We start from the raw sequence: 138,963 nt of genomic DNA on the forward strand, positions 1-138,963 counted from the left end.
TTGGCGGGGGGTGGGGGGGTGGGGGGGGGGTAGATTCTTTTCCACTATTCTGGTTCTCTCCCTGTGGTCACTCACGGTATTGCAATAAAACTTGGGGGAAAAAATACATGGGGGCAGCTAGGTGGTACAGTGGATAAAGCACCAGCCCTGGATTCAGGAGGACCTGAGTTCAAATCCGGCCTCATACACTTGACACTTACTAGCTGTGTGACCCTGGGCAAGTCACTTAACCCAAATTGCCTCACTTAAAAAAAAATACATGGAGGAGAAAAGAAGGAAGTTCAGCAGGGGACACAAGCAGGGTAGGGCTAGAACTACCGTGATGAAATTAATATAGATTAAAAAAAAAACAAGCTGTACTTACCAGCTTCTTAGTGTCATATCATTCCTTTGTTCTGCGTTTTCTTTGTATAAGGAAATGTTCCTATTTATTGGTATAACAAGTTCATAACAACAAAAAATTACTTTTTAATAGCTCTGACTGTATTCCCCAGTAGAATGTAATCTCCTTGAGGGCAGGAAGTTTTGCCTCAGTTTCTTCATCTGCAAAATGAGGTAGTTGTACCAGCTAATGCCCAAGGTCCCTTTCCCCTCTAGATCCTATGATTCCATCACTAGCCTCACTTTACAGAATCTGAGGCTCAGAGAAGTTGTGATGGATCCAAGGTCACATGGCTAACCAGTGTTGGAGCTGAGGGCCAGATTGCAGAGCTCGGACAACCTTACAGAGACACTTACATTTTCTTTGCTAGGCAATAGTGAGTCAGTTCCGTTCTTGAGCCCAGGAATGGTATGGTGAATCTGAAATTTTTAAAAATCTTTTTTCTGGGGGGCAGCTAGGTGGCACAGTGGATAGAGCACTGGCCCTGGAGTCAGGAGGACCTGAGTTCAAATCCGACCTCAGACACTTAGCACTTACTAGCTGTGTGACCCTGGGCAAGTCACTTAACCCTCATTGCCTCACTAAAAAAAAAAAAAAATTTCTGCTAATACCATGAAGATGAAACAGACTGTTCCAAAAACAGTGAAGCAATGGACATTTATTAAGCATCTGCTGCATGCTAGGCTCCATGTTGGGCACTGGGGATGCGAAAGTGGAATAGCTTTCCCAAGGATAAACCTTGGCTTAATGATGGCCAAACAGGAGCCTAGTTTTTCTTACCATAGAACTCCGTGAATTGGGAATGCATTCAGAAATGCCCCGGGGCCAGGGAGGTGGAGCCAGAATGACCCTGCTCCTCCTAGTTTCCAGCTCCCCGCCCCCCCCCCCAAAGAAGTTCCCAGGGGCCGGAGTTGGAGGGAATATTTTTACATCCTTTTGCTCTCCCCCTCTTTTTCTCCATCCTCTCCCCCTTCCCCACTCCCATCCCATCCATGAGACAATGTGGATAATTTGGAGGCAACAGTGAGAGTGAGGAGGTAGGAAGGGCATATGCTTCCCTATTAGGGGTAAACCAAAGAACCCTCCATAGGGAGAAAGGGGTGAGTGAGACCATTAGAACAAGATATTTGTGTGTCTGAGGCGTATGGAAGAGTGGAAAAGAGACGCAGACTTGGGATTGGGTCAGAATAGTCAGATGACCCAGATTTGAATCCTGCTTCTGCTCCTCACTGCCTGTGTGACCCCAAGTAGGTCTTTTCTCCCTTGAGTTGAATGGCCCCAGCAACCTGAAATCCCACTTTCTACAGGAAGCCTTTCCCTATCTTAATTCTAAAGCCTTCCTTCTGTTCATTATTTCCAATGTATCCTGTATGTAACTCCTTTATGCATATTTATTTGCATATGAGCTCTTCAAGGGTAGGAACCATCTTTTATCTTTCTTTTTATCCCATCCCTTATCTTTCTTTTTATCCCATCCATCACCTAGCATTGGGGGTAACTAGGTGGCACAGTGGATAGAGCACTGGCCCTGAAGTTGGGGGAGGTCCTGAGTTCAAGTCTCATCTCAGACACTAGCTGTGTGTGACCCTGGTCAAGTCACTTAACCTGAACTGCCTTAAAAACAATCCAGGGCCATCTCCAGTCATCGTAATGTCTATCTTGACACTGGACCCAGATGGCTTTAGGATCATTTAGTTCAAGGAAGAAAAGATAGGAGATAGTTTTGGTCACTGGGTTTTATCAGTGGAACACTGGGTACAGGCCTAATCTTTGAAGTTCACATTAGGTCTTTTTGTTGGTGGTGGTGGTGGGTTTTTTGCAGGGCAATGAGAGTCCTCCACCTCTACAAGGGAAGGAGGTAGACCCAGCTTTCCTGCTCCCTAATCAAGTATCCCTTTTACCACACCTACCCACCTTTACCATAATCACAGGGTAATGAGTTAAAAGAGATCATGAGAGATCTAGTCCAATTGCTTCATTTTATATCTAAGGAAATCAAGGCTGGGAGAGACTAAGAGAACATAGGTAGTAAATAGTCAACAGTAAGATTTGAACCCAAATCCTCAGACTCCAAATCTAGTGCTCTTGTTGATAAAATACACTGTCTCCAGCCACATAACTATCCTCAGACCGGAACTTGCTTAGTCCTACTATTCTTTTTTTTTTTTTTTTTTTAGTGAGGCAATTGGGGTTAAGTGACTTGCCCAGGGTCACACAGCTAGTAAGTGTTAAGTGTCTGAGGCCGGATTTGAACTCAGGTACTCCAGACTCCAAAGCTAGTGCTCTATCCACTGCACCACCTAGCTGCCCCAGTCCTGCTGTTCTTTACCTAAACTTAGAGACTTAAAAACAGGGTTGGAGGGGCAGCTAGATGGCGCAGTGGTTAAAGCACCGGCCCTGGATTCAGGAGTACCTGAGTTCAAATCCGGCCTCAGACACTTAACACTTACTAGCTGTGTGACCCTGGGCAAGTCACTTAACCCCCATTGCCCCGCCAAAAAAAAAAAAAAAAAAAAAAAAAAACAGGGTTGGGAGGTTTTATCTCCAATCTCCTGATTTGATTGCTAAGGCTCTTCCCAAAAGGAACCTGCTATTTAATAAGGCAGAAAGCTGACTCTTGACATTTCGAGGCTTCTCCCTTTGGTCAGGCATCCTGACTAGACCTTCAACATCCATCTACTTATGGAAATAATGAGAGGAGTAAAACAGACTCAATTATAAGATACTTGGGAAAGATTCTACTGCATCAGCTAAAAAAAAAAATCCAACTAGATAAAAACACAGATCGCAACAAAGGTGCAGCTAGATTTGCCCAAAAGGCCAGAATAATGGAGGTTGTCCTCTCAACATTTGGGGTCCAGGTCTAGCGTTTCCTCTAATGATCCAGGACCCAACTATCCGGGCCAGACTCTGAACCCTATCTTGCCCTCATCAGGTTTCTCTCAGTAAGTGCTGCTCACCACTCCAGGTTCCATAGCATGGAGCAGCTATCAGAACCCAGAATCGAGACATCTACAGTTTTTAGTCAACCCAAATTAGAGCAAGTAGAGCCAAGCACTTTACAAATACCTCATTTGATCCTCAGAACAACCCTGTGAGGTAGATGCAATTATTATCCCCATTTTACAGTTAGAGAAACTAAGTCAGAAAGAGGTTAAATGCCTTGCCCAGGCTAAGAAGTGTTAGAGGCTGGATTGGAACTCAGGTCTTCTTGATCCTTGGCCCAGTGCTCTATACACTACACAAGCCAGCTGCCTCTATTGCCTCATAGAAAGTCATGGTTGTTAACTGCTTTTTCAATTCACCTGAAGCATAATAAATTATGTTCCAGACTCTTATTTTAACTGTGTGAATCATTGTTTCATTATTGCATATATATAGTTGGATTCTGCTATTCTCTTTAGTTTTGCAGGCGAGTTCATCCATACCCTCTTCCACTTAGGGTGGGTTCCTCCAGTTCATGTTCATAGTGATGATTTTTAATTGTCTATTTCCCTCCTATCATCTTGAACTTTTCCCTCTCTGTTGCTCCACCCTCTCTTTACAAAGAAGACAATGAAAGATAAATTTGCAGAACACTATTGATCTATAATCCAAACGGCATGTTTCTGCTCTACTGCTCCTCTTCTTTTCCCCTCGCCTGCCTCCCAATCACAGATTTTGTTTTTCTTTCCTTTAAATTCCCCCTTCCTGTTCAACTCTCTAACATTAGCCTTTGTTTGCTTATAACTAATCCCTTGCTTTTAAACCTCTATCTCCCCCATCTCTGTCTCTGCCTATTTCCCTGATGAACTGAATGTATTTCAGCACCAGATGTGTGTGTATTCTTTTTTTTTTTTTTTGCAGGGCAATGAAGGTTAAGTGACTTGCCCAGGGTCACACAGCTAGTAAGTGTCAAGTGTCTGAGGCCAGATTTGAACTCAAGTACTCCTGAATCCGGGGCCAGTGCTTTATCCACTGTGCCACCTAGCTGCCCCTGATGTGTGTGTATTCAACCCTTCTTTGGTTAAGATGAAAGTGAGGTTCATGTCATGCATGTTCCCCCCATCCCTTCCTCCAGGTTTGTACATTCTCCATCTCATGAATCCCTATTATATGAGAATAAACTCCCTCTCCTTTCTCTCTCTTCCTTTCTTTCCTAACATTTCCCCTTTTCTTTCTCATTGTAGAATCATAGATTTAGAGCTTAAGTGGGTCTTAGAGGTCAACACTTATTTTATAGATGAGGAACCTGAGGCACAGAGAGATTAAGTGACTTTCCCAGGGTCACATAGTATTTCAGAGGCAGGTCTTGAACTCAGGTCTTCCTGATCCTAAGGCTAGCTCAATATCCACTACATTAAGCTGCTTCTCAAAACACAGCAAAAGCACCAGCAGCAGCACTACAATTTGTCCTTTTTTTTTTTTTGTGGGGCAATGAGGGTTAAGTGACTTGCCCAGGGTCACACAACTAGTAAGTGTCAAGTGTCTGAGGTGTCAAGTGTTCAGGTCCTCCTGAATCCAGGGCTGGTATTTTATCCACTGCACCACCTAGCTGCCCCCACCTCTGTCTTATTTAACTCCTTCTGTGATCCTTGAAGACATTTTATTCTTCCATGTTAAAATGTAAACCCTTCAGGGGCAACTAGGTGGCACAGTGGATAGAGCACTGGCCCTGGAGTCAGGAGTACCTGAGTTCAAATCCGGCCTCAGACACTTAACACTTACTAGCTGTGTAACCCTGGGCAAGTCACTTAACCTCAATTGCCTCGTTTAAAAAAAAAAATGTAAACCCTTCATCATGGTGTAGCCTCTTCTAAAATGCTCAAATGCACTTACCCTAAATGCCTAAATGTATTTCCTTTTTTGTTTGTTTTTTTCTGAATCCTGTGGTTGCATTTCAAAGATTCTACTCCTTTCTAGTCTTCTCTTTGGAAATGCTTGAAAGTCTTCCATTTCCCCCCCCCCCCCCTCTAGGATTATATTTTTTTCCAGGTAGGCTATTCTTGGTTGTAAGCCTTGATATTTTGTCTTCTGGAATTTTATTCCAAAAGTTCCTCCTTTGAATTGGTACTGCCAAGGTCTGCATCATATTAACTGGTTTGTTGGTGCTTTAACTTTTTTTTTTCTCCATTATTGGAATATTTTTTCTTCAACCTGGAAGCTCCTGACTTTGGTTATGATATTCCTGGGAATTTTAATTTTAGGATTTATGATTTCCTGAAATATGGTATACAAGATTTCTTTTGGTTAAGATTCTCAGGTAGGGGCAGCTAGGTGGCTCAGTGGATAAAGCACTGGCCCAGGATTCAGGAGGACCTGAGTTCAAATCCGGCCTCAGACACTTGACACTTACTAGTTGTGTGAGCCTGGACAAGTCACTTAACCCCCATTACCCCGCAAAAAAAACCAAAACCCAGATTCTCAGGTAAACATGATTCTTAGAGATCAGGTCTTTTGGGGGGGGGGAGCAGATTACATATTCTTCTGCCTTTATTTTTTTTTCTTTTTATATAATTATATAATAATATAATATAATAAAATAATATTTAGATAATAATATCCTGCTTGGGCAGGGATGCTTTGGTACTGGTCTAGCCCTGTCTCCAATGGCGGGACTGAGCTGCTGGTGTTCCATGCCTGCTATCTCTCCAGGCTCATACCTGCTTAGATTCTCTCTAGGCTATTTTTGTTCAGTCCTGGACTCCATGGGGATTATAATTGTTTCTCTTTGGCTTCCTTTCTTTGCAGAGTCCCTCTGGTGCATTTTTAGAGTTTCACTGCTCTGTTTAGGGGGTGGGGGGGTGGGAGAAGAAGATCTGAGCTCCTCTAGGTCCTAGTTCAGTCATCTTAGTCAGAAATTGCCTTCAAAATATCTAGATGGGGGGCAGCTAGGTGGCACAGTGGATAGAGCACCAGCCCTGGATTCAGGAGTTCCTGAGTTCAAATCCAGCCTCAGACACTTAACACTTACTAGCTGTGTGACCTTGGGCAAGTCACTTAACCCTCATTGCCCCACCAAAAAAAAAAATCTAGATGGATGTCACTGACATCAAAAATGTCAAAACATAATAAACTTTAATTTGTTAAAAAATACTTGTCTGAGCACTTTTAGGAAAAAAGTGTCATAAAACCAAAAGACAGTATGTAGTAGCTTCAAAAAAGATTCAGGACTCCCCTTTTCCTCAAGGTGATGGAACAATTACAGTACAAGAAGGTAAAGATGCAGTGGAAACCTCTTCTTGGCTGATATTTCTTACACATACATACATCCATACAATGTGCTGTTAGGCTCATAGTTGAAGTGAAGTATTAAAGAGAAACACTGAGAAGCTTCATACTGTTTCTATTAGACTGTGAACTCCTTGAGGGCAAGGGCTGTCTTTGTATTTCCAGCATCTAGCACAAATGCACCTGGTATATAGTAAGTACTCAATGAATACTTATTGACTGACAGGTAAAGAAATGGTAAGGCTAATCACATTTGAATGCCACTGAACAGTAAAAGAAGAATGAGAAAGAAACCTGAAAACTGCTGAGATGTAAAGCCACTGAGGACCATGGGTCAGAGCTAGGAGGGGACTTTAGCTAATGAGTCAAAGCCCTTTTGATAGATGAGGAAACTGAAGTCCAGAGGGGGAAAACGATTTGCCCTTGTCTCACAGTTACTGGTAGAACCCATCCCTGAACTTCTGGTTTACTGACTCCTCCCCACCCCCCTAGCCCTGGCTCTTTCCACTATGCCCAACATTGCCTCTAAGAAATTAAAGCTCAACACAAAAACTGCACCTGAATGAAGGAGAGATGCCTCCATAAGTGAACTGTTTGAAGTGCTGGCATTTCACTGGTTGGTCTGACATCTCACCATAGGAATGAACTCAGTGTGACTTGGCAAACCCTAATGTCTTCCCCCAAAACAGCGCATGTGAATGTCTAGGGGGCAGTGAGGAGAAAGAAGAAACATTAGCGTATGCTGGTACACATTTGGGACAGGGACAAACCTATGCTTCTGATGTGGTGAGCTGAGGGAGAAGACAGGGAAGGCTTGATCAGACAGTCAGACAGACACACACACATACACACTAATCCCTCCCATTTAAAGCCTTTAATGCTTCCTCCTCAAGCTGCTTAGTGCTCAATTTTCCATGTCTCTAGCAGGCTTAGCTGTGTCCAATACTTATCAGTCTTCACCTAAGCAGTATCACCTTGAAGTAGAAGCAGCAGGGCTCTTCAAAACATTTTTTCTATACTTTGATGGATCTATAATCTCACTCATGTGGTCACTCCCTATAATTCGGATTATAAACCACATCGTCTTTTATCTTGTGCAATTCTTGTCCATGTTTTCTGGTAAGTTCTGTAAGGAGATCCACCCAATATGCTGGGATCATTCCTCTAGCTTTTTTTAATTTTTTGCAGGGCAATTAGAGTCAAATGACTTACCCAGGGTCACACAGCTATTGTGTCAAGTGCCTGAGGCCAAATTTGAACTCAGGTCCTCTTGAATCCAGGGCCAGTGCTTTATCCACTGCGACACCTAGCTGCCCCATTCCTCTAGCTCTTGACATTTATTTATTTATTTATTTATTTTTTTAATGGGGCAATGTGGGTTAAGTGACTTGCCCAGGGTCACACAGCTAGTGTCAAGTATCTGAGGCCGGATTTGAACTCAGGTACTCCTGAATCCAGGGCCGGTGCTTCATCCACTGCGCCACCTAGCTGCCCCACTCTTGAAATTTATTAATGGAGCATTCAGGTGATCCACCATTTCTCCTGGCTCTGATCAGATCATCAGCCTTCCTTTCCAGTCATACTTGTCCCTCGTGATATTCTCCATACGGCTTCTCCTGCATTTTTTCTTCATTGTCAATGTACTGCATCTTGCTCATGCCTACCATGACCCTCTCGCTTTTGATTTTTGGAGACAGCGGCATTCCATAATTCCAAGTCACCTAGCATCAAGGGAATAGGGATGCTTAAAAAAAAAAAAGATGGTCCTTTATTTCAGGAAGAAGCTTGGATCATTAAAACCAAGGCATAATTTTTCACATCCAATTGAACAAGTACCTATGATGTCCAAGGCTCAGTGGTAAGTACAAGGGATACAAAAACACACCTGCCTCCTCAGGTAAACATACACAGTACAATTAACTTCTAATTTCTCAGGAATCCACTGTCTGGCAACTTCAGAAGCAGCTAGGTGATACAAAGAATAGAGTGCTAGGCCCGGAGAGCCTCAGACACTTAACATTCAGCTGATATAGCTGTTAACCTGTCTGCCTCAGTTTCCTCAATTGTAAAATGTGAATAATAGCAGCTGCTGCTTCTCAAGGTTGTTTGGAGGATCAAATGAGGTGATATTTACATAATGTGCTTTGCCCAGAGCCTAGCACATAATTATAAATGCCTGTTTCCTTCCTTCCTACTTAGAACATAACTGAGAACCTGAAAGAATAACAACATGGACCCCTGAGGTCATAAATTCTATACACTTTGCTTAAAGAACCCTTTCAAGACATTCAGGCCTTTTACTCTGTATGTTGCACACAGGAAGGTTTATTGTTATTTCTGAACCCACAGCAAATTTGAAGCTAGAAATATATAGTGAAAGCCAGAGAGAAAAATTCTAAAAAACAGGCTCAAGATCTCAAAAATCCCACCATATTTTGGGATAATATAAGAGCAAACGGCTTCACCTACCCATGAGAGCATCACTCTATTGCAGCCCTATGTAATAATCAGTATTTATAACACTGGCCCTAAGCCATTAAGAAAAGGCTAAATTATGTTGCACATCTTCCATTTAGGGAGCCAAGAAATGTTTAATATATTTCAGAAAGAGTTCCTTTTGTATATGGCTAACTTTTTTTAATGTATAAAAAAACACAAAATCTTCCACTAAATGCTCTTCTGATACTTCATCATGGTATGGAATTAACCCTGAATTCTTTAAGGCTACACTAATGGAGTACAAACTCTGGCAGAATGCATATATTCACCCTGCCCTGGACCAAATATCTCAACTGAAACTGAGCAGCTTATCACCACCTGGTTTTCTACCAGGTCATGCATTTTTTTCCATGACAATTCACCATTAAGGCATAGAGAGGGCTTACAAACTAAGTAAGGACAGGGAACACACACTGACGAAAACAGTACTTTAAGTACTGAATTATGAACACACCAGCAACAAGTCTGGACATCAGAGGACACTGTTCTAAGTTACAAAAGCTATAACTATAGATTTTTTTATCAATACCATCTTGGAAAAAGACATACCCTAGCTGTCAGAGAAGAATGAATAAAACCAAGAGAAAAGTCTCATAGCCTACTCACTGTAATCTTCCAAACTACAGTTTAATAGATTATAGACGGGGAGGCTAGGTGGTGCAGTGGATAAAGCATGGGCCCTGGATTCAGGAGTACCTGAGTTCAAATTTGGCCTCAGACACTTGGCACATACTAGCTGTGTAACCCTGGGTAAGTCACTTAACCCCCATTGCCCTCCCCCCCCCAAAAATAGATTATAGAAGAAATATTTGTAGCAAGTTCAGAACCTTAGGGTGGAGCAAAAGAAGAAGAAAAAAGAAAAACATTGGTTTTCTCAGCCCTGAGAATTATCTGCTATATTTTAGACCACCCCCAAAAAATTCCTTAACCACAAAAGGAGCTGTAATTGATGTTTTCTTTTATTGCTTCCATTATGATTTGCTGCAATTCAGTAAGTTCGTTATTCTCCAAACTCCCTGTGGTATTAAAAAAAAAAAAAGCTGGGAACAAATCCACCATCTAAAGTTGGCAAACACCTGGCAGGTCTACTGCTAAGTTAACTCCAGCCCCCAGGAAAAGATGAAACCGGGTTATGCTCAGCAAACCTTTATTAGGTATCTATGTGCCAGGGATGTGCTAAGCACTTGGGAAAAACAGTCCCTGCTTTTAAGAGGCCTGTAGTCTATCAATGAGATAATAAGAAGTTCCCCACAAAAATGAAATTACAAGTCTGGAAGACTTGCTCTACACCTCTACTACCTACCCCATCCCCCTAAGATAATTGTGAAAGCCTAAGAAGTAGAAATTAAGGCAGTGGATATAAAGGCCACACAGAAAAGGCCTTAGGCAAGATTATCTACTTCCCAAAACTATTTGAAAAATCACTTTTCCATATTCTTAATTCTTAAAAGTACAGTAAAATGGGATTTAGTGTCTTAATTGAACAGATTATTAATGGGCACTAAATTCTTCTTGGGCATAATAAAGTAGAACCTAAAAGTAGGATCTTTCTTTATAGAAGCATCTGAAAACACTATTAGAAACAGAATCGCAATGCTGCCAAGTTTTTTGTTGTTTTTTTAAATATCTTGCACACAGTAGGTGCTTATTGTATTGTCTAATGCCTAATGGATTTCATTTTTAAGGTGTGTAGCTCAGAGGTTTATGCTGACATTCACAAGCATACTAGTATATTGTTTGTTAATAAGGGGAATCAATGAATAAGAAGTCCAGAGAAGAGAGAAAGAGGTTCCTACAGACACAAGCACCCTGCACCTCTCTGAGATTTTTATAAGACAATCAGAAACAATCTGCTTATAGCCTGCTTTTGTTTGTTAAGTTTATAGGGGCTGCTTAAACAAAAAAGTAAAACAAATGGACCTAATGGAATATGTGAGTGATACTATATTTTATTTCACATTATTTATCTTGTAGACAACCAGGCCTTTTTCTGCTACTGCAAAAAGTTCACAGAAGATCTTGAACTTCTACACATTAGACATAATGAACAGTGAAGAAGTCTCGTATAAAGTATTAACAACCACGGTTGCTTGCTTACTACTGTATTTTTGCCTGTCATTTAGTAGAAAATTGATTTACCATTTAGTTAATGGACTTGAGTGCAAAAGATCTTTTTTTAAAAAGCAAACCTAGATTCCAAGTTTGTATACTGAGATTTTCAGAGTTTTATTTATACCACTAGCGAGATAAAAAGCATACATATTGTTTCTCTTGTACAGTCAATACAATTGCAACTTTTTCTACTTAAATTCTCTATACAAAGTCATTGCCAATTGATATGGTCATTGATGGCATAGGGCTTAGAATAACCAAAAGGTATAAAAAACAAGTTTGCAGTCCTGCCCCAAGATACAAAAACTGAATTTCAAACAATGTCATAACATACATGATTTAAACTGTATACGAAAAATCACACATCAAATCAAGTACAAAAATAGTTAAACTACCCATTATGAACAATTGTAATGTTTCCATTATTCTGCACAGTATTTAACACAGATTTTTAGCAGTTTCCAAAATACTAGTTATTCATTATTTAGTTTAAGCATTATCAGCTTTGCAGAACAGTGTGACATTTAAGTGGAGTGATAATACTCCTTTTAGTGTTTTAAAAATACAAAAGTTTTCCCTATGAATTAATGAAGGAAAGCAATTCCTATTCCAGGCTTTTTAGTAACCAGACCCAATGCCCAGAAATTTAGAAAGAATACTACTATTCTTCAACAGGGCAGAGAAATACCTCTTCTTAATCACAGTTATCAGACAGAGAGCAAAATGTAATTTAAAACAAGTTTTTGTCTAGCGGTAAGGATTTTTTAAATATATATATATATATATTAGCCTTGGCAAATGTAAAATCGAAGCTGCAAGCTACAATAGGAATTAAAATGTTGTCTTCACTTGTTCAAGTTTCAAAGAAATTACTTTGGGAAGAGGTTCCACTGAAATTTTTGTGACCAAATCTCCACAGAGTCAAGTTGCTCTTAATAATATTAACTCACCCACATGGCACAGTATTTTTGATTAAGATATATGATTAACAGTAACCACTCACATACAGAATGAGATAGAGGTGAATTCTCTTTGAGAACTTTCTCTGCATTTAAACATTAGCAATGTTGAATTTATTCTGCAGAATAACATCTAAGATTATGTATATAGGTTTTGCACACAAAAGGCTCTAGTATGTGCTAAAGGTTACATTTTCAGCACTGGAATGATTCCTTCATATATAGCTAGTAAGGACTTCATCTGGATATGTTTTCCCCTATTTCAAGCTCTGAGTCATGCCTCACACCTGAAACAAGTTTCTAAATGGGGGGAAAGTTTTTAAATCCAGTTTCTGTCTGCTAGGAGCAAGGCAGCAAACACATTTTCCAACCTTTTATGAAAAGATTAAGCAGAACAAAAGTAAAATATATCTTCAGGTTATAAACAGGATTGTATTTTACAGTCCACCATCCTGACACATGGCCACAGCACAAAGACCTCAGTCTAATGGCTGTGGGTCTGCAATAGGCATGGTATGAAGTACTTCATCTAGGAGTTGGAGGGCACGGTGTAAATGAATCTCAATCCAGCAAGGTGTTTCTTTGATGCTCTGCCTTGGGTAGTCAGGGCCCCAGCCTTTTACAAAACTCATCCTGAGTATGCATAAGCGGCGCAGGTCATCCACACCAATCCCAGCAGCTGCAGACAGACCTAACAGGAGAGAACAGAGTATGTCAGAAGGACAGGCTGACATCCCCCCTCCTCCCCACATTGCAAGTTAAGTAAAACGACCAGTTTTTCTTCAGTATCTCCTCAGCATACAATCTCTTTGCCAAAGTGCCAAGAAACAACTGGAGACCTTGATTGGACAAAAAGGGTCTGAAAACACTTTGGGCTGAGGTGGTTTGCTGCTCACAAGTGCTTCTAAGTGTCTACAAATATAAAATATCAAATGACCACAATCTAGAAACACTCCACCTAACTTTTGTCTTTACAAGTGGAGGTAAAGGTACAAGATACAACTCACATTGAGGCCATAGTACATAGATAATGGATTGGTTACAAGAACCTTAGTGTCTACATCTATCATAACAGAGCCTAGTTTGAAATAAAATATGGGGAGTAAAGAGATTGTTTCTATTTCTGGTTCCACTAGGATTTCTTTGACCCAAGATAACCTCTGTGCCTCAATTTCCCAGTAAACAAAGTAGAGAAAGTGTTACTATGTTATTTAATGGGGGTGTTGGGATGAGAATGAGGATGTTGGTAACACTCCTTAGATCTCTGGTGAAAATATTTTATGCCATCAACAATTACATTGATGGCTGTGATGCCTGAGGAATCCAAAAAGTCAAGCTGTCAAAATTAAAAATTAAATGCTAACACTGAATTTTAAAATCCTAAAACTACAATGGCGATCATTCTACATCTCATTTTCAAGTCAGAACATATATAGTCAATCTGAACCCATCAATATAACAATGAAACTAACGGGAAGAATTTGCATGTACTGTAGAGAAACCTGCAGGGCCACTGCAGTTTTCTTAGCCAGTGTGATTTGCTTACCACACTGAAGAGGTTAAGAACAGGGGTTGAATGAATCACTAGTTATGCCTTCAGACGTGGAAGATGGTGCCACGTGTTTCCATCATAAAAGTCTATAGTCAGCAGTTTAACTCTGCAGTAAAAAATTCCCCATCAGTGTGAAACCTGGCACACAGTTCAATTTTACCCTAAAATTAAAAAAAAGTTCTACACGTTATCAAATACCACCCTCACTCAGTTTTATCTCCATGCTTAGAATAACTTAACAACAACAACAAAAAAAAACCCTGAGAGGTGCCTGATTTTGAAATCAGGTTCTGCTTTCCTGCTAATGCAAAAAATTGTAGCCCACCCTGATAGAGCCTCTGACCTGGTTTGGCAGGAAGGAGGGAGTAAAAAAGGGTCAACGTGATAGCACAGTAACCTGTACCTCTTCGACCCCACTCACCTCTTGAAATTAAGGAAAACTTCAGTTACCATATAAGAGATTTGCAAACAAATTCATGTTACTTTCATTAAGTACCACAATCCCAATAAAGGTATTTATCACATAAAAGTAATTTACAGGCTGAGTTTATGAGGACAGAATACTAAGCATTAGCTTTTTATTTTTTTTTCCAAAGGGCAAATTCAAAAGGATACTTACTGATAGCAGGGGCTATTCCACCTACTGATCCTGGTCCAGGGATATTTCCTGCTACTGCTGCGGCCTGAGCAGCTGCTGCAGCTTGTGCAGTGGCAGCCTGCTGTTGCATCTGACGGTGGCACTGGCGTAAATCAAATACCTTTTTAAAAAAGTATAAATTTTGAATTACTGTCAACAGCAAGAAAAGGTATTAGAGATCAAAGCTAATACATTCTTACTATATATACCTTAAATGTGTAGCTCTAATTATTTGGAACATAATATGTAGAGGCTCTATTTAATCTTTTATCTTAAAAAGTGGGTAAAAATTTACTTAGGAAGGAGGTGGCCTTTAATTCTCTCATATGAGTGTATGTATATGGGTATATGTGTGTATATACACATATATGTATACACACACACAGAATTTCACCTTTGAGTTAGCTCTACTTCCTCCTGGGTGTCAGGAGAGGGGGAGGGTGTCTCTCTCCTTTAGTTCTTCATTCCTCTTGGCAGCATTGGAAAATATACTCAGAAAGACGAGTGAAAGTGATAGAGTAAGAAGAAGCAGTCTAGCCTAGCTTTTCCTCACAACTATTCCCACAAAGACAAGCACTAGTCCAAGTAAGTCGTGATCAGGAAACTGAAGGAGAACCCACGTGGGCCATTTTCCTGGCCTAAGAACATAAAGGCAAGTGATTAGAAGAGGAACTGTGGAATAGGCCTGCAGCTCTATCACTCGGATTCCAAGAGGGATCTCAAATCGAATTAAGCCCTGGGCTATCTGACCACAGAGCAGCATCACAGATTCCACCTCCTGAGATCCAGAGCAGGAAGAGGCCAACAGTGCTTGACCTCTGATCTCCAAGCAAGTGTGTAGGCTCAAGCCCTCAGGATCAGACTAAGGCTACAAAGAACCTACAGCTCTGTTCGTCAGAACCTGGAAAGCCTTCTAGCTAGATGACTAGGGCTGCCCTTGTGATCTTTGTAAAAGATGGCATTCAATACAGAGAGAACAGAGCAGCAGGAAATTATGAATAAAACTACCCAGACCTATTAGAACAAGAAGACAGTGAAAATAGAAAGAATCCAACAATTAAAACAATAATCAATCATAATTCTCAAATACTGATGATAAAGAATGCTACCTACATGTTGACCGAAGGGAGATGAAGAAAATATGCAGGATAAGGCACATTTTTGGACATGGGCAATAAACAGAATTTGTTCTTACTTGATTTTGCATATTTGTTACAAATTTTGTTTTTCCTCCCTGCCATGGGGAAATAAAATATATGCTTGATAAAATTATAAAAAGATGCTTAAAAACAATAACAACAAAAACAAATGAAACTCCCAGGAACATTAGAGCCAAAATCTAGAGCTTCCATGTCAAAAAAAAATACTACAAGCAGTCAAAAAGGAAGAGTTCAATTAGTCATATCAACAAGCACTTACAATGTGTCAGGTACTCTGAGAGCACTGGGTATACAAAAACAAGCAAAAAGCCAGTCCCTGACAACCACTGAGCTTACATTCTAATGCAAAAAGACAAAACATTAAAGGGAGCTAAAGGGAAGGGGGAGAGTATGTTCAGAGAGTCAGGAGCAAAGCCCAGAGAAGAATTAAGAAATAACTATGTCTGGGAAGAACAGAGCAATCAGAGGAAAGCATTACAAGGGCAGAGAGATCTTTCAGTGAAAAAGCTATTGAGGGGAAAGAAGTCAAGGTCAGAGCCCAAAGAGGAATGGGAAGCGAACATACCTTTAGGAGTATGTATAAAACACTTGAGAACCTACCTAGCAAGATACACATATGAACTACCAAGCACCATTTACAAAAATAAAGACAGAGCGCGAATAATTAAATAGTAATTGCTTGTTAGTGGACCAGAGAAGGGTAAAGGGACAGGGTCTACTATATGCCAAGAACTATTTTAAGTGCTTTACAAATATTATCTCATTTAATTAGTTAATAGACCATGCAAATAAATAAAAATATCAAAATTATTACCTAAATAAATATACTTATTCGGTGCCATGCCAAACTACCACAGGATTTACTTTACAGAACTAGAAAAAATAATGAAATTCATCTGAAGGAACAAAAGGTCAAGAATCTCAAGGGAAATAATGGGGAAAAGTGGAAAGGAAGTGGCCCTAGCAATACCAGATTTCAAACTATATTACAAAGCAGTAATCACCAAAATGATGTGGAACTGCTTAAAAAATAGAGAGGTTCATCAATGGAACAGATTAGGTACAGAACATACCAAAGCAAATAAGTCAGATAAATTCAGACCCCAACTAATAGGATAAGGACTATTTGATCCAAACTTCTGGAAAAACTAAACAGGAGTCTAACATAAATTAAGTTTATACTAACATCTATCACCATATACCAAAGTAAGTACCAAATAAATATATAACCTGGATACAAAAGGTCATACATCATAACCAATTTAGAGGTACAAGGAAGAAATCTCAGATCTATGGATAGAGGAACAGTTTATGACCAAAGGATAGAAAAGATCACGGAACATAAAATAACATTTAAAAAAATTTTTTACACAAACACAACCAATTTAGCTAAGATTGGAAGGAAAATAGTTAACTGGTAAAAACATCTTTACAACAAGTTTATCTGCTAAGTGTCTCATTTCCAAGATATATAAGGAATTGATTCAAATCTATAAGAGCCATTCCCCAACTATAAAGTCAAAGAATATGCACAGTCAATTTTCAAGGAAAGAAATCCAAGCTATCAATAGCTATATATGAAAAAATGTCCCAAACAACACTAATAATTTGAGAAATGTAAAGACATTCTCAGATCCCACCTCACACTTATCAGATCAGCGAAGTCAACTAAAAAAAGGAAAATTAAAAATGTTACAGGGGTTATGGAAAACAGGCACACTTGATACACTGCTGGTAGAGCTGTGAATCTGAAATACACATTCTGGAAAGAAATTTGGAACTATGCATAGGAAGTTACTAAGCTAACCCTTTGACCTGATGATACCTATTAGGCACTTACCCGAAAGACATTTTAAAAAGAGGAAAAAGGCATAGTATAAAAATATAGGAAGGCAGCTAGGTGGTGCAGTGGATAAAACACCGGCCCTGGATTCAGGAAGACCTGAGTTCAAATTCGGCCTCAGATACTTGACACTAGCTGTGTGACCCTGGGCAAGTCACTTAACCCCTGTTGCCCTGCCCCCCCCCAAAATATAGCAGGGTTTTGGTTTTGTTGTTTTTTGGTAGTACCAAAGACATAAAAATTAAGGAGGGAGGAACACCCACCAAATACAGAATGAACAAATTATGGTATATGAATATAATGGAATATTGTGCCATAAGAAATCATAAAAGGGAGGGTGTCATTGAAACCTAGGAAGACTTGTATGAAATAATGCAGTACGAAGTGAGCAGAACTAGAATAATTTACACAATAACAATAACAAAAAATATACACCACTGAAAGCCTAAGAATTCTGATCAAAACACTGATCAACTATAATTTCAGAAGAGTGATGATGAAGAATGCCACCTACCTCCTGAGAGATGATGGACTCAACATGCAAAGTAAGACATATTTTGAACATGGCCAATGTGGGAATTTGTTTTGCCCACCTATGCATATTTTTTACAAATGCTCTGATGGTGGGTGAGGCTAAGTAAGGTGGAGAAGAGAAAACTGATTTACAGTTAACTAGGGCAAAAATAACATTTGTTTTTTTAAGCTAAAAATAATTAAATAAAAGAAATTTTGGGTTTCTTTTCATCTTCCCTACAATAATGAAAAAGGATTTACAATAAGCCATCAGAGGGGCACAGCTAGGTGGCACAGTGGATAAAGCACTGGCCCTGTATTCAGGAGGACCTGAGTTCAAATCCAGCCTCAGACACTTGACACTAGCTGTGTGACCCTGGGCAAGTCACTTAACCCCCACTGCCCCGCAAAAACAAAACAAAACAAAACAAAACAAAACTTTACAATAAGCCATCAGAACTGTCCTACTTAGACTCCCTTAAAATAAATAGCATGCATTTATTTACTAGTAGGCAAATGGCTAGGGTTAGGCTAGGAGTCATAGAACAAAAATCATCCATCCATTGAGTACTAACCCTTAATCCCATTACTTAGTCACTTACTAATAAACTACCAATTAACTTTTATTCAAAATTCCCAACTCAAAAACTGGGACACTAATCCATGGTTGGTAGAGTTGTGAACTGATCCAACCATTCTGGAGAGCAATTTGGAACTATGCCCAAAGGACTATAAAATTGTGCATACCCTTTGATCCAGCAATACCACTGTTAGGTTTATATACCAAAGACATCCCCAAAAAGAGAAAAAGACCTATTTGTACAAAAATATTTAGAGCAGCTCTTTTTGTGGTGGCAAAGAATTGGAAACTAAAGGAATGCCCATCAACTGGGGAATGGCTAAACAAGCTATGGTATATGATGGTGCTGGAATATTATTGTTCTATAAGAAATGACAAGTAGGTTGACTTTGGAAAGGCCTGGAAAGACTTGTATGAACTGACAGCAATATTGTTTGATGAAGAATTATGAATGACTTAACTATTCTCATCAATATAATGATCCAAGAAAATCCCAAAGGACTAATGATGAAACATATTATCCACTTCCAAAGAAAGAACTGATGTTGATTGAACACAGACTGAAGCATGCTATTTTTCACTTTCATTTTTTCTTTTATTCAAGTTTTCTTATACAAAATGACTAATATGGTAATGTTTTACATAATTGCACAGGTATAACCTATATCTGATTGCTTACTGCCTCAGGAAGGGGGGAGAGGAGGGAGGGATAAAATTTGGAATTCAAAACTTTAAATAAAAATGTTTATTATTGGGAAAAAATCCCAACTCAGCAGGCTAACCTTCCTTCTTCCCACCCCAACACACATCAACATCATTTTGATATGCTAGCTCTTAATAAGAAGTGTTACGGAGGCATAAATTGACCTTGAAAACAAAATTAAAAAAATTTACTACTTTTTCCAGGCTTATATTGGTTTAAGAACCAAAGTGATAATGTACACAGAAACTCCTTGATTCCATATCCATGATGGGTAAGTACCTAGTTGACTAACTTTAGCTATAGTATCAAATATACAAAACCCATCTACTTTATAGCTGATACATTATAAGGTTTCAATCAAAGTAAACTCAAGTGTCCTTTCCCATCTGAGTTTACTGCTTAGGTCATTCATATATACATAAAATAGTTTCCATTTTCTCAAGTGTACAAAATCACAATCCTCCCCATTGTTTACATCTCTGTTCAAGACATACATTTTTCTAGAAAGCCTTCACTGATAAACACCAGTGAAGTAAAAAACACAAAGCTCTATTATGTATTCACACATCAGTTTATTGTATAATATTCACTCTAATTCCATTTAAATCTGCTTCATAATGAGGTCAAAGATGTACATTATAATTTTATTATCATAAGAATTTGCATCGGTGCTAAAATGGAATATCCAAGACATTAACAGCTATCTTCTGCTATCAATGGCCTTAATAACCACTAGTTAAAATGTGATTTTAGTCATAATACTTAAGAAATTTCAAGAACTAAAATATCGAAAACCTCTGGTAGAGGCAATAAAAGTAACATAGTTAACTTGGTTTCATAGGTTGTGGTAAACAATTTCAGTTATGGTTGTTTTACACTAAATCTACTATATCAATAGCATACAAAATAACTACAATGATAAAACCTGGTGAGTGGAGTGTTGATAATCAAATGCAAGAATCTCAACAGTGTTTTTCTCCTACAAGAGTTATTTCTGAAGTCAAAGACATCACATTCAAAAGCCTGACAATTCCGCCCAGCTACAATGCTGAGAAAAAAGTTAGCTGTTCTCTGCTGTCAAATTTTGATTCATCCATTATATCATTAATGGATTCCATCTGCAAATATTAGAACATATTATTAAAGACATGATTAAAATGCTACATCCCTTTATTTAGAATTTTCAGTTATAATTTAAAACAATTTAGAATAACTAATGTTAAATAGATGTTGGCTTGGAGCCAAAAATACCTCAGAGTAGTTTTGATTTAACAGGCAACTTCATTTGAACTTCCTTTGTTCGGAAATGTTTGTAGCCAGGCAAGTACTTCATAAATACCACCAATGACTAATATTAGTTGTTTTTCTCCCAGTGTTTGAATTTAAGTATTTGCTTACTAACGTAAATATTTATTTACAAATTTACTATAAAAATAGTCTAATGGATAAATCTTTATGACAATGCTTTCATAAATCAAAATGTGAACACAGCCAAAAAAGCCCCAAACCTTCAATTAAAAAATGAATTTAAAATAAAATAATCATGTTGGGAAGTGTGAAGGCACTTCACTGGAGATATGAACATATGATCCAACTGGATTCAAACATTTCTTTACTGCCTATTATGCACAAGGTACTGGGATGGACATCAGAGATTCAATATTAAAAAGATGACAACCCCTAACCTTAAGGAAGACGAGACATAGACATATACATGTACAATACAAGGTAAGGTGTGATGCAATAAAATGAAGAATCCCAAGTACTCTAGGATAAGAAAGACAGACCATTTTAAAAGGTATGTGTGAGTGAAAGCCAGACCACTACCAAGTGGTGTTCTGGTGCCCGTTTTGCCACTCTAATTTCAAGTCTGGTGTTCTTTTCACCACACCACATTGCCTCCCAAACAAGCCCCCTTGTGTTCAAGCATCCAGAGAATTAGTTATGAAAAGAAAGGAATTTGAGGGCAGGAAGCAAATTATGACTTTCTGCTTGTAGACCCTAGGTCATACGTACTACACAGTTATTTGTAGTGTGCTATGCACTCTTAATGCACTATTGAAGGGATTATACATAATACTTGCTGAATTATTGGGTCTAAATGACAACACTGGTACCAATAACTTAAAATGAATCAAGGGAGAAGGAGCAAGAATAGACCTGTGCACCAATCATTGCGCGCTATCACCTTCTGTACTATCTATAGTCTTAGTGTTGAGTGATCTTCCCAAGGTCACAGTCAGTATGTGTTAGAGGTAGTACTTGAACTCAGGTCTTCCTGACTTCTATCCATTACACTGTATTGCCCCTATGTGAGACAAATGAGGATTTGTTGATTTAAATTATTTGGCAATATACATGCTGTTTTCTATACATATGCTTTAGGGTCTACTGCCCCCAAAATGTTAACTGATAAAATGTTACTGCTTAAGATTTTGTGTACACCCAAGTTACTTCTTTATTTTGGCTAATAAGCTGAAGAATGTACCCTGGGCAAGTCACTTAACCCCAATTGCCTCACAAAAAAAAAAGAAAAAGAAATGTTCCATCATTAAATAAACCCACAAATCTTAATGGAATGATAGCTTACAATCAGACCCCTGAGAGAGTGACTTGTAAGGACTACCATTTCTACAGAAGAGATATGTGAATGAATTAATATAGTATCCCAAGTAACTTCCCAGGAACTAAAGAGAGGTCCTTCTCAGTTACTGAGTTACAACGTACAGTAAAACCTCACTAAATGAATTTTTATGAATAAAAATAGTCACAAGCAGGAACGGTCCAAAACAATTTGCTAAAAAATATATAAAATATTAAATTACCATTTTTTCATGTGGATTGCATATTATAAATGTCAATTAGGTCATATAATATACAAAAGTTGATGAAAACAAGGTAATTCATAATAGGCCTAAATTATATAATAATACATCAAATATAAAATTCCTTTAACATCAAAGAATAGGTGGACCCAGATGCTGAAGACATGCTGAAGTATTTTTTAAATTTTTTGAGATTTTGGTTTGAAAAGTTGCTAATTTTAGACTGGATTCCCCTTTTCATAAGATACTAAAAATTTGCAGAGAAAGAAATTTTAAACTTTTTTAATTCAGTAAAGACCACACATTACTGTCTTTATTTTTGCAAATTCCAAAAGAGTCTAACTTGAATTTGTGAAGTTCCACTACATTAAAATACTTTTATGATAAACAAGAGGTTTCATGTTACTCTAAAGTAAAAATTTTCTAATAAATCCTCTGATAAAAGGGTCTATTAACTGAAAAGAAACCAATCACTAAATAATGAGCTCATGGTTTCATCCTATAAAAATCCACTAAGAGTAAGTTCCCAGAATATTAAGCATAACTGACTAATAATTCCACATTTATTACAATTAAGCACAAAAAGCATTTCATTTTCCATCTACCCCAAAGTCTTGTAAATGGTAATCAGATTTAAAAAGCAAACAATCGCACAAATGTAAAACACCAACCTTTATATATGCACTTGGATAAATCTTGTGAACAGCATCTCCTGGTGCTCGCCCAGCTTCTCTGTCTAAGTAGTAACTTTGCACAAACACTGCATGATCACTGAGGCACCTAACCCAAACATCACCTTCACCTTTACATTCCAGCTGCACACCCTTGCCTATGTGCAACCTTCAAAGAGGGAAAAGAAAATTACATTTTAATGTATTTACATATTTAACCAAAATTTGTTGTAATATTTTAATTAATGCTTTTTATCTTATCCCTGAAAGAAATGATTATTTCTCTTTTATATTAACAGCCAATTATTAATTAAGATTAAGAATTTTTTCTTTCTATTTCCTCATTCAGAAATAAACCTCTGTAGGTTAATACAGTTAGTCTTTGAAAGACACTCTGGGAGCAGCTAGATGGCGCAGTGGAGAGAGCACCGGCCCTAGAGTCAGGAATACCTGAGTTCAAATCCAGCCTCAGACACTTAACACTTACTAGCTGTGTGACCCTGGGCAAGTCACTTAACCCCAATTGCCTCACTAAAAAAAAAAAAAAAAGAAAGAAAGACACTCTGGACCCTTGCCCCAAAATTGACCCCACACAGGCCATTTTACAGGTGGAATTGTTACCCCACCCAACTAGAAAAAACGTACAAAGAGATTCTAACCTAGGTGAATTCTGGCCTTCTGTGTTCTGAATACTTGGGCTTTGGGGGATGGGGATGATGGTGGTGGTAGATCCTTTGTCTAGGACTGTCCAAGGCTGGGATGGTCTAGGATAAGACTGACATACTCTACTTCGATTTATAATATTCATTCTCTCATTCTTAACCAATCAGAGTTGTTTGCCACCTGTCAGCAACACTCACTCTTCCATGGCTATATAAGTGACAAGTCAAGAGATCTTTAGTTTAGGAGGGAAGGGTAAATGACCATCCTTTTATTAATTATTTACTAGGCATAATTAATAAAATGATTAATTACTTAGAAATTATCTCAATTTTTTTAAACATCCCATTCCATCACTTAACCTAATAAATTAAAAGACAAAATTCCAATTTATTTAACCACTTGAATGACTGAACTAAAATTGCAGAAACAGTCACAAAATTTTTTTAAAATGTTATTTTCCTGGGGCAGCTAGGTGGCACAGTGGATAAAGCACTGGCCCTAGATTCAGGAGGACCTGAGTTCAAATCCAGATCCAGACACTTGACACTTACTAGCTGTGTGACCCTGGCCAAGTCACTTAACCCTCATTGTGCCACCAAAAACAAAACAAAACATTATTTTCCTGATACCTACCTTGCTACATAAAAACCCATATAATCTATATAGGAACGTATGCCTTACAAAAACAAGATCAAATCTAATTCTGGCCATATATTCACATTCATTTTTGCCATGTTACCTTGCTCTCTCAATGGCTTCAGTTCTGTGAACGTTGGAGAGCTGACCCAAGCAAAAGCGGTCTCCTCCAGATGGGTCCACATATCCATCGACAGTAACAATTGGGCAGCTTGAAGGAACTTTAAATGTCTCTCCTACCTGAACATCCATTTCAAAGTAAGCAATTGAACACCAATATTCAGGAGCTGTAGGAGAAAGCAAATAGAAGGAAAAAAATTGTTAATCATGAACACAAGAGATATTGGAATGACTTCCCCATCCATGAAGCAATTATAGCCAAAACTCTTCCTGAGAGCTTCTGGGCCACTATAAAATCTATTCAAAGGGATGAATATTAGCAGTACACAGAAAAGTTGGCATTTTTAGCTCTTGAGGTTATTAACAACAACAAAAATGTAAGTTTTCAGACGAGCATGGTTTTGTGAAAATATTGAATATCCACTGCATACAGAACACCATACCTGTTATTCTAACAACTTATGAAAAATGAAGAAGACTCAAATTTCTATGTCTAAGTGTAAAGTCAACTAACTAATATGCCTAAAATGAAACGGAGCTAAAGAAATTCTTTTTTCATAATGATGTCAAATGATTACATGAAAGATTTTTTCCAACTTTCTTTTAGTAGGTTCTGAAAATATTTCTTAGAATAAACTAAGCCTAAGCATTCTAAAATTTGAACCTCTCAATAAGGTACAGAAATCACAAAGGGAGAAATTAAAAATGATTTTTCCAAGGTGGCTTTTTCTATTTCTCATTTAATGTTCAATAGAATATTATAATCATCACCCATAAGACTGAATCAAACTACTAAAACTACAGACGACCTATCTTTTTTCCTTGCCTCCAGTCAGAGGTAACATGTGAAAAAGTGGTATTTTTTTAATTGTTTGTCAATCAGCAATAGTATTGGGAGATCCCAAAAGCTACTTTGTTACTAAATACTGTTATGGCTAGTGTGGTCATGCTTTTATTGGGTCTTGCTAGTTAACCTCAATTAATTGAGAAATATGTTATTGCTAAAAGACACTGGGATGAATGATATGAAGAAAAAGCCTCATAGGTCTAGTCAAATTCCTCCCCAACTATTATATTAGTCAACATCCATGATCAGCAGTCTCAAGAACTACTTGAACAATTCTGGAATTATCTCACTGAGCAGTCCATTTCATCATAATTGTTAGAAAATCCTGCCTTATACTGAGCTGAAATCTACCTCTCTGTAATATGGAATCTATTTGCTTAGTTAAGCTCTCTGAACAAGATGAATTCTTCTATCCAACAGACACTATACCTCCTATAACTACTGGAGCAATGGGATTTATAATCACAGAACCTGGATTTGGATCCTAATGATGTTGCTTGTTGGCTATGTGATCTTAGGAAAGTGACCTAGTTTCTCTATGCCATGTTTCCTTTTCTATGGAGGCTGAACTACAAAGAACTAGGTAGGTCCCTTGTAGCTCTGGCATTCTATTACCTAAGTATTAAGTCTTTTCTTATCCAAGATGAAGATTCTCACTCTAACCACTGCTGCTTAAGATGTTCAACGGATCTTCACGTAACCTGTTTTTTTATCCCTTTTGCATCCTAATCATTCTCCTCTGGAGGCACTTAAGTTTGAAAATATTCTCCTTAAAATGCGAAGCCTATAACTGACCATATTCTAGATATAGTCTAACTAGGGGAAGAAGACATAAGTATTACCATTCTCTTTATTCTTCAACATCATCGTCTATTAACTGGTAACGGCCTTTTTTGATAGTAGTATCATGTCATCAACTTTTACTGAGCTTAAAACTAACCCCCCAAAGTCTCAGATGAAATTTTAAGTCAGGTTCCTCTTGCCTGGCATTTCTGCAGTTGACTGCCCTTCCCCTCCCTCAATGTGAGGTTTGGTTGGTATTTTTATTTTGGGGTGTTTTGGGGGGGGGGAGGGGAGTCAAGAAAGAGTAAATTTCATTCTCTGGCCAAATGGAATAGCCATTTCTCAGAAAAATATGATACCTGTAGGTTAAATCTCATTATAACAAACTTCAAGGGAATGGACTGGAATGCTGTAGAGTATACTGAAAATTGTTTGAAATAAGTAGGTCTTAATAATATATTGGTTTTACAAAATGTACAGTTTGTCAGGATTTGCAGTTTAACTGATAACACAATTCAAGTATCTACCATGTGGAAAGTACTGAGAATACAAGGACAAAAACAAAACAATTCCTGCCCTCAAGGAGTTTATGTTCTACAGGGAAACACAAACGTAAGTAAAACTATGGGTTAAGAGACTAAAAAACTAAAATTCCAGAAGAAAATAAGTATGTGACTTATAAAGAAGGAAATTTAGCACTCTTGAAAAAACCTGGGAGAATAGCTTAGAAAGAAGATGGGAAATTTCACCCAAGTAGTAAACAGCCTAAAAAATAGGATGGAGAAACGAAAACTAAAAAATTCAGTAACAGAAAATATTACAGCAAAATCAAAGACTGAAAAAATTAGAATGAGTCATTTATGAAACACTGTCCTGAAAAAGACTAGGAAAAAAAAATTTTAAATCACTGAATTCCCTGAGAACTATGACAAAACAAAAACTTGTATACCATAAAAGAAACCCATCCAGAACTACAAAGCCAATCCACTTGAAGGAAACTCCAAACTTAACAAAATCAGAAATGTTATAGTCAAACTCCAGAACTTTCCAAGTCAATGAAAAAAAATACAAGCAGCCACAAAGACCAAGAACCAAGGAATTATAGTAAAGGTAACACAAGACTCCAAAGCAAATATAAGATAGAACAAATATATAAGAATATAAACATCAAGTAATTATACTAAGGCCAACACAAGACTATACAGCAAATATAAACCTTGAAATAAGAAACACCTAAATGAAAAAGAAAAAACCTACAACTGAGACTAACATGTCTTTCAATTATAATTTTTTTTAAATAGATTTCTCTAAAAGAATGACTTTGAAATGTAAAGAATTAATCGTTATTTGAGGTTTTTATGCCTCAGTGCGCACTGGCCTGGGGCTCCACAAACCGCATGGTGCTCCAGCCATTGGTTGTAGCTGTTGCCATGGCGCTGGCACCTCACGTCATCACCACTTGCCGATGCCTACATGGGCCTGGCAAAATTATGATTGGAAGTCTAGTGAGGGCAGTCATGTGACTGTCAGAGCGGCCAGCCAATTGGCTGGGGGCTGTGTGGGGTTTTCTGGGAATGGAGAGAATTTGCCATTCTAGCTGGAAGCTGGAAGAGGACAGGAGGTCACCAAGTGAAGAGATACAGAGAGAAGAGAAGAGAAGAGAAGAGAAGAGAAGAGAAGAGAAGAGAAGAGAAGAGAAGAGAAGAGAAGAGAAGAGAAGAGAAGAGAAGAGAAGAGAAGAGAAGAGAAGAGAAGAGAAGAGAAGAGAAGAGAAGAGAAGAGAAGAGAAGAGAAGAGAAGAGAAGAGAAGAGGCCAGAACAGAACAGAACAGAACAGAACAGAACAGAAGCCAGGACAGAACACTGAGGGACACTTGTGGTTGGTTAGAGGGTGTGATCTAGAAGAGGAACCAGCAAAGGAGACAGAGAAAGAGCAGTCAGATAGGAAGGAGGATAAACAAGAAACAGTGGAGTTTCAAAAACCTAGAAGAGAGTATCAAGGAGAAAAAAGTAATTAGCAGTGTCAAAGGCTGCAGTGAGATCAAAGATAATGAGGACTAAGAAAAGGTCATGGATTTGGGAACTAAGATTATCGATAACTGGAGAGAGAAGTTTCACAGCAATGGTAAGGTCAGAAGTCAGATTGTTAGGGTTAGAGAATCTCGAGAGCGAAACAACAGAAAGTGGAGGTACCTACTGTATGTAGATGGTCTTTTTGAGATGTTTAGCTACAAAGGACAGAAGAGATACAAAACAACTAGCAAAGATGGAATGATCAAATGACGTTTTGTTGGTTTGTTATTTTTAAGGATGGGGAAGACACTGGCATGAGAATGAAGGGGGACAGGTGTTACAAAAAGAAACAGTCAAGTCAAGACTCGATCAAAAGATGGGAAAAAGGACTGAGATTACATGGTTCAAACTACAGATTATTAGGACTACCTGTATGACCTTGTGAAAGTCATTTAACCTCTCTGGACCTGTTTCCTAATTTATAGAATGAAGGAGTTGGACTAGATAGCTTTTAAGGTCTCTTTTAGCTCTAGATCTGTTATAAGAAAAGCATATCTTATGTCTTCTCTCCACCAAAATGAATGTGAGGGAAGAAAGGAAATGAACTCAGTCCTAATAATCTATAGTTTGAACCATGTAATCTCAATCCCAGATCTGCTGACTCTAGTGTCAAGTCAATAAACATCTATTAAGCACCTATTATGTGTCAAGCACAGCACTAAGTGCCAGGGATACAAGGAAAGGCAAAAACAGCCCCAGCCTCCAGAAGCTCACAACATAAAGAGGGATATAACATATAAACAACTATGTACAAACAAGACATATACAGGATAAAGTAGAGGTAACCTCAGAAGGAAGGCACTAGAATTAAAGGGGATTGGGAATAGAGCACAGAGGATTTTAGATGAGACCTGAAGGAAACCATGAGATGCAAATAAGGGAGAAAATTCCAAGCACAGAGAATGGTCAGTAAAAATTAATAGAGAGATGAAGCATCATGTTTGAAAAACAGCATGGATGGCAAGGACACTGGATCATGGAATATGCAGAAAAGAGTAAGTACAAGATTGGAAAGTTAACTAAATCATGAACTAAGTTAGGGACTAATTTATGAAGGCATCTAAACATCAAAGGATCCTGATAGTTGCATGGATCATGAACTAGAGCCGAGAGAAACTTTGAAGTAGGAAGACTAATATTGAGTCCATGAAAGGAGTGTCTTTTGCTTCTTTTTGTATCCCTAGTGCTTAGCACAGTGATGAGGTGATGAAGGCCTTACTAGGATGATGGCAGTGTCAAAGGAGAGAAGGGAGCATATACAAGAGATGCTGCAAAGGCAGAATAGGCAACATATTTGATATGGAGGTTGAGGAAAGATAAGAGTAAGGAATAATGGATGACAGTCTAGGTTGTAAGTGTTAACGACTGGAATGACGCCACCTGCTGGAGATTTACTGTAGAAAAGCTGTGCCATGAGGTGAATATCTCTGAGGGCAAGACCATGCACCTTTTCTTTGGCGTCAGGAAGTGACGTTTGCTGGTGGGAGGAAGAAGGGGGAGCCGGGCCCTCCGACTGGGGCTTTTTCCTGGGGACTCTGGCGGAGAGCGGAGCTAGAAATGCGCTCTCCCTTTAATAGATAGATGAATGTAGGCCTTTCTCTCTCTCTTTACCAAATTCTTATTCTCCTTAATAAATGCTTAGAAGTCTAAGTCTTGCTAAAGCTTATAATTTTTTGGCAACCACTCATGAGATAGTTTAGACAGACTAGCTAGAATTTTAGCCTTAACATAAGACTGGGTGACTAAAAATGGTAGTGAAAAATCCTATGAAAACAAATGCTGAAAATTATCTTTTCATGTAACTGGAAAATAATAAAATACTTTTATGATTAAAAAAAAAGAATGGTGGTGACCTCGACAGTAAAATGAAATTAAAAAGTATATTAAAAATGGGTTTTATTGAACCTCTCAATAAGGTACAGAAATCACAAGGGAGAAATTAAAAATGATTTTGAATATGTTGAGTCTGACATGTCTATAAGACATATAGTTCAAGGAAGAAGGTAGGGTTGGATAAATAGATGTGAAAATCACATGCAAAGATAAAGGAATCTATTAGAGTTGGTGAGATCACCTAATAAAATTGAGGGGAAGAAGAGAGCCTAGGACAGAGCTTTGGGGTACAGCCGTGGTTAGTTACCATGACCTAGATGAAGAACCAACAAATGATACAGAAAAGGGACAGATGTGAGGAGAACCAAGAGAGAGCAATGTTGCCAAAACCTAGCGAAGTATAACAAGAGGAGGGTGATGAACAGTGTGAAATGCTGCAGAGAAGTCAAAAAGGATTAGAATTGAAAAAAAGCCATCAGCCATTAATTACACTGGCAACTAGCCAATTGTTGGTAGCTTCTTTACTGTATCATGAAGCTACCCTGGAAGAAAAAAATAGACCCAAACAATAAAAACCATAAATGTGAATGGATGAATTTGCTTATGGAACAAGAAAGGGGCGGAATGGATCGGAAAGAAAATCCAATAAAATGTTGTTTATAAGAAAACTGAAAACAAATATTCACAAAGTTAAAATAAGTTGTTATAATAGTCTCTATTACAGCTTTGCTGATCTAAAAAATCTGGAGTGGCAACCCTGTTTTCAGAAAAGCTAATTTGAAAATAGATATGTTTAAAGAGTTGTTGTTTGTCCTTTGTTCTGGAAGAGGACCACGACAGATGTCATGACTTGCAGTAAAATAGATTTAAGTGAGGAAGGAAGGGTTGTGCAAAGTCACCAGCCTCACTTTTTTCTCCTGAGCCATCTGGGTCCAATGGCAAGATATATATACATCAGGACAACTGGAGATGGCCCTGGACATTTAAGGCATTTGGGGTTAAATAGCTTGCCCAGGGTCACACAGCTATTAAGTACCTGAGGTCAGATTTGAACTCAGGTTCTCCCAACTTCAGGGAAACTATGCTGTTGTTGTTACTTAAGAGTTAAACAGGGAAATCACATAATGTTTAAAGATAACAAAGATAACGAAACAACATCAAAACTAAATACAAAAGCACTTGTGTATTTAAAGGAAACACTACATGAACTACAGGGGAAAATAGGCAGAAAAAAAAACCCACCTGCTGGTGACCTCAATGTGCTGTTTTCAGACCTGGAGAAATCTAAAAGAAGGATAAACAAGAAGAATGCGAAGGACCTAAATAAAATTTCAGAGAAATCGAGTACGACAAACCTTTGATGATTACTGAATGGGAATGTAAAAAATATGCACATTTCTCAACCTTTCATAGCACCTTCCCAAAAACTGACTACATGCCATGGCATGTAGAAAGAATCTAAGCACATGAACAAAAGCAAAAAAGATTACACAGTCTTTATAGAACACAATAAAATAAAAAAATCATTCATAAGAGAAATCTGAAGAAAGGATTTAGACTTAAATATAAGCCTAAAAAATGAATGTGTCAAAGAATAAAAAATAGGCATAATAAAAATGTTATCAATGAAAATAACAATTAGATAAATCAAATCTTTTTGGGATACACTCAAAAAAAGTTCTTATGAGAAATTTTTTTTCTAAATGCTTTTAGCTACAAAAAAGAAAAGCTCAATGAACTAAACATGCAATTTTTTTAAAGTCTTGAACCACAAATAAGATTTCCCCTGATAAACATAAAAAAACAGAAATTATGAAAAATCCAAGTAGAAGTAAACAAAAACTACTGCATTAATTTTTTCAAAGAAGCAGGTTTTTGAAAACTCAAAAAAATAAATTATTTGCCAAATTTGATCAAAACGAGTAAAACCAAATTACTAAAATAAAAATGAAAAGGAATTCACAATAGATGACGAAACAAGAGAAAGTATAAGACTATTATATACTACATTATATGCTAACAAATCTGGAATCTTAAACAAAATGGATGTTAACAAAAATGTAAAATACCAAGATTAACAGAAATAGAAAATGAAAACAACTTAGTATCAGAAAAAAAGATGAACAAGTCATAAACCAACTCCCAAAGGGGGGGGAAAAAAACCCTAACACTTGTCAGTGAATTTTATTAATTATTAAAAGAACAATTAATTCTTACATTAAATAAATTGTTTCCAAAACTAGAGATAGAAAGTATCTTACTCAACACCTTCTGGGTCAGATATGGTCCTGATAAATCATGGAGAAAAAGGAAAAAAACCCAAAACTATAAGCCAATACCACAAATGAATACTAATGTAAAAATACTTTACAAAATAGTAGCAAAGACATTGTAGCAATATATTTAAAAGTTTATTAACTATGACCAGCTTGGATTTACACTAGGAATTTAGGAATGGTTTGATATTAGGAAAATTACAATTATTTCCCTAAGGATTAAGTGGTCAACATATATAACCAAGTAGATTTCAAATACAGAAAAGGAAGCTATTAACAGTCATATGAAAGAAAGCTCCAGATCACTAAAATTATAGAAATGAAAATAAAAACAAAAAGTGCCACCTATACCTATGAATGGAAAACATGTTGTAAGAGGGAAAAGTAATGCAAAAATACTATCACTAATACACTGTTGGTGGAGTGATGAAATGGTCTAATCATTTTAGAAAACAATCTGGGAGGCAGTCAAATTGATGAAATAACAAGAAATACAATCTAACTCTTATACTCCAATTACCCCCAAAGATCTAGAAAATATACCAGACTGACGGGAAAATCCCCCCCACCCCAAAAATCAGTCCTTTTTTCCAGCCCAAGTCAGCTTAGGGAAACTGACAGAAGGGTCTGCAGACACTGGGGGGATGGGGTCTGGCCAGGAGTGTACAATGTGCAAAGCATTAATAGTGCTCAGGGATTGAAAGAGGAATAAGACTAGGTACCAGGACAGGAAGAGATCCCAGAAGATCACTAAACTAACAGAGCAGAACAGGTGCCATCTGACAGCTAGTTTTGATGCTCACTACCAAGATTACAGATCAGGGTAGATTAAGGACCTGCACCAGAGATGGTAAAGAAGTGTGATCCTAGTTGTCAGCCTTAACTGTTGTGAGGAACAAGTTCAGAAGCAAGCAGTAGCTGTGTGAATCTGATACCAGGAATATAGTTCTTAGTTCTAGTCTGCAAAGGGAATAACCAGGAGAAAACCTTGAAGTCAAAAGACCAAAAAAAAGGGAGATGATGATAATATCAGGTATGTCACAGCAAAAAAAAAAAGAGAGACAGAGAGAGAGGGGGGAGGAGAAGGAAGAGGAGGAGGAGGAGAACAACAACAACAAGACCGGGATGAAAGTCTATTAAGATTTATCAGACTATCGGAATACCATCACCAAAATAAGAGCATAGATATCATTAAAAAAAAAAAAGTCCAGATCTCTTTGAAGCAGTGGGCAAAGTAGAAATGGAAAGAATTCACCAGTCATCTCCTAAAATAAACTCCAAAACAAATGTTTCCAGGAATATTACAACCAAAATCCAGAGCTTCCAGATCAAAGAAAGAATTCAAGTACCAAGGAGTCAATCAGGATCACATAAGATTTAGTCATCACCACTATAAGAGAGCAAAGAGCTTGGTATATGATATTCCAGAAGGCAAAGGGTATGATCTTATAGCTAAGAATAATATGTCAAGCAAAACTCAATATAATCCTATGGGGGGAAATGACCTTTACTGAAATAAAGGACTTCTAAGTATTCTTGAAGAAAAGACTTGAGCTGTATTAAAAAATCTGAATACAAATATAGGAGTCAATAAAAGTATAAAAAGATAATCACTCATGAGCAAGCAATCACAAAATACTAAATAAGGAGAAGTTGTTTATTCTTATATGGGGAAATGATACACATATCCCCTCAGAACTCTATCATCATGGCAGGGGTGGGATGGGGGGTGGTATGTCAAAGACAGAGTCTAATTAGATATAGAACCTAGAAATTATTTGTTTTGCTTTGATGATCTTAAAAGATGGGAAGAGGAATACACTAGGAAGCGCTGGGAAAGGGGAAGAATGAGTGAGGAAAATTATGTAAATAGAGTATGCAAGTAGAAATCTATACAACAAGGAAGCAGGTAGGAAGTAGTGGGTAACATTTGAATCCCTCATCTGGATCAGTCAAAGGAGTTAAGAATACACATACACATTGAGCTGGGTTCAGAAATAAATTTCATTCATCAGGAAAAACAGGAAGAAAATGAGTTAAGGGAAAGGAGTGTGTGGAAGGAATAAGAGGAAAAACGGATTAAGGGAAGGATTATTCATTCAAGTGCAAATCAAACATTTAAAGGGGGTGGGAAACAAAGAGAAGGAAAGTATAAGAGGAAAGAAAGAAACATGCATTTGTTAAGCACCTACTACAAACCAGATACTCTGCTAAACACTTTACAAATATCTTATTTGTGTTTCCTCTCAGTTAGGTGCTATAATTATTCCCCTTTTACAGCTGAAGAAACTGAGGAAGACAATTCAAAGTAACTTGCCCATAGTCAGTTAGGAAGTGCCTGAGGCTAGACTTGAAATCAGGTCTTTCTGACTCTAGGTCCAACATTCCATCCACTATACCCCCTAGCTGTCTTATCTCTCTAGCAGAAAATAGGACTGAGGAAAATATACAATTAACTATCATAAAGGTGAATGTGAATGGGATGATCACTCAAAACAGAAGAGGATAGCAGAATGAATTAGGAACTGGAATTCAATAATATGCTATTTATAAGAACCATACTTGAAGCAGAAAGATATGCAGAGTTAAAATTAAGGGTCAGAGAAGAATCTGTTATATTTCAGTTAAAGCAAAAAGGGTAAGGGTAACAATCCTGATCCCAAAGCAACAGCAAAATTAATTAAAAGAGATACAGAAAAACTATATTTTGTTAGAAAATACCATAAACAATGAAATAATGTTAATATAAAACACATGCACAAAATGGCATAGTATCTAAATTCTTTTTTTGTGGGGCAATGAGGGTTAAGTGACTTGCCCAAGGTCACACAGCTAGTAAGTGTCAAGTGTCTGGGGCCAGATTTGAACTCAGGTCCTCCTGAATCCAGGGCTGGTGCTTTATCCACTGTGCTACCTAGCTGCCCCCCATAGCATGTAAATTCTTAAAGGAAAAGTTAAATGATTTACAGAAGAGACAGTAAAACCTCTAGGGAGTCTGAGTTTCTTTTCAAATCTAGATAAGTCTAACCCTAAAATAAACAAAGAAAAAACCCCAAACAAACAAAAAAGCCCCCCAAAATGAAGAACCTGAATAGAATTTAGAATTGGATATGCTAGATCTCTAAAGAACAATGAGTGAGACTAGAAAGGAGCATACCTATTTCTCACCTGTGCATGGCATCTTTACAAAAACTGTTAATTTAATAACACATAAAAGCCTCACATAAATGCAAAAAAGCAGAAACATTAATCACGTTTTACTAGCCATAATACAATAAATTATATTCAATAAAGAGCCTTTGAAGCAAAGATTAAAAATTAATTAGAAATTAAGTAACAACCATAGTTAATAGGTTAAAAAACAAATAATGGAAACAGACAATAATTTTATTCATAATAATAAAAACAATGAGACAACATGCCAAAATACTGGCATACAGCCAAAACAATACTTTAAACACTTTCATCAAAAAAAAAAAAGGAAAAGGAAAGAAAAAGAGCAGATCAACAAATTTGGCATGCAACTAAAAAATACTAGAAAACAAAACCACAAGACATTAACAAAATTGAAAGCAAAAAAAAATTGAATCAATAAATAAAATTAGGCACTGTTTAAAACTGATACTCTAATTAAACAGATTTATAGTCACAATATAAATTGTATACTAACAGAATAGAAAATAAAGTACTTAAATAAACAAACTATAAACAAGATCCTTCACCAAGAAGCTAGCAGGACCAGGTAGACTTGAAAGCAAATTCTACCAAATATTTAACAATTAATTCCAATACAAAAATATAAATTGACCAATTTGCCAGAACAGGAAAAAGAATATTTAAATAACCCTATCTTAGAAAAATTAAAAAGCCATAAATAAACTTCCAATGGGGGGGGAAAAAACTAAGACCATATGGATTTACAAGTGAATTCTACTAAACATTTAAAGAACAATTAATTCCAATACTACCATAAACTGACTGGGGGAAGGGGGGAGGGGGGAACAGGAAAAGAAAGGATCCTACTAATTCTTTCTATGACACAAATATGGTCTTGACACCTAAACCAGGAAGAGTCAAAACAGAGAAAGAAAATGGTAGACCAACTTCCCTAATTTATATTGATGCAAAAATTTTAAATTAAAAGGTAGCAAGGAGAAGAACTAGCCTATCACAAAGATTACATACATATATCATGACCAGGTTAGATTTATACTAGGAATAAAGAGTTGCTTCTATATTGGGAAAACTAGACATAATTAACCAAAATATTAATCATATGATTTTATCAACAGATGCAAAAAAAGGTTGTGACAAAATAAAACACCCATTCCTGTTAAAAAACACTAGGAAAGAATAGAAATAAATCAAGCTTTCCTTAAAATAGCAAGTAAGGTCTAGCTAAACCCAAGAGGCAGAATTATCTTTTTTTTTTTTCTTTTGCAGGGCAATGGGGTTAAGTGACTTGCCCAGGGTCATACAGCTAGTAAGTGTCTGAGACTGGATTTGAACTCACGTTCTCCTGAATCCAGGGCCAGTGCTCTATCCACTGTGCCACCTAGCTGCCCCCAAAGAATTATCTTTAATAGAGGATATGCTAGGGACCATTCCAGTAAGATCAGAAGTAAAGGTATCCTGTATCACCATTATTATTCAAAATGTTGTGATAGAAATGCTGGCTATAGCAATAAGACTAAAAAAAGCAAATTAAGATAAGCAAAGCCAATGAAGAAACAAAATTATCACTTTTTGCAGCTGATAAATAGTTTACTTAGAGAAGCCTAGATAGTCAACTATAAAACCAAATTAAGTAACAACTTCAGGTAAGTTGCAGATTATAAAAGAATACCACACAAATCCAAGAAAAATTACATTTAAAGTACATACACAGATAGTATAAAATACTTGGGAGTCAGTATATCAAAACACACAAAGAAACAATATGAACACAATTACAAAACACTCAAATTGGAAAAATATAAATTGCTAATGGGCAGGCCAAGACAATAAAAAAGAAAGTAACAGTACTAACTTAATTAATTTACTTATTAAGAGATATACCAAACAAACTACCAAAAGACTCCTTTACAGAACTAGAAATAATAGGGCAGCTAAGTGGTGCAGTGGATAGAGCACCGGCCCTGGAGTCAGGAGTACCTGAGTTCAAATCCGGCCTCAGACACTTAACACTTACTAGCTGTGTGACCCTGGGCAAGTCACTTAACCCCAATTGCCTCACTAAAAAAAAAAAAAAGAAGAACTTAGAAAAAATAATGACAACATTCATCTGGAGGAACAATGGGGCAAGAGTGGAGGGAGAGGGGAAGTCATTTATACAACTAGAAACTGTGCTAAGCTTTTTCTAAGTATTCTCTTCATTTCATACTCACAAGACTGTTCAGTAGCTGCTATTATTATCCCCATTGTACAGTTGAGAAAACTGAGGCAAACAGAAGTTAAGTGACTTGCCCAGAGTCACACAGCTGGCAAGTATCTGAGGCCATATTTAAACTCAGGTCTTTTTGACTCCAAGCCCAGCACTCTATCTACTATGCCACCTAACTACTTCCATTATCTCTCTATTAAGATGACACAATAAAAAGAATATCAAGTAATTAAGGAAAAAGGGTGGGGATGGGAGGAAAGAAGCATAGCAGTACCAGATTTCAAACTATACTACAATGCCATAACTATCAAAACAATTTGGGTAAGAAATACAGTGGTTGATCAATGGAAAAGATTTGGTATATGATATACAGAAGCAAATAAACACAGTAGCTTAGTGACTGAAAAACCCAAAGAGATCAGCTATTGGGCAGTAATTCACTATTCAATGAAAACTGTTGGGAAAACTAGAAAGTAGTTTGATAGTAACTATGTAACCATCATCTCATACCACATAAAAAGATAAGCTCCAAATGGGTACCTGATTTAGACATAAAGGCTGGTATCATAAACTCATTAAAAGAGCACAGAAGAAATTAACCATCAGATCTATAGTTAGGAGAAAAATTCATATCCAAACAAGAGAGAGGTTCATAGGCAGTAAACTGGAGAATTTTAATTACATAAAATTAAAAAGTTCTTGCACAAATTCACTGCAGCTAAAATTAGAAGAGAAGCAGGAAATTGGGGGGAAGGGAGAGGAAGGAAATCTTTGTAGTAACTTTCTCTGAAAGGCACCATATCTAAAATACATAGAGAACTTAGATTTATCAGAAAAAGGGCCATTACCCAATTGATAAAAGTGAAAGGAGCGGGGCAGCTAGGTGGGGCAGTGAATAAAGCACCTGTCCTGGATTCAGGAGGACCCGAGTTCAAATCCGACCTCAGACACTTAACACTTAGTAGCTGTGTGACCCTGGGAAAGTCACTTAACCCCAATTGCCTCACTAAAAAAAAAAAAAAGGTCAGAAAGAGAGGGAGAGAGAGAAGGAGAAGGAAAAGAAGAAAAGAAAAACAGTGGCCATCTCTAGTGGTGCAATTGGTGGGAAGGGAGTCAAGTCAGTTTGGAAATTAAAATATAAAAAAATTTTTTAATTTAATTCTAAAAATAAAATAAAATGCAACCAGCAACACTCCTGAGTGGACCCAAGTCAGAATATAAGCAATTGAAAAATGAGAGAGAAATGAAGAAGTAAAGGCAAGTAGCGTAGGGTGGCATTTTGTTTTGTTTTTTAAAAAATTCGGTTTGGGGGCAGCTAGGTGGCGCAGTGGATAGAGTACCATCCCTGGATTCAGGAGTACCTGAGTTCAAATCTGGCCTCAGACACTTAACACTTACTAGCTGTGTGACCCTGGGCAAGTCACTTAACTCCAATTGCCTCACTAAAAAAAAAAAAAATTCGGTTTGGCAAAACTAATGTAACCAAGGTTACAAGGAAAGCAGAAAACTGGGAAAGAATTTTTGAAACAAATATCTCTGATAAAGGCATTTCTCAAATATATAGAGAACTGAGTCAAATTTATAAAAATGCAAGTCATTCTCCAATTGATAAATGGCCAAAGGACATCAACAGGCAGTTTTCAGACAAGGAAATCAAAGCTATCTATAATCATATGAAAAAATGTTCTAGATCACTACTGATCAGAGAAATGCAAATTAAAACAACTCTGAGCTATCACCTCATGCCTATCAGAGTGGCAAATATAAAAACAGAAAATATTGGATGCTGGAGGATATGTGGGAAAACTGGGATGCTAATATACAGTTGGTGGCGTTGTGAAACGATCCAACCATTCTGGAGAGCAATTTGGAACTATGCCCAAAGAGCTATAGAACTGTGTATATTGATCCAGCAATACCACTGCTAGGTTTATATTCCAAAGACATTCCCAAAGAGAAAAAGACCTATTTATACAAAAATATTTATAGCAGGGTTTTTTTTGTTTTTTGTTTCTTTGGTGATGGCTAAGAATGGGAAATCAAGGGAATATCTATCAATTGGGGAATAGATAAACATGCTGTGGTATATGATGGTGATGGAATATTATTATGCTCTACTTAAGAAATAATAAGCAGGATGATTTCAGAAAGGCCTGGAAAGACTTGTATGAACTGATGTATAGTGAAGTGAGCAGAACCAAAATAATATCGTGCACAGAGACAGCAATATTGTTAGATGAAGAACTGTGAATGACTTAACTATTCTCAACAATACAAAGATCCAAGATAATCCCAATGGACTACTGATGAAATATACTATCCACCTACAAAGAACTGCTATTGATGCAACACAGACTGAAGCATGCTATTTTTCACTTTCTTTCATTTTTTTTCTTTTATTCAATTTTTCTTGTACAAAATGACTAACATGGTAATGTTTTACATAATCATGTGTATAACCCAGATCTGATTGCTTACCTCCCCAGGGAAGGGTGAGGGGAAGGAAGGAAGGATAAAAGTTGGAACCCAAAACTATAAAAATATTTTTTATTTAAAAAAAAAATTGTTTGAAAAGGAGTGATATGAGATGACTGCTTGAGGGGATGGAAGTTTTAAGTTTTCTTAAAGATAAGTGAGATCTAACTGTGATAGACTTAGCTCTTCTAAGCCATATAACGATCCAACACAATTCCAAAGGATTCATGATGGAAAATGCTCTCCACATTCAGAAAAAAGAACCATGGAATCTGAATGCAGATTGAACCATACTATTTCTACTTTTTTTTGTTTTTGTTTTTTCCTTTTTGAGGTTTTTCCCTTTTATTCTGATTCTTCTTTCACAACTTGAATAATGCAAAAATATGTCTTCTGTGATTGTACATATACAACCTATATCAGATTGCTTTCTGTCTAGAGAGGGAAAAAATTTGGAACTCAAAATCTTATAAAAACAAATGTTGAAAACTATCTTTACATGTAACTGGAAAAAAATACTATTAAGACTAAAAAAAATAAGTGAGATCTGAGAATGTTTATATGTAGTAAAGAAGGAACCAGAAGATGAAGAAATAATTTGGTAGACTACAATGGCAGCAGAGTGTAGATAAACAGATAAACAGAGATATCTACCTATATCTACACATTTACATAAACATACCTACATATGTACAAAAGTCTGGTACATCTCCTTAGCCAGTAATCCTAACCTAAAAAGAATAGATCTTATTTGAATAGACCCTTTAGAGTTGAAAGGGATCTTAAAAATCAACTAGTTCAACTTCTTTAAAATTATTGGTAGCAAAAGTAAAGTCCTGGATAAACTGATCACACAGCTAATTAGTAGCAGATTCTATTCTAGATGACACATCTCCTAATTCAGTATTCCCTATACAAGTTTCAAGGAGAAGATGTTGACAATAAAAGAAAACTAGAATAAAAAATTACGTGTTGGAAAATCACTTGACCTCTTAGTATCCCCAGGCTACACTCTAAGTTCTAATATTACAAAAAGCAGGTATCCTATTTGCATTTGTAAAGGAGTTTTCTAAATAGGAGTTCCCTAAGCAAAAGAAATCACAAGTTTAGTCCAAAACAAACAAAAAAACCTGGGAACCTATTCAAAATCCATTTATGGAGAGGAAAATAACTTTAGGGCAGGTGGAGCTGATCCTGTGAGACCACTACCAACCCAGCTGCTTAAGAGAAAAAGCAGACCTTCATAAAGATCAGATGCTTTACCTTAGCTTAGATCACTTAGATGAACAATTCAAGATGTCCAAAGTTGGCTACCTCAGGGACTATGAGTCTACCTTAAGTGGAGATAGATCTTGACATAGAGGGTGAGTTAGGGACATTGTACAATAAATTCCTATTCGGGATTTGTAACACTCAAAACATTTACTTATGTCTACACCTCTTCAAAAGGAAACATTTTCATTTTATTTAGTGACAAGTTCTAGTTAGCAATACTGATCCAGATGACAAATTGTGAACTATTTCCTTCTCAGTAAAAGTGAGGAAGTATATATAGGTACTCAACTTTCTATATATCACACACAATTAGTTGTTGAATGGTGTAAGGGGCTAAAATTCTAGCTATACTGTCTAAAATATCTAATGAGTGGTCGCCAATAAATTATCAGCTTTAGCAAGTTAGACTTTTAAGCATTTATTAAAGAGAATAAGAATTTGGTGAAGAGAAAGAGAAAGGCCTAGATTCATCTATCTATTAAAGGGAGAAAGCATTCCTAGCTCCGCTCTCTGCCAGAGTCCACACAAAAGAGAGCCAGAATGTCTGCCTCTCCCCCTCTTCCTCCCACAAGCAAACGTCACTTCCTGACACCAAAGAAAAACCGCATGGCCTTGCCCTCAGAGGCCTTCTCCTCATGGTGGAGCTTTCCTACAGTAAGTCTCCAGCAGGTGGCGTCATTCCAATTGTTACAATGGGTTGGTTTTGCTTAACTCCCTTTGTTATAAGGGAAGACCTCTGGGATGGGAAGATAATAATACTGAGAAATGACAGTGGTACAAGAAAACTTCAAATAAAACTTGATAAAACTTAAAAGATAAATTCCAGTAGATAAGTTTCTTGAAGGTTCAAGCCAGAACCACAACCTCACATATCCTAAGAAAGTAAAATGTGTCAAAATCCTTTGCTTTTCAGTAACCACTTAAAAATCTTTCTTTGTTCCTAAACCAGTCAGTCTCTCCATTCTACTCTGAAAGATGTTCTTCTACTACTGTGAACTTTATACATGCCTAACTTGTCACATATTTACTCATTACTGTTATCTTGCAAAAATCATTCCTCTCTATTCTTTTGAAAAAGAAGGAAGTCTGAAATGCACCAAGGTGACAACCTTGCACATAGTAACAATTTATGTCATCTAAGAAACTATTCCTTTACCGTAAAGTAAAAAAAAAATCCATTAATAGAACGTAGATTGGTAAAATTTCTTATTTATCTGTGAGCCTATTAATTGTGTAATTTATTTGAGGCCTTTTAAAGTCATAAAAATAACTAAATATATTTAGAAATATACTTACCAGGATGATTAGAAATGGGAGGTTGGAATGCAATCTCATTGTGAACTGGCCCTAGAGAAACAATAACAAAATTCCCACACCATTAATTTCCCCTATACTCTAAAATTTTGAATAATCCTTCTGTGTGTACAACTCATAGACCTTATAAAGATGCTTAGTGCACCATCCAAGCTAATGACATATTTCCAAGAACTGAATTTGTTTTATTATTGAATATTTTAAGAGATTTGAATTTTGTTCCTTCATATTTTCTCTAATAACTATCACAAATAATGATCCAAATAATATATCAGTTCTAAATATAAGTTTACTGACTAATAAAAGATCAACTGCCAAAGCTTTTAAATATTCATATTCTTCTTAGATTAATCCTAATTACTCCTCCAGGTCTCACTAGTATTTGGTTGAAGGCTTTGCTAGAAATGTGCTTCTCAATCAAATCTGCGCTAGGTATGAGGAATATATATCCTGGTAGTTCTTATCTGAAGTGCTCATTCTATGCTGATGACTAGTGAGGCAAGCACAGAGAAATATTAGCCCCTCACATTCCATGGTTTTAAAATCTAGTTGGTGATACATAACATATATATAAAATATGAAAAAGACAAAGACCATTAACAAAACAATAAAATGAATGGAAATTAATACAGTGTAAATAATATATGTGTTGATACAGGATATGAATTTAGAACTATTAAAAATAAGCAATGCTTACAAAGAAATGTCAAAAGTTAGTTGTCTAACAAAACAAAATTACAGGTGTTTTAGTTATTTTTTTTTAAATCCCATGATTGAGAAGTAAAAATTAAGAAGACATCCTGTATCAAAACAAAAAAAAAAATCCCCAAAGCAGCTTACAGTAATGTCCAGGATGGGGTGGCATAGGCGGATGATGCTGAAGATGACCATTTTGGTGGTGAGGTATATTAGGCGGATATGCTGCAGTTCTACTTCCAGTCCAGGTGGTAGTACTGTCTAAAAATTAAGATCCAAAGGGATTAATTTAGATACTACCTATTTTCTCAAGAATTTGAGAGTTTTAAAGAACAGTAACAACCATGTACATACTATGGTGGTAAGTAGCTGGCTGAGCAGTAAATCCATTTTGTTGCTGTCCTGGCTGAGGTCCTGAAGCTATCTGCAAAAGTCCTTCACTATGGCTGCCTGTCAATATACTGGTAGGCTGACCTGGAGAAACAACAATTTTTATATTTACAAGATAAAAAATTATTTGTATCACTGATTTTCTATACTGGATAAAAGATCTATTTCTAACACTACAATTTATCTGTTCTTTCAGGATAAAAAAAGCTCTACTGATAATCACCACTATAAAAATAGGGGGAGAAAACCCCTAGAAATCAATTGTTTTGGCTATTTAATAAAAGAACAAAAATCCAAAATAATCCATAAGTAAAACAGTTCCTTGTGTTTGAAGTAGGATAAAAAAGATAGTTTTATATTATATAACATATGGAATAACATGGTGGCCTATTTATTCAGAATGCTTTTAAAAAAATCTATTACAATAGTCCAAATGCCATAAAAATCCTCCCAGTCCCTCTGTTATCCACCGTACCTGATCCATTCTGATAACCCCTCTAGAAGCTCACCAGCTTGCTCCTTGATCCACACCTGGCCATCTGTTCCAGTTTCCTCAGGACTCTTCTGAATAGACCTCCAAAGTCCCAGGACCAAGGAAACTATCTATTGAGTTGCCAATTTTCCATTTTGAAAACTGACAAATTAACTCTTCTAAAAATATGATTTTGCTTTCTTTTTCAGAGTGGTTGGGTAAACTATGAAAGAATATTAGGAGGATTAAATATTCTGCTGGCACTAGATTAATGGTAATGACAGTCTGGGGTTAGCACTAAATTACAGAATAGAAACTAGGGGTACGTGAGAGGAGATGAAGTCAAGTTATAGGGAAGAAGCTAAACTGTTGGAGTCAGTGGACTTAGAGCTACTAAGGAGCTGTAGCAAGGTTTTGGAAAGAGATAAAGAAAGGAAATGTTTCTAATGGGAGATAAGGAAAGGTAGAGAGAAAAAAGATGAAGATTATGAATCATGGCTTACTCTCCTGACCAAGGGACTGCTGACAGCAGCTTCTATTTAACTACACTACCAAGTCTGAAAGGCTGTGTGCCTTTAAAAGGGAGAAAAAGAATCATCTCTTTTCATTTCATTCTTTATCAGGAATTTCACTATGTTTCCGGGCTTAAAGCAGTCCAGTACTAAAAAGATAACTATACTCTTCTATGTCCATTTCCTAAAAATCAGTCATTTGCAATACAAAATTTTTTCCTACCTTAAAGGACCTCATCCTAAATATTTTGGTCTAGATGATGGAAGATGTAATGCTGAAGAAGAACTCCTAACCAGAATTTCCCTTTCCCTGCCACCAAAAGAACATACCAGTGGTAACTGGCTTCTCTAAAAAGAAGGGGAATGCCCTCCTCAAGAGAATACAATGTTAACCTTAGGGTCTACTTTTTAAATTGAAATGTACTACCTACTTTATTAAAAGATTTAAAAAAGAACTGTCTTTGAAACATAACAGATATAGTACTGGTAACTTTTGGGGGGCATTTAAAAAAGACTTTAAAGGGGCTCAAAACTTGAATGAAGAAAAAAATCTACTATTCTTATTTGAGTAGCACTTTAGTTTTTATAATTCCCTGACCCTCTTGAGATTTCTACTCAACTAAATTAGAGTTCTGTGAAGATGGAGAGAATGAAAGGCCCTATTGTTCAAAGTGTCAAAATACAGAACAGTCTAATGCTCCCCATGCCACAAACCACATTCCCTCAATCTCAAGTGATTAAATTTACAAGGTAAAAAGAGAAAAATATTCTTCCTATAAAATGAAATAATATCAGTTCTTTTCTTTAAGCAAAGAAACATTTTAACATTTTGAACAAAAAATAAAAATCACTATGGAAATTTTACATCCAACTAGGCAAAAAAACTACTTTGTTCCTTCCCAAAGCTCAATTCTTTAACTATTCCCACGGGAAAAAAAGAGTACATAACAATAATGATGTTAACTGAAGTTCACTTCATATTTAGAAGGAAGTGAAATTCTTAAAAAGCTTATGTTCAAATAATTAGTAAAACTTTCTCTAATGCTTGTTGTCTGGATGCTTTAATGTTTTAGGTATATGAAAGGAATAGTTACCCTGCAGTTCTTTTTTCCCCTTATATACTTATTTACTTACAAGTTCCATCAAAACACCTTTTTTGTTTTAAGATCCATATTAGCATTTTCTTCATCCCTTATTTGCTATAATTCCTAGAATTTTTTTCTTAATATAGTCACCAATTCAATTACGAAGCAGGTGGTTTCAGAAGAAAAAAAAACTATTTAAAAAAGTATAAGTTAGCAAAAGTATCTATTTCTAATACTGTATTTTTTTATTTGTCAACTAGGACCAACTAGTTTTTTATGTTCCAGTAACTATGACGAGAGGGAAAGCAGGGACCGTTTTTTGCCATTCTTAGCACATAGTAGGGGCCTAATAAAAGCTAGCTGACTGACAATAAGTATATGCAAAATTAATCTTCAAATTTTCTGAATTAGGTAGATCAGGTTTGCAGATGGAAACAGAATAAGGGATGCTACACAATATATATTGGGTTTTTTTGTTTGTTTTGGGTTTTTTTGTGGGGCAATGGGGGTTAAGTGACTTGCCCAGGGTCACACAGCCGGTAAGTGTCAAGTGTCTGAGGCTGGATTTGAACTCAGGTACTCCTGAATCCAGGGCCAGTGTTTTATCCACTGCGCCACCTAGCCATCCCCTGTTTTTAAAAACCATAGTACTTTTATTCCTTCAATATATAAATGAATTGGTAGACTTGCTAAAGAAGGAAGAAAAATTCAATGTTTCCTGAAAACTCACAAGTACTGCATTTCAGCACCTTATTAATTCCAAAGATCTTTTTTTTTCTTACTTTTGTCCTGAAAGGGTGAACTGCTGCTATGAGCAATGAAAAAACCCATCTCCTGACCAGATAGATGATGGCCTCTAACAAGAGGTGCACATACTATGTTAAGACTATGCAGTCTTTTCTTGGCTCTAGCTACCTAACAGCAAACCACTGTGGGCCACACAATTGTAGAACAACTATAATTGCTGTGGCCATGCTCTTAGTAATAAATCTTGTAAATTTGACCATCATTTATAGAATTAGAGTAATTAAAGAATTAGAGAGAGAGAGAATTTTGCTTTACATTCAATTTCACTAGAATATAAGCTATAAAGCCTAGCTTCTTAAACCGGGGGTGGGGGGGTGGGTATCGTCACGAAAAATCTGGTAACAGTAAAAGGTTATGTATATCTATTTTATATACCTATATACCCGGGGTCAAGTAAAAATTTCTTGGGCAAAAAGGAGTCTCAAGTGGAAAAGTTTAAGCCCTGCTATAGAGGAGGTACCTATATTTCACCAATCTGTCAAAATCATCCAGATTTTTCTCAAGTGTGTTTTCTGGGTAGAACTGAAACCCCTGTTAATATACATTACTGAATAATCATGATTTTTCCCAAATAACAATAAAAAGTAAATTAGATCACTGGATTAGCTCAATGTTAATATTTATATAATAAATAACATCAAAACAGTTAAAAGCTTTAAAAAGTTAAAAATGCTCTTTAAAAGAACATATGTTTAAAATCCTAAGACTTCTTAATAGTTTGTCTACATTATATATTTATATAAATAGGTCATTAACGGAAAGCTATGATTCAATATTTAAACCTCAAATACAGTCCTACTAATATTTATAAGTATCTTTGGCTATATTACAAATTTAATTTATTTTCTAGGATCAACTCATAGACAAATGAACATTTGTTAGATGGGCAAGTACTCATTAAGAACACCATAGCAGTTCTTTCATTTTAATTTCTTGAACTTCACATGGAAAATCGGATTATATAAAAGTAGTCTAGTTTAGGTGATTTTTATTTACTGATTTCACATTTTGTATATCACTCACTTGTGGAAGCCACAGGAATGTTGGGAAAGTTAGTGGTGCTGGTAGTGTTAGATTCAGATGGAGCTAACATGGCTGGGTTGGTGTATGTCTCTGAAGATGCACGGTTACTCGGTGGATGCTGGATGGTTTGAATTGAATGTCCTTCAGTGGACAATGATGGCTGTCCCTCAAAGTCATGAACATATTCGTCCTTCACCAACATACTTGATGGAGCTGTATTAAAAGTTAAAAAATTTTAAATCCTATCAAAATAAAGTAAACAGTGTAATAACAGAAAAAAACCTATTAAGTTCCTGTGACGAAAAATCCTAATCCCAATTAAGAACCATCTTAAACTCAGGAGAGATTACTTATTACTTAGAATATGGGAAGGCATCAGATGTCACCAATATAGAGACTATTTGCCTGATCTGTTGGATACCCTGAAGCTTCTTATTGTCTCAAAGGTTTGGTACTGTTAGCTGTGATCCAGGAATACTATTAGATTCCTTAGCAACAAAAGAAAACTAGAATTTAACTAATTAATTGACTTGCAACTACCACAAGAACAGTATGTTTATTTAATCTTTAAAATGACAAGCCAAACTGTGGGAAAATTTTTTTTCTTCTTACAGCTGCAAAGCCCAATTTTTCAAACCACATCCAGGAAGAGAAATATATAATGGTAACACTTTATTATTTACTGGAGAAGATGGGTAATGTTAACATCAGATATATCAAATAAAGTTACAGATTAGAAACCACTTTTTTTTAAACCCAAAGAACTTTAATTATCGCTATTGCAGGGGTGTGCTGGAGCTAGGTCAACCTTTGAACCAAATGTTAAATTTTCAATGTGCACATTTACATCTGGGAAATGCTAAAAAATCAGGGCTTGATTTATTGTTTTGTTGATTGTCTAGACTTAAAAAGTGATAGAGAGTTATGTTAATAATGCAGACTAAACTGAAATGTAGTACTTATTTTGCAGAATCAGCTATTAAACATTTACCAGCACACCCTCTGGGAATCCCTATATAATAGAGAGGTCAAACCAATACTTCTTCCTAGAAGCTAGATACAAACATGATAAACTTATGGTATTATGAATAATTCAATGAAAAGCAGCTCCCTGGATGTTCTTTGAAAAACAGGGGTAGGGCGCTAAGTGGGCTACCTGGTTTTTGAATCTTTGGACTGCATTTTTCACACACTCAAATTTTAAAATAATTCTTTTAAAATGCGTATTTGCCTTACTTTTTCCTCTCAGGGTCATTCTTTCCCTATCAATAATTTTCTCCACATTAAAACCTAAGAAAAGAAGGAATGGGAATCTCTATCAAAGAGAAGATCACACAGAAGATCAAAGGATACTGGTGTACCCATAGTTGCATTGTCATATGTTCTTCTAAGAGGAGTATAGAATGAACTTTTCTTGGTTTAACAAACTGAGGTAGCATGACATCTCAGATCTGTAATATCTTTACCAGATTTCCCCTTCAATAATTACAAATATCACTTAGATATATTAAAACATATAGCCCCTGGTGATTCAGTTAGATAGTACCCTGCTGAAACAAGTGATCCAATAAAATCTCAGTGGAAAAGCTAAATGGAATGGTCTTTAAATTTCTTTGTTTGGGTCTGGAAGATTTACGTGTTCTGTCAGGCAAGGAGACACAGAAAACAACATTTAGAGGACTAACACTAGAGGGAGGCAAAGTACAATATACCATGAATAACTTGTGAGATGCCCAAAAGCTTCTTGCTCCAAAAATGAAAAATACAAATTGGTGATATCTATGCCCTTCCATTCACTATCATCATCCACACCATGGTGGTGGGTAAGGAGAAGATCTCAAAAATCTAAGGCATACAGTCTCAAAGGTACTGAGGTCCTGCACTGCATCTGCAATGGGTGACAGGTTGGCTCCTGGTAAGTAAAAGGGTTAGGTATCTCTCTGAAGAGATGGAAGGACTTTTTTTTTAGAAAATACAAAGATAAAATGCTTAGAGAAGTAGACTGTTATGAGTGAACCTTGGAATTAAAAGACCTAGCTTCAAGTTTTGCCTTCAACACACACACACTAGCTATGGGACCATGGTCAAGTTACTTAAATTCAATGCCTCCAGTAAACTCATAAATTACAGATGTATTGCCCACCTGCAAAGGTAGCGGATGTTTCCACATAGGGAGTTCCTAACACCAGAGAAATCAAAGGTATAGATCCTCCCTCCAAATGACAATCATTCATTTAAACAGCACATTAAGGCTTTTAAACTACTTTTTCCCCTCCCATAATAGTTCTACGAGGTAAGTTAGCATACATTATTTTATCATTCAATAATGAGGAAGTGGAGACTCAGAGAAGGAAAGCAATACATAGCAATAAGTTGCAGACAGGTCTTTAAACCACTCCTGATTCCAACCTCAGAGCCCTCCCATTTCACAAGAGAAAACACTGAGCCACTATCAAGACACCAAATAGTTCTGAATTACTCATACTTGCCCAATATTCCCTAGAATAACAAAACACATTTTTAACATGAGTAAATCAAAAAACAATTACTTACAATATGAAGGAAAGTATACTAAGTGATATGAGTGCTTCTGGGGGGAGAAGTACAATCCTCATGGATAGAGAAGGATAAATTCAACTGGTCCATGTGACCACAGCATCATTAGCAACAGGCTCAAAAGCAACTACAATTCTTAAAGCAAAACTCACTTGCCATTTATAACAATGACTCAGTGATTCATTCTATAGCCTAGAGGAAAAAATGTCCCATGTGTGTTTCAATTTTCCTATCTACAGGTAGGGGTATGCTGCTAAAGGTTTAACAACCTGCCTCTAAAAAAAGAAAAATATGCCCAGGATACACTTTCTTAAGTCTAGACACTCAACAAAACAATAAATCAAGCCCTTGGTTTATAGAGTTTGTAGATTTCACAGATTTAAATGCCCACACTAAAAATTTAATAATCATTTCTCTGGAACCTGTTTCACAAGGCTCTAGCACACCCCTGCCTATACTGCTATTTTTACTTGTTTTTTTTAAAGAAACTAAAAAAAAATACCAGAGCCATTAAGACAGTAATTATAGACAACCCAAGTAATTTTGCAATTAACTTTCTTGATTAACACTAGCTTCTTCTAAAATGGAATAAGTACTGACTTAAGAAAATGATTTTAATTAAAATTTTAAATCAAATATGGTGATTAAATTATTACCTGTTATTTTGGAAAACAGAAGCCAAGACATCAATACTGCAAATGTTTCTAAGCGATTTCTAAGAATGCAATATTCTAGTTGGTTTTTACTGGAAAATTGGTTATTTCCCCTTAAAACTACCACTTGAGAGTTATTCCAAATGTATTTTCATGACATTCCTTTTAATTCATTAAACTTTAGATCTAAATCCACCTTCCCAGTGCCTAATCACATCTATGTGCCCTCTTCGGTCATAATGCTCTTTTAGAGTATCTTTGTATAGTTTCTCAACACTGGTAAATAATTGAGGATAATTCAAACTCAGATGACAAGCAGCTAATTTTAAATGGTTCAACCCTCCCCCTCACCCCTCAACTGAAGAATCCATAAGAAATTAATAAATTAATTCCAAACTGGAGGGGGGCATAGATACAGAAAGTAGAGACAATTATTAAAAACTGATTACCTACCAGAACTTTGCAGTGTCAATCCTGAGAGATCTTAATTTGAAAAAGGGAGAGGACAGTAGAGGGGAAAAAAAAGAGGGAAAAGATGTTATCACCATGGAACCAAACTAAATTAGAAAGCCCATAATCATATATTACAATACCAAAGCTGAATACCAGACACATATTCAACTATAAATACAATAAGACAATCTTATTTTGGAAAAAAAGTTTCAAAAATTTTAAATAACAACATGGATTCATTTGAAGTAACTAAATATTACATAAGAACTACTTTTTTGACTCACAACTGAGATAGCTTTAGCCCTATAATCATTAACAATAAGAAAGTACCATGCTCTTAAATCTTTTGATAAATAATTCCATTAGTAAAGGATCAGTCTACCTACCAATGCCAGGTGATACAACTCTTTCATAATGATATGGATTCACACAAACACTATCACATTTTAGGTCAAAAGCGTACTGACAGTATTTCACATGTTTAAGTTCATTTTTGTGAAGATCAGGCCACCTCCAGAGACGAGCATATATCACATGAGGGAAACCTTTCCGACCAGCCACCTAGGAAGTTTTAAAATAAGACAATTTTAAAATATGTATTATAAATGTAAATTCTGAAACAATCTAAAGTACCGAGATATAAATTTTTTTTTTTTTAGGCAATGGGGGTTAAGTGACTTGCCCAGGGTCACACAGCTAATAAGTGTCAAGTGTCTGAGGCTGGATTTGAACTCAGGTACTCCTGAATCCAAGGCCAGTGCTTTAACCACTGTGCCATCTAGCTGCCCCCTGAGATATAAATTTTAAAAGATAATAGATTCCATAATGCTCCTAGAGAAATTTTAAGTTTTAAAAGACTGGTTATAATAGTCTACCTATAAAATCTGAATCGTAAACAACTCACTGAATGGTAACCAGAGACCATGAAATAAAAACATCTAATTGTATTATCTCATGAAATAAAATATTTATAAAAACATCTAAGATAATGAAATTAACTCAATATTAAATTCCTTTTGTCTATAAGTGAAAGAGGAGGAGGGAAAAGTTTTCTAATTTTCAACATAATGCAAGTGCTAGATGCATGTCATATTTTTTACTAACATTCCAAGATATTAAGTTACACAGTAGATTGTACATATATAACCTATATCAGATTGTTTTCTGTCGTGGGGAAGTGGGAGGGAAGGAAAAAAAATTTGGAACTAAAAATCTTATGAAAACAAATGTTGAAAACTATCTTTATGTATAACTGGAAAATAATAAAATACTTTTATGATTAAAAAAAAATTTTAAAAACTAGCTACAATATAAAGCCAAAGTATAGTTTTATTACTTATTAGAACTAATGATTATAAAACAAGCTATATGATGCTGCGTTTTTTAAAAAGATACACAGTAGGGGCAGCTAGATGGCGCAGTGGATAAAGCACGGGCCCTGGATTCAGGAGTACCTGAGTTCAAATCTGGCCTCAGACACTTGGCACTTACTAGCTGTGTGACCTTGAGCAAGTCACTTAACCCCCATTGCCCCACAAAATTAAAAAAAAAAAGATACACAGTAAAGAAAAGCAAATTACTTTTTTAAAAAAAGTTAAAATTCAGTTTAATTTATAGAATTAAAGTATCATCTTTGCATATATTCTTGTAACTGTTAGTCTTTCAGTAGAAAAGTATTTGAAGTAGAACCAACAATTTATTCTATAATAACAAATACATCTTAAAAAGGATTTATGCTAAGAAAACAAAGTAATAACAGGAAAGAAAAATCAATCATCCTAAAAGACAAGAGTCAGGTTGTACACTAGATTGACGCATCAGACTAACCTGAAGCCTGCCATCCAATGTCCTCTGTATTGTAACACACTTGCTGGGATGGGCGCCATTTGTAGTTATAGCTGTTATTAAAGAATCCAATTCATCCTTCTTCTCCTTCAGTTTCTTTACTAAACTTTCAATTGCTCTTTTTGCAAATGTTTCACTTTCTCCACCTTGTCTATGGCACATCAAACTATGAACAATGCTTAGACAGGCATCATTACTTGTGGGTGTGTTAGTGATAGACATATTGTCCATTTGTTACCGTTTTTTTCTTTTAAATCAATTAAGTCCAAAATTCCTAGAGCAATGTCGATATTGTTCAGGCAGCAAGGAACAAATCCTAATACTGCCCACAGGCAAAACAGTTACAGACATGTGGTATACAAGATAACCTAGGAAAAATATGAGAGAATAAGAGAAATTAGTAAAGTTGTTTTTTGTTTGTTTTGTTTTTAAACAAGTATACTGTAATGGTGAGGAAGCATAAAACTTGCTGCCATAAAGTTCAAGTTCAATTCCCAATTCAAAGCTTAGAAAATCTGGATTTTTGTTTAGATGTTTTTTAGATATTTAAGGTATTTTATAAAATTTCAAGTCAAAGACCACTAGACTGTAATTCTAATGTCCTGTTGCTTTTAAAATAATGTATGTTTAAATATCAGAAAGACAATATTGTCAAGTTGTTACTACTACCTAAGTGTATTTACTACAAAACCTATTCAATTAGTCTTTTGCAGGGGCTGGGTAAACTTAAGTTCATAATAAAATACGACTCAAGAAAAAAGATTAAATTCAATCATTTTAAAGTCTTTAAAAATAAAGTTAATAATTTGAAGAGTAGGATTTACACACAGTCCTAATAATAAACCATTTAATAACCTCTGAACTAGAGACTCCATTACTGGGAAACCACTGGTAAGAAGAAAGATCCCATATGCTCCAAAATACTTATGGCAGCACTGGTTATAATAGCTAAGAACTGGAAACAAAACAGATGCACATCAACTGGGAAATGGCAAAATAAATGGAGGTACTTGAATGTAATGGAATATCATTGTGCCATAAGAAATGATGTGTGTGATGAATATAGAGAGATACATGGACTTATATGAACTGATGCAGTCAAGAAAGCAGAGCCAAGCAAACAATATCCATAATAATTACAACAGTATAAATGGGAAGAAGTGCCCACCAGAAAATTAAAAGTAAATGTAATAAAATTATAAGGATCCAGCAGGATTCAACTTAAGAGATATGAAAGGGCACCCCAATGCCTTCTTCTTTTTTTTTCTTCTTTTTTTTTTTGCTGGGTAATTGAAGTTAAGTGACTTGCACAGGGTCACACAGCTATTAAGTGTTAAGTGTCTGAGGTCGAATTTGAACTCAGGTCCTCCTGAATCCAGGGTCAGTGCTCTATGCACTGCGCCACCTAGCTGCCCCACCCCAATGCCTTCTTGAAGGTGGAGATCCACAGGAGTTACACGCTGCATGTTTTCAGAATTTTTCAATGTATTGATTAATTGCAGTTATTTTCTTCCTCTCTAAAAAATACAATTTATTACAGAGGATGGCTCCCTGGAAGGGAGAGGAGGATGAATACTGACCTGAGTTGTTTGTAATTTTAATTCTCCTGAAATTTTTATATCCTTTAACTGGAAGATATTCAACATCACCCAAAGAATACTAGTTTCAAATGGCATGTAATACATTCATTGTGCAATGTTTCAGTTTTCCATTTGCCAATCTGCCTGATCTCTTAATAATTCTGGGCCTACATCATTACTAGATCTAGTACTTCTCTCAAATAAATCTATAGATATAGATATATGGATTAAGGTAATGAGACATACATCTAACGCAAATCATCTACATTATTACAAATTTCTGAAGAGCCATGTTCCAAAATTCCAAGAAATTATTAAGATGTCATCTGTGAAGAGTTAACAATTTGAAGAGTATCACCACCCTTTGTTTGCAATTATAAAAGACACCTTGGGGGGGGCGGCAGCTAGGTGGCGCAGTGGATAAAACATTGGCCCTGGATTCAGGAGTACCTGAGTTCAAATACAGCCTCAGACACTTAAGACTAGCTGTGTGACCCTGGGCAAGTCACTTAACCCCAATTGCCTCACTAAAAAAAAAAAAGTGCTGCTATAAAAGACACCTTCCCAAGACATTAACCAAATACATTTGGTGAACACATTTTCACCTCGTTTAATATTTTGTCCAAATGTCAATATTTAGCGGAACAAAGTACTATCTGTAAAAACATCATTACAGATATTTATACAACTCTGGCACAAGAGACATCTTGTCTGAGCAAAGCCTTTAAAGCAGCATTTTACTCTGAGCCAATGCTTTCTCTAGATCAATGAAGAAACACAATGGAAATTATATCTATCAGTTATGTTACAATAAAGATATGATCTGCTGAGAAATATCAACAGCAAAACTTTCCCAGTCTCTGTCTCAAGTCTTTAGTGACAATGACTTCAATGGATGGATGGTTCCTTTAAGATTTTAGAGATGAGATAGCAGGCATACTGGTGGAAAGCAAAAATATGGGCTGCTAGTTACTTATATCTTTTGGATAGCTTTTTTTTTTGGGGGGGGGGTGAGGCAATTGGGGTTAAGTGACTTGCCCAGGGTCACACAGCTAATAAGTGTCAAATGTCTGAGGCCGGATTTGAACTCAGGTACTCCTGACTCCAAGGCCGTTCGTTGCTCTATTCACTACACCACCTAGGCTGCCCCTGGATAGCATTTTAAAAATTTTTGATAAACAGTCATGATCTTCCCTCTTCACCTTTCAAATCTTCCTCATCATATGCTTTTTAAATTGTGGAACCTCCACAGTATTCATTTGCCAGCTTCACCTTAAGAGCCATTTCCACTTCATTCACATAACCTCCTCTATATCTGAAATACTATGTCCAGGGAGCAGCTAAGTGGCACAGTGGATATAGCACCAGCCCTGGATTCAGGAGGACCTGAGTTCAAATGCGACCTCAGACACTTGACACTTAGTTGTGTGACCCTGGGCAAGTCACTTAGCCTTCATTGCCCCACAAAAACAAAAAAAGAAATACTATGTCCAAAGATGGTGAAGGAAAAGGTCACTAAAAAATGCTGGTAGGCTGGTTCTATTACAGATGTTACCATGCTCATTTCAGCTATTATGGCACTCAAGTTAGCCAAGTTTAGCTATCTTATGTCAAGTTCTATGACTGCTTATTTTTTCAATTGTTTTTAATAATAATAATAATTTTATATATATATATATAGCATATATATATATATAGCATCTATATGGTGCTTTAGAGTTTGCAAAGCAAACTTTAACACTGGGAGGTAAGTGTTAATTATTATCCCCATTTTACAGATGAAGAAACTGAGGCTGACTTGCCCAGGGTCACACAGCTACCAAGTGACTGAAGCTGGATCTGATCTCAGGTTTTCCTGGCTCTAGGGTCCAGCACTCTTATCAACTGCACCATCTAGGCTACTCTAATACAAAGTCATACTTTTTTACCATTCTATGAAACAAAGCACTCATAGTCATATAGTCCAACTAAGTTTCCATAGCCTTCTATAGTGTTTTGAAAAGGAGTCTGTCCCAAAACAGTATAAATATAAATAAATACAAACACTGGCCCTGAAAAAGAATAAACCAAAGAGCATCTACTAAGTGACTACTGTGTGCCAGGGATTGTAAATGCTGGAGATACAAAGGGGGGGGGGGGAGGGAAGCAAATTTGTTTTCAAAAAAACCATGTATTTCCCATCCCCTAAAGAAAGAATTAAGCATAATGATCAGATATTGTGTATCTGCTAACATATGCAACATTCCACATTGAAAGCTCTCCACCATTTCAATGAAAAAAGGGTGATAAAGTCTAAACAAGGGGAGACAACACGTAAACAACTACATACAAATAAGAGATAGATAAGATAAACTGGAAAAAAAATCAACAGAAGGGGGGAGGCATTAGCGTTAAGGAGGAAGGAAGGTTTCTTGTAAAAGCTAAGATTTTAGCTGGGTCTTGAAGGAAACCAGGCAACATATATGAGGAAGAAGAGAATTCCAGGCATGGAGGATAGCCAGTGAAAATGCTCAGTTAGAAGATGGAGTGTCTTGTTCAAGGTGTCACTGGATCAAAGAATACATTGGGGGAGGAGGCACATGTGTGGTAGTAATGTATAAGAAGAGTGGCAGGGCCCAGGTTATGAAGAGATTTGAGTGTTAGAGGATTTCACATTTGATTTCCAGAGGTGAGAGTGGAAGCCACTGGTGTTTACTGAAAAGGGAGAGGATATGGTCCAGACCAGAGCTATAGGAAAATCACTTTGACAGCTGAGAGGCAGATGGACTAGAGTGGGGAGAGACTTGAGAAATAAAGACCAACAGGGTTATTGCAATAGAGATGAAGGGGGGAGGGGAGAGAGACTTTGGATGTGGAACATTGCGTATGTCATCAAGTACACAGTAATCTGTTGGCTACAATTAACTTTTTAAAAAAAATTTATTCATTTTGAACTTAAATACAAAAAGACAAAAAATGTCAATATACACAGATCAACATAAGGATTCAATATAAAACTATGAATTTCCATTTTACAGTTTACTTTTTTTGAAAAACTATTTAGGGGCAGCTAGGTAGCGCAGTGGATAAAGCACTGGCATTGGATTCAGGAGGACCTGAGTTCAAATACAGCCTCAGACATTTGACATTTAACTAGCTGTGTGACCCTGGGCAAGTCACTTAACCCTCATTGCCCTGCAAAAAAAACCAAAAACCTATTTAACAAATACTACACATCATTTTCAAAGCTCCCCCGTTTTTCTGTGCTTTCTTCTAAGTTTTCTGTTTTCCTTCTAATCTTTGCTACATTGGTTTCACTTGTACAAAACCTTTTTAAATTTAATATTATCAAAATTATCCATTTTATATCTCACAATGCTCTCTATCTCTTGCTTATTCATAAATTGTTTGCCTATCCCTAAGTCTAATTAGGTATGCTCCATGTGCTTCTAATTTTCTTATATCTCCCTTTTTATCTAGCCCTAATAAAACTTAAAAGAAATTAAAAGAAAAGGAGTTTGTGTTCTAAACCATCATCCTTAGCTACTTGCTAAGCAAGAATATCAAACATTTTTTGGCTAAAGCAGTTTCACAGATCTTTTGGCCTCACTATGGCAATTAATTTGCATAAATTCCTCTTAAAAATGGTAGAAGAGTTCATCTATTCAATTTTATCTATTCCCAATCTTTCAGCTTCAAAAGCTTGTTTAACCAGGTTTGTGCTAGAGTTCACAGTGACTTCTCTTTTTATCCTTTGTTTTTTCTAGTGCAGCATTATTACTCTGACCTTGGCTACATGATTCGACTGTGCAAAGACAATGTGTTCCAAAATGATGGTCATATCTACAGCTTGTCACTTCTTGCCTCTTAGGATATAGCCGGTTTCATTTTTTTGTCACTAGATGCTCCACACTCTATTACTTCCACATCTTTTCCTAAAGAAAGCATAATACAAAAGCACAAAGTTTTAGAGTAATTGACTGGCCTTTGGTCACTTTTTTATCTTAACCCTAAACAAATAACATTTTACACAATTTCTGCCATCTTCCACTACACTCACTTTCAAGCTGACATTAAAATGTGCTGACTTAATTTGGAGAATCCAGTCAAGTTCTTCATATAAGTATTCTACCTTCACATCCTTCTGCATCATCTCCAACAGATGTTGGCAGTTAAAACAACAACAATTAAATATCTGAACATTGGTCTGATTATGATCATTTTAAGGACTGCAAGATGTGATGAACTGCCAAGAGATATATCTTACTTTAGGTTACATAATGAAACCACTTATGCCAATTTCTTTGATCACTCTGAAGAGAACTTCTAAACTATACTTCACTGGAGCCCATGGTTTAGGTGTCTTTTAATTTTATTCATAACAATAATGTTGAAATAGGCATGTCAGCAAAATATGAGTTCAAGCCTTATCTCTGAACAATGCCAGCTATGATAACCTAAGCAAATAAAGTTACCTTCAAGTTAACTCCCTAAGACTATAAATTGCCAAGTGCAAATGTTCTTCATTGGCAGAGTGAAATGTCCTTACTGTGAGTTTAATAAATGAAATCACAGATCCAGACCAAAAAGAAAAAAAAAGAATCTCTTGATTCTAAGGACTCTGTTCCCTATACTGAAGGACACACTTTTTTAAGAACTAGCCACCAGGCACTGCTCTGGATTTTGTGGAGTCTTAAAACAATCCTTGCTCTCAAAGGCCTAACACTTCTAGGGAAAATAAGGCCAACAAATCACTCCAATTTCCTCATCTGTAAAACAAAAGGATTGGATTAATTACTTCTAAAATCCCTTTCCAATTTTAACTTTATATGATTCTTTCATGACTGAAGATTCAATAACAATGCGACCAGTAAGGAAGAATTATTAACTAATTCATGAATTGAATTATTAACTAATTCATGAATTTCTGTTTATCCACTTATATTTATGAATAATTCTCCAAGAACTTTAAGTCTTTAATGACCCTGAAGAAAATAAATATATTTTATGTGTGAATTCTATATGTCACACATTTTAAAGGCCTTGAGGAATAAGGGGTAGAATGATTAATTTCATTTTTTATAATTATAGGTGGAAGAAACATTCATAACCAAAGAACATAGGAAATTATAAAAGACAAAACAACTTTAAAAATAGTATGTTATATTGGAAAAATCTTATCAAATATTTCTGATAAGCAGATATTAAAAAGCTATAGGAAATTGACAATCTGAGAAATTGAACAGTTGGAATTCAATTAATCAGTGGCAAATTATATAAAAAGTTTTTAAATAAATAACTAAAATCAACAAATGCAAAAGTGCTTCAGATCAATAATACTGTATAATACTGTATCTCTCTTCCCTTTTACAACCAAACTTAGGAGTCAAAAAGTCATCTTTACTAAGTTGCCCTGATTTCTGGGACTCTCTTCCACTAAAACCATTGCAATTTGGCTTCCAACCTCACTATTCAAATGAAACTAATGAATTCCAAATTACCAATGATCTTTTAATTGCCCAATACAATGGCCTTTTCTCAATTCTCATCATTCTTGACTTTGAGGGTCATTCTTTTTCCTCCTAGCTACACTCTAGGATCTAGATTTGTGTGACACTGCTCTTGCTTGAATTCTCCTACCTATCTTACTACTTGCTATTACTCTCCTTTGCTAGATCATTGTCCAGTGTCCCCTTAATTGTGAATGGTGCCCAAACTGTTGTCCTTCATCTCTCCTTTCTTCTCTTTCTATACTCTTCTCAAATATTCAATTATTTCAATGGATTCAATTACCAATGCAAATTACTCCCAGATCTATAGATTTACAGGTCTCTCTCTCTCCTGCATTCAAGTGCCAAAGTAGTAACTGCCTATTGAATGAACATTTGGGAAACTAGGTGTTCCATAGGTCTCTAAACTAAATATCCAAAACAGAATTCATTATCTTTACCTTCAAAATCCAAGCCAAACTTTCTAAACTTTCTCATTTCTGTAATGGGTACCACCATACCATACAGCTCCCGAATTGTTCTCTCCCCCCCCCCCCCCCCCCCCGCCCAGGGCAATGAGGGTTAAGTGACTTGCCCAGGGTCACACAGCTAGTGTCAAGTGTCTGAGGCCGAATTTGAACTCAGGTCCTCCTGAATCCAGGGCCAGTGCTTTATCCACTTGTTCACTGTCTTTTCAGGCCCACAATCACTTCTCATTTAGACTATTCCAAAAGTCTAATTGGTTTCCCATCCTCATCTTCCCCCTCTTGAATGCATCTTTCAGAGCTACCAAAAAGTAATTTTCCTAAAGCACACATCTGACCCTGTCATTCACCTGCTGAAAAATTTCCCAGTAGCTTCCTATTACCTCTAATATCAAATACAAACTCCTCTGCTTTGCATTTACAGCCCTTCGTGACCTGGTCACAACTTACTTTATATTACTCTCTCCCTTTGGTCCAAATAAACCGACTTCCTTGCTGTTTCCTGCACGTGACACTTCACCTTCCATTTCTGTACCTCTGCACAGACAGTCCCCTATGACTGAAACGCATACCCTCCTCTTCTCCATCTCTGAGGATCCCTAACTTCCTGCAAAGCTCAGCTCAAGAGCTATATCCTATGTGAAGTCATTTACAAGGGGCCTAATGTCTCTATCAATCACTCACTCAATCAATAAACATTAAGAACCTACTACGTGCCAGACACTGTGCTAAGTGCTGGAAGAATTACCTAATATTTGTGTATGTATTTATAAGTGTTTCCTCTAAGAGAAAATAAACTCTTAAAGGGCAGGAAATATTTCATTTTCATCTTTTTATTCCCAGAATCTAAAATAGTTCTTGGCACATGGCAGGTGTTTAATAAATACTTCCTGATTGATAGCAATACAAATTGAAATAATACTAAAACACAAGAGCATTCAAGTCAAACACAACAATAGACAACGTTAGTTCCAGATGGCCCAGGTTAAAAAAACAACTCTCTTCTTTCTATTAAGTACTATATGAGTATAAAGTTACATGAGTACCAGTGGCAATATTTTTGCTTAAATATTTTAGGGGAAGGTGTTATTAAGTCATAACTGATATTTATATAGTTTTTTTTTAATTTGCAAAGAGGTTTAAAGACAATGTATCATTTGATTTTCACAACCCTGAGCAGATACTACAGGTAATAACAATAACAGCATTCATGCATCACTTTAAGACTTGCAAAGAGCTTTATATATGTTAACTCGTTTGAACCTCACAAGAATCATAAAAGGAAAGTGCTATTTTTATCCCCATTTTATAGATAAGGAAATGGAGGCTCAGAGATGATTTGCCCAATGTCAGAAATAGGACTGAATCCAAGTCTTCCTTACTCCAAGTACAGCACTGCGTCTGCTAGTCTTACAGTGGGAGAAAGAGGGTAGGTAGCTTGTTCATTGATGTGCAAAAATCAAAATACATCTTTTTTAAAAAGGTAAAGTGGCCTTGATTAACAACCATTTATCATACATTTATGTCAGGCACAGCTGCTAAACTCCACATATACAAGAGGCAAAAATAATCTCTGCCCTCAAAGAACTTACATTAGAAATGGAAGAAACAACATGTAAATAAGTAGGCATTTTCAAGATACATACAGAATAGGTGAAAAATAACTTGAGCGGAAGATTCCAGTAGCTGAGGGGACTAAGAGATTACATCTGAGCTAAGTCTTGAAGGAAGCCAAGGATTCTAAGTAGAGGTAAGGAAAGAGAATATTTCAGGTATGGGGCAGAGATAGGAGATGGTGTGTCTTAAGTGAGTATCAGCAAGTAGGCCAGAATTGTAGAGTGTGTAGGACAGTAAAATGCTAGCAAGTTAAGAAGCTAGGTTGTGAAGAGCTTTAAATGCCAAATAAAAGACTTTAATCCTAGAGATCAGAGGAAGGAATTACTGGAATTTATTAAGGGGAGGTAAGGAAAGGGAAACATGGTCAGACCTACAATTCAGGAAAATCACTTTGGTAAACGTGTGCAAGATGGACAGGAGTTGGGAGAGACAGGGAAACCTCTTAGAAGGCTAATGCAAGGCTAGGTTTATAAGTTAACTTTAACCATCTTCATGGAAATCATTAAAAATGTGACCAATATGAAAGCACATTACAAAACTTAGGAGAGTAAAGTTAGACTTCTAATATTAAACATCATTTAAGAAAAGCTTTTGTTCAGTTTATGTTTTACAATAGAGCTGAGATTTAAGGGGGAAAAGCACTAGATGTGTTTTGGTAGAAAGTAACAGTTTTCAAGCAAAGGTTCAGAAGATTTTAAAAGTTTCATCTTTTGAAACAGAGATAATAAGATAATAGAGTTAAGAGCAGGAAAAGGAGCTTCAGAAGTCAGCTAATCCAACCCCTTCGCTACTTTAGAGATGAAGAAACCTGGGCCCAGAGAGGTTAGGTGATTTGCCCAATGAAAATCACACAGATCCTGAGAGAAGAAATGGGATTACATCTGCGGATTTAACTGGAAGAAAGTTTTAGCTAGTTGTTTTTCAGTCGTGTCCAACTCTTCATGACCCAATTTGGGGTTTTCTTGGAAAAGACACTGTAGTGGTTTGCCATTTCCTTCTCCAGCTCCTTTTACAGATGAGGCAAACAGGGTTAAGTGACTTGCCTAGGGTCATACAGCTAGTTACGTGTCTGAGGCCAGATATGAGCTTAGAAAGATGAGTCTTCCTGACTCCAGGCCTGGCACTCTTGTCCACTAGCTGCCCTTAAAAAAATAGCAATAACTAAAAATTGAGAGAGCTAGCTGCTATGAGATTGAAAACAAAGTTGTAAAACCTAAACCACAACTATAATTTGGAATGAAGTTAACGTGAAGAGTGTTTCTCTTACTGGAATTCTAACAGTAAATTGTAAGATAGCTTCATGAGCATGGGGACTAAGCTCACAGCTAACATTTTGTATCATCTTCAGTACCTAACAAGTAGTGCTCTACATATATAAGGCATTCATATAATATGTCTGGCACAAAACATTACCTACCACACATCTAAAAATATCTGATTTCATTGGATAGCTTAGTTACACCACTTATTTCATTCTGTTTAAATAAGTAGTTACATCCTTTCGATGCATTTTTCCACTGAATTCTCCTATAAGGAAGAACTATAATCTTAGTGCTATAACACTGCTCTGATTAAATCTATGATATGGATGCACCTGTAGAATTTGGTTGCCCTGATTCCCAGTTCATTGTTACACAGCTAACTACAACCTCCTTACATCCTCCAACCAGATGACTTAACACAATGGGTTAGATGATATGTGTGTGTGTGTATAAAAATATAACACATATATACATACATACATACATACATATATATATAATTAGGTATTGGTAGCTACTAAATTTTTGTAACATGTTAGCTAGGTTCTAGAATCATATTAGTTCCATGGTTATAGCAACCCATGAAACTGTTAAATGATGTTAATATTTTTTAAAATGTCATAATCTCAATCAAAAACTTAGACATTTCAATTTTTGTTTATTAAGGCCGTCATAAACTGCCCTACCAACCACAGACAGAAAAAGCAGAAGTAGCTATTATTTTTTTCTTACAACAAACTAACAAAAAGAAAACCCTATAGAAGTCAGGTTTACTTTCAAAGCAATTGTGTGGGGGGACAGAAGGAGAAGTATCATAACATAATTCACATCTCTAAGCGGTTTTAGAGTTAGCAAAATATTTTTGCTCACAACAACCCTGAGGTAAATAAAGAACCTAGGGTCATAACAGAGATAACAGTAAAGGGGAGTTATCATTCTCTCACCTCCCCAAAGCAACCAAAAATTTAATATTTAGGCATGCTAAAAATTGACAATTTAGTATTCAGAACCCAAAAAGGGGGAGGAGAGGGAGATGATCTAAATGAAAACTTAATATGCCTCTTAGATCACATCTAGAAAATCAGTGAATGACAACTAGACAAATTTGTGGATTGTTTGTTTTACTTTTCTGTAGATTACAAGAAGCTTGATAGTCTATTATACCCCCTTGATAATAACTGAGGCGAACACACACACACACACACATATACACATACACATACATACACACACACACACCACACCACACACAGCGTCAGGTACCACTAAAGATACTTACTGAATGACACTACAGTGACTTGAGAAACAACACAGTTCTCAAACACATCTCAGCCCCAGAGAGGATCTACAATTTGCACTAAACACCTAAATGCTACCTTTTACACGTGGTTATTAATCTCTAAAATTTATGAGCTACACATACTTTTAAACAGTATTACTTATGTACCTTTTTAAAAATCATAGTAATTGTAAAAACATCAAATTTCCCACTCTTATTCTCAGCTTCCTTAAACTCAACATTATCAGAATGGGATTGTTTCATTTTTTTTATCCTTAACACCTAGCATGATGCCTAGCACTTTAATAAATGCTTATTGATTGAATATGTATTACAAGGAAGAAACTGTGTTGGAAGAAAAATAGCACAAATCATACAAAAATTGCAATATTTTTTTATAAGACCCATGAAAAGGAACAAAAAGGTATAATGACAACATTTGTTGAATATTTGTGTTGTAATGCCATGCTAGGTGGTGTAAAAGTAGCACAGGAAACTAAAATCAATTAGAAAGCTTTATAATAGTACAATGTAAGAACCAGAAAATCATAAAACCAGACCTAAGGTTTTTTGGTCTGCAAAAATTTAATGAAAATTAAAATAATGGAAAAATTTTCTTCATGCATTTTGCAACTATAACATTGATGGAGCTCTTGAAACAGACATGAAGGTCTTTGGACAATTATGCTAAAGATAGCTCCAAGTGCTTATGAAGTACACAAACATTTATTCATTTAATCTAAAACACTTTGCAATACCAGGGATTCTTATCAGCTATAAGGATCTTCTTTCTCTTAGCTTTACATACTTTTACACCACACTAATACTGGAAACAAACTTGCATTTCAGATACCAAATCATACCCCACAACAACTAATTTAACAGAACTTCAAGTGCCATTTCTACTTTATAAATTTCCTATCACCAAAACCAGAGTTCCTTTAGAAGTGGAAAAGGGAATATAAAAACATTTCACATTTATCAAATTACTTAAGTTTAATACTGCTTTTATCTGATAAACGAAGAACCTCACAATGCATGTTCATAAACTTTTTTCTGACTTTTTTCTAAACTTTTTTTTGTTAAGCTTTTTCTGATAAAAAAATTGACGGCATTCATTTTGAATGCTTTTAAGGACAAAATCGGTCATTTAAAGCAACTTGAAAAAAAGTGTTAATCATCTTTGTCAAATGACTATTTTTACTCTCCACTTCACAAGGTGGTTGTGAGGAAAATACTTTGTCAAAACAGATTTAGGGTTTATCATCTCTCTTGGCATTTTATTCAATCATTCCATAAATATTATTTGCCAGGTGCAGAACACTGGATAATAAACATTATTTAAACTTAAAATTAAAGTTTCCTAAACAGGAAGATTGAGTTTTATGCTGCTTTGAGAATTTCTACCGACCTATCGATGTTTTTTTTTTCTTTTACAATCTGGACCTACATTCCCCCCTCAAAATTTTGAAGAAAAAAAAAAACAATAAAAATATTCAGCTGACAACAGCCTCTGAACCCAGCCAACAATTCACTTAATAGAAAAATGCAGAGCAGTACCTAGAATAACTAAGAGACATGCTATGTGTTTACTCAAAAGGAAGCAAAATTTTAACCAACACGTATATGTTCATTTTCAAATTGCTAAACAATTAGGTCTGAGATGGAGTTCACTGCCCCAGCAACTAGATGTCCAATTAGAATAGTGTTTAATGACATCACTGTAACACTGGTTCAATCAGAAAGGGCAGTTTCCTAGCGGGAAAGCTGGAGTGAGACTGAGGCAGGAGGGCTTAGTTAATAACTTCCTATTTATCTAGAAAGATATGCTTTTAAGGAAGAATATATATCCCAAAGGCACGGGAGTGGGGAAATTCTCTTAATAAGCTAAAAATCTAATACTGTTGGAGATTTAAAATGCTTCTAATTTTCTACATTTGACATCAAAAACAAATTTTTCATTATTTTAAAAAGAAGTATTAGGGAATGATATTGTCTAAATTAACATGTAATGATTTACTAATCCATATTAGGTCTTTTCATTTCAAATGGAATAATTGGAAGAAAAAAAAAGTTCATACTAAATTTCAACCTGTCTTTTAGACAGGAAAAAAAGGATCTTTCATCTATATACACTGATCATTTCCTGCAGACAAGTAAAATCTAATCTGAAAATAATTTTAGTCCAGGAGTGAAGAAAAATGCTTATAGAATTTGTGTTATATTCAGATATGTAAACTAAACAATCTAAGACCAATCATTCCACAAAAGTAGATTCTTTTACGTTTTCTGATTTTAAAAAGCCTAGGCATTATCTAAAATCTTAAAATGACTTCTGGCTCATAAAAAGTACAAAACTGACTTTAAAAAAAAAGAATCATCATGCTGAAATTCAAAGGTGCAAAACAGAACAAGTCAGAACTTGTTAACTAAGTTCACTCACATCCCTTTTGAAATTGTCTACTTAAAATTACTCACTTTTTTTTCTCAAATAGGTGAGTTTCAGCATAAGATTTGGTGCAAAAACCAAAGGCATCAGAAATCACTAGCAATTTAGTTTTCAAACGTTGAAGCAGTGAATTTTCTCACTGTTAAAGAATAGGTTTATTAAGGTCCACCCTCCCCCCCAAAAGTCAAAATCTTCTGACCGAACCTTTAATAAAATAAATCTCCTACACCGTAGAGGAAGCCACCACCCACACTAGACAGACCACTACACGTATTGCCTTCAATTAGAATGAACCACGGGTGTCTTCTGATAAAAACCATCAAAAGAGGCATCCATTTCAGATTTTTCTTTACAGCTTTATAAAGTAAATAAATGTTGTTTCTCCAAAGCGGCCCCCTCCGCACTACTCGAAAAGTAAATACAGTTCAAAAAACAAAAATCCAAGAAACTAGAACCAGACAACAGCGAAGGGATGGAAGATGAGAGGGGAAGAAAAAAAACAGGACGAGAAACAAACTTAAAACTCTTCCGCAACTTCCAGTGGGAAATTAGGTTTCTCGTTTTCCAACCCAACATGCTTTGCACGGCCAAATAGTACAACTACCGAACAACAAAGAGTTGTAGGAGCCAGAGGGAGAAAGATGTTGGAGGGGGCGCATCGCCACCCCGCTTTTGACTCTAACCCCTGACGGGGAGGGTTAGGAAGGAGCCCAGAGGAAAAGTGTCCGGAGAGCACGGGAAGGAAGGGATGGGGCAAGGCTAGCCCGGCACGACCCGGGCAAAGGAGTGGCGGCAAGTGGCTGGCCCTGCCCAGGGCAGTCCGGGGATGTCCGGGACGCCGCTGGGTGTAGCCCCGGCGGGTGGACGGGTGGGGGGAGCCCGCGGAGGGCCGGAGCGGCTCCACCTGTGGCCTGAGGGGGAGGGGGGCCCACGTGTGCCCGGATGGGATGCCCGGGGAAGGGAGAGCCCAGCCGAGAGGGGGTAGGGAGAGGCCATGGCGCTGCTGTTACCTGGGTTCCGGCCGCCGCGGGCAGGAGGAGGCGGCGGCGGCGGCGGCGGTCCTCTCCCGCCCCTGGGCTTGGGCGAAGGCTGGGCCGCCGCCGCGGCCTGGTACAGGGCGCGCAGCGGGATCCCTCCCGGCCGGGCCGCCGCCGCGGCCCCCGGCCTCACTGCCCCTACGCGGGGCCGGGCCGCCCCCCCTTCTCCTCACGGGCCGAGCCGGTTCGGGCTCCCGGGCGGCCGACCCGCGGAGGGGGCCTCTCCCAGGAAGGCACCGGACTCCGCTCACCCGTAGCGAAGCCCACCCCTTCCCGCCCCCCGGGCGGCGGCCGAGCGGAGGGGAGGGCGGCCGAGACCTCGGAAGGAGAACGAGCTGGAGCACAGACTCCGCCACCCGGGACGCTCCGTTAAGGCGACGACGACCGGGGCCGTGTTGTTGCTGCCAACTTGTCGAGGGGGGCACTGGGCATGCGCAAACGCAGACCACATCCGGGTAATTTTTTTTTTTTTAACCAGAGTCTGTGTGGCTTTTTTTTTTTCTCTTCTCCTTTCTCCTCTCCCCTCTCCCCCCACCCCCACCCCCGCCTCCCTCCTCTCTTCGCTCCCCCGCCTCTAGGCCTCCTCGGTTTCTCCTCCTCCTACTTCTATCTCGGGGATTCGGAGCACTCCGCTGTGCGCAGGCGCATGCTAGTCAGATTGTTCTTTGGTGTCGAACGCCGCCCGGGGCTTCAGGCCTGGAGTCGGGAGGGCAAGTTTAATGAATGGAGGCGGAGGAGGGAGGGGCCGAGAGTTAGGAGTACTGTGCGGTTGCTGGCGCTGCCCTACCCAAGAGTAGACCCGCGCTCCCTACTTTGCACCAGGAGAAGAGACTGCGTTGTTTCCATAGCAATCTTCGGGCTACTCTTTTTTTTTTAGCTTTTTCCCCACTGGAAGGGAGGAGAAATGTGAACTCATCAAAGATACTTCTTGCAACGACGCCCCATGAGAAATGAGAATTTGTGGAGACTTAGTTTGGGGAGAAGTCAGGATAACAGCCTTTTACCCCTTTCCCACCCTACCCAATTTCTAAATACATAGATTCAACCAAAATTATATGAATTCCAAGATTACCCACTCCTTACGAAAAGAGGGGAGAAAGTTCAAGAAATGGTAACAAAGTGGTGACTGAAAGCTCCTTGAGACCAAGTCATGTGGAGAGAGACTGACATGTTACATATATAATAGAGACATTACTTGTCCTCAAGCATATATGACGGATATATACATATATGACTAGAAGTTTATATGTGTATATATGTTATACGTGTGTATATAGGCATCCAGTCGTGCATGTGTTGTGCATATATTGCAAACACGCCTCTATGTTGTACATGTGTATCTATCATACATGTGTATCATGCATATATGTGTACTCCACAAACAATTATTGCATGCCTACTATGTGCTAGGCACAGAACTGGAGATACAAAAATAAATTAACAGTTCCTTACCTTCAAGATGCTTAAATTCTGGGGGGAGATCACGGAGATTTGCCATTTAGACAAATGAGTAGAAGATAATCCTTGTCACCTAGTACAGGGCTTGGCACACACTTGAATCAAGAAAAAATTAGGAAAAAACTCTCCCCAACCCCAGAACTTTGGATAGAATTCAGCTGAAGAAAATGAGTTCAAATCTAACTTGACACTACATATATGACACTTAAAATCACTGGCCCTTAATTTCTTCTGTGAAATGGGAGGATTTGGGTTGAGTGACTTCTGAGTTCCTTTTCAATTCAAGCACAAAGTGAGTAGGGTGAATAATGGGTTCCAACAAGTAGTTTTGGTGGGAACATCCTTATCAATGATATAACAGATCTATCTATGTGAACTAATAAAAATCTGGGAGAAAGTAAAAGCAAGTGTCCCTTTTGAAATTGATCACTGTTAGAGCAGGAATAATTGTCTTAATAGCCAAATACCCACAACTGCCTGCCCCAGGGATTTAGGAAGCAAGAGTAGACATGTTACAAAATAAGCCACTGAGCTTCAGTGGCTCCTTTAATTTTTTTTTCATTGAGCTTTTTCTGTCTTTTTTTTTTTAAGAACGTGCAGAAATTAGTGTTCCTTCCACCAGCCACCCCTTCAAAAAAAAAAAGTTTAGACCAGATGCTTTTCAGCTCAGCTACCTGGCATAAGGAAGATTTCCATTCAGGTCCTCCCTTAGATATCTAATGTCTTATCATTGAACCTCAGTTTCCTCCTCTGTAAAATGAGGGATGATAATAGCACCCACTTCCCAGGGTTGTGAGGATCAAATGAGAGCATATATAAAGAACTTTGCAAACTTCAACAGGTTATATAAAAGCTAGCTTTTTTTTTTAGGGGTCCATGAGATGTGGAGGCTTTTTTTTTTTAATGTAACAATAGATTGCTACTCAACTACTCTCTACCAGTGCATTTATTATTACATATAACATAGAAATGGAAACATTTACTAAGTCCCTACTGTGTGCAGAGCAGAAAGTTTAGATAAGATTTGGGCTCTGCCCTTATAGAGTAAATGTATATATAGCCACGGATATTTTAAATAGGCCAAGCCCATGTGAATGGTGCTTCAGTAGACAATGGGAAGCAAAAGAGACTGTGTATCATGGAAAGTGGATAAAGCCAAGGCAAATTTGGGAAGCAGAAGATTTTCCAAAATTCTAATTTAAATCATGTACCTTTTCTATGACGACTAGAGTGGAGAATCAGGACAGCTGAAGTCTGATCTGTAGTCCCTAGGGAAAATAGTGGGGATTAGGGAGGGAATGAATCAGCTCCACTAGCATAGCAGGTGATTTAGGGCAGAGGGGATCAAAAAGGACCAGTGCTAGGGGGCGGCTAGGTGACATGGTGGATAAAGCACCAGCCCTGGATTCAAATCCAACCTCAGACACTTGACCCTGGGCAAGTCACTTACCCCTCGTTGCCCTGGGAAAAAAAAAGAAAAGGAAAGGAAAGGACCAGGGCTAGCAGCAGCTCCCTCTCTCTGTACCAAATGAGGTTGATTCACTCTCTCATAATAGACTTCCTAATTCTTAATGTCATTCAAGTTCTGAGATTGTTGAGAGGCATTGGGGTACAGTGAAGTTGGAAGCAGAACACCTGGATTTAAGCCTTGGTCTCAGCCACTTATTAACTGTCAGTCCTTGGCCATGGTACTGAATTTTTCTGACCCTTAGTTTCCCCATATGTAAAATGGGGATAATCACCACACCTGCTCTTTCAGCCTCATAGGGTTGCCATGGGAACAAAAATGAGAGATTGTATGGGAAAATATTTGGTAAATTGTAAAGAGCTACACAAGTATGAATTACTCTTATTATTTTAGATTACTTCCCCCTAAAATAGGAATAATAATACCAGCCCACCTCAAAGCCCCAGGTGAATAGTAAAATAACTGTGTAGTATTTTATAAAGAGGAGAGGAAAGGAAATATTCATGTGGTGTTTACAATGTGCCAGGCACTGTACTAAGTTCTTTTACAAATATCATATTTGATCCTTAAAACAACCCTGGGGGTGGGGGGAACAACCCTGGTAGGTAGGTATTAATATGATCCCCATTTTACATTTGAGGAAACTGAGACAAACAGGTTAAATGACTTGCCCAGAGTCACACAGCTAGTAAGCATCTGAAGCCAGATTGTTAAATAATTTCAGAATAACGGAATTTTAGAGTTGGATATAAGTTGACCTTAATGATAATCTCTTACCTTCTTACTTTACAGATAAGGTTAACTAATGTTAAAATAATTAAAGGTCATACAACCAAAAGCAAGATGAGGACTAAAAACCAGATTCCCAAGTCTCTCAGTTTAAAGTTCACTCCACTGCACCATTCTGCCTCTCATTTATTTATTCAGCATTGCTAATTTGTTAAAATTACAGCAATAGGGCAGCTAGGTGGCGCAGTGGATAGAGCACCGGCCCTGGATTCAGGAGTACCGGAGTTCAAATCCAGCCTCAGACACTTAACACTTATTAGCTGTGTGACCCTGGGCAAGTCACTTAACCCCCAATTGCCTCACTTAAAAAAAAAATTACAGCAATAGGGGGCAGCTAGATGGTGTAGTGGTAAAGCACGGGCCCTGGATTCAGGAGGACCTGAGTTCAAATCTGGCCTCAGATACTTGACATACTAGCTGTGTGACCCTGGGCAAGTCACTTAACCCTCATTGCCCCGCCAAAAAAAAAATTACAGCAATAACTCAATAAAAAAGAGATACTAAGATAGTACCAAGTAGGGAGATGGGATCTACACTAAGAATGTGGAGTGTAATTTACACTTTAAATCCAGTCCTCTTTCCTTCACTCTGCTTACTTTTTGTTTATTTGTTTCAAGGAAGACTATCATAATTTAACAGGATAAAAGGGACATTACAGTGGTGTAAAAACAAAAGCAGGGGGCTGCTGGGTGGCGCAGTGGATGGAGCACCGGCCCTGGATTCAGGAGTGCCTGAGTTCAGATCTGGCCTCAAACACTTGACACTTGCTAGCTGTGTGACCCTGGGCAAGTCACTTAACCCCCACTGCCCCGCAAAAACAAAAACAAAAGCAGCAATAAAACTTAAAAAAAAAAAAGAATCTTGTCAGACTTGGGGTGAGGTACATACATAATACCAGAGAGATTGGAATAAATATTATTAGAAACACAAACATTTCAATCACTGACTAATTTCACATTTAGTATACTGAAGTCTTTCCTTCTTTCTGGTTAAATATTCAAAATAAGAGAAAACTTGAGTACTTAAATGGTGGCCTGTCTTTATTCCTGAAAAGATTAGATCAGTTATAACCTAGACCTTGGGACCCAAAGTCCTGACTGAGCCAGAGATTATGCCAGGTCTATTTTAGGTTGGCACAGCCCTGGAATAATGGTACTAGCTAGCATTTAAATGTAGCATTTAAAGGTTTGCAAGATGCTTTACGCATGTTATCTCATTTGTTCCTCAAACTGAGTTTTGCCCAGTCCAGTAGAACCAGGTTTAATGATGACCCCTGGGAAACCTGAGACTGGAACAAACTCATCCTGGGTAAATCATGGTTATGACCCAATTTCTTTTTTCTTTTTTTAAATTTCATTTATTTATTTATTTATTTTATGGAGCACCGGAAGTTAAATGACTTGCCCAGGGACACACAGTTAGTGCCAAGTGTCTGAGGCTGGATTTGAACTCGGGTCTTCCTGAATCCAGGGCTAGTGCTTTACCCACGGCACCACATAGCTGCCCCCATGACCCAGTTTCTTAAGAGACCCCCAGATCAGTCTCTCCACAAGGAAAATCACTAGGCTTAGATCATTGTCTTCCCCAAGAATGCGTTGTATATAATAGGCACATAATATTGTTGAATTGAATTAACAAACAAGCAAGAAATCATGAAAATTAAAGCTCACAATCATAAAATGCTTTAAAGTTAACAAAATGCTTTTCTCACAGCAAGCCTATCAAGTAGGAAGAAAGTAAACAGAGTCTTATTTGATTTCCATCACAGACAGATCAGGGGAGTTGCTACTGAAATTCTGAAGCCCACAATCATGGATTTAGGTAGCATCAATAATCTTACAAAAAGTGCATAGCTTCATTCCAGTGGAGTGGTTAACACATGATTTTCAATACATTTAATTTTCTTCAGAATATGCAGTAATGAGGGATGGGGCAGATGATTTTGCCTTTCTCTTTTCTCCCAGCAGGCCCCAAAGGAGCCTGAACTAGACAGCTTTCTACTGAACAAGGGCACTTACTGACAGTCTCACTATCACGAGCATAAAAAAGAACATTGCAGGTGCTGGAGGAGATAATTTTGTTATTAAAAACCAACACAAAACAAAAAACCAGGATTGGCATGTGTTGTTTCATCATCCCAGTGACAAAAATATCTCTTAAAGATTATTTGTGGTTGGGATTTGTTTTTTCAGCATTCAATTTTGAGAGAGAAAAAGCCTTACAGCACTAAATTCTGTTTGTTTTTTTCAAAAGACAATCTTTAATGTTTTACTTGGGAAAAAATAATCACAGTTACTATCCAGAAAATTTGTGGGTCAATCAAGCACGACCTTTTAAATAATTAAATTGGAACCATTAGGCTTGAATTTGGAGAAACTATGACATCAGGATTTCATAGACATACAAAATTTCATAGGGAGGTGATGTTTGAAGAATAGTATTTTCTAAATAATTTGGAGAAGAAGAAAAAAAAGTACACCAAATACAAAATAAACACTGCAAAAAGCATCTGATTTACTTTTGGAATTCCTTCCCTCTTGCACTCACAAAATGATTTTTTGAATTGCCATGAGAAAAACTTACCCCTTGTTTTCTCTGCTTTTTCCTCTCTCTCCCCAGAGGATCAAGAATTTCTCTCCTTCCCTTTTCCCTTTCCCCATTCACTTTCCCTTGCCTGACATTTCTGACAAGCTTTATCCAGCTGCTGCCTTTTCACTGTCACAGGGGCAGAGCCTGCTGTCCCAGCACTTCCTTCATTCCTGTCAGGCTTCCTGAGCTCCTGTGAAATTAGTCAGAACCCTCTGGTTCTACCACAGCGCGCTTGTCTTTTCTAACAGGAAAGAGAATCCACAGGCTAGAAGAACCCAATAGAAGAAAATCATTCAGTTTAAGCCTTTTAAGACTCTCTTTCCCTGTTCTGGCAAAACCGAGCTTCTTCCTTCTTCAGTTAACTTGGCACCCAAATACATTTTCAAACACGAAGGAAAGGAATGCCACATAACCACCCACAGTGTCACTACCCCCTGAGGCTGCTGGTTGCTGAAGCTTCTCTGGAGCCTGGTTCTCACACTAACAAGGATCTAGCTTGAAAACCACCAAGCTCTTGCTCAAGGGAGACAAGCTGGCTGGATACAAGTCTGAGATTTTTCCTCTCCAGATGTGCATTGTAGCAGAAATCATGGGCATGGGGCAAGTGTTATAACTATCAACTTCTCTTTATCTTAGAGGAATTCTGAAGTTCATCTGAAAACCCTCCAATCAAAAGTTGCCATTGGCACTCTAGTTAAAAATATGGGTCCTGACTCCCATTCCTACTTTCAGACTGTTAAGGCCTGCTCAGTCTGGAGTCAGGTAGCAGTGGTGTCGGGTGAGGGTGGGGGTGGGGGGCTTATCATGTGACTCTTCCTTTCCTTTTCTTTTTTTTTTTGTGGGGCAATGAGGGTCAAGTGACATGACCAGGGACACACAGCTAGTAAGTACCAAGTGTCTGAAGCCGGATTTGAACTCAGGTCCTCCTGAATCCAGGGCCAGTGCTCTATCCACTGTGCCACCTAGCTGCCCCCTCTTCTTTTTCTTTAAAAAATCCATTAAGTGGCAGCTAGGTGGTGAAGTAGATAGAGCACTGGCCCTGAAGTTGGGAGGACCTGAGTTCAAATTTGACTTCAGATACTTATTAACTGTGTGACCCTGGGTAAGTCACTTAACCCTGATTGCCTTAAACATCTGGGGACATCTCCAGTCATCCTGATAATATACTTTGCTACTGGACCCAGATTGGCTCCAGAGGAGAAAGTGAGGCTGGGGACTTTGCACAGCCCTTCCTCACTTAAATCCAATTCATTGCAAGGCAGGACATCTGTCATGATCCTCTTCAAGTACAGAAGGACAAACTACAACAAAATTTAAATGTTTTATTAAAATCTTGACATTGAATATCAATACAGCCTACAAAACTTGTCTAGTAATCTTCAATCCCACCTTGAAAAAACTGGCACTGAAGTTTTCAGTGGAAGGAGAAGATCTTCAGTAACTCTTATAGGACCATTGAGGAAGTCATCAAGGTTGGAAACTAAGATCTGGTTTATACCTCTTGAGACTGTAATTCCCAACTCCTTTTCCCTCCACATGTCCCAATCTGAACCATCCCCCTAAGCCCAGATGAAAGTCTCTGACTTTACTGGGTCATCGTGAGGAATTCAGATATGCAAACCTTAACAGAAAGTAAGTTATCGTTATTGGTATTACCTTTTTCATCACAATACCTCACATCTACATAGTGTGTTGTAAGATTTGGAAAGTTCTTTATTTTATAATCACGGGTTCTTAACCTGTGGGTCTGTAAACCTTTTTTTTTTTCTTACATTTTGATGACTATTTCAATATAACGGGTTTCCTTTGTAATCCTACAGGATTTTACTTTCTGTACTGAAAACCATTCATAGAGAGGGTCCCTAGGTTTTCCCCAGATTGCCAGAGGGATCTCTCTCTCTCTCTCTCTCTCTCTCTCTCTCTCTCTCTCTCTCTCTCTCTCTCTCTCTCTTTCTCTCTCTCTCTCTCTCTCTCTCTCTCACACACACACACACACACACACACACACACACACACACACACACAGAGTTAAGAATCCCTGATCTACATGATCTCATTTGATCCTCACAATAGGCAGGTCTTTGTTGTTGTTGTTCAATCATTTCAGTTATGTCTGACTCCTTGTGACCCATTCTGGAGTTTTCTTGTCAAAGACACTGGAGTAGTTTGCCATTTTCTTCTCCAACTCATTTTAGAGATGAGGAAATTGAGCCAAAGGAGTTAAGTGACTTGCCAAGTAGTCACATAGTGTCTGAGCCATATTTGAAATGAGGTCATCTTGACTCCAGACCTGACACTATCCACTTCGCTGACTAGCTTCCCCAATGCAGGTATTTCTTATTATTAATTCCATTTCAGGGATGAGGAAATAGACTCAAAAAGGTTAAGTGAGTTGTTCATGGTCATAAGTAGTAAGTATCAGAAACAGGATTTGAACCCAAGCCTACCAGTACATCCTTCAAGTGTAACACTATCCTAGGCAACACCTCTTCTCCAAGGTTTCTATAGAACCCTAATTACTCCAGTCCTCAGTGATCTCCCCCTTTGCTGTACTTCAACAGCACTTAAAAAGTCTGTCTGACATGTTAGAGCACTTCATCATAAACAGAATGATAGTAATTCATGTATTCTTTCTAGTGGCATCAATGTGGTGCAGGAAAGAGAGTGATGGGGTTGACACCATGGGCCCTGTGTTCAAATCCAGTCTCTCATTTACTACCTGTGTGACCTTAGGAAAGTTAGCTAACCCTCTGAGCTTCAGTTTCCTCACATATAACATGACGGAGTTATACCAGAGGGCCTCTCAGCCCCTTCCCCTCTCTGAATCTATGATCATTACATCACAAACTCCCTCAGGGCCAAGATTAGATTTTATTCTTGCTGCTCATCCCTCCCCATGCGCAACATGGCACTGACTAAGTCATAGGTTTGTAGGATTTTGAGCTAGAAGACACCTTAAAAAGATGATGTAGCGGGGCAGCTAGGTGGTACAGTGGATAAAGCACTAGCCCTGGATTCAGGAAGACCTGAGTTCAAATCCAGCCTCAGACATTGACACTTACTAGCTGTGTGACCCCGGGCAAGTTACTTAATCCCCATTGCTCCGCAAAACAAAACAAAAACAAAACAAAAAGATGATCTAGCTAGTTTCTTTTTCCAGTTAAAACTTCCAGTTTATCCCTTAATGCTGCTTGACTTGGTCCAGTAACTCTTAGACCTCTAAGAGACATTCTCTAGGGAAGAATTCCAGTAAGGGCACGTGTTCCTTATGGCCTAACTCAGACTTTAAAAGGCATCATACCCAGACAATTCTGAGGGACCTGTGATGAAAAATGCTGTTCACCTCCAGAGAAAGAGCTCATGGGGTCCGAATGCAGATCAAAGCATACAGGTTTTTTACTTTATTTTTCTTGGTTGGGGTGTGTGTGTCTGTGTGTGTTTTCTTTCACAACATGGCTAATATGGAAATATGTTTTGCATGACTGCACACATATAATCTTTATCAAATTTCTTGCTTTATGGGGAGCGGGAGAGAACCTATAACTCAAAATTGTAACAAGTGAAGGTAAAAAGTGTTTTTAGATTTAATTGGAAAAAATAAAATATTTTGAAAATAAAACATATCATCATGCAGTGGAATGGAGACCAGATTTGGAGTCAGATAACCTAAGTCTGAATCCTGGGTGTGTAATTTTGGGATGAGTCACTGAATCAGTCTGGGCCTCGCATTTTTCAGTTGTAAAAAACAAGGGAGTTCCACTAGATAATCTCTAAAATCATTTTTTCCAGTTCTAGATCCATAATCTTATGAATACTTTGGTCCTTTTGGCTCTGTTCTCTAAAAGCATTCAAAATAAGACCCCAGTTTCTCCAGTTACAGACTTATAGTCTGTAGTCAACATGGCTTCCATAAAACACAGTTCTCGATCTTGTCCCATGCACCAGTTTGAACAGGTCATTAGTGCTAACTACTGCCACTGTCATGGCTTATGAAAAAAGACTGGGAAAGGAGGGAGGGGGTAAGAAGGGAGTGAGGGAGGAATAATACAGTTCTGAAAAATAAATAGAACAAAAGAAAGGAGAATTTGAGCATCTATCCAAAGGATGTGGCAATAAGATTCCCTGATAACTGTATAAAGAAGACAATGAGGACATTAAGTGGTGCAGTGGATAAAGCACCAGCCCTGGATTCAGGAGGACCTGAGTTCAAATGTGGCCTCAGACACTTGACATGTACTAACTGTGTGACCCTGGGCAAATCATAAAACCTCATTACCCTGCAAGGAAAAAAAAAGACAATGAGCAAAGGCTTTTTGCAGAATTGTAGAAGTTTTTATTTATTGCTTTTGTAAATGGATTGTTTGGAATGAAGGAATCTGAGTATGAATCCTAGCTTTTCCATGTCCTTCTTTTGTTGCTACTGACAAGTGATTTTCTGTCTCTGAGCTTCAGTTGACTTGTCTGTAAAACAAAAGAATTGGCCTCTCTCTCTCTCTGTCTCTGTCTTTCTGTCTCTCCCCATAGGTCTTAAAGTTCTTTCCATCAATGATATTCTATGATTATGATATATATTAATATGTATATATAGTTCCTAGAGTTCTTTCCACCAATTATAGTCTATGATTATGATTCTACATTGTAGATGAACATGAAAATAATGAAAGATTATAGCATCAGTCAATAAGCATATATTAAAGGAAACAAGCATTTATTAAACACCTACTATGTGCCACTTTAGAAATAATCTCATATTGGGTTTTTTTGGACAGATAGAAGGAAATCTTTACGTATCTTTCTGAGTTCCAATTTTTATCCCTCCTTCCCTCCCTCCCCTCGCCCCTCTCTGAGGCAGTAAGCATTCAGATATAGGTTATTCATGTACGATTATGTGAAACATTACCATATTAGTCGTTTTGTATAAGAAAACTTGAATAAAAGAAAAAAAAGAAAAGAAAGTGAAAAATAGCATGCTATCAGTTCTTTGGATGTGGATAGTATGTTTCCTTGATAGTCCTTTGGGATTGTCTTGGATCATTATAATAATCTCAATTGTTCTCACAACAACCCTAAAATGTAGAGTTGCTATTATTATCCCCATTTTACAGTTGACAGAGGTTAAGTGACTTGCCCAGGGTCACACAGCTAGTGTCTAGAACTGGTCTTGTTGACTCTAGGCCCAAAGCTTTAACTACTTAACTACTTTTCTGTGCCTCTCTTTTTTCATCAGTGAAAGGAAGTGGCACTAGATTATAAAGTTGTGGGTTTAGAAATAATATATATTTTATAGAATATACATTATATAGAATATACTCGGTATATAATATATAATAACGTAGGGCTGAAAGGGACCTTAGGGATCACTTGAATTGGTGATTCTCATAGTGTCTTCCAATGAATTTCTTTCTTTCTTTTCTTTTTTTTTTTTAGTGAGGCAATTGGGATTAAGTGACTTGCCTAGGGTCACACAGCTAGTAAGTGTTAAGTGTCTGAGGCCGGATTTGAACTCAGGTACTCCTGACTCCAGGGCCAGTGCTCTATCCACTGTGCCACCTAGCTGCCCCCCTTCCAGTGACTTTCAATGACCTTTCATGGTGTCCACAAGGTCAAGAAGTCAATTATCTTCATAATAATAAAACATTTTAATTTCTAATATGGTAAATATTGATAAATATAACCCACATAAAAAACATTTGGGAGATCCTCAATGATTTTTAAGAGCATAAAGGGATCAAAAAAAGCTTGAGAAATACTGACTTAGATAATTTCTCTCATTTTACAGTTGAGGAGACTAAGAACCAGATGACTAAGATGACTTACTCATGGTCATTCACTTACTAAAGGGCAAGGCCAATATTTTAAAATCCAGTTTACCATTCCAAAACCTTTTCCCAATTTTCCTCTGTCTCTTCAGATGGTACCTTCTCATCCTTTCCTCTCTTATACTCATAATTAACAATTATCTCTTGGAACCCTTATGAAAAAAACAAAATTTTGCATAGCTTCCATACTAACTTGTTAGTTGTTTTCAGTCATATCTGACTGTGGGATCCTTTTGGGGGTTTTCTTGGCAAAGATACTGGAGTAGTTTGCCATTTTCTTCTGCAGCTCATTTTACAGATGAGGAACTGAGGCAAACAGTTAGGTGACTTGCCCAGGGCCACGCAGCTAGGAAGTATCTGAGGCCAGATTTGAATTCAGATCTTCCTGACCCAAGGCTCAGTGCTACATCCACTGTGCTACCTCGATGCCCAACAGCTTATAACAAAATGAAGGAAAGTATTTAGCCAATTTGATCAGTGAGACCCAATTTATATAATTCAGACAATTTGGGGGAGACAGAGGAATTAGTAATCCACTGGTCATATTTCTACTTCACTTCATAATCTAGGTACAGCAATAAGCAAACTAGAGCCTGAGTATTCCCAACACTCTCCAGAGATTTTCACATGCTGGAAAGTTTGTTCCTGGACTTCGAGTGGGACCATACTCCTTTGTTTCTTCTTCATAGACTCTGTACTTGTATTTACTTCATGCTCCCGTGATCTGATCACTTTTGTTACCAAGGCATTGACAAGCAGTGTGGTAGGGCCAATAGAATGCTGGACTTGGGAGTCAGGAGAGACTGGATTGGAATCCCACTGCAGAGCCTTGCTAGCTGTGTGACCATGGGCAAGTTCACAACTTCTCTGCTTCCCAATCACCTCATCTGTAATAACAGCACTTACCTTACAGGGTCATGAGTCCATTAAGAGAATTTATGTAAAGTGCTTCATAAATATTAAAGCACTATATAACCTTAGAGGCAGCTACAGTGGATGGAGGTAGAGTGGATGGAGTTCTGGATCTGGATTCAGGAGATACGCACTGGCTGTGTGACTCTGGGCAATTCACTTAACCAGTCAATCAGTTGTGGTTGTTCAGTCCTGTCGGACTCTCTGTGATCCCATTTAGGGTTTTCTTAGCAAAGATACTGGTGTGGTTTGCCATTTTCTTCTACAGCTCATTTCACAGATGAGGAAACTGAAGCAAGCAGACTTAAAGTGACTTGCCTATTAGGTCAATCAGTAAGCATTTATTAAACACCTACTATGTGCCAGGCACTATACTAGGTAAGTACTGAGGATACAATAAATGGCAAAAGAGTCCCTGCCCTTAAGGAGCTCATCAAACAGCTAACTACATTCAAACAAGATTAAAAACAGGATAAACTGAAGATGATCAGCAGAGGGAAGGGACTAGCCTTACAGGAGAAATCAGGAAAGGCTCTCTGTCCCAGTTTCCTCATCTATAAAATGGGAATAATAATAACACTTACATCCCAAGGTGGTTGTGAAGATCAAATGAGATATTTTTGTTTTGTTGTTAAGGCAATTGGGATTAAGTGACTTGCCCAGGGTCACATGGCTAGTAAGTATCTGACACCACATTTGAACTCGGGTCCTCATGACTCTGGGGTCAGTGCTCTATCCAATGTGCCACCTAGCTGTCCCCCAAATGAGATGTTTGTAAAACGTTTTACAAGCCTTAAAGCTTAAGAGAAATACTAGCTATCCTTCTCCTCCCTCTCCCCCTCATCATCATCACCACTATATGAGCAAGTTACTCAGTGACTTCTAAACAATGTCATGAAATGGTAACAACTAAAAGTGGTGCTCTCTAAGGTTTCCTCGAGCTATGATCCAGTGATTCCTATCATCCTTCCAGATTTGAATCTACAAGCTGAATATTTCAAATAGGTGGTTTGAAGTATTGGCTAATAGATGTTAACAATGCCATGCCCAATAATAAAGAACCAAATTCGCAGTTTTCTTTTCCATGCAATTGTATGAATATGTTAAGGGAGATGGACATGGCAATGTTATGCACTGCTGCAAAACACCTAAAAATGGCCTCTAACAATCAACTTCTCTTCATTCCAGAGGATTGCAGTTCTTTAAAAAAAACCCAGATAGGAGCCAGTCAAAAATCTTTAGTCCCCCGCCCCACCCCCCCCCAAACCATCTGTGAATAAATTTAGAGCAGATGGGGAAATTAAAGAGCAGGACAATGCTTACATCTGTTAACCAATTAATACAGTGAAGTCAAGTAAGTAAAATATATTCCTCGCTATTGACAGAATATTTACAACATGTGAGATGAGGTAAAGAGCCCAAGAGGGCAAAAAATCCCACTCTAGGACCTAACATCTTAAATTAGCTTTCCCTAGCCCCTCTTAATTCCAGTGCCTTCCCTTGGTCAATTATTTCCTATTTGTCCTGTATATAGCTTGCATTATATATTTGTTTGCCTGTTATTCCTCTACTAGACAGTGAGCTCTTTGATGGCATGGGCTGTCTTTTACCTCTTTTAGTACCCCTAGCATTTAGCATAGTGCCTGGCACATAGTAGGTGCTTAATAAATGTTGATTGATTGATCTGATTGATTGAAAACATTTCGAATGTGGAGATTAACCATAGGATTCAGCCTCTATGATTTACTTATTGACAGTCTCAGGTTCTCCTAGATTTACATTTGGCACTTAGCAGGTGCTACTTTGCAAAATGCATTATAAACGTTAACATCCTAAATATTTTTTTTTACTCATAGGATCACATCTTTAGGGATGAAAGATTGAGAACTGCATAATGATTCAGTGGAGAATCCCAGCTTTATAGTGAGAATACTTGGGTTCAAATCCTGCCTCAGACGCTCATTTAGCTGTGACCTTGGGCAAATTATTTAACCTCTCTGGCTCTCTGTTTCCTCATTTGTAAAATAACAGGGATGGACTACAGGGCCTTTGAGGTTCCTTCCAACTCTACATCTATGATTTTGTTAGCATTAGTTGTCTCCCCAAGTAGATTCAAGTACTTTTAGAGCAGGAACTGTTTTTGTGTCTACAGCAAAGCTTCTTAAACTGTGGGCTGTGACCCCATATGGGGTTGCATAACTGAATGTAGGGGTTGTGAAAAATACGGCAATAGTAAAAGGTTATGGATATCTATTTTATATACCTATATACCTGGGGTCATGTAAAAAATTCTTGGGCAAAAAGTGGTTGCAAGTGGAAAAAGTTTAAGAAGGCCTGATCTAAGGCACCTACTATAGTGCTAGACAGTGAAAATGTACTGAAGCAGGTAAATACTTATGAGAGGGAAGAGAAAAACCCAGAAATTCTTGACGTAAATGGAGTTTCATGCTGAATGACTTGAGATAATTTGGGGGAAGGGGCTCATTTGACAAAATATTTGTGCCAAGTTAAAAGACAACTGGCCAATCTAGAGGCTCCCTGCTGGCAGAGTGGCGCTTTATGTTTATGGTTTTACCAATTAAAAAAACATTTTGCAACATTACATTTCCACTATTTTCTTGAAACTAAAAGTGTTCAAGAATCAACAGCCCATCTATACTTGGAACTATAGTATTTCCCCATCAAATGAGATAATGTTTGTAAAGTGCTTAGCACAGTGCCTGTCACATAGTGAATGCCATAGACATGTTTATTTTCTTCCCTTCCCCCTCCTCCCCCTCACCACAGTCCTAAGGAATGTTGGTAGAAAGGTGAGTAGGGGTAGCCTGATGCCTTGGTTCTGTTGCATGTCTCCCACAATTCCATGAGAGTTAAGAAGGCCCATGATTACCTCCAGAAAAGTGAAGAAAAAAGGCACCAATTTCCAGGGATCTAGGGGAGGGAATCTGCTAACATTGGGACAGTATCCTATTAGCTGGCATCTTTGCCTTAGTATATGTGAAACTGAAGGAAGGACACCCAGGGCAGGATCAGGGGTAAGATCCGAGATAACATAAAGAATGCTGTTGTAGGGGGCAGCTAGGTGGCGCAGTGGATAGAGCGCTGGCCCTGAAGTCAGGAAGACCTCAGACACTTAACACTTACTAGCTGTGTGACCCTAGGCAAGTCACTTAACCCCAATTGCCTCACCAAAAAAAAAAAAAAAGAATACTGTTGTAAACTGGAGATTAGTTGTCCTCAGATTGGCCTGGAATGCTTAAATCCATAATCTTCAGGTGGCCTACAGGTTCCATTGTTCCCTGGCTACAGTAGACCCTTCCTGTAGACTACAAAGCCAGTGTTCTTTCTGCTTTACTATGCTGTCACGCATTCCTCTTGCAGTTCCCAATCTCTTGTCCCTCCTCAACTTGTCTCTTCCCTAAGACTTCCTCCTAGTTCTTCCCTCTTAGGAGCTCTCATGTCTTGTGCAAGACCATCCCAGGAGATGTTATGATGAGGACGATGCCTGTGTTTTTCTTTCTCGCTCTCCTAGGGGGAAGGGAAGAAGAGAATATCTCTTCTGATGGGGACTGTGGGCTGGTTCAGCATTGAGGCAACATCCTGCATGGTGCATGCATCCCTGGCTAATGGAGCTTTGAGCAATACCTCCGGGCCAGCTGTGCTGAATGGGGCTGTCCTCCTCAGGACTGGTAGGAATGGGCTACTGATTTCCACCGGATCTCGTGTATCCTTTGGCAAATACCTCTACCCATGTAAGTCACTTCCAGCACCTTGTAATTTGAACCAAAGCAATGATCTGCTGGTGTCTGTCAGGCTTATACAGCTGTTGCTGATACTGGTAAACCAAAAGGAGTGACCTCGGGTGAGATGGGCATGGATCCATCTTGGTCCAGTTTGGGGAACGTCTGTATTCAACATAGAATGGACAACACAAATGAGAGACCAACAATCTCCATTCTGATAATGCTAAACTTAATGTTATCTGGCTCTACCTGGGGCTGGCCTGGTTGCAGATACTGGTAAGTGGAGGAGAGGAAGGGGATTTGTATAGCTGGGACATTTAATCCTCTGCTGTTTCCCCTTTTACTTGTATGTAAGTGAAGTCAATCTCCATACCTGCCACGTCTGCTGAGTATATAATTAGAATGCTGACATCTGAGCAGCAGGGCATCTCAGCCAGCTGTATTCAGAGGAAAGTATTTTTAACGTTGGATAAGCTTGGGGATATATCTGAGACCCCTGATTTCCTTTTTTATTATATGCCTTTTCTCCCTTCCCCCTCAATCATAATTACATAAATAAAGAGGATACCTGATTATTAGTTGGGCAGCTAGGTGCCACAGTGATAAAGGACTGAGCTTGGAATCAGGAAGATTCGTCTTCCTGAGTTCAAATGGGACTTCAGACACTAGCTGTGTTATCCTGGGCAAGTCATTTAACCCTTTTTGCCTCAGTTTTCTCAGCTGTAAAATGAGCTGGATAAGGAAGTGGTAAACCACTCCATTATATTTACTGAGAAAACCTCGAATGGGATCACAAAGAGTTGGACACAACTGAAATGTCACAAAAACATCAATTAGGTTGTCTTAACCTTTTAACAAAGGGAATGGAAATACGTTAGTTTATCCCTTTAAAGAAAAATTTTGATATGTAAAGTTTGGGTTGGGTTTTTTTTTGGGGGGGGTCTACTTTCCCACCTATAAAATGAGGATGTTAAACTAGAAGATTTTGAAAGTCCTTTTATACTCTGAATATCCCAAGAGCCACCCCCATCCCCCATTGGGGGCCTCCCTTTATTTATTTATTTATAAGTTTGATATATTTTTTGGACATTTAAAGTTTTAAACTCCCTCCCTCCTTCCTTCCCTGCCCACAATCTGGTGATTCTTTTTTTTTTTTTTTAGTGAGGCAATTAGGGTTAAGTGACTTGCCCAGGGTCACATAGCTAGTAAGTGTTAAGTGTCTGAGGCCAGATTCGAACTCAGGTACTCCTGACTCTAGGGCCGGTGCTCTATCCACTGCGCCACCTAGCCGCCCCTGGTGATTCTTAATAAAACATTTTTATCTTCTTGTAGAAGGCAATTAATTTAGCTAAATATCACTTACTACAAATGTATTGTGGAGAGGAGCCAATGAGGAATCCACTGTCATTTTCTGTAGTGCTCACCAGAAAATAATAATCAAAATTAAAATTTGTATTTAGAAAAAATTTTGCATTTAGAAAGCATGTGTTTTTGGTTTTTGGGGATTTTTTTGTGGGGCAATGAGGATTAAGTGACTTGCCCAGGGTCACACTGCTAGTAAGTGTCAAGTGTTTGAGGTCGGATTTGAACTCAGGTCCTCCTGAATCCAGGGCTAGTGCTTTATCCACTGTGCCACCTAGCTGCCCTAGAAAGCATATGTTTTGACAGTTCTAAGTAGTGTGACTTGGGAGCCTCAGATCATAGTGGCTACCACTTCTATCTCCTTGGTCTCAACAATCTGGTGTGTCCCAGTTTCCTTTCACAGCTTCACTAGATGTCTCTTCCTATTCTACCATTTATCAATATCCTACCTTTCCTTCAAGATCAAGTTCCCCCTAAGGGGAAGAATGTTCTTCTTATTCCATGCTTTAAGTGTAAGAAAAGAGGAAGTAGGAAAGTTTATCTACAAGTACAAAGTAAAGCTAGGGAATTGTAAAAAAATGTGGTGGCAAAGTGTCCGACCTCCCTAAAGGAATTAAAAAGTCCCTCCACCCTACTTTAAGCACAATTAGCATTCATCTTGTTTCAGCCGGCAAAGTGCAAAATTCCAAGAAATAGTAATATTTTCCCTTCATTATTCCAATATAAGAATTACCTGGGAGAGTGATAGATCTCAAAAGGAACTAGCTCTTACCACCATGACCTTATACCTATGAAAAAAGTCCCTCAAAGGAGATATCGTCAAGCACTTAGCACAGTGCCTGGCATATAGGAGGCACTTAATAAATGCTTATTCCCCTTTTCTTCCTTTCCCTCAGTTCCCCCACCAGTATCTGTTCATCATGGGCCTATCTAAAGCTATTTGAGAAAAGCTGGGTGACAAATCCTAAAATGATTTAAAAGGCATTCAAAGAAAATCCCATAGCAGTAGTTGAAGGATAGGATGAAGCTATTTGCATTGGGAATGAGAGATAATGGGCCCAGAACTTAAATCATCTTGGTAAAGAAATATTAGAAAGGTCATTAATGATGCATATGTTTTGGCAAATAAAGATTTGAGGCCTATTAAGAGGGCTGCACCTTGCTGAGGCTGTAATGCACCTATAAAAGTATATCTCTTGGGCAGCTAGGTGGTAAAGTGGATAAAGGACCAGCCCTGGATTCAGGAGGACCTGAGTTCAAATCCAGCTTCAGACACTTGACAGTTATTAGCTGTGTGACCCTGGGCAAGTCACTTAACCCTCATTGTCCTGCCCCTCTTTATTTAGGCTGGCAGGAGAGTACGGAATCCTAAAGCTTGAAGAAGGTTAAGTGTTTGGGGGGCAGGGGAGAAAGCATTTCATTTGACATAGAAGGTAAAAACATCTCTCCCATTTAGCAATTCTTCTCTACTCACTGCTAGTTCAGGCTCTTATCACTTAACTGAACATTCCAATAACCTCCTAACTAGCCTGCTTTTATCCTCTCCCCTCTCAGCATCCATTATTTACATTGCTGCCAAAATAATCTTACCAAAGCCATTTATGTCACTTCCCTATGCAAGTCTTCAGTGGATCCCTCTTTCCTCTAGGATAAAAGACAAAGTCCTCCACAACCTGGTATCAGCCTTCCTTTCTTGGCTTCATGCTCTGTACACTTTAGCCAACCAAGCCTATGGTTTTTTTTTGGGGGGGGGGCGGGGATTGGGGTTAAGTGACTTGCACAGGGTCACACAGCTAGTGAACATCTGAGACTCCATTTGAACTCAGGTCTTCCTGATTCAAAGGCTGGTGTTCTATTCACTCCAACACTTAGCTACCCCTATTTTGTCTCATGAATGCAGAATTTCATCTCTTACCTATATGTCTTTGTTGATGCTGTCTCGCATGTCTGGAATGCACTAACTCATCTCCACCTCTTAGAATCCTTTTCTTCAAAACTCAGCTCAGGGGCCAGCTGATAAGGGAATTCTTTCCTGACCTCTCTATTCATTAGTGCTTGCTGACACCTCAAATTATCTTATACTTGTGTTTACATGTCCTATCTCCTAGAAGAATGTGACCTTTTGTTTTTGGTGAGACAATTGGGGTTGTGACTTTCCCAGGGTCACACAGTAAGTGTCAAGTGTCTGAGTCTGAATTTGAACTCAGGTCCTCCTAACTCCAAGGCCGGTGCTCTATCCACTGCACCACCTAGCTGCCCTGCTTTTTTTTGTTTTAAGAATGTGACCTCAAGGACACAGGCCATTTCCTCCCTATATCCCTAGCACCTAGCACAGTACCTTGCAAGGGAGTAGGCAATTTATTGATGTTTGTTGAATTTTGAATAGACATGGAATTCACTGGCCCAAATAAGGCTGGGAAAGTAAGAAATGCAAATTGTTTCAAGGAGATTCAATAAATTTATGGAATAGTCATAGATCATGAATGGGAAGTCAGAAACATTCTGGGTGAATTTCTGAGTAAGAAATTTTGGAAAGAAACTACCAGGTTCACCCTCACTGCCAGTGTTAAAGAATGAGACCAGGGTACTGAAAGAACCATTAGGTTTCCTATGGAAGATGGATATAATCACATTTAATACCCAAAACAAACCTGATTGTCTTGTGTCTGTGGGGACATGGTTGATTTCAGGTGGAAAGTCCTAAAGATCATCTTGGGAATAACCACATCCTAAGAAAGCCAACAGGTAATTCTTCTCTAACAAACATTAGTATGGCACAATTCTGCATGCATGGCCTCAGCAAGCCATGAATGAATTCTGGAATGCTCATAAACGGTACCAGGCCATATGAGCTATTGCTTTAATAATAATATTTAATATTGCTTTAATAGAGCGTGCTCTTGTTAAAAGTAGATGTTTTGGGGCAGCTAGGTGGCACAGTGGATAGAGCACTGGCCCTGGAGTCAGGAGGACCCGAGTTCAAATTTGACTTCAGACACTTGACACTTACTAGCTCTGTGACCCTGGGCAAGTCACTTAACCCCAATTGCCTCAACCCCCTCCCCCCAAAAAGTAGATGTTTTATTTAATAAATGTTGTTCAGTTGTTTTTCAGTCAGTTCTGACTCTTCATGACCTCATTTGGGGTTTTCTTGGCAAAGATCCCTGGAGTGGTTTGCCATTTCCTTCTCCATATCATTTTACAGATGAGAACACTGAGGTAAACAGGGTTAAGTGACTAGCCCAGGGTCATACAGCTCAGTGTCTGAGGCCACATCGGAAGTCAAGCCGGGTACTCTCTCCACTGAACCACCTAGCTGCCTAATAATGTTACAGCAATCAGAATAGCTAGATACAGAGCTATGTCCTCCAGGCCAGCATAATTAGATTTCTAAAACTGTCAGCCTATAACAGCCCACCTTACAGAACTCAGCCTATGTATTCAACAGATACTGTATTTGTTTAGTTTCATTTGGAAACCAATCTGGTCTTCATATCTAGGTTGGTTCTATAGCCTATGAGATTGAGAACTTGGAATGGAATAGGTCCTGGAAGAAATCCATTTTAGGGAAATCTTGTCAGGACTCACTGGGTCCCTGACTGATCAGATTGGGGATCCTAGAAGTGAGGGAGCTCCTCAAGGAAATCCACAGGCCCAAGCTGCTGTACATACTATGTACTGCAATGTGCAAATCAATTACCAGTATGAACTATGAATCTATAAATAAGTCAACAAAAGATGCCAAGTTACTGGCAAAGGTGTGTGGAGGTAACTGTAAATATTAAACAATGCAAATCCCAATATTTAACTTCTTGCAACACTGGTAGGAAAGAGGACTTGATCAATCAGCAACCATTTATTAAGCAATTACATTCTAGGCCAGGGGTTCTTAACTTTTTGTGTCACAGACACAATGTTTTTAAATACATAAAATACATTAGACAGGAAACCAATTTTATTGAAATAGTTATCAAAATACAAAAAACAATTTTATAGACCCCAGGTTATTAACTCTGGTTCTAGGTTACAAAAACAAAAACTCACAGTCCTTGCTCTCAAAGAGCTTACATTCTATTTTGCAGAAAACAATATTTATATCCAGGTATATACAAAGCAGTTGATTTTAAGAAGGAAGTACGAGGTAGGGATAGAAAGAATCAGGACAGTCTGTGTGTAGAAGGTGGTACTTGAGCTAAATCTTAAAGGAAAGGAGGATTTTTAAGAGGCAGAGGGGAGGAAGGAGTACATTCCAGGCAAGAGGGACACCACAGAGGGTCACATATGAGGTACAGGAGACATGAAGAATAGTAAAGTGTAATAAGGTTAGAAATCTATGTTGGTGGGTAGCTAGGAGGTGCATCAGATAAAGCACCAGCCCTGAATTCAGAAGTACCCGAGTTCAAATATAACCTCAGAAACTTGACACTTACTGGCTGTGTGACCCTGGGCAAGTCACTTCACCCTCATTGCCCCACTCCCTTCCCCCCCCCCATAAAAGAGGGGGAGAGAGAGAGAGAGAGAGAGTGCGCACAATGTTGGGGCCAGGTTGTGAATGGCTTTTAATGCCCAACAGAGAAGAGTTTCTATTAGATCCTAAAGGCAATCAGGAGTCTGGAATTTATCAAGAGTAACACTGTCAGTAACTTGGGTAACTGTGTGGAAGATACAGGTAGCCTGATGATAGAAGACTCCCCCAGTACAAAAATATATCCTCCCTTCATTAGAGATTTATTTGGAATAAGAGGAAAGAGGAAGAGCATGAGGGAAATAGTAAAGACCAAAGAAGAAATTTTCAATTTCATAATAATGCCTTGGTTCTTGCTAGCAAATAATGTATCACTGAAAACCCTTTCCAGCTTAGAAAAGCCTACATGTCACCTTAGTAGCACAGGCTCTTATGGTCCATTCAGCTCTGCTGCCCACGCCCTCACCTTCCCAGGAGGCCATAAATACAGAAGAGCCACAGGTCAGCTGGCCAACCCTCATGGGAGGATCATATGCCTGCCTCTTTTTTTATCTTTGGATTCCCTCTGAGACTGTCTTAAACCTATTCACCAGAACATTAAGGCCTTCTGTAAAAGATTATATATTTAAATAAACATTTACAATTAAAGAAACTTGAGGGTCCATCTCCGTTATCATTAGCATGAAGTTTCTTATGTAACCTTAATGTTGCTATGTAATCTGCAGCAGAAAAGTCATGTTCAAAGTCATTATTTTTTAAAAGGTCCACTAGATGATGTGTTGCAAAGAATACAGGGTCAAAAACCCCTAATACAAACAATGACTGAAAAGAAGAAGACTTCTGTTGCCTCTCGCTGCTGGTCGGAAACTAAACTGATTAACACACACTGATACATCTATTTTCTGGGAATGTACTTGAAAGGAGGAGGATGCAATTTCTCCTCTCCTTTTGGGCAGAGCTTGAGCACCATAGTGGCACACCATCGAATTTCATTTTTGCTTTTTCTATTTACATTGCTGTAGTAACCACACAGATCATGTGCCTGGTTCTGCCTACTTTACACTTTGCATCACTTCCAATTAAGTCTTACCAGGCTTCCTCATAATCACTGTCTATTACATTGCAGAAATATTCTGACATTCATGTGCCACAATGTGTGTAATAATTTCCCAATGGAAGGTCATTCACTTTCTTTCCAGTTATGGATGCTAATATTTTGGTATATATTGCAACCCACTTATTTCAAGTAAGATTTGATGATCTCAAGTATGCCGGTCCAAACCAATAATTCCTACAGTCTCTTGTAGTCTGTTTATAATAATTCTATAACCATACAAGCTAGCAGTTTTGCTAACCATTCAGATTTGGATTTAAACAGAAACCAAGTTGTTAAACAAGAGATTTAAGTTTAACCCCAACCTTCTGCTAAGCACTTCAGTGAAGATGTAGCAATTCTGAGTTCTTATATTCAACCTCAAATGCTTCCCAATATTTTCCTTACACCTATTCTCTTCTTCTGCTTAATCCATTGTTAGCAGAAAACAGTTTTCTCTGCATTTAGGTAATGACAGCAAAAACACTGAGCTTGTAGTGGGGAGGGTAATGGATCAAACTCAAGGGAACAGTTTAACTACAGTATTTATCTAATCAGGCTATCATTTAATCAAGCTGGGACTTGAAGAAGGCTGCTGGTGTTAAGAGCTGATCTGTGCAACACCATTAAGGCCACACAGGTCAATTCAGCAATGCAGCCCCACCCTTCCTGGGATTATTTGGCCCCAAATCATTTCAGACAGAAATCTGGAGAGCAGGCTGTTTCAAACTGGCACATGAAAACATACTCAGGTAATGCTGATAGTTTTTTTCTTTGGAATGTCAATCACCATAAAATCCTCTGCTAGAGTCACTTCTTGGAAATCCAACACAGATTCGGCTTGCTTTTTTAACTCTCTAATATCATCTGTTTCTCCTGCTCCAGAGAGGAGAGGTGGTTTGTACCTCTGACTGAAGTGAGTAAGAACCAGTTTCTTGACTTTGCACAATTTGGCAAACTCTGCTGCCATACGTGGGGTGCTATGACCATATTCTTTAGCTTTGTCCATATGAGCATCATCAAGGGTGGCTTCGTGAACCAAAAGATCTGCCTCGAAGCACAGTTTCACTCCTCCATCACCTACGACGCCAGAGCAGTCACCCAAAATGCACACTTTTCTTCCAGGAATAGGCTTTTCTAAGACATATTCAGGAGAAACTTTAACTCCATTTTCCAAAACGACAGTAATTCCGTTTTTCAGTTTCCCATAGGCAGGACCTGGAGGGACACCTAATGATGAAGGCAGATGTGATTAAATCACAGGAATGGTATTTACAACTTCTTAAGAATGTTCCACTCTATCATCATCACAAATGTCAAAGAGAAAAGGCATTTGATTCTTCTCACAATTGTATAACCATTAAAAAAATAAAGTATGAAAAACTAGGATTTACTCTATATTTTTTAGAAGGTCAATTCTGGCTGTTGGTATTAATGGTGTCTTTCTGATGAAGCTGTTCCTCACCCATATGTTAGATGATTTTTAAGCTTCTAAGTCCCACCTGGGATCTCATTACAGCAACCATAGCAGCCTTGTTTCCATACTCTGCATAGAATGGAGCATAGAATGTGAAAATCTCTGGATAAAGTAAGGAGGCTGCTGTTCAGGTATATAACCTATGCCTAGATTATATACCTGATGCACACACAGTGACCTAGAGAACTCACAAAAATAACAGATAAAATTCTCCTGGGTGACTGACTTTCAGAACACAGGAGAGGCTAACTGATTTTATTAAATAACTGGTCCTTCACTTAACACACTTTTGTTGCTATATAAAACCAAACACCACCATCAAGGTCACTGTTATACCAAACTTGTGTAAGGTCAACGATCATTTTTAATGTTGTTGCTATGACACTCACCCCTCCTTCTGTATCTTCCATTTCAGCCAGCCCTAGAAACTACTTAATGAAGTTGGGTGAGGTGTGTCTATAATAACGATAAACACATACAGTACAAATACTATTTTAAAGCCAGGGTGGTGAATCTGTGCAGTCTTTTGGCAGCCTCATCTAAACAAAAACTGGGATGCAGTTCTGATAATGTGTTCACATAATTATATAGTCTGCCGCTCCAAAGGGACTCTTGACTTTCCAAAAAAAAAAAAAAAGTTCCATAGCTCTGCATCTACAGTAACAACATCCCCCTCTCCCCACAGCCCTCCAATGCTTTCACATGTTTGGGTTTTGCTCTGGCGAGTACTTTTGGCCTTATGGAATGAAGTCTTTAATCAATAATCAAACTTCCAGTAAAGAATTTAAGCAGACAAGACTGTACTTGAATGCTTGGGTGGCTGATAGGACAGGCTGGTTAACAACTGCATTCACAGTTTAAACACTTCCAGCAGCATCAAAGACCACCCTAACGCAATTATGGGCAACCAACTTACTTACCAAGGTCTTTTAGTTTTTGTGCATTGAGTCTACCTGGACGTTCCTTCTCTGCCACTGAAAAACCAAAAGATGGAATGCGATGGAAGAGGCGAAATGCTTTTACAAGAAACTGCTCATCATTGACCAGTACGTAAGAGCCTTCAACCGAGTCTAAAAGGATCGTTCTGCCTTGTATTTCCTTGGGAGGGCTGTCAGTTCCATCTAGGTGAGAGAAATCTTTTAATTCTCCAGCAGGGCACTGATCCTCTGTGGGTACCAACTCATGAACAACATAGGGGAAGGTCAACTCTGAGTGAGAGAGCTCCATAGTTTTCCAGATGAAGTTCCGAAGCCCTACAGGCCCATAGATTTCCATAGGTGGTTTGGAAGCAGTGGGGCTGCTCTGGAGACTGATAGTACAAAGAAGTCCAGGAAGGCCAAAGAAGTGATCCCCATGAAGATGAGTTATGAAGATCTTTGTAATTCTCCCTTTTAAAATGAAACAGAAAAACAGGATCATGACCTTATTCAGGAGGGACTGAAACAAAATGCCTTGGAAGTTAAAAAGCAAAATAACATACATAAAGAGCAGTAGTATATAATTAAGGGTTCTGTTTCCCATGATCTCATTCACTGAAGTTAACTGAGTGATTCAGGGATCTTTTCTGTAATAATTACACTGTACAGCATGGAGTAGCGGATGGTATGCTTGGAGTCCAGAAACTGTGGGTCCAAGTTCTTTTCCTGACCTGAACTAGCTCTGTGAAGATGGTCCTATCGCTTAACCTCAGAGCTTCAGAAAAGTCTAACACTGTGACAGATGGGTTTCAATTTGCCATAGTGGAAGAAGTTACCACAGGAATGAAATTTCAGACTACTGACAGTCTATTCTGTTTGTTTTTTTTCTATAAGATTTTTTAAAATTAAATCCCCACCCCCACTCACGGGGCAGAGCGGGGAAGAGAGGGGTGCACAAGGAGAGAGAAGGGAATTTTTTGCTCTAGTTTTCAAAGATCTATCATACTTTAAAAAAAATGTGAACTCTATCTGTGACCTAACATGGTTCAAAAAGCCTTTTTTAAAAAAATGAACACTTCAAATACAATACTTTAGTTGATAACCTGAATGAGTTCATTATCTAGATACATCTTTATGAAACTGCTCTATCACCGGTAAACAAACACTGGAATGGGGTGGGGGGGGGGGTCTAGTCTAAGGAAGTGTGGGTAAATCGAGGCCTTTGACACAAACGGTAGTAGAGGTCATTTTCTTTTATTCTCATTATCTATACTCTTCTTCTCTGGGATATCTATTTTCCCTTTCTCTTGTCTCAGCCTGGGCATGAACTTCTAGAGGCACACACAACTTCTGAGGAGGCTCTTAAGACTTAGTCTGAACCTGGCCTCAGCAATGACATCATCCGACTCTTCTTTTTTCTCCATCTTCACATCCCTCAACAACAAATGAACTAGGGTCACTGATTAGGATACCAAAAACTAGGAAGTCTTTTTCTACTAAGTGAAAAACTATTTTCCACCAAATAGAAGATGTACTATTTTAAGAGTAGACATAACAAAGAGAAGGACTAAACAGAAAGATAATTACAATTATCAGAGAGAGGGAAATAGACATATGAAAGATTACAAAAAATTAGGACTTTTATTAGGGAAGATTAAATACGAGTGGGCATAAAATTAGCCTAAAATCATGGGGACAGAAATAATGGCTGAACTTTGTCAACAAATCTCAGAATATCAGAGGAAGAAAGAAACTTTGAAGTTTGAAAGAGGTACATTTAAAACAAATAAGTTTCTAAAGTAAGTAGTAAATTTATGTAAATAGAAACCTGAAAAGGTGGTACAAGATGAAATAGGTTGGGACAAACTAATGTGCAGTAGATCTATAATGGGATATGAAGAAGAATTAGAACACTGGGTGATAGGTTTCTAATCTCTTAGGCAGACCACAGAAAACAATGATATCTTCACACAAAATATCCTTGGTGCTTTTATCAACAAGAGTATGAGTCTCAGGGTGGCCTTTTTTATGTTCTCTTATAAGAAAGGTCTTTCTCCTCTTCAAGGAGAATAAGTCTTCTAAAGGGTAGCAGGTACGAGAGCACAAATCAAAAGGCATTCCCTTTATACAAATCTTGAATCCACAAGGCAGAAGTAATTTCCAGCCAGAAAATATCTTATTGTAGTGAAAAAAGGGTCTGGATCTGGAGTCAGAAGACCTGGCTTTGAATTCAGTAGGATTCTGCTACTTACTACCTATAGCAGTTTGGGGAAATCACTTAACCTCTCATTTCCTCAACTGTGAAATGAGGACACTACACTTATGCAGAGGATTGTTTGGGGAAAGCACTCTGCATATTGTGGTAAAATATGAAAGTTTTTAACAGTCGGTTAGGATAACTGAAAGACGCCAGTTTTTCAAGGACCACCCTTTTGGGGAGGAGATGAACAGTCCGCCTGCTGCGCATGTCAGACTGCCTGCCGGGTACAGTCCGCCTGCTGCGCATGTCAGACTGCCTGCCGGGGTTTTTTGACTTCCGGGGTGGAGAGAAGGGGAGTAGCCTTTTTTGCCGGCTTGGCGGGACTCCTGGCGGCGCGGGACAGACGGTCTGACTCACTCCAAAGGTGGCCTAAATCGGTTTGGTGAGTTTTTATAAGGAATATAGACTAAGCCTAGATTTAAGACGATTTGTACTGTATTTCTATTTTCCTATCCTTCTAATCAACAACACCTTATATACAATAAAGGCTCTATCTAGAAAACCAGAAGCTTCTTCCATTTACTAGTCTGGGAGATAAATTAAGGGAAGGGTTAAGTAGGGGAGATTTATGATCTAATATCCAATTTTAAATCTCACAGTTTGGCGACCCCGAAGGGACCTTAAGGACCCTCCCACCCTCCCTAGTTTGGCCATAAGCCGGCTAATTCGGTGGATTTTCCAAATACACCCCCCCCCCCCCCCCCCCCCGCGGACTTTCCCTTTGTCTAATCTCCCTTAAAGACTTTAAGCCTCTAAAAGTCTTGCTTTAAACAGAAAAGCCAGCCCAGTTTAAAGGGCAAGATGCTCGAATATTCTACCATCCCTTTGATTTTTCTCATCGGAATGTATTGGGACAGCATAACATCCCGACTTAGAGGAATAGTTTACTCAATGGTCCTTCATAACATTATTGGTTTTTTCCTCATTCAGGCAGCAAAAAGTTTTTTGTATAATAGTATACGTGAGAATCTTTGGGAAAATACGTTTAATATAAGTAGAAATTTTATGCCTGCAATTGAAATACCTTTTAATACCACATCCATAGTTCATACGACTAAGGATTTTATTTTTTTTTGTTGTTTTTTTTTTGTTTTTGTTATTATCATTGTTTTTGTTATTATCATTGTTATGATGTGGGGGAAACTCTCACATATGGAGAGAGACCTCAAAATTGCTGTTTCTACTAGAGATGATCCAAGTTCAGAATCAGATCAGCAGAAACTACTCCCTCTGCAGGAAGCTATAGAACATAGTAAGAAGGGAGTGCCAATTCAAGTCAGAAAATATAGCCCCTTTAGACCAAGTGACTTGAGCGCATGGAAATCAATCATCCCTAGTTTTGAGAAAAATCCAAACACTGTAATTTCACAGTTAAGGACTATATTTAATGCATATCAACCCAGTTGGGCTGATGTTACTTGCCTTTTGGAAACTTTACTGTCCCCAACTGAGATTACAGATATTATCTCAGCAGGAAATGCCCTTGTTGCGAAAGGTAAGGCCGATGTGGAATGGCCTCTAAAGGATCCAGAGTGGAATTATAATGATGATAGGGATTTCCAAAGATTAAAAGATGCTAGAGAAACACTTCTGAAGGGAATGGAATCTTGCTCTAGAAAACCGGAAAACTGGCAGAAATTTTTAAGCCTACCTCAGGAGGCTAATGAAAGACCAAACAGATTTTATGATAGACTTTGTGAGGCCGCTAGACAGTACACCAGATTGGATCCAGTAGATTTAAGAGATTCCTGTATCATTCTCAACACATTTGTTTATAATTCACTGCCAGAAATACGCAGATACTTTCTGAAACAATGTCCAGACTGGAGAAATCTCTCAGTAGATAGAATTAAGGAACTTGCAAATTATGTCTTTGACTCACGTGAGGAAGATCCAGATCACCCTAAACAGAGCATTCTGGCACCAGCGATTCCTAGTCAGCCATGTGGACACTGGAACAAGGACACTAAGGTGTGTTGTTACTGTCGTAAGGAGGGGCATGAATTGAGAGAATGTAGGACTTGGAGAAGAAATTCTAATTCTAATTACAGGCGAAATCAAAATAGAAATAGATCTTTTTGGAGGAATACAGAAAGGCAGTACCAGAATAATGGTAACCAAGACCCCCCTCAGAAGAGGACACAGGAATGATGGTGTCTTGGGGAGGAATGGAACATAGATAATGAAAGCCATATATTCCCAGATCTGGATTTTTTGAATGCACTTGTGCCAGTCCATTCACCTCCCCAGAGTAATGAACCACATGTCACCTTAAAAGTGGGGGAGACTTATTATGATTGTCTGCTAGACACAGGAGCCTCTAAATCAGTATTAGTAAGCAAACCAGATGCTGGGTGTAGACCTGTAGGATTTTTGAATGTAGTGGGAGTCTCAGGAAAGAGCCAGAGAGTGGCAAAATTGAATCCTCGCATGGTATCTATGGGGCCCTTAACAGTGGAACATTCATTTTTACTCATGCCTGATGCCCCTGTAAATTTATTAGGTCGTGATCTCCTTTGCAAGCTTAGAGCAACCATATCTTGTGCTCCAGATGGGGCTGTCTCCTTACAATTGCCAGAGGATACTGTTCATTTATTACCAATTTTACTTACAGAAGCTCAAGGAACAGCAGGGGAGGTATCCAAAATCCCCTCTGACATTCCTGAGTCTTTATGGGCCTCATCCCCTAATGAGGTGGGGCTCCTTAAGTCTGCCATGCCTGTTACCTTTAAAGTTAAGGGGGGACCACTCCCCTCCATTCCACAGTATCCATTGTCTAGGGAAGCAATAGAAGGGATCACCCCTATAATTGAGGCTTTGAAAAGCCAGGGTATTATTATTCCATGTCATCACTCTCCATGCAATACTCCCATTTTGCCAGTTAAAAAACCCAAGCCTGGGCCAGATGGTAAACCTGTTTATCGTTTTGTGCAAGATCTTAGAGCGATTAATAATTATGTTATTCCTAGACATTCCATAGTTCCAAACCCGGCTACGATAATTTCCTCGATTCCCTATGAATCTACATGTTTCACAGTGGTAGACCTTTGCTCTGCCTTTTTCTCCATACCAGTACATGAGGACTTCCAATATTTATTTGCTTTTACCTGGAAAAATAGACAGTGGACCTGGACTAGACTCCCACAGGGATTTGTAGACAGTCCCACATTATTTTCCCAAATTTTACAGCAGGATCTGGCCTCTATTACCTTTAAGGGCTCCATACTAGTACAATATGTAGATGACTTACTTTTGGCCTCTCCTAATGCTGAAATTTGTCAGGAAGATAGCCGTCACTTACTGCTGGAGCTGCACAAGAGAGGACACAAGGTTTCCAAGACAAAGGTACAATGGTGTTTGCCCCAGGTAGAATATTTAGGATTTATTTTGGCTGCTGGAACTCGCTCTGTCTCTTCTAAGAGAGTCCAGGCCATTCAACAACTCTCTGCCCCCACTACTAAGAGGCAGTTGAGAGCCATTCTGGGAGCAGCTGGGTACTGTAGACAATGGATACCCTCTTTTGGTGAAATTACTAAACCCCTCATAGCTCTTACAAAAAGTTCTGTTCCAGACAGTTTACAGTTGGATCCCCAGCATCTCTCAGCCATAAAAGAATTAAAACGGGCCTTGTTATCAGCACCTGCCCTAGGACTGCCAGATTATAGTAAGCCTTTCACTCTCTTTGTGCATGAACAAAGGGGGGTGGCTTCTGGAGTCCTGACTCAGTCACTGGGGCCTAACCAACGTCCTATAGCCTACTATTCAATTCAGCTGGACCCTGTAGCGGCTGGAGCGCCACCTTGCCTTAGAGCAGTGGCGGCCACAGCGCTTTTGGTAGAAAAAGCCTCTGATTTGGTCCTAGGTAACCCTCTAACTGTGCAATGCCCTCACGAAGTGGAGGCTCTCTTACTACGTCACAGGACACAAGCCTTTTCAGATCAAAGGCTGGCTAAGTATGAAATAACCCTGTTAGGTAATGAGAATATCACTTTAAAACGCTGCACAGTTCTTAATCCAGCAACACTACTCCCTAACTTACCATTCTCGGGGGAACCGTTGCATGACTGTGCTTCTTTAGTTGATATGGCTGAAAAACCCCGTGACGATCTTTTTGATACACCTTTAGAAAATCCTGATCTTGTCCTCTATACAGATGGTTCCTCATTTATGAGAGAGGGAACCCGTTTTACTGGAGCTGCTGTAGTTTCTGATTATGACACCCTCTGGGCAGCTTCTCTGCCTTCCCATTTTAGTGCACAGGCTGCTGAACTTGTGGCTCTTACACAGGCCTGTAATATAGCTAAAGATAAGAGTGCCACCATTTTTACTGACTCAAAATATGGCTTTGGCATATGCCACTTTATTGGTATGATTTGGCGTCAACGAGGCTTTCTAACATCCTCGGGCAAGGCTATTGCCAATGGGGACCTTATCAAGGACCTCTTAGATGCCCTAAAACTGCCTTCTTCCCTAGCCGTTGTACATTGCCCTGCCCACACAGGGAATAGTGATCCTGTTTCAAAGGGAAATGCACGAGCCGATTCTGCAGCCAAGCTTGCTGCATTAGAAGCTCCTGAACATGTATTTAACCTTTCACCTTCTGAGGATATTCCTTCCAACCTAACCTATGACGATTCTGAAGTAGAAAAGTGGAAAAAGAAATTTAAGGCGAAACAGATCAATGGCATCTGGGTGTCTCCGGAAGGTAAGCCATTTCTTCCCCGGAAATTCTACCACCAGGTATGCCTCTCTGTTCACAGAAAAGGCCATTTTGGTACACAAGGCATTGTAGACTCTATTAAGAGAACCTGGATAGCACCAGGTGTGACTAATACAGCATCTCGAATCTGCTCGGGCTGCTCCACATGTCAGTCTTATAATCAGTATGCTTTTAAGGCCAAAGCTTATGGAGGGCGTCCTCTAGCATATACACCTTTTGAGCACTTACAAATTGATTATATTACTATGCCAAAAGCAGGACATTATAAATTTTGCCTTGTTATAGTTGATCAGCTCACTCGGTGGGTGGAGGCCTTTCCCAGCCCCCGAGCCACAGCTGCCTTTGTTGCCAAAATTCTTCTTAAAGAGATAGTACCTCGTTTTGGCCCACCAGCCCGCATCGATTCTGACAAAGGCACACATTTCACTGATTCGATTTATCCCAAATCTACTCTTTCTTGGGAGTGACTCCAAAATTCCACACGCCCTACCATCCACAAAGTTCAGGCCAAGTCGAACGTATGAATAAAGAGCTTAAGAGTATGATTGGCAAATTATGTACTGAAACCCATTTGAAATGGCCTGATGTTCTACCATTGGCATTATTCTATCTACGAAGTAGACCAAGAGGAGAACTTCATATATCTCCTTATGAAATGCTTTTTGGTCACCCTCCTATCCAAGCTAAAACTTTTTCCCCAGTTTATACATCACTGGTGGGAGGTGATACTTCTGTTGCTTCCTATATACAGGAATTACAGACCAGGCTACGTGAACTCCATGAGGCAGGAGCTGTGGTCCAGGCAGGACCATTAGACTTTTCATTGCATAAGTTCAACCCAGGAGATAAAATATATGTAAAGAATTTTCAGAAACCAGTGGAACTCAACCTGCCTGGGAAGGACCTTTTCAGGTATTATTGACAACTCCTACTGCCATTAAAATTGGTGAAAAAGACTCATGGATTCATTGCTCTCATATAAAGCCTGCACCATTCATAGGTGAAGAGATTTCAGATAGACCTGAGGTAGACGCTAAAGAGGTAAAAACCCTAAAGATAGCAACTGTTAAAGAGCAAAGAGAGTTCAGAGGAAAAAGGCAGTTCCCATTTAATAATCCCACTGATCAGTTAAATGCTTTGGGACTCAGTCTTCGTAAAGTATCAGGAGACGGAAATTGCCTTTTTAGGGCTTTAGCAGACCAGCTAGAAGGTCACTGTAGAAATCATCTCAGACACAGACAAGAAGCTGCTTCTTATATGATTAACCATAGACAAGAGTTTGAGTCTTTTATAGTAAATGACTCCCCTTTTGAAGAATATGTTGATGAATTAAAGAAATTTGGAAAGTGGGGAGGAAATGATACAATTGTAGCATTTGCTAAGCAGCATCAGCTGAATGTTGTGGTTCATCAATTAAATCAGCCTTTATTGAAAATCAGTGGCACAGACAAAACTGATGCTAGAGAACTCCACATTTTCTACCATAAAGAACATTATGACAGCATTAGGAAGATCAATGACAATTCAGAAACCCCTGCCACTTTGGCATGCAGAGAATTGGGGAACCAGTTAAAACAATGTGGCATACCCCAAACTCTAGCAGCTTAAATACCTTAAAATTTAACAAGCATTTCCTTCCACAGGCAAAAGCACTGAAGCACATGGCCTAGTTTTCTGGCCCACCTCAATTTCTCCCACCCTTTTCCCTACCCTATACCTATTTTTTTTTTTTTAATCCTTTTTGCTTTTTGTTTTGTTTTGACTTTTGAAAGGCACTGAAAAGACCTGGAATTCACCACACCTTTAAATTCTTTAAGAGCACAAAAGGGTGCTTAGCGAATCTTTTGCCTTTTATTTTTGGTTTTTGGTTTTGCTTTGTTTTTTTTTTTTTACTTTTGTTTCTTTTGCTTTTCTTTAAAAACCCGATTTTGTGAACTAAGTGACTTTTCAAAGGCATTTTAAGTATATGCTATTGAATATTGAATCTTGCTTATTGAAGTCTTATTTCTTTTTGATGAATTAATCACCACTTTAAGTATCTGCTACTGTTATACTAGAGAATTCATGTATAAGATGATGTGGTCTACTTGCTAAAAGAAGATTATGTAATAATGTCTAAAAGAAGATTATGTAACAATGTCTAATATAATCAGCTATTTACATTCGTTTATTATTTATATGTCATTATACTCTGGGTATGGTTTGGAATTATTGTATATATCACTAATATATTCTCAGTTATGCAGCATAGCACACATTTTTACCATCATATTGTCTTTGGTGAAATTAATGAGATTTCAGAAATATGGAAACTTATCATTTCAGAGACTAACTTGCTGTGAACTCTGATGCAGGTCCTGGAGAGAATATATGTGCAACAAAAGGAGAGACAGGTATACATAAGTCCATGGTTTGCTTATGATGGTGACTATGTAGAGCACAATTACTAGGCACAGTCCAGTATTCATCCTCTCTCCCTCCTAATTTAACCTAATTTAACTGAACTTACTTATCTTTTTATCTCACTCAGTTGAATTCACCTGTGGCCTAGCACAATCACTGGCTGTCTCGGAACCATGAGATATGGTATGATAACCTTTCCATAACATTTTCAGGTGTCATGAACACATACTAAATTTGACTTTGATCCAGACACATGGTGGTAAAAAGTGTTACTGATTGCAAAATGCTATGCTAAGGTTTAGTAAAAAAAAAAAAAAATACAGCAATTCAAACAGTTAAAGAAGAAATCCAGCTTTCCAGACCAGAGTCCAGAATCCAGAATCCAGACCAGAGTCCAGAATCCAGTTTTCCAGACCAGAATCCAGTTTCCTCCTGATGACATCTTACCACTTCAAGAAGACAAGAGAACTCAGAGACTTTATATGAACTGTTTTGCTTTATTAGCTTTTACTATCTCCTTTCTGTTATATACTATCTGTAACATGTACTCTCTGCAGAGGCTCTCCCTTTGCAAGACTAATGTCAAAGCGTTGGTTCATGAGGAAAGAAAAAAAAATCGCCCCTCTGGACAAAACTTTCCTCTCTTCCTTTTCTGTATTGTTGTTCGCATATTATTAGTCAGCAGAAGTTATTATATTCTTTTTACTGTTCCATCAAGGAAACATTCCATTTCTTGAGGAAGCAAAGGGGGGAAATGTGGTAAAATATGAAAGTTTTTAACAGTCGGTTAGGATAACTGAAAGACGCCAGTTTTTCAAGGACCACCCTTTTGGGGAGGAGATGAACAGTCCGCCTGCTGCGCATGTCAGACTGCCTGCCGGGTACAGTCCGCCTGCTGCGCATGTCAGACTGCCTGCCGGGGTTTTTTGACTTCCGGGGTGGAGAGAAGGGGAGTAGCCTTTTTTGCCGGCTTGGCGGGACTCCTGGCGGCGCGGGACAGACGGTCTGACTCACTCCAAAGGTGGCCTAAATCGGTTTGGTGAGTTTTTATAAGGAATATAGACTAAGCCTAGATTTAAGACGATTTGTACTGTATTTCTATTTTCCTATCCTTCTAATCAACAACACCTTATATACAATAAAGGCTCTATCTAGAAAACCAGAAGCTTCTTCCATTTACTAGTCTGGGAGATAAATTAAGGGAAGGGTTAAGTAGGGGAGATTTATGATCTAATATCCAATTTTAAATCTCACAATATATTAAAACACCATACAAGACAGCTGTGGTAGAGTGGAACTATATTAACCAGGGAACTAAAGACCTCGGTTCAAACCCAGGTTTGGTCCTTATTAGCTGCACACAACTTTGGGCAAACAACTTAATCTATATATGCCTCAATTTTCTCAGCTCTAGTAGGGGGATAATAATATCTGTGTCATCTACCTTAAAGGCCTGTGGTGAGGATCAAACAAATTAATGGACCTAATTCTGCCTGTAAACTGGAAAGTACAATGTAAATGTGAGCTTTTATTAGAAAATATCATTCAACAAAGATTCAGAAAGCTTAGGTTCTGATATCAAATTTCTGAAAAACATTTGATAACTTAGTGACTACTGATGTGCAGTTAATAATAAGCAAGTCTGAGATTTATGACCTGAATTATCTGTTAAATGGGAACAATAATGTGACCATCTACCTAACTTAAAGGGATACTCTGTTTTGTTGTTGTTGTTTTGTTTGTTATGGTGGGGCAATGAGGGTTAAGTGACTTTCCCAGGGTCACACAGCTAGTCAGTGTCAAGTGTCTGAGGCCAGATTTGAACTCAGGTCCTCCTGAATCCAGGGCTAGTGCTTTAGCCACTGTGCTACCTAGCTGCCCCAGGGATACTCTGGATACAGGAAATCTATATATTTTGAGCTACTTTGGAAGAAGGCATTATACTACAGATGCCCAACAAGCTCTGATGACAACCTCCTTCTTGCAGCCTCTGGGCATCTGAAAAACTGACTTTAAAAGTAGATGACTCTCCCAGAAAGGCTGAAGGAGGTGAGTAGAGCTTTATTCAGGTATTCAAAAGCCCCAAGAAGTGGCCCCAAATGTCTTAGGAATAGAGGGAGAGAAGGGCACAACTCAACACCAAGAAAGATTGTTTCCTGTGGAGGGGTATGAGTGACTATGGGGCAGATGCCCAAAGACTGGCATGTTATCACATCCCTAGAGCTTGCCTTCAGGAGTTTCTTGCCAGCACTTTCTTAGTATAACACCATCACTTGCCCTCCTCCCCCAGAATATCTAAACTAAGGCTCCTCACCATAAATATAAATTCCAAGCATTATTTAACTTTTCTCCGGCATGTAAATTACTTAAGGAGTAATAATATCAGCCAATTAACAAGTATTTACCGAATACCTACTACTTAAAGGCACCATACTTGGTACTAAAAAGGCATAAGACTGGTCTCTATGAAGAAGCTTACTAGCTATTTGTGGAGACAGGAATCACACAGAGAACAATGCAGCACAGGAGCAGCATATAATTAAGGGTAACTTCTCTCTTTCCGAATGGAAGGGCTGTAGGAGTTCAGAAGAAAGGGAGATTAGAGAAGACTAAAATGGACAGAGAAGGCATCACAGATGAGTTGTTGGGACTTGAACTGGGCCTTGAAGATATAGAATTGAGTTGAAGCTGAGTACAGAAGGCATTCCAGGCAGGGAGAGCAATATAAACTAAGGCAGAGAGGAAAGGTAGAATGAGTCTGGGGAAATTAATCTGACAAAAAGAGAAGGCGCCACACTTGTCAAATCAGGTACAAAGCCCTCACCTAGAGATATGATTCCTTCCATGATTTGGGCCCTAACTGACCTTTCTAGCCTTCCCTGTCATTTCCCTTACACTACGAGCATGCTATAATTCCCCCTCCCTGAATTAGAACATAGCTCCTTGGGGCAGCTAGGTGGCTCAGTGGATAAAGCACCAGCCCTGGATTCAGGAGGACCTGAGTTCAAATCCGACCTCAGACACTTGACACTTACTAGCTGTGTGACCCTGGGCAAGTCACTTAACCCTCACTGCCCTGGAAAAAAAAAAAAAAAGAACATAGCTCCTTGAGGGCAGGACTATCTTACTGTTGTGCTTATATCCATATTACCTAGTATAGTGCCTAGAAGTAGTATTTAATAAATATTTACTGATTTTCCTCAAAAATTTTTGTCTATGGGGGTACAGAGCCAAGATGACAAAGTGAACTCAGCAATTCTGAAGCATTCCTAACGCACCCCTCATACCAAATTCTGAGGGAGATAACCAACAAAAAGTCAGTGAGTCATTTTTCCTGCTCAGGGAAGCTTAGGAAGACAGAAAGAGACACTTGGGTGGGGGCTGGCTAGAAGCAAGACCAGCCAGAAGCACCACCAGCTCTGGGACTTAGAGGTGGCAGCAGGAGCATTGTGAGTGCCCAACAATGCCCAAGGTCATGAAGGAGAACAACACCCAGTAAGAAAGACATTCCAGGTAGATCCATGAGCTAGCATTGGGTATAAAATCAGATACCATTTGGCAGCTTCATTGCCCAGTACCCAAGGAGCAGTTGTGAGGGAGGAGAGGCCCTACCTGGGTAAGGACCCAAGTGCAGACAAGGAGGGCAGTGACCAGACCACACCCTGGGTCATATCACTCTGGAAGAATGGAAAACTTACAGAACAACCCTAGCTGTGGAAACAGCAAGACTTATGTCCTGAAGCTCAGGCCAATCACCAACTACACCCAACCCCCAGAGGTGAGCAGAGCTCAACTCTAACAAAAAATCAAATTCAAGAAATAGGCTGTTAAAATGTGAAAACAGGGGCAGCTAGGTGGCACAGTGGATAGAGCACTGGCCCTGGAGTTGAGTACCTGAGTTCAAATCCGGCCTCAGACACTTAACACTTACTAGCTGTGTGACCCTGGGCAAGTCACTTAACCCCAACTGCCTCACTAAAAAAAAAAAAAAAAAAGTGAAAACAACAAAAAAATTAATTTGACCAATAAATTATTTTGTTGACAAGGAAACTCAAGATACAAACTCAGAAGGAGGCAATGACTTGAAAACATCTACAAGCACAACCTCAAAGAAAAATGAAGATTGGTCACAACCCCTAAAAGAATTCTTAGAAGAGCTAAAAAAAAGTGATTTTTTAAAGCATAAAAATTTTTCACAAGATTTTAAAAATCAAATAAGAGAAGTAGAGAGAAATGGGAAAAGAAATGAAAACAATATAATAAAATTATGATAAGAACTAACAGTTTGGTAAAACAAGGCACAAAAAAACACTAAAGAAAAAGACTCCTTAAAAATCAGAATTGGCCAAATGATAAAAGAGGTAAAAAAAAAAAAGAACCTTACTAAAGAAAATAACTCCCTAAGAATTAGAATTAGTCAAGCAGAAACTAATGACTCCATGAGACATCAAGAAACAATAAAACAAAGTAAGAAGAAAAAAAAAGAAGAAAATGTGAAATATTTCATAGGGGAAAAAATTGACCTGGAAAAAAGTACGAGGAGAACTAATTTAGGAATTACTACACTACCTGAAAGCCAGGATATAAAGGAACCTAGACATCATATTTCAAGAAATTATAAAGGGAAACTGCCCATATATCTTAGAACCAGAATGCAAAGAAGAAACCTGAAGAATTCACCAATCACCTCCTGAAAGAAATCACCAAATGAAAATTTCCAAGAATATCACAGCCAATTTCCAGAGCTCTCAGGTCAAAGAGAGAATACTGTAAGCATCCAGAAAGAAACCATTCAAATGCAGTGGAGCCATAGTAAGGATTACACAAGATTTAGCAGCTACCGCTATAAAGGAACAAAAGGTTTAAAACAATATCCCAGAAGAGAAAGGAGATAGTATTACAACCAAGAATAACCTACCCAGCAAAACTGAATATAATCCAACAAGGGGAAAAAATAGATACTTACTGAAATAGAGGACTTTCAAACATTCCTAATGAAAAGACCAGAGGTGAATAGCAAATATGACATTTAAACACAAAACTCAAGAGAAACAAAAAGGTAAACATGAAAGAGAAACCATAAGGGATTCAATAGGGTTAAACTGTTTACATTCCTATATGGGAAGATGATACATGTAACCCTGAAAAACATTATGATTATTAGGGCAGTTAGGCGTCTACTTAGAGGGCATGGATTTGAGTCTATTTTGTTGGGATGATCTCAAAAGAAGAATGGAAGGATGAGAAAGAGGGATGCTCTGGGAAAAAAGAGGAAAGGAGATTAGGGAAAATAATCTCACATAAAAGGCATGCAAGGAAGAACTTTTATGGTAGAGGTGAAAATGGTGGGGGAAAGCAGACAAGATTTTAACTTCTCATCTTAACTGTTTCATAGAGGAAAGAATATATATGTGTGTGTGTGTGTGTGTATAGACATACATTGTGGGTACAGAAATTCATCTTACCCAATAGGGAAATGGGAAGAGAAGGGGCTAAGAGAAAGTAAGGGAGAGGTTAAAGGGGAGGGCAAATTAAAGGAGGCAATGGTCAGAAGCAAAACAGGCTCTTAAAGAGAGGACATGGTAAAAAAGGATAAATAGAAGAGAACAGGATAGAGGGGAAATACAGTTAGCAATCATAACTGTGAATGTGAATGTAATGAACTCACCTATAAAACAGAAGTAGAAAGGGAAAAGGACCCACATGTACAAAAATATTTAGAGCTGCTCTTTTTGTGGTGGCAAAGAATTGGAAATTGAGGGGTTGCCCATCAATTGGGGAATGGCTGAATAAGTTGTGGAATGTAATAGAATACTATTGTGCTGTAAGAAATGATGAGCAGGCAGATTTCAAAGAAACCTGGAAGGACTTGCATGAACTGATGCTGAGTGAGATGAGCAGAACCAGGAGAACATTGTACATAGTATCAACAACATTGTGTGTTGATCAACTGTGATAGACTTGATTCTTCTCAGCAATACAATGGTCCAAGATAGTTCCAAAGGACTCATGATGGAAAATGCTCTCCAAATGCAGAAAAAAAAAAGAACTATTGAATCTGGATGCAGATCGAACCATACTGTTTCTATTGTTTTTCTTGTTTTTCTTTTTGCTCTGATTCTTCTCTCATAACATGACTAATACAGAAATATGTTTAATGTGATTTTACATATATAACCTATATCAGATTACTTGCTGTCTTGAAGAGGGTGGAGGGAGGGGAGGGAGAAAAATTTGAAACTAGAAATCTTACAAAAACAAATGTTGCGGGGGGGCAGCTAGGTGGCACAGTGGATAAAGCACTGGCCCTGGATTCAGGACTACCTGAGTTCAAATCCGACCTCAGACACTTGACACTTACTAGCTGTGTGACCCTGGGCAAGTCACTTAACCCTCATTGCCCTGCAAAAAAAACAAACAAAAAACCAAAATAACAAATGTTGAAAACTCTCTCTAAATGTAACTTGCCCAGGGTCACACAGCTAGTAAGTGTCAAGTGTCTGAGGCCGGATTTGAACTCAGGTACTCCTGAGTCCAGGGCCAGTGCTTTACCACTGTGCCACCTAGCTGCCCCATACTACTGTGTTTTAAGAAATGATGAGCAGGAACAAGTTGTGGTATATGAATGTAATGGAATTCTATTATGCTGTAAGAAACGATGAGCAGGAGGAGTTGAGAGAAACCTGGAAGGACTTGCATGAACTGATGATGAGTGAGATGAGCAGAACCAGAAGAACATTATACACAATATCATCATCAACTGTGATAGATTAGATTCTTTTCACCAATCCAACGGTACAAGGAAGTTCCAAAGGACTCATGATGGAAAAGTCTCTCCAAATCCAGGAAAAAAAAATGAACTGTGGAATATGGATGCTGATTGAACAATACTATTTCTTTTGTTTTTGTTGCTGTTGTTTTTCTTTTTTGAGGTTTTTCCTTTTTTGCTCTGATTCTTGTTATAACATGACTAATGACACACACACACACATATATAAGCTATATAAAATTACCTGCTGTATAGAGGAGGGGGGAGGGAGGGAGGGAGAAAAATTTGGAATTGGAAATCTTATATAAACAAATGAAAACTATCTCTACATGTAACTGGAAAATAATAAAATACTTTTATCAGAAAAAAAATGATGAGCAGGCAGATTTCAGGAAAACCTGGAAATACTTACATGAACTGATGCAGAGTGAAGTGAGCAGAAACAGAAGAACATTGTACACAGTAACAAAAAGAACTATGGAGTCTGAATGCAGATCAAAGTATACTATTTTTACTTCATTTGTTGTTATTTTTTTCTGAATGTGGAAAGCATTTTCCACCATAAGTTTTTTGACACTGTCTTGGATCATTTCATTGCTGAGAAGAGCCAAGTCTATCACAGTTAGATCCAAGCTTTTTGGGGTCAAAAAGGCATTATTTGACAAAAACTTCTGGGAGAACTGGAAAACAATATGGCAGAAACTAGGTATAGGCCAACATCTCACAGCATATACTAAAATATGGTCAAAATGGGTACATGATTTATGCATAAAGGGTGATACCATAAGCAAATTAAGAAAGCATGGAGGGGGCAGCTAGGTGGTGGGGGCAGCTAGGTGGCGCAGTGGATAAAGCACCGGCCCTGGATTCAGGAGTACCTGAGTTCAAATCCGGCCTCAGACACTTGACACTTACTAGCTGTGTGACCCTGGGCAAGTCACTTAACCTCCATTGCCCCACCAAAAAAAAAAAAAAAAAAGAAGAGAGCATGGAAAAGTTTATCTGTTGGCTTTATGGACAAGGGAAGAATTTAGGACCAAAGAAGATATAGAGCATTACAAAATGTAAACAAGATAATTTTAATTATATAAAATTTTAAAACTTTCACACACACACACACACACACACACACACACACACACACAACCAATGTAACCAAAATTATAAGGAAAGAAGAAAACTGGGAAAGAATTTTTGCAACAAGTATCATTAATAAAGGCCTCATTTCTCAAATATATAGAGAACTGAATCAAATTTATAAAAATATAAGTCATGCCCTAATTGATAAATGGTCAAAGGATATGCACAGGCAATTTTCAGAGAAAGAAATCAAAGCAATCTAGTCATATGAAATAATGTTCTTAATCACTATTGACCAGAGAAATGCAAATTAAAACATTTCTGAAGTACCACCTCACACCTATCACAGTGGCAAATATAACAAAAAAGGAAAATGTTGGATGTTGGAGGGGATGTGGGAAAACTGGGATGCCACTCTATTGATTTAAGGGGGTTTTGGTTTCATTCTAATTCTTCTTTTACAATATGACTAATATCTCTGGGGCTTGCATGTAGTTAGTGACTGGCCTGAGCTTCAGGACATAAAAGTCTGTTGTTGTTGTCTTTTAGGTGATACATTACAATCGTATTAAACATATTTCCACATTAATCAGAACAAAAGGAAAGAAAACACTCAAGAAAAAATAAACAAGAACAATAACAATAAGGCGACAACAAAAGTGAAAATAGTATGCTTCAGTCTGCAGTCTGACTCCATAGTTTTTTTCTGAATGTGGAGAGCATTTTCCACCATAAGTTTTTTGACAATGTCTTGGATCACTGCATTGTAGGAAAGAGCCAAGTCCATCGCAATTGATGATCACAAAATGTTGATACTGTGCAATGTTCTCTTGGTTCTGCTCACTTCACTATACATCAGTTCATATAAGTCTTTCCAGGTTTTTCTGAAATCCATCTGCTTATCATTTCTTATAGCACAATAGTATTTCATTACATTCATATACCACAACTTGTTCAGCCATTCCCCAATTGATGGGCATCCCCTCAATTTCTAATTCTTTGCTACCACAAAAAGAGCAGCTATAAATATTTTTGTATATGTGGGTCCTTTTCCCTTTTCTCTTTAGGATACAGACCTAGTAGTGGTATTGCTGGGTTAAAGAGTATGCAGTTTCTTTTTTTTTTTCTGATAAAAGTATTTTATTTTTTTTTCCAGTTACGTGTAAAGATAGTTCTCAATATTTGTTTACACAAGCTTTCCAATTTCAGATTTTTCTCCCTCCCTCCCCTCCCTCCCCACTCCCCTAGACAGCAGGTAATCTGATATAGGTTTATATATATATATATATATATATATATGTATATATATATGTATATATATATATGTATGTATATATATATATAATAACATTAAACATATTTCTGCATTAGTCATGTTATAAGAGAAAAATCAGATCAATGAGGAAAAACCTCAAAATAGAAAAACAACAGCACCAAAAACAAAAGAAATAATACGTTTCAATCGGCATCTATACTCCACGGTTCTTTTTTTTTCCCCCCTGGATTTGGAGATCCTCTTCCATCATGAGCCCCCTGGAACTCTTCTGTACCATTGCACTGGGGTTATGCACAGTTTCAAAGCCTTTTGGGCATGGTTCCAAACTGCTCTCCAGAATGGTTGGATCAATTCACAGCTCCACCAACAGTGCATTGCTAATCCACTATTGGTGGAGTTGTGAACTGATCCAACCATTCTGGAGAGCAATTTAGAACTATGCCCAAACACTGGCCCTGGATTCAGGAGGACCTGAGTTCAAATCTGGCCTCAGTCACTTGACACTTACTAGCTGTGTGACCCTGGGCAAGTCATTTAACCCTCATTGCCCTGAAAAAACAAAAACAAAACCCAATTGTAAAAAATTGTTTATATATGTAATTAGGAAAAAAAATAAAATTCTAGAACTATGCCCAAAGGGCTATAAAACAATAATACCACTGCTAGGTTTATATCCCACAGACATCCCCAAAAAGAAAAAGACCTATTTGTACAAAAATATTCATAGCAGCTTTTTGTGTGTGATGGCTAAGAATTGGAAATCAAAGGATCCCCATCAATTGGGGAATGGCTAAATAAGCTGTGGTATATGATTGTTATGGAATATTATTGTGCTATAAGAAACAACAAGCAGGATAACTTCAGAAAGGTCTGGAAAAACTTGTATGAGCTGATGTATAGTAAAGTGAGCAGAACCAGGAGAACGCTGTGCACAGTGACAGCAATATTGTTTTATGAAGAACTTTGAATGACTTAACTAATCTCAGCAATACAATGATCCAAGACAATTCCAAAGGACTAACGATGAAGCATACTATCCACCTCCAAAGAAAGAACTGATATTGATTGATCACAGACTCAAGCATACTATTTTTCACTTCTTTTATATTTCATTTGAGTTTTCTTGTACAAAATGATTCATATGTGGGCAGTTAGGTGGTACAGTGGATAGAGCACTGGCCCAGGATTCAGGAGGACCTGAATTCAAATCTAGCCTCAGACACTTGACACTTAACTAGCTGTGTGACCCTGGACAAGTCACTTAACCCCAACTGCCTCATCCCCACCCCCAAAAAAGGTTACAAAATGATTAATATGGTTATATAATTGCACGTGTATAACCTATATCTGATTGCTTACCACCTCAGGGAGGGGGAAAGTAGAGGAAAGGAGGGATAGAATTTGGAATTCAAAACTTCAAATAAAAATGTTTATTTTTGTAAAAAGTTAAGAAATGCTAGCTATAGCAGTAAGACAAGAAAAAGAAATTGGAGTTGAATAAGCATAGACAACAAGAAAATTATCACTTTTTGCAGAAGACATGATAACATACTTTGACAATCCTAAAGATATGACTAAAAAACTAATTGAAACAATTAACAACTTTAGCAAAGTTGCAGGATATAAAATAAACCCACCCAAATCATCAGCATTTCCATTCATGACCACTAAAGCCCAGCAGGAAGAAATGGAAAATAATTATAGACAGTAGAAAATACTTAGGAGTCCACCTGCCAAGACACACAGAGCAATTATGTGAATACAATTACAAAACACTCTTCACACAAATAAAGACAGATCTAAATGACTGAAGAAATATTAAATGCTTGTGCATAAGTCCAGACAATACAATAAAAATGTCAATTTTATCTGTTAACTTACTAATTCAGTGCCATACCAATCAAACTACCAAAGAAATATTGAAAGAGCTAGAAAAAATTATAACAAAATTCATCTGGAGGAACAAAAGGTCAAGAATATGAAGGGAATCCATTATAAAAAAAAGGGAAGACAGCCTTTGAGTACTAGATCTCAAACTATATTACAAAAGGGTAATTATCAAAACAATTTGGTACTCTTTAAGAAATAGGGTGGTTGATCAATGGAATAGATTAGGTAGACAATATAAAGAAGTTAATGAGCACAGTAACCTAGTGTTTGATAAAACCGAGGTCCCCAGCTATTGGGACAAGAACTCACTATTCAACAAAAATTTCTACGAAAACAGGAAAGTACTTTTTGCAGAAGATATGATGCTACTCCTAGAGAATACTAGATGGCAGAAAAGTAAAATGACAGATGCTGGAGAGAATGTGGTGTGGTAAAATAATGGAATTTGAGAGGTGCCTAGGGGTCCCACCTGAATGACCTAGTACTGTTTGGGAAACCAACTAGGGATAATTGGATAATGGGTCACACCTGTCCTGTCCTGAGTGGTATGCTGCTGATGTCAGCAGAAGAACCACTCTCTGATCCAAGCTTGAAGGACCTCCCTTTCGGAGGAGGGAGAGTAAAAGTAGAAAAAGGAATACTCGCTGAGGGGAGAGCTCTTTTCCTGTCAGTTTGTCCTGTGGGCTCCTTTTCTGGTCGGCTTTCCTGTGGCCCTTCCAGTGGGTTTTCTGGGAGGCTCTTTCCTGTCGGTGCTGGGCTGCACAGCTGTCTCCTATTGAAAGCTACAGACCCCAGGTGTGAGTTAATAAAACGAGTCCGGAAGTGAGTTTGGGGATTGTATAGGCTTTTGTAGAGTCAGGGAGATTATCCATTTTTCTTTTCTCTATTCCCTTGTCCTTGACTTTATTAATTTCACCTTACTGTGTATTTTGTTCTCATTAATAAAATCTGATTTGTTTGTGGAAAAGAGGCTGTTAAGCTCCTTTCTTATTGGTCTGGGAGAAATAACTAAAAAGGGCAGTTCAGAGGGGAGGATGCTTTGGACCTAGAGGTCCCTCATTATTTTCTGAACCCCAATATTACAGTGAGTCGCCCCCTTAACTCTCCCCATATTAAATTTGGCCCCTACAGTGGGAAAATAAGTATAAGAAAGCACTGTTGGTGCCACTGTGAACCAATCCCACCATTCTGGAGAACAATACAGAACTACGCCCGAAGGGCAATAAAAGTGTACACTCTTTAATCCAGCAATACTATTACTAAGTCTATACTTCAAGGGGATCAAAGAAAAGGGAAAAGGACCTATATGTACAAAAATATTTATGGCTGCAATTTCTGTGGTGGCAAAGAATTTGAAACCAAATGGATGAACAAGTTGTAGCATGAGTATATATGTGGTATATGATTGTGCTGTAAGAAGTAATGAAGGGTATGGTTTCAGAAAAACCTGGGAAGCCATATATGAACTGATGCAAAGTGAACAGAACCAGAAGAACAATTTACACAGTAATAAGCAATACTATAAGGAAAATCAACTGTGAAAGACTTAGCTACTCTAATCAATACAATGATCCACTACACTTCCAAAGGACTCGTGACATAAAAGGCTATCCTCTAGACAGAAAACTGGACTCAGCAATGTACAATGAAATGTATTTTTTTTTTCCTTTTCACTATTTTTCTTGTGTTTGGGTGGGGGGGCCAGGGGACATAGGTAATGTGGAAATGTTTTACATGACTATGTATGCATAATGGGTATCATATTTTTTGTCTTCTCAATGGATTGGGGAGGAGGTGGAAGGAGGGAGCAAATTGACTAAAAAAAATTAAATTAAAATTTTCACCCATCAAAATCCTATATATTTTTAAAGCCCAGTACAAATCCACTTTCCTATGAAGGCTTCCCAACTGCCTCAGATACAGGCATTTATGCCTCGACATTTTTATCATTCTCATTACAATGATCAAAATCAACTTATTATTGTATTTATTCAAGGAAATTCTCTAACGTCAGGAACTTTCTTATACATCTTCATATTCCCAAGTAACAGGGCAAAGTGTCTCACAGGTAATAAGCACTCAATAAATATTTGGTGAATGAGAGAGAAGTCCCAATAGGTAAGATGGGACCAGATTAAAGGATCTCAAAAAAAGGCAAAATGATGGGATTTCAAGAGATTCTCACGAATAAGAAAAGCACTCAAGATACACTGACTGACTGACCTGCTTTAAGTTGGCTTTTCATGAACTGTGTTTGTGTTCCTTCCCCACAATCAAAGAGCCAGCAGGCACCTTCACATCGGAGAGCTACTGCAGAGGCTCCCCTGGTGGGTGACGGGTATGCAGAGCCCGTCCCTAGGAAGGTTACATCCATGGACATCTTCTACCCTGAAACAACAAATCACAACCTCTGCATTACTGGTAGAAGGTGAATAACATTCTGTGTGCTAGTGTCCTCTGATAGGCAACCCAAAGTTTATAGTATGTTATGCACAAACTCAGGGGAGATTTGAACAACTCCCAATATGCTTCTTACCACCAACTTCTAAATCATACAGGACCGACACATTTTTTTCTATATATTTTTATTTGTTTCATTCAGTGTTTCCTAATTACACACACAAAAATTTAATATTAATTTTTTAAAACTTGAAGTTCTGATTTCTCTTTCCCTTCTACCCTCCTTGAGAAGGCAAGCAATTTGATATCAATAATACATATGAAATCATGAAAAACATATTTCTGTATTAAGCATGTTGCAAAAAAAAGACAAAAAAGAACTCCCATGAAAAATAAAGAAAGCAAAAAAGTATGCTTCATTCTGCATTCAGAGTTCTTCAGTTCTTTGAAGGTGGATAGCATTTTTCACCATGGGTCCTTTAGAATTCTGAAAAATTGGGTTTTTTTAAAAGCCAGTACCAATAAACCAATTAATTAAAAACAACACAGAATTCAGGTTAGGAGATAAGACATTAAAATAATGCTCAGCAAACTCTGGGTGACTCTGAAGTCACACTGAGGTCCTCTCTCTTTTTTTTTTTTCTTTTTTTCTTTTTTTTTTTAGTCAGGCAATTGGGGTTAAGTGACTTGCCCAGGGTCACACAGCTAGTAAGTGTTAAGTGTCCGAGGCCGGATTTGAACTCAGGTACTCCTGACTCCAGGGCCGGTGCTCTATCCACTGCGCCATCTAGCTGTCCTGAGGTCCTCTCTCTCCAAATTCCTATAGCCTTTATAGAAATCATTTTGGCTCTTGATCCTATGTTGTTCTTATTCAGCATTATTTTTTTTAGGCGTATCTAACTCTTCATGACCCCATTTGGGGTTTTCTTGGCAAAGCTACTGGAGAGGTTTGCCATTTCCTTCCCTAGCTCATTTTACAGATGAGGAAAACTGAGGCCAAACAAGGTAAGGGACTTGCCCAGGTTACACAGGTAGCATCCGAGGGCCAGACTTGAACTCGGGAAAAATAAATTTTCTGACTACAGGCCCAGCAAACTATCCACTGCACCACTCAAGATGCACTGCTAAATATTAATAATGAATAATAACCTAGTTTAAGATTGGGTGGACAGGGGCAGCTAGGTAGCACAGTGGATAAAGCACTGGCCCTGAATTTAGGAGGACCTGAGTTCAAATCCAGCCTCAGACACTTGACACTTACTAGCTGTGTGACCCTGGGCAAGTCATTTAACCCTCACTGCCCCACAAAAAAATTTAAAAAAATAAGATTGGGTGACAGCAAGTGTTGTAGTAGTAGAGTGCTGGGCCTGAATCAGAAAGATCTGAGTTTGATTTCACCGTGTTTGTCTCAGTTTCCTCATCTGTAAAATGAACTAGAGAAGGAAATCACAAATGACTCTAGTAGTCTTTGCCAAGAAAACCCGAAATAGGGTCATAAGAAACAGACACAACTGAAAAATGGACAATAACAATATATTAAAGCTGAGAACAGAGGCCTGAATAATACTTTTTAAAGTAGGTATCATGATGTATTATGGTATATGTATCTAAACTTCTGGGAAAACACATTAAAAAAAATTGTTTTTTTTTTTTTTTGACACATTTCTAACAAAACGCTGAAACAGCACTCCGCAAACCCTCTCAGAAGCTGTAAAGCAATCTTGCTTAATTTTCCCTCCTTTCATCTCTAATACCCTAGCCTCCACTTCTGCACCACTTCCCTTTGGGAATACCCACCAACACAAGAAGCAGAAGTGCACTGGTAAATGGGAGTTGGGAGAGCTGGGTCTCAGTCCTTTTTATCTTTAAAAAGATGTGTGACCTCAGGAAAATCACTAGATTTCTGAATCTCCTAGGACTGGCCCTGGCCCTGGAAAAACAATTTCAAACCTTAACTCTGACCAGCTGAGTGACCTTGGGCAAAATGACTTCACTCTCCAGGGCTCTAAGTAACTTTTCTGGGGAACGAGGAGAAGTTGTTACTTTTCTTTGAATTTCTACTTACCCAGCAGTTATTTCCTTTCCTTCATACTGCTTCTTGTTAAAAAAACAAAAAACTTTTTTACACATATGCAAAGTCAAGCAAAGCAAATTCCTACATTGGCCAGATTCCTTCACCTTTGCCAAGGGGTAGGTACCATTAGAGATGCACGGAGGTGGCACAGTGAATAGAGCACTTGGTTTGGACTCATCTTCCCCGAGTTCAAATCTGTCCTCAGACTTATCAGCTATGTGACTCTCGGCAAGTCCCTTAATCCCATTTGCCTCAGTTTCCTCATCTGTAAAATGAGCTGAAGAAGGAAATGGCAAGTCTTATCCAAGAAAACCCCAAACAGCATCACAAAGGGTCAGAAAGGACTGAACATTAGCATTACACATCTTTCCAAAACAGAGGTTCTTAACAGGTAGGTGAGGGTTTTTAAAAAAATTTTTTCTTTCTTTTTTGAATGTCCATAGCAACACAACTTTTTTAACTTTTAAAAAGGTATTTATTTATATTTTATATAAATTTATTTTATCTCATATGGCATAAGTGTATAAAATATATTTTATATTATTTTATAAATTTGTAACATTTAAAAAATTTTAAGCTCAAATTTTTCTCCCTCCCCCCATCCTTCAGGAAGGTAAGCAACATAGCAATTATACATGTGAAATCAAGCAAGATATATTTGCATGTTGTCCGTGCTGCAAAAAGAAAAAAAAAACAAGAAAAATATGTGAAAAAAATTGTACTTCAATCTTCACTCAGAGTCCATCAGTTTTCTGGAGGTGGAGAGCGAGTTTCCATCATAAGTCCTTTGGGGCTCTTGGATCATCAATCATAATTGATCAGTTTTCTTCTGGTTTTGCTCACTTCACTTTGTCAATTCATGCAAGTCTTCCCAGGTTAAAAAAAATACAACTGATTTCAACATAATAGATGTCTTGCAATGCAGTGTACTTTTTATACATTTACAAACATTATTCTGAGATGGGTGGGGTCTATAGATTTCACTAGACAGACAAAGGTTCCAAAACACAAAAAAAGTTAACAATCTCTTCTTCTAAACCTACACATTACAGAGAAAGCATAGGTCTGAATCAGAAGGGGGGTGGGGGAAGGATGTCCATAACAGCAATAAAAATCACTAATTCTGTCCTTATCCCTAAAAACGGAGGAATTTCATTGCCCCGCATAACAAAACATAAACAAGGGAATTGAACTTCCAGTTTCTATTGCTATGTTTTTGTGTAAGACTTTTATGTTTTTTGAACTTAAGGAACACAAGTTCTTAACTAACTTCCCAGACTTCGGGCTTCATGGGAACTTCTAGTTAGTTCTACTTTCCCATTTTATAAATCACAAAACTGAGGCCCAGGGCCAGAAGAAGTCACTCGTCCAGCCCAGGTCATTTGGGAAGGGGGGAGGCCAGGTATCAAATTCACTGGGGTCCCAGGACTCCCAACTCCGCCCCTCCCCGCCCTCGCCGCGAACTTTTAACAAGCAAGCAAGACTAGGCGGCGGCTGCAGCGCCCCTCCCCCCCCCCGCCCCCGGCCCTTGCACCCCGGCAACCCTGCGGGGGATCCGCCGGATGGCACCTGGGCGGTCCCAAGCAGATACCCCACAGCGAGAGCAACCCAACGAGTAAGGGACCGCAGGACGGCGCACGCGCAAGGGCGCGGGGCCACAGCCCCGACCGGACCCTAAAAACCGGGAGCGGGGAGGGGAGGGTCAGCCTGGACTCTGGGACCAGAACTCTAGGGCTCTACTCACCTATTCTCGGGGCAAGCCCCCGGGGAGGAGTAAGAAGACAAAGAAGAGCGTCTCTCCTCCTGGGGACCAGGCGGGAGCTGGGGGTACTAGTACAAGCACCGACCCAGCCTCTCGAGGCTGAAGGCTACCACGCGGGGACTTAGCGGGGCGTGAAATAAGCAGCGGGCGGAAATGTGTCTCCGGCTTCTCTTCCTCCCTACAATCACTTCCGTGTCCTCCCCAGGAAGCCGGGTGGCCTCGGCTTCTCCGTGATGTTCTCGGGCCGCCCGACGCGCCTCAGGGAGATGCTCGCTCAGTTCCGACGAGCGGCCCCCCCCGGAGCGCGTTCCCTCCAAAAATCCACGTAAAACAAAATCCCACATCACACACGTTGTGTGAACTCATTAGAGTCTGGTAATGGAAGCTGGAGAAGTCGCAAAGCTCTCCCACTCCCCTCTTTGCTGGATGTGCCTTGAGCGGAGCCTGGAGACAACCTGGGGGAAGGGGGAGGGGGGCGAAACAGCTGAACGAGTCCCGGAGATCAGAGATTCTCAGCTGTCTTTAAAAACCAAACCGAACAAGCGAGCAAAAACCACGTATTATTGATGCCTTTTGTCGACGCCCTTATTTCAGGGAAGCAGATTAAGGAATTCCAATTAATTGGAAAGAATTATCGGGAGAGGCAATTATGTGGCAGAGCTGAAATTAGAAGATATACGTCCTAATTCGCAGTCCTGTGCTTTTCCTACTAAGAAACACCCTCCCCTCTTTTTTCTGAATACCCTCCTTTTTCATTTCTGGGCTCTGCGAGTTGCTGTTTGGTTTACTTTTATTTTGCTTTTGAGGTTGAATGAACTATGCAAAGGAGAGAGCAGGATTTAACACAGGTGTAAAAAAACTGCCAAAAGTATGAAGAGACAATTTTTAAAACTGAACCATCCTTTTAAAAATGGTTATTTTTAAAATTTTGAACTTAGCTCCCCAAAGCATTTTTCTACATACAGCTAAATACAAGAAGATTCTATATGAAAACTTGCATCTCCATGTTATAACGCTTACTTTAAGAAAAAAAAAGTAACAAATTCTACGCTAGTTTCAAAACGGTGCCTATTGTCTAAGCTTCTTCTGTTCTCTTCTCTGCATTCTGAGGTACCTTGGTGGAACAGTGGGTAGAGCGTTGGCCTGAAGTCTAGAACGCTTAGTTCAGAATTAGCCTCATTTATTAGCTGTATGATCCTGGACAAGTCACTCAAACTCTTTCTACCTTACTTTTCCTCCTCTGAAAATGCAGATAATAATAGGACTATTTCCCAGGGATGTTAAAATTTGTAAAGTGTTTTGGAAGCCTCAGAGCATACTAGCTATCATTTTAACAATGGTCTTTTGGAGGGTTTCATTAATTGCTAACTTTCTTTTTTCTCATTCCTCCAATTAAAAATCAAGAGGAAGAGGAAGGGGAAAAAATAAAGCCCTTTTGGGGGAGAGGGTAGGGGAAAATCTTGGAGGGGTGGGTGGTATAGAAAGTGGAGGGGAGGGGCAGCTAGATGGTGAAGTGGATAGAGCACTGGCCCTGGAGTCAGGAGTACCGGAGTTCAAATCTAGCCTCAGACACTTAACCGTATTAGCTGTGTGACCTTGGGCAAGTCACTTAACCCCTATTGCCTCACTTAAAAAAAAAAAGAAAGTGGAGAGGGAGAAGATAAGGTAACAGGGATAGGGTAAAAAGAGAAGTTGAGAGAAAATAGTAAAAATAATATGGATCAAAATTCACAAATAGTAATTATAAATTTGAATGTGAATGGGATGTTTATAGCAGCTCTCTTTGTGGTGGCAAAGAATTGGAAGTTTCAGGAATGCCCAACAATTGGAAAATGACTGAACAAGCTGTGGTGTGTATGGTTGTGATGGAATACTATTATGCTATAAGAAATGATGAGCTAGGGGCAGCTAGATGGTGCAGTGGATAGAGCACTGGCCTTGGAGTCGGGAGTACCTGAGTTCAAATCTGGCCTCAGACACTTAACCGTACTAGCTGTGTGATCCTGGGCAAGTCGCTTAACCCCAATTGCCTCACTAAAAAAAAAAAATAAAAAAAAATAAATGATGAGCTAAATAATCTTAGAAAGGCATGAAAAGACACGCATGAAATGGAGAAGAGCAAAAAGTGAGCAGAACCAAAAGAACATTGTATACAGTTACCAGCAATATTGCTTTAAGAACGACGGCGCAATTAATTAATTTTTGACCTATTATAAATACATAAATTTAAAATTAAAAGACATATGAAGAAAGATGCTATCTGCATCCAGAGAAAGGACAAAAAGAAAATGTAAAGAGTAATTCTACACATACACACACATACTAATACAGACACACACATATATATCTGTGTCTAATGGTAGCCATCTCTAGCGTGGGAAGGGAAGAAAAAAGAAATTTACATAATAACTTTATTATATATTTAAAGGAATAGCAATAATTTTGCAGTTTCATGTGCAATCTATTTTTATTATACTGTTATGAAGTGTTTGTTTTATTGCAGAAATAAAAACAAAGTATACTGTTAAAAATACCAGATAGTGTTCATGTCCAAAAATGTATGTCTCTGCCCTTGTGTCCATCACTTGGCTAACATGCTTCATCTTCATCATAGGTCCTCTGGAAACAAGGTTCATCATTCATAATTGTACTAATCAGAAGTCTTGAGTTTTTCAAAGGGTTTTTTTCCTTCATAATGTTTCTGAACTTGTAGAAATCATTCTCCTAGTTCTACTTTGTGGTAAAAATTATTTGTGGTAAAGATTAATATTGCAGTTTTTAGCTGACTCATTTGGGAGGGGCCATACCTGGCCCACCCTGAGGTTATGTATGCAACTGAGGTCAGAAGGAGAACTCTTCATAGGCAGTTTTTGAAGGACCTCCCCTTTTGGAGGAGGAAAGATTGAATACTCCCTGAAGGGAGGTGGAGGTTCTTCTGGAATGCTAGGCTTCTTCCAGAACTCACTCTCTCAGACTTCTCCCCTTTCCGTGGTGGTGTGAGTTCTGTGTCTCAGGTGGCTGTTTTTCCTGGCAGGCGAAGGCAACTGTAGACTGTCCAGGGTTTGGTGAGTTAATAACAGAAAACCCTAAATTCCTTTGAACTAGCTTAATTGGAAGTGTCTGGGATTGCATAGGTAAGTTCAAAGTGAAAAATATTTATCTGTATTTTCTATTTTCCTACTTCCTTATCTTAGATTTTTATTAGTTTTTACCTTTGTTGTTTAATTTAATTCCAAGTAATAAAATCTGAACCTTTTGTGAACTAAAGCTTAAAGGCTCCTTTCTTATTGGCCTGGGAGAAATATCTTAAAAGGGCAGTTCAGAGGGGAGGGTGAACCTAAAAGGTCCCTCATTATTTCCAGGACCCCAGTATTCTGGCGAGTCACCCAAATAATGCTCCATATATCAAATTTTGGCCCTCACAACTTCCAGAACTCTACATCTACTCATACTTTCCAGGATTCTCTTTCCTCATTTCCTATGGTTAAATAATATTCTATCACATTAAAATGCCACAACTTTGTTCAGTCATTCATTAATTTAATAATGCAAAGTAAAGTACCCCCTTAGATTCTAAGTCTTTGTTTTTCTTCTGTTAATCCCCCCCCTTCCAAATCATCAAGGTCCACTGGCAGAACAAAAATCAGGATGACTGGTAAAGGCCCAGGATGCAATGGATGGCCTTGGCCTCTCTTGATGTTTGACCTGGCTCTATAAGTGCTCCACAGTGCCTGCTTCAGCCTCCTTCATGGTCATTGGAGCAAATTGTTCTCACCTACCCATTCTGCCAGAGGAAGTATTCACTTGTATGAGTAGTCCTCTCCCCTAACTCACCAAAGGGTTTGTGGCCCATTGGTTACCCTCAGCCTGGTTTTAGTTTGTCTACCAGGATGCTTTTCTACGGGCTGTGGCCCCCGCTCATGTTACAGCTTCTCAGAGCTACAGGTGAGAGTTGGGGAACAATTGGACACCTAAGGTGAATAAGCAGTCTTGAAAAGGGCTCAGTAGCCCTCATGCCAGAGCTTCTGGTCTTCCTTCAAACAGTGGGGAACACTGACTAAGATAAAGTACAAAGAAACAACCTGCATCTGTTGTGTCTAGTTTCAACTCCACAACAAGATGCCCCTTCTAGGTGAAACACATCACATCTAATTAATCACCGTGCTGCATCCTGTCTCTCAGCCTCTTTCCTCTGATTGGAAGGCTGGCAGATGAAGAACCAAACTCCTTCCAATGCCTTCCTTTATAGGGGGCAAAAACTGGACTTTTCAGCCCACTCCACTCTACATCTGTTGCTCTTCCTGGTTTCAACTCCATGGAACAAAATGTCTCTGTGAAAGGTACCTCCCCACTATCTTTTGTCTCCTCCCATTAGATTGTAAGTTTCTTGAGGGCAAGGACTATTTTTATTAATTGCATCTCCACACTTAGTATAGTGCCTGGCACCTAGTAGGCATTTAATAAATGTTTATTGGATGTTGGACAACTATATCCCTCTTTCTGGACACTATACCTCTATTAATGCAACATAAAATCATATTAGCTTGCCTAGTCATAATCAGTTGCCTAGTCATATTGACTCATTGAGCTTTGGTTGTGTCTGACTCTTAACGTCTTCCTGTGAATTTTTTTAAAAAATGTTTTCTATGTGTTATTTTCTTTTGAGGTTCACAACAACCCTATGAGGTAGGTGGAATTATTGTCCTTTATTTTTTTTATTTTTTGTTTTGTTTTGTTTTTTTCTTCTGGGCAGTGAGGGTTAAGTGACTTGCCCATGATCACACAGTGACACAGTGTCAAGTGTCTGAGGCCGAATTTGAATTCAGGTCCTCCTGAATCCAGGGCTGGTGCTTTATCCACTGCACCACCTAGCTGCCACTCCACCATGAGGTTTTCTTAGCAAAGGTGTACTGGAATGATTTCTCATTTCCTTCTCCAGCTCATTTTACATATGAGGAAATTAAGGCAAGCAGGATTAAATGACATGCCCAGGATCACATAGCTAATACGTGTCTGAGACCAGATTTAAATTCAGGTTTTCCTAATTCCAGGCCCAGTGCTCTCTATCCACTGCCCTACCTACCTCCCCAGTGCATAATAACAACAACAACAGCAACAATGATAATAACTGTTATTTCATCTTGCTTTAAGTTTGCAAAGCACTGTGGTGTTATCTCATTAGCATTTCATTAAGACTTGCAGATCTTATTCAGATGCACTGATATCTAGCCACTCCACCCCATCTTGTAATTGTGAAACTGATTTTTAAAACTCAAGTGTAAAACTTCACATTTAGTTGCACAATTGTACCTGTTTAGATATTTTGGATCCTGTCAATCACCATATTAACTAAACTGCACAACTTTGTGTCATCTTCAAATATTACAAGTATGCCTTCATCCTGGATTGATTAAAAAAAGAGTTCCATATTTTAAATTACATTTCATTTTTTAAAAATAGTCTAGGTTCCAATTTATCATCTGAGACATAAAAGTCATGCCCAGTGTATTAGATGTGGTAAAAATGACCAAATCTGTTAGATCTATACCAGAGACAGCAATGTTGGGTTAGAGTTGGCATCTGTGAAACACGATAGGGAGAAAAGTTACTCATATGGTCTGGATTTCTTGAGTCAGAGCACTGTCCCTTCTCCGCCCCCCTTCCCTTAGGTGAGGAAACAAAAATAAATAAAGATTCCCCACATCACCACCATTTTAGTTGTTGGTTTAAAGCTGCCTCTCCTGCCTTCCCAAAGCCAAGTATAAAAAGGATACAGTGGAAAAGGGACTCAATTTGGAACCAGAATTTGATGTGAACCTTGTAACTAGTATAACTGTGATATTGAGCAAATCTCTGTACCCCCTACGTCATAATTTCCTTATGTTTAAAGTAAGGGGTGGTGGTGGACTAGACGGCCTTTGTGACTGGAGAAATAACTTCAGGGCTCCCCAACATATGGGCTGGACTAGTTATTTTCTCTAAAAGGTTAATGAAACTGTCCTGGAAACTTAATTAGCTCAGATTAAAGGCTGGAGTGGCCTGGGTATATCAACTAGGTCACTTGGCTCCTCCCTCAGGCTCCTCCCATCCAACAAGATGACCTACACTGGTACAGAAAAGTAGCATACAGCTGAATTAATGCTGTATCTTCACTAAACCGTGTTCTCAAATGGCCAAATAAACCTCCATTTGTTAACTCTGCAATGTGCCATAGCATCTATCTCATTTGGTGTTAGTTTCAAACCTGAGCCACTTTCTGGGCTTGCACTCAGCCTCTGCAGTACCTTGCAACTCCAAATCCAATAGGCAATTATAATGTTTCTAAATGCATACATAATGTAGTTCTTTCTATGTGCAGAACAGATCAAAAGCAAAGTGAGGTTAAGGTCCCTGCTGCCCAGGGGCTTAAAATCTAGTTGAGGTAGCAAGGCATAAATAGAAAAAATTTTAGTGACAATGCATAAGAAATGAAAGTGGGTTTCGAAGTCTCAAGACTAGGGATCTGTAATATTTATTGTTCATGGGTAGGCAAAGCCAATATTAAAAAAGGACAATTTTAACTAATCTATTTATTTAATGCCATCCCAATTTAATTACTAAAAAATTACCTTACTGAGTTAGAAAAAATTAATAACAAAGTCCATTCAAAGAACAAAAGGCCAGGAATTTCAAAGAAACCCGGGGGAAAAGATGCAAAAGAAGCAGATTCAGTACTATCAACCTTAAACTATTAGAAGGGGAGCGAGTTGTTGGAGTGTAAAATGTTTAATTTGATTACTTCAAGTTGGAATTTTATTGTATAAATAAAACCTATGAAGCCAAGAATAGAAAGAATGCAGAAAATTGGTGAAACTTTCATCAACAGTCTCTCAGATAGGATATCATTGGATTGGAATATTGCTGTGGTGCAGAAAATGATGAGCTGGTCGATTTAGAAAAACATAGCAAGACCTGGATTTATGAAGGAAAATGCTATCTGCCTTCAGAGAAACAGATGACAAGAGGAAATAAGTATAGTACAATCTTTCTTACATATAGGTGCCTGAGTGTATATGTGTATTGTGAGAAAATAATTATCAATAATGGATTTCTGGGAGAAACCCAGACATTAGTTTTAGCTGCTCTCTCCCCCTCACCAGAAACCAGCCTAGGATGAGCCTTCAATTTAACAAAAGAAATGCAGGTTGATCCTTCTGATTAGCTAGGGGAAGAAGCAAACCTAGATGGTTGGAATTTGATCTCTAACCCCCCCCTCCCCCAAATTATGTCAATCAATGGAGCTGAATGATGCTAACCAATTAGCTTAGATCAATGTGTGGTAACCTGCCTCTACCAAAAAGAGGATAAAATCCCTGTGCACACCAGGGTTGATCTCTTGGCTCTTGGCTCTCTTCTTCCTGGGACTCTTTTACTTTCCATGCTGGGTATGTAATTATTTAGGCCTGTAAGCCTGTGACTAGTGGGGAAGCCAGGGAGACACGAAGCCTATACTTTATTAATATGTGATATTAATTAATAATAAATGCTTACTGCCAAAACTGGTGCAATAGCCATTAATTTATAAGTAGCAATATTTTAGAAAACCCAGCCTAGTCCCCCAGTAATTTATATAACAGCTCTTTGGTCCCGGGGGTAAGGAATGTCTTCATTTGGTAAGCGCCGACGCACACTTTGTGCCATCGCTGTGGCTCTAAGGCATACCATCTTCAGAAGTCAACCTTCGGCAAATACTGGTATCCTGCCAAATGCAAGAGAAAGTATAATTGGAGTGAAAAGGCTAATCGATGCAACACTACTGGTACTGGTCCAATGAGGCACCTAAAAATTGTCTACCGCTGATTTAGGAATGGATTCCATGAAGGAACACCTAAACCCAAGAGAGCAGCTGTTACAGCATCTAGTTCATTTTGAGGATTCAACTGTTTGTTAAAATAAATGTCCTGAATCAAAAAAGTAAAAAAATATATATAGCATATATGTGTATGTTCATAGATATATATGTACACATATATCCATATTTAATTGTAGCCTTCATGGGTGGGGAGGGGGAAGGTGGACAGAAGGAAAGAGGGGGAAAAATAAAGTAAAAAGTGCACAGGAGATAACAAAAGAAAACCTACAAGGAAGCAAATAAAAGTTGGGCAGTTTTGCAAACAATGTGTAGTATTTATTATATAGGCTTTCTTGAAATGGACATTTATTGTTTTATATTGAATCCTCTCATGCTCTGTTGTGTATATGTATATTTTCTATTTAAGTTTAAAATAAATTTTAAAATTTACCAAAAAAATTAAAAATCGTTATTAAAGGGACAGCTAGGTGGCGCAGTGGATAGAGCACCGGCCCTGGATTCAGGAGTACCTGAGTTCAAATCCGGCCTCAGACATTTAACAATTACTAGCTGTGTGACCCTGGGCAAGTCACTTAACCCCACTTGCCTCACTAAAAAAAAAAATCGTTATTAAAAAAAAAGAATGAGGGACTTGAACCCTACAGGGTATAGAAAGGACATTTTTGTAGAAAAGGAAATCAGCCAATAAGCATGTGCTAAAAATAAACAGATGACAAATGGGCCCCATTGCTTATCAAGCCAAGCTTGTCAGCTGTCCTGAAGGACCAAATCTTAGGGAACCCTTCCCTTGCCAGGTCCCAGCCCCCATTGCCATTTCCAACCAGGTACTAGACACCCCTTTCCAGAAGGATGCTAACCTTTCTCATCCCCTGTCTGAGCTAATTGCCCAAACCCTGCTCCACTCAGACTTTTAGGTCCACTATCCCACTTCCTAATAATTATTGGTTCTGCTTCCCCAGGTCCATCAAGCCTTAGCAACTGCCCTGTTGCTTTTTATTTTGAATTTCTATCTGAATGGTCAATGGGCCTGAAGGACCACCTGGCCTTTCAATTTATACTAAAATGGTACCCTCCAATGTGGGTTGTCTTCCCTTATTAGAATGTGAGCTCCTTGAGAACAAAAACTGTTTTGTTTCTTTATTTCTATTTTCAGGATTTAATGCATTGCTTGGGACATAGTAATTGATCAATAAATGCTTTCCCATTCCACTTTTAAGTACCTATTTTGTGCTGTGCACTATACTGGGGATACTTTAAAATCTTCAAATGTGATGGCATCATTTGACTGTTCTCTTCAACACTGCAGATCACAAAATCCAGTGTACTGGATATATATGACCCATCTTTGGGATTCCAGTAACAGAACTGTCAGTGCCTGCTCATGCTATCTGTATAGCAATAGATCTAATTGTGCTAGATCTGGAACAGACCCCAGCACAGTCCCTACACTGAAGGCTCTGTTCACCCATGGGTATCCTCCAGGCTAGACTCAGTTCCCAGTTTCTGAAGACCTCTGCCTCTCCATACTGACCTAGGGAGAAAAAAAAAATTGTTCCCTGTGATTTTTTCCTTGGATTTCTTTATCAGGACTCAGTTTGATGTACTTCTTAGCTGTTTGTAGGAATGGTTTTGAGGTAGAACTGGACTATACTGCTTTTCCCTACTCTGCCATTTTGGATGGTCTCCACATAAATTAATTTTAGAAAACAATAACTTTCTGAATAAAATTTCTCTTCTTTTGGTATCTAACCTAGAGAAGCAACTAATAGAAATCTGAGACTAGATGTGAGGGAAAGATGATAACATGATTTATTAAAAAGTGAAAAGGTAGAATTAAGGGTTTAGGTCTGAAAATTGAGATGACATCTTGTACCGTCCCAAGCTTATTGCACTGGGAGGCCAGGGGCCTCTTCAGTGGCTTTTGGAGCTGGGGCCTCTGGTGCTTGTGGCTTGCCCACTGTTCTGGGGTGGCCTGACCTAGTTGCACCTGTGGTGCCTAGTTCCTGGGCTGGCAGTTTGCTGATAGGGCTGGAGGCCTCACAGCTGGTCTGCCATGCCACTAGCCTGCTGAGGCAAAACCAAGGGGCCTCAGGTGCTTATCTTTGCTGTGGCTAAGAGCTTCCCACTGGCTATCCTGGACACTGCTTGTGCTGGACTGTGAGACAGAACTTACCTGAGCTGAAAAATTGTTTCATTCTGTCTTTTGGTGGGTTCTGTCATTCCAGAATGTTTGGAGGTTTGATTTAACATTATTTTTGAGGGAAACTGGGAAGAGCTCAGGCAACTTCCTGGCTTCTCTCTGCCATCTTGTCCCTGACCCTATAATCTTTCTTAAAATATGTTGACCCAAACTGGACAAAATACTTTAGATGCGGCCCAGCTAGCCCAGAGAACAGCAGAATGACCATCATGTTAGTCACAAGATCATAGATTTAGAGCCAGAAGGGACTTTAGAGTCTATCAAATTCAAATTGTTATTAACTTGATAGATGAAGGAACTGAGGCTGAAAAGTTAACTGGTTTGTACAGGGTCAGTCACACAAATATTTTGAAATGGGACTCAAACTCATTTTCTTGACACCTGCCTCACTTAATATAGCCTAAAATCAAATTAGTTTTTTTGAGAGCTAAATTACAGTGGGGGAAGGGAAAAGAAAGAAGTGACTAAGTAGTTATATAGCACCTACTTTGTGCTAGACATGATGCTAAGTACTTATTTACAAATATTATTTCATTTGATGTTCACAATAGTTGTTCTGTCAGATAGTTGCTATTATCCCTATTTTACAGATGAGGAAACTGAGACAAACAGTGATTTGTTCAAGGTCACACAGCCAGTAAGTGTCTGACACTGGATTTGAACTCAGGTCTTCCTGACTCCTGGCCCAGTGTTCTATCCATTAGGTGTCACCTAGCTGCCTCTAATTTGCTCCTATGATTCATACATATTAAGTTTATCATTCACTAAAATCTTCAAATCATTCTCAAACTCTATATAGCCATGCCTTCTCCATCTTGTGCTTGTGAAAGTTGACATTTTGAACCCAAATATATATTTCATCTTACTAGATTTTATCCAGTGTTCTTACCTGTAAAGATTTTTTGTTTTTTAGATCCTGATTTTACCAACTCCCATGATCTCTGACCCTTCTGGTTTTATGTCATCCATAAATGTGAAAAGCATGGCATATATACCTTCAACCAAGTTTTTGATAAAAATGTTAAGTATGCTGAAGGCAACTGTTGATACATAATTGGAAAGCAGTGCTAGGAACTATAAATTAAATCACATGAGTCAGAATTGAAACCATGTAAATAAAAGAGGCAGTAGAATGGGAAAGGTTTCAACTGTTTGATAATATGTGAACCAAGGAATCAATACCCATACCCTAGTATAGACATTCTTTGCCTCTTGTCAGGTCTAATGCATCATCCTTATCATTGCTCTACGCTAGAGGTGTCAAATATGTGACCTGATAGCTGTTCCCAAGTGCCACCAAACCAGATTAAAATGTAATTGGGAGATATTTAGCAAAATAAGTAAAAATACAATAGTACATACTGTTAACATGTAGTTTTCAAAATTAATATGTAGACCACAGGGATAGTTATGGATGGGTTGTAGCCCCCATTTCTACTTGAGTTTGATACCACTGGTCAACACAGATCTTCTTCCCATATTTCTCTTTTTCTCCATATTTAGTTTTCCCTTCATAATTTTCCCCTTGTCTCCACATTTAGCTTTCTCCCAAGATTTTTCTCCTCCTTAAGAATAAACTGGGGGTGGGGGTGGGGGCAGCTAAGAGGCGCAGTGGTCTTTGTTAAAACCATGGCTGGACTCTGTTGTTTTGCCCATACTCAAATCCAGGTCACAGTCTTGGGTGGTGGTCCCAGGCCTGGGAGAAGCACAAACACACCAGGGCTTGCAGCCACAGTGAAGTGGAACTCTGTTCAAAGTTCCAGGGCACAAAAGCAGGCCAGGAGAATAGTAAACATACCTCGCCTTATAGTAAACATACCTCTCCTTAAGTCATACCACCTTGGAAGAATGAAAAATTTACATTTCCTAGAAGTATCTCTGAAAACAGCTGCACGAACTCCCTGAAGCTTGGGATAGTGCACCCTCCACTCTGGAAGCAGTGCCCCACTTTAACAAAGAGTTAAAAGTTAAGTAATAGGCTATGAAAATGAACAAACAGAAAAAAAATCTGACCATAGAAAGTTTCTGTGGTGACAAGGAAGATCAAAATACACACTAAGAAGAAGATACCAAAGTCAAAGCTCCTACATATAAAGCTTTCAAGAAAAATATGAATTGATTTCAGGCCATAGATGGCTCAAAAGGGATTTTGAAAATAAAGTAAGAGAGGTAGAGGAAAAAATGGAAAGAGAAATGAGAGTGATGCAAGAAAATCATGAAAAAAAAGTCAACAGCTTGGTAAAGGAGACAAAAAAATACTGAAGAGAATAAAACTTTAAAAAACAGACTAGACCAAATGGTAAAAGAGGTACCAAAAGCTACAAAAAGCTTAATTGGCCATATGGATAAGGAGGTACAAAAGCTCTCTGAAGATAATAACTCCCTAAAAATTAGGCTTGAGCAAATGGAAGCTAATGACTTTATTCATTTCTTTCTTTCTTTCTTTCTTTTTTTGGTGAGGCAATTGGGGTTAAGTGATTTGCCCAGGGTCACACAGCTAGTAAGTGTTAAGTGTCTGAGGCCGGATTTGAACTCAGGTCCTCCTGAATCCAGGGCCAGTGCTCTATCCACTGTGCCACCTAGCTGCCCCAAGCTAATGACTTTATGAGAAATCAAGAAACAATAAAGCAAAACCAAAAGAATAAAAAAATAGAAGGCAATGTGAAATGTCTTATTGGAAAAATAACTGACCTGTAAAATAGATCCAGGAGAGATAATTTGAAAATTACTGGACTACCTGAAAGCCATGATCAAAAAAAGAGCCTAGAAAAATGCAGTAAGCTCTTGGGACTCACAACACGCTTGCTCCAAAAAACCTCCAAATAATGCCATAGGGAAATTCCTGGAGGAGCAGAACCAACAAAAGAATGGGCTGAGATAATTTTCCAGCCAAAGACAGCTTCGAAGGTTGGAAGGAGGGGGCTGCTGTGCCAGGGTGGGAGTGGAGGCCAACCCTTCGGTCAGGTTGACACAGATCTAGTCCCAGGCAGGCTGTGCCAGAGAAAAAGACCCCTGGAGCCTCTGAATCAGCTGTAGTGCCAGTATCTTCTGGAACTAAGCTCATAGTCTGGTGAGGCTGAGTGGTTGGCCACAGGGAGATTACAGGGGTCTCTTCTGGTGCTGAGGCAGAACTTGAGTGTTTCACTCCTGCTGGAAACTAGGAAGTAGGCTTGAATGGAGGTGGCCCAGGTGGGGGAGGGGCACAGGCTCATCAGAGCTAACAACCACAGCACACAAAATTTTGCTGCCTGGTTAATTAGCAAGTTGGTGTGGGGTTATCTACAGATCAGAGTACAGGCCAGGTGAGTGAAGAACCTGCCCCTCCTTAAATCATACCACCTTAGACCTCCCCCCCGCCCAAGGTTGGGACAGTACTTCCTGGAAGCAGTGCCCCACTTTAAGGAGTTAAAAGCCAAGAAACAGGGGGCAAGGCAAAATGAGCAGGCAGAGAAAGATGTGGACCATAGAAAGTTTCTTGACTGACTAGGAAGATTGAGGTGCATCCTCAGAAGACAATAGCAATATCAGGGCTCCTATATCCAAAGTTTCCAAGAAAAATATGAATTGGTCTCAGGCCATAGAAGCACTCAAAAAGAACTTTGAAGATAAAGTAAGAGAAGTAGAGGAAAAAATGGAAAGATAAATGAGAATGATACAGGAGGGTCATGAAAAAAACGTCAACAGCTTGATAAGCCAAATTGGCCAAATGGAAAAGGAGATACAAAAGCTCTCTGAAGAAAACCATTGCTTAAAAATTAGGAGTGAGCAAATAGAAGCAAATAACTTTATGAGAAATCAAGACACAATAAAGCAAATCTAAATGAATAAAAAATAGAGGGCAATGTGAAATATCTCCTTGGAAAAACAGATGATCTGGAAAATAGATACAGGAGAGATAATCTGAAAATTATTGGACTACCTGAAAACCATGATCAAGGAAAGAGCTTAGACATCATCTTCCAGGAAATTGTCAGGGAAAATTGCCCTGATATTCTAGAAGCAGAAGGCAAAATAGAAATTGAAAGAATTCACCAATCACCTCCTGAAAGAGATCCCAAAATGAACACTCCCAGGAATATTATAGCCAAATTCCAGAGCTCCCAGGTCAAGGAAAAAATATTGCAAGCAGCCAGAAAGAAACAATTCAAGTGCTGTGGAGCCACAGTCAGGATAGCACAAGATCTAGCAACTTCTACACTGAAGGATCAGAGGGCATGGAATATGATATTTCAGAGGGCAAAGGAATTAGGATTACAACCAAAAATCACCTACCCAGCAAAACTGAGTGTAATCTTCCAGAGGAAAAAATGGGACTTCAATGAAAAAGAGGACTTTCAGGTATTTGTGATGAAAAGACCTACTGAATAGAAAATTTGACTGTCTAATACAAGACCCTAGAGAAGCACAAAAAGGTAAACAGGAAAAAGAAATTAAGATAGATGTTAAAAAGTTAAACTGTTTACATTCCTACATGGGAACATGATACGTCTAACTCATAAAAACTTTTTCAGTATTCGGGCAGATGATAGAAATAAATTTAGACAGAGGGCACAGGTGGGAATTGATTATGAAGGGATGATATCTGTAAAGCATTTATTTTTTATCTTTTTTTTGTGTTTGGGGTGGTTGGAGTTGGGTGACATACCCAGGGTCACACAGTGGGTGAGTGTCTTGTGTCTGAGGAAGGATTTGGGCTAGGGTCCTCCTGGGTCCTGGGTGGGTGTTTTGTCCACTGTGTCACCTAGCTGCCCCATGATGACATCTCTAGGGTAAAATTGAAGGGTAAGAGGATTGTACTGGGGTAGTGGGAAGAGGAGAGGTAGAATGGGGTGAAATCCTACATGAAAGAAACAGGAAAGGGCCTATGGAATGGGGGAGTGATGGGGGAGGAGCAGGGCAGTAAATGAGCACTCATTAGGAGTGAGCAAATAGAAGCAAATAACTTTATCACTCATCAGAATTGTCTCAAAGACCTTAATCTTATCAGAGTTGACTCAAGGAGGGAATAACATACACACTCAATTGGATGGAGTAATCTACCTAACCCTGAAGGAAAGTAGGAGGGGCAGGGGATAAGGAGGGAGGGGTGAAAGAAGGGAGGGCACATTGGGGGAGGGGGCAATCAGAAGCAAATTACTTTTGAGAAGGGATAGGGTGAAAGATTAAAAATAGAGTAAATATCATGGAGAAGGGAATAGGATGGAGAGAAACAGTTAACAATAGTAACTGGGAGATTCTACCTTAGCATAATGAATATGTGTCTCTGTGCAGAATCATTTGTCCTCTCAGTATAAATAGCATGAACATTTCTAAAAGTCTGAAAACTGGAGGCTTCCCCAGTAGGCCAGGGAAACTTTTGTTTCACCTAGCCTTGGTGCCATGTTTGATAGTTTTTCTCAATAGCTCTGTTAAGCAGTTTCTTAAAGTCATACCCATTACATGCTATTGAATATCACACACACACTAATAATAGTCTGATAGTTAAAAACCAAATTAACTGTTGTCCTTTTTTGTAAGCTATACAGGTACTTCAAGTTTTCATGCTCCTAGCATTCAAATATTATGATGGCTTCGTATTTATTTGATACCTTTTCACTGATATGTATTTAAGTTTTGTTTCATAACAGGATATTCAACTGGGAAATAAAAAAGAGCCTAGACATAATCTTCTAAGAAATTATCAGGTAAAATTGCCCTGATATTCTAGAACCACAAGGTAAAATAGAAATTAAAAGAATCCATCTATCACCTCCTGAAATAGATCCCCAAATGAAAACTCCCAGGAATATTATAGACAAATTCCAGAGCTCCTAGGTGAAGAAAATATTGCAAACAGCCAGAATGAAACAATTCAAGTATTGTGGAGCCACAGTCAGGATAACACAAGGTTTAGTAGCTTCTACATTAAAAGATCAGAGAGCCTGGAATATGATATTCCAGAGGGCAAAGAAACTGGGATTACAACCAATGGTATCTGAATACAGATAGAAGCATTAATTTTGGGGTTTTTTTTTTTTGGTCTGTTTTCTTTCACAACGTGACTAATATAGAAATGTTTTGCATGACTACACATCTACAACTTATATTGAATAGCTTGCCTTCTTAAGGGGGAGGTAGGGAAGGAAGAGAATTTGGAACACAAACTTTTAAAAATGGATGTTAAGAATTGTTTTTACATGTAATTGGAGAAAAATTAAATTCTAAAGAAATGAAAAAAAGGGGGAGCTAGGCGGCACAGTGGATAGAGCACTGGCCTTGAAGTCAGGAGTACCTGAATTCAAATCTGGCCTCAGACACTGGACACTTAAGTGATCTTAGGCAAGTCACTTAACCCCAATTGCCTCAAAAATAAAAATTAAAAAAAGACCACTTTTCTGTATCCTAGTGTGTTGGCTTAGAAAAATAATCTCAAAGTTTTAAACTATATACACTTATTTCTGTATGCATAAATATATATACTATATACATACATATGGATGTGTATATATATGTATATATACACGTGGATGTGTATATATGTAATATAATATAAAACCTTCTAATATCAAATTTCTTCTCATTCTAACAAATAAAAGTTCACTGGCTTTCTTTAAATTAAAAAAAAGAGATATAATCCATACCCGTGCTATGTCAATCTTCAATTGAATTGAATTGAACAAACAACCATTAGGCATTTATTATGGTTACTGCTAGAGATGGGCAATATATGAAGTTTAGATAAAACAAAGTTTTTGACATCACTGAACTTTTCAAGTAGGGAGACATGACATGCACATGGAGAAGAAACAATAATAAAAATAGTATGTTCTGCTTGTGACATATACTAGCTGTGTAACCAAGAGGAAGTTTTTCTTAGAGTTTTAAACAATTCTCCAAGACAATCTAATGAGAGAGGAAGCTCCTCACTGGGAGCTCATAGGTCTAATCCCTATACTAACATCAAATAATACATGATAAGGACATCTGAGAGAGAAATCAAAGTGAGTAATTTGTGAGGTCCTCAAAGGAGCAAAGATTGTTACTGATCAGGTATAAGGAAAGGCTTTATGGAGGAAAAAGAAGAATTTAAGAAGGAATAGGATCTTTGTAGGGTTAGATGAGGGGAGAAAAGACAGAGCTACTAATCTCTAGTGTTCCTTCCATTCTCTATCCCAAGGGAGACTTCTAGACTATAAATGACACAACAAAAATGGCAATAGCATTGATACCCAAGATAATAAGAAGGTAATAAGAAAGCACCTAGCTCTCTTTGATAAGTTCATCAACTGATCCAGATCAACTATATCCTAAGGTCCTGAAGGAACTGACAGGTGTGATTGCTGAGCTGTTTGCGAGTGATCTTTGAAAGACTGTGGGGAATGGGAGTTACTGCAGGTATGGAAAAAGGTAAATATTAACATGAATATCAAGAGTTGAGTCTGTAAACTATAGGCGCCAAGGAACTTGATTTTTTTTAAAATGACATCTTTATTTTTATTTCCTTCAATTATTTATTTATTTATTTTTGCAGGGCTTGCCCAGGATCACACAGCTAGTGTCAAGTGTCTGAGGCTGGATTTGAACTCAGGTCCTCCTGAATCCAGGGCCAGTGTTTTATTCACTGCACCACCTAGTTGCCCCCAGGAACTTGATTTTTGATGTCTGGCAAATTCTAGAATGTCTATCTGTAGCCCCCTGGGTTATCTCCCCAACTCAGCACTCACATATTTTGTAGTTTGAATTCCCAGAGGGATAACATCAGTTTTTATTTTCAAATAAATGTTTATTGTAATCTCTCCCATCACCTCCCTGAGATCCATCCCACATTAAAAAGAATATACTTTAAAGAGAAATAGCAAGAGAAAAAAAAATCAGTACCTATCAGTATATCAGAAAAAATCAGAATGTCAATAGAAAAACATCACTAAAACCTATCAATATATTGAAAAATTCTGAAAATAAATGCAATGTTTCCAGACCAATGAGCCTCCTCCTTTTGCAAAGCGTGGGTGTCTTCTCATATCACTTCTTTGGGGCCATGCAACTACTTCAGTTTCAAAGATACCTGCAGGTCTGTATCCCTTAGATTATAGTTCATCTTTAATAGTCAGCAGATATAGCAGCTATAAAACATTTACCCTAAAAACCTGGGGCACTTCTCCAAAACACTCCCACCCATCCCCTCACCCCCACAAAGAAGTGGCACATACTTA

At 38.3% G+C, this 138,963-nt stretch overlaps 2 protein-coding genes across 5 annotated transcripts; both read right to left on the reverse strand.

Annotated features, from left to right (window-relative positions):
- Positions 1 to 11,292: 11,292 nt before the first annotated feature.
- SMAD4 (SMAD family member 4) lies at positions 11,293 to 68,491 on the reverse strand. Of its 4 annotated transcripts, none has more exons than XM_043975182.1 (14): positions 67,967 to 68,489; positions 58,163 to 58,310; positions 52,799 to 53,184; positions 51,358 to 51,532; positions 50,972 to 51,001; positions 47,310 to 47,522; positions 43,375 to 43,494; positions 43,165 to 43,281; positions 42,307 to 42,357; positions 30,844 to 30,885; positions 24,049 to 24,232; positions 22,647 to 22,815; positions 14,334 to 14,472; positions 11,293 to 12,853 (listed from the first exon to the last, which is right to left on the reverse strand). In XM_043975182.1, exons 3-14 carry the CDS (start codon positions 53,045 to 53,047, stop codon positions 12,642 to 12,644), a joined length of 1,701 nt encoding a protein of 566 aa, XP_043831117.1. In that variant the 5' UTR covers positions 53,048 to 53,184; positions 58,163 to 58,310; positions 67,967 to 68,489; the 3' UTR covers positions 11,293 to 12,641. The 4 variants fall into 4 exon arrangements, 3 of the variants coding, with proteins under 3 accessions (XP_043831117.1, XP_043831116.1, XP_043831118.1); XR_006354057.1 differs by lacking the exon at positions 58,163 to 58,310 and adding an exon at positions 13,709 to 13,820 and having other exon boundaries at positions 12,715 to 12,853; positions 67,967 to 68,491; XM_043975181.1 differs by lacking the exon at positions 58,163 to 58,310.
- A 21,569-nt stretch (positions 68,492 to 90,060) lies between these two features.
- Positions 90,061 to 121,119, reverse strand: ELAC1 (elaC ribonuclease Z 1). The gene is made up of 4 exons (XM_043977597.1): positions 120,702 to 121,119; positions 116,707 to 116,871; positions 94,089 to 94,556; positions 90,061 to 92,921 (listed from the first exon to the last, which is right to left on the reverse strand). The coding sequence occupies exons 2-4, from the start codon at positions 116,861 to 116,863 to the stop codon at positions 92,440 to 92,442; spliced, it is 1,107 nt and encodes a 368-aa protein (XP_043833532.1). The 5' UTR covers positions 116,864 to 116,871; positions 120,702 to 121,119; the 3' UTR covers positions 90,061 to 92,439.
- Positions 121,120 to 138,963: the final 17,844 nt, after the last annotated feature.

This window comes from Dromiciops gliroides, chromosome 1 (assembly GCF_019393635.1).
Source record: "Dromiciops gliroides isolate mDroGli1 chromosome 1, mDroGli1.pri, whole genome shotgun sequence".
Taxonomy (NCBI): domain Eukaryota; kingdom Metazoa; phylum Chordata; class Mammalia; order Microbiotheria; family Microbiotheriidae; genus Dromiciops; species Dromiciops gliroides.

Coding starts and splice junctions, on each gene's coding strand:
- ELAC1 (XM_043977597.1), bottom strand. CDS start 116,863: ATGTCCATGGATGTAACCTTCCTAGGGACGGGCTCTGCATACCCGTCA. Junction 94,557..116,706: donor GAAAAGCCAACTTAAAGCAG/GTCAGTCAGTCA, acceptor TCATTTTAAAAG/GGAGAATTACAAAGATCTTC. Junction 92,922..94,088: donor ACAAAAACTAAAAGACCTTG/GTAAGTAAGTTG, acceptor CTTCATCATTAG/GTGTCCCTCCAGGTCCTGCC.
- SMAD4 (XM_043975181.1), bottom strand. CDS start 53,047: ATGGACAATATGTCTATCACTAACACACCCACAAGTAATGATGCCTGT. Junction 43,282..43,374: donor GCCAGCTACTTACCACCATA/GTATGTACATGG, acceptor CTTAATTTTTAG/ACAGTACTACCACCTGGACT. Junction 24,233..30,843: donor CACATTGAGGTCACCAGCAG/GTGGGTTTTTTT, acceptor TTTCTCCTACAG/CTCCTGAATATTGGTGTTCA.